The 143,157-nt window shown below is 38.6% G+C and overlaps 4 protein-coding genes and 1 long non-coding RNA gene across 8 annotated transcripts; 3 read left to right on the top strand and 2 right to left on the bottom strand.

The window, feature by feature from the left end:
* Positions 1-40,042: 40,042 nt before the first annotated feature.
* OSGIN2 (oxidative stress induced growth inhibitor family member 2) lies at positions 40,043-56,349 on the top strand. 2 transcript variants are annotated; one of them, XM_074816294.1, is made up of 7 exons: positions 40,079-40,222; positions 42,673-42,740; positions 43,213-43,367; positions 48,119-48,255; positions 50,275-50,466; positions 51,082-51,173; positions 53,225-56,349. In XM_074816294.1, exons 3-7 carry the CDS (start codon positions 43,301-43,303, stop codon positions 54,270-54,272), a joined length of 1,536 nt encoding a protein of 511 aa, XP_074672395.1. In that variant the 5' UTR covers positions 40,079-40,222; positions 42,673-42,740; positions 43,213-43,300; the 3' UTR covers positions 54,273-56,349. The 2 variants fall into 2 exon arrangements, with proteins under 2 accessions (XP_074672385.1, XP_074672395.1); XM_074816284.1 differs by lacking the exon at positions 42,673-42,740 and having other exon boundaries at positions 40,043-40,222.
* Positions 56,350-65,172: 8,823 nt separating this feature from the next.
* Positions 65,173-89,980, bottom strand: NBN (nibrin). Of its 3 annotated transcripts, none has more exons than XM_074816253.1 (16): positions 89,706-89,980; positions 87,952-88,085; positions 86,684-86,829; positions 85,173-85,332; positions 84,641-84,744; positions 80,525-80,642; positions 80,053-80,243; positions 78,897-78,997; positions 76,540-76,681; positions 75,840-76,103; positions 75,084-75,555; positions 72,347-72,418; positions 70,747-70,902; positions 69,744-69,857; positions 68,663-68,712; positions 65,173-65,367 (listed from the first exon to the last, which is right to left on the bottom strand). In XM_074816253.1, exons 1-16 carry the CDS (start codon positions 89,734-89,736, stop codon positions 65,337-65,339), a joined length of 2,286 nt encoding a protein of 761 aa, XP_074672354.1. In that variant the 5' UTR covers positions 89,737-89,980; the 3' UTR covers positions 65,173-65,336. The 3 variants fall into 3 exon arrangements, with proteins under 3 accessions (XP_074672354.1, XP_074672364.1, XP_074672374.1); XM_074816263.1 differs by having other exon boundaries at positions 87,976-88,085; XM_074816273.1 differs by lacking the exons at positions 87,952-88,085; positions 89,706-89,980 and adding an exon at positions 86,118-86,177 and having other exon boundaries at positions 86,684-86,766.
* A 3,920-nt stretch (positions 89,981-93,900) lies between these two features.
* Positions 93,901-110,562, top strand: DECR1 (2,4-dienoyl-CoA reductase 1). Its single transcript, XM_074816239.1, has 10 exons — positions 93,901-94,146; positions 97,146-97,348; positions 98,300-98,357; positions 98,502-98,588; positions 100,972-101,119; positions 104,221-104,320; positions 105,938-106,010; positions 108,133-108,279; positions 108,584-108,646; positions 108,744-110,562. Exons 1-10 carry the CDS (start codon positions 94,069-94,071, stop codon positions 108,801-108,803), a joined length of 1,017 nt encoding a protein of 338 aa, XP_074672340.1. The 5' UTR covers positions 93,901-94,068; the 3' UTR covers positions 108,804-110,562.
* Positions 110,563-116,073: 5,511 nt separating this feature from the next.
* CALB1 (calbindin 1) lies at positions 116,074-133,785 on the bottom strand. The gene is made up of 11 exons (XM_074816215.1): positions 133,595-133,785; positions 133,269-133,345; positions 128,628-128,702; positions 123,675-123,758; positions 123,530-123,586; positions 120,490-120,567; positions 118,022-118,077; positions 117,887-117,926; positions 117,746-117,799; positions 117,540-117,611; positions 116,074-117,133 (listed from the first exon to the last, which is right to left on the bottom strand). The coding sequence occupies exons 1-11, from the start codon at positions 133,674-133,676 to the stop codon at positions 117,020-117,022; spliced, it is 789 nt and encodes a 262-aa protein (XP_074672316.1). The 5' UTR covers positions 133,677-133,785; the 3' UTR covers positions 116,074-117,019.
* Positions 133,373-140,256, top strand: LOC141919843 (uncharacterized). Its single transcript, XR_012622127.1, has 2 exons — positions 133,373-133,658; positions 138,991-140,256. It is a non-coding gene; the product is annotated as an uncharacterized LOC141919843 (long non-coding RNA).
* Positions 140,257-143,157: the final 2,901 nt, after the last annotated feature.

Below are 143,157 nucleotides of genomic sequence, written 5' to 3'. Positions count from 1 at the left end.
TCCAGGTGGGACTCCTTCTCATTGCAGTTATGAGCAATTCTTTACCCAAACACTTTCTTGTTCTAAGAGTAAACACAGTTTTCTTACATTATTCACAGATGCTCAATTATGCAAACAATAAACAGTTTTATTTTTTCAGAGACGGTCTTGGCATCCAGGCTAAGTATCTCATCATTACATAACAAAATATTTTGGCATCTAGTTTGTCAGCTGGCATCTCTGTGGTGGAAGGGACTGAGGTATGGATAACACCGGAAACCTTTGGAAGACGTAGCCTGTGGAGGTGCAGGCTGCACTGCAATGTGTAATGGGATCCTGGCAGGCTGCAGGGACAAGAGACCCTGGAGAACAAGCCCACATGCAGAGCTGGGGAAGGGTCTTTCAGGGACAAAAACTGGAGCAATACAGTACTTAGGAGTAGTACTAGCTTTAGGAATCAAGAAAATACAAGATTCTTGGTTTTTATGAAGAATCACAGTTCTTTGACTAAAAATGGGAGAAGAAAATTAATATCAGATTGCATTTCTGTGTCAGCAAAGAAAACAGAAGTTGGTGTTCATAGAAGAATGACTATCAGCCACAGGAAGTTTGAAGATGTCTGGACTTTGCATGAGCCTGAAGACCTGTAAGGGCTGTTGTGTGCTTCTTGGCTACAGAGGTGAAGAAATGCCTTCACATGTTAGGTAGGACGAGGATATTGAAACAACCTGACAGATGCATGACCTGACACTGGGCCAGGCCACAGCTCTGTCACAGGATGAAGTGCCTTTGGCACATGTGTGACTTGGAACTGAAGACACTTCCTAAATATCTCTTCTTGAAATTTACCTTCATTGTGTAACAGGAACTATAGAAGTATTATGGGACTATCTTTGAATCTGTAGTATTAGATCTGTCAAGTCCCCGTTCTCTAGCTGATAAGCTATCAGGTTTGGTAAATATTCCCATTTTTTTTCTGCAGGATTGATTTTTGCCTTATGAGGAGTGGCAGCCAAGCAACTATGTGAAGTGCTATAATTTTGCAAGTGGCTCAAAAGCTCTAAAATTTAAAAAAGAAGAAGGCGAATGAGGAAAATAAAATGCAAACCTGAATAAGATGCCACACAGTAAGGGGAGAATAACTTCTTTGTCTTGTACAGCAGGAGCCTGAAAATTAGAAGTACTTAGGAACACACATTTAATGTAATGGATGTCACTGAAAAACATGAAATATGAGTGGGTTACTGAAATGTCTGGTTATTAGCTTCCTAGAAAGGTCAGTGTTAGAGTCAAAAGAAGGGAGTGGAATTTGTGTTACATGACCATGGTGTTGAAACAGGAGAGGTCAACATTAAAGCAAATGATTGTGAGTTGATCCTCTTCTAACAGGAAGAATAAATGGGAAGGAATTGGTTCATGCTACAATTCAATAAAAAACACAGTAGAAATTAGTAGGTGTGTAAAGAGCTGGTCACCCAAAATGTGCTATCTGTCAAGTGATGGAACTGAATACACTTCAGCATACAAACAGAACAAAGATTAATTCAACAATATATTTACATACTGCTCAGAAGTGTTCATTTCACAGAGCCAAAACCAAGTGTGAGCCACACCTTCTGGAGGGAGGACAGAGTTTGAACTGGAAAAAAAACTGCTTGGGGCTGTTTAGGAACATTTTACCTACATGCAGAAACCAGGGGAAAAAAAAAAAAAAAGGAACATACACGGTTTTAAAACTAATATTTTCTTCCTCTTTAGGGAGGAAGTGCAAAGAGTCATTTAGAAATAGAAGAAAGGCAAATTTGATGGTAATGACCATAAGTTCAAGGATAAGCTGCTGAACAAGAGGCCTCACCCATTCAGATGTGCTTCTGCAGCACAAAAGAAGAATTTCAGAACCTACTTGCAGTGACACAGTATGTTCTCAGGTCAAAATATTCTCATTATGATGATATTACCTCATTTGTGATTAGCCATTGCACTTGCCCATACCATGCCATCACATAAGGAAACCTGCAAATTAAATTCACCTTTCTCTTGCTATCTTAGGAGTTAGATCCCGTCTGTCTCAGCGTGTGTGTGGTCATGGAAGCAGGATTTAAAATCTCCAGTGGAGTTACATTTGACTCCACAAGGGGGAGAACTCCTTTGTTTGATACTCCAGGAAAGAGAGCCCGTTGTTTTGAGACCTGCTGCTCAGAGCAGCAGGATCTGAGCAATGTGTATACTCCTGCCCATAACAAAAGCCCTGAGAAGGATAGACTTAGTTCGAGTGAAGAGTGTCAGCTACATATTCTGAATAACGCTGTACAACAGCCTGCTGCAAATGCAAATGAAGATGAGTTCAAAGTTCAAACATTCCTCCTTCCTTATAGGACTGCCTTTGTGTCTGTAGCAGAAGACAGATTTTCTCATCCTGGCTGTTTCCTAGATATAACAGCATATATGAATACCTAATTCAAAAGGATGATTAATATCCTTTTCAGAACTTCCCCATTAAGCATAAATAATAAAAAAACTAATAATAGCTAATAGATAATTATTTTATGAAAATGAAAAAAAAATGTTCTGTTTGAATGTCTGAGCAGTTCTCCATTCTCTTATTTTCCTTTTTTTCTTCTTCATCTTTTTCTCAGATAAAACTTGTGAAATCTCCATGTCCCTCTTCTATTTGGTAGTGAAGAGCTACTGATAAAGACAGCCTTTCGAAAACACAGTTCTTAGGTCAAATCAGTTGCCTGTTGACCTCCTGCCCATATGATGTCAGTACATAGGCAGCTATGGGCTTTGTTCTATATATATTTGTTATTTTTCCATATCACTGTTGAATTCACTTCTGCTTTAACTGCCTTCAAGAGTAATCCCTTAGCTCTGCCCACTTAGTGGAATACCAAGCCATCCTTGCCTTTCATCTCAGTTTATGATATCCACCTGCTGCCAGTAATTCTCTCGATACATTAAGGTACTCTGAACTAGCTTCTGCCAGTAATAGCTGCAAGTGAATAATATGCACAGAGCAGCCAAGATCTCTATAAGCAGTTGCCAGCAAAAGGTAGCAAGTGGAGAAGGGTATACAGGTTTCATATTCCTTTCTTCATTTTGCTTATTTTTCTCTCAGGCAGAGCACCTATATGAGTTGTAGTGCTTGCTGCAAATCCAGACAGTACGGATTTGTATATTGGCCTACTGACTTCCCTTCATATATCTCAGCTATTCATTCTCCAAAATGTGTTAAGTAGTAGCAGACTTGACAGTGTTCCCACTTTCCGTTCATGCCCTCGTTTGTCAGCTGTGCAGAGTTTCTGAGCCCTGTGAGGTGGCTTGCTAGGCTTGGCTATCAGCATGGTGGCACTTGGGTCATTTATAATAGTATCACCTTACACCCTTGCACTGCACGAGCTTTGCCTCTTCCTTCTTCTGTGGGACACGAATTTAGGCAGCACTGTTTGGACTCTCTGCATCTGAGGAGGAAGTTACTGATGCTGAAGCAATTCCAGTTGACCCAAAATGTACCTCTTCACCTTCTGTGTGAACTCGCTGCACTGAGCACATCTGCCCTGGCAACAGTCGCCAGTGAGCAGGATTTATTCTTAACATTCACTGTAACTAATAGATCAAATCCCAGATATACTAAATATCAAATTGAGAACTAAAGTCATTAAGGTGTTTCTGCTTTTTTGGGACAGTGCAGATTACCAGACTTCATGTGTGTTTTGGTACAAGTGGTCTAACTTTCTAAGAGCTTTGAGGCTTTTTGGAGAGCAAGGTTTATTCAGTAATCTATATAATCTGATTCTTGTTTCAGGTAAGAATTTGGCTGTATAACAAACTTTCAGAGACCATTGGACCACTCTCAGGGTCTTACCAGCCTTAGATGTGGCTGTAAACTTCCTCTTTTGGGGGTCTCAGGAGCAGCAAAGAATAAGAAGTGAGGAGATAAAAACTCTCTAAAATAAAAAGAATGAAGATATTAATTCTGTTCAGCAAACAGCAATTATTTTTTCCATAATAAAATGCTAAACCAAGAAAATCAACCGAGTACCTTTCCACACTCAAGGCACAGATTTATTCCTTAAAAAGACAGGACACTAGAAACCAGGTAAGATCAAACTGCCCAGGAGAGGTTCAAGGAATCACAAGGAGAAGTGTGACCGTAATTTTATCCCCTCTCCTCTGTTAGACTGACTTGTCCTCCTACAACTTATCAAGACAAACATTTTTATTTTGAATGCAGAAAACATTTTCTTTTACAAACAGCTTCACAAACAATCTAGCTGCTGCCTGGGGACTAGTCATGTAGTAAATGACTGCCAAAACAGGTTTAAACTGTGGGAGTGTGGGGCAAAGAAAAGGATCCACGAAGCAATTTCTTTTTGCTTTAAAGCATTTCACAAGCTGACTACATGAAGTATCTGGTTTAGTGAGTAATTATGAGAAGCCTACTATCATGGTATTGGATGCAACCTGCAAATAAACAGCATAAAGATTGCTAAAAATCATGCTGGCTTTACTGGAACTATTCAAGCCTTATTCAGCCATGCATACTCTCAAAGTAACTTTATTTTAGGTTAGGGATGAACAATATTAACTGATCCTTACATATCAATATGTCAAGATTTGATCTGACCAATTCACAGTGGATGAAAAGTATTACAGTCAATGGATATTTGTAAGTAACATTAACTGAGGATTCATCCATCTTTCCTTTTTTTTATTTGACCATCAAGATGGGCATTTTTCTTAACTCTTTCTGTGTTTATTAACTTGCTTTCCAATGGACAGTAATAAAAGAATAATAAACATCCCAGTGTCTCTCTTGGAGACCTTGGACTGTTCTGACAGGTTGAGTGAATCTGTCATGGTCTGTCACTCTCCCCAGTGACTCAGTCCTACCACCACATCTGGAGTGAAAGTGCTGGTGCTCTCTGACATGCCAGACATCTCAGGGGAGTGGACTAAGTTTGTTCAGTTGTGTCTTGATTTTTTAAGAAGTAGCCTTTTGATCCCCCCTGCTTTTTTCCTAGTTCCCAAATGTCCCCATTTCCTAATAATACGGACTGAGCAAGCTTTCCAGCAAGTCCATCAACACCAGCCAAGCTGTTGATCAGATCAAAATTCCTGCAAATTTCCACCTCTTTACATCCTAAGTGATGTTGCACAGAAATTAAATGAACATAGCTGGATCCAAAATAAAGGGATTCATAAAATGTACATGAACATGGCTACATATTGCAGCATTGAATAACTTTTGGTGGTTCCTCAAACAGCCCATGCTGAACTCTCCAAGAAGACACTAACAAACTTTCCTTTATGTCTTGGATGCCCTGGGAGGTCCATAGGAAGAGCTAAGTGCCTGTGCACCATGAGCTGCTGTCATTATCAGCCTAAAGAAGGGCAAGTGAAAGGTTACGGTATTTGAGCCAGCAGTAAATGCCCGCCACATAAAACTATGCAAAGCCACATTTTAAAGGTTAAATACAGGAGCAAACCTGTTATATTTCTATTTTTATGAATGGATTTCCACTTACAAATGCTGGTTTGATTTTATATATTGTCTAGATATGCCACTGAAAGCTGTGTCATACTTAACAGAAAAAAGAAATAGAATAGCTCTCTTTTCAGGGCAGAATGAGGCGTGAAGTAGAAAGGGAAAAGAAACAACACAGAGGGGATCCTGGGATTTGCCGAACATTTTTATGACAGTTTGCTTGCAGACTTCGCAATGTGCCCAGTAAGTTAAGCTTTCTGATGAGGGTTTCTCAGAGATATAGTCCACTAAAGAGAAACTGTTCCTGGATTTCAGTTATTTTCTTGTTTTCCCTTCTCCTCAAGCCCCTGTCTCTTTATGTTGTATATATTATACTTCCATTGCAAACAGCATGCAAAAAGGATGAGGGCACAGCCTCAGGTACTGGCTTCAATCTAATTTTCACCATAGTTACATCATGGGGTTCACCTTTCTCAAAGGAGGAAGTATGGCTCATTCACAGAGCTTTAAACTAGACTTGAAGGGGGAGGAGGTAGTTATCATGCTTGCCTGTGACAAGTTGTTAGACAACATGCAAAGGTTAGAGGGTCAAGGGTGCTAGTGAGGGCCCTCAGCCTGTTGCTCTGAGATGTGCTGGGTACACTGGAGCATACTTGAAGACTTACAGAGATGAGCTAGGGGCTCCTGAGGTAATAGAAGCCAACAGAGAAACACTGGTGAAATACCTTAAAGTAATTAAGGTGTGTTCCTTTAAGATGGTAACATGGCCGAAAGTACAGCTGAAATGCCTCTACACCAATTCACACAGCATGGGCAACAAACAGGAGGAACTGGAAGCCACCATGCTGCTAGAAAGCTACAACCTAGTTGCCATTACTGAAACTTGGTGGGATGAATCCCGTGACTGGAGTGTGGCTATTGATGGCTACAGGCTGTTCAGATGCGACAGGCAAGGAAGGAGGGGCAGAGGGGTTGCCCTCTACATCAAGAAATGGGTAGAGTGTGAAGAGCTGTCTCTGAAGAATAGCCACGAGCAAGTTGAAAGCTTATGGGTAAGAATTAGAATGGAGGCAACAAAGGGAACCTTGTGGTTGGTGTCTACTACAGGCTGCCCAATCAAGAGCAGTCTATTGATGAAGCCTTCTTACTCCAGCTACAGGAGGTATTGTGTTCACAGGCTCTCATCCTGCTGGGGGACTTCAACCACCCCAACATCTGCTGGAATAGTAGCATGGTGAGCTGTAGGCAATCCAGAAGACTCCTGGAATACACTAAGGATAGCTTCTTAAGCCAGGTAATAGCCCTATTAGAGGGAATGCGATACTGGACCTGATGGTCACCAATGCAAGTGAAATAATTGGTGACATCAAGATTGGAGGCATTCTGGGGTGCAGTGATTATGCACTGGTGGAGTTCACAGTCCTGAGAGATATGGGACAGGCGAAGAGTAAACTTAGGAATTTTAGAAAAGCAAACTTCCAACTGTTCAAGGAGGTAGTCAATAGGACCCTGTGGGAAACTGCCCTCAGAGAGCAGAACAGAGCTGGCAGATCTTTAAGGACACTTTTCATAGAGCGTAAGAACTCTCGATGTATAAGAAATCAGGAAAAGAAGGCAAGAGACCAGCATGCAGTCAAGAGCTGCTGGTCAAACTAAAGGGCGAGAAGGAAGCAGGCAGTGGAATCAGGGACAGGTGTCCTGGGAAGAGTATAGGGATGGTCCCTGCTTGTGTAGGAGTGGGATCAGGAAGGCCAAGGCACAGCTGGAGCTGAACTTGGCAAGGGCTGCAAAGAATAATAAGAAGGACTTCTACAAGTATGTCAGCCAGAAAAGAAAGGTCAGAGAAAGTGTAGCCTCCTCCCGCCACCCCAGTGAACAAGACTGGCAAACTGGTAAGAATGGTCGAGGAGAAGGCTGAGGTACTCAACTACTTTTTTGCCTCAGTCTTCACTGGCAACCTCTCTTCGCATACCTCTCAAGTGGATGGACTGCAGGATGAGGACTGGGGGAGCAAAGTCCCTCCCACTGTAAGAGAAGATCAGATTAGTGACCACCTGAGGAACCTGAAGATACATAAGCCTATGGGACCTGATGAGATGCATCACAGAGTCCTGAGGGAATTGGCTAATGTAGTTGCCAAGCCACTCTCCATGATGTTTGAAAAGGCATGGCAGTCACATGAAGTCCCCAGTGACTGGAAAAAAGGGAAATATTACATCCATTTTTTAAAAGGGTAGAAAGGAGGGCCCTGGGAACCACCAACCTGTCAACCCCACCTCTGTGCCTAGAAAGATCATGGAACAGATCCTCCTAGAAGCTATGCTAAGGCATGTGAAGGACAGGGAGTTGATTTGACACAGCCAGCATGGCTTCACCAAGGGCAAGTCCTTCCTGACCAACCTAGTGGCCTTCTATGATGGAGTGACTACATCAGTGGACAAGGGAAGAGCTATGGATGTCGTCTATCTGGACTTCTGTAAGGCCTTTGACATGGTCCCCCACAACATCCTTCTCTATAAATTAGAGAAGTATGGATTTGATGGGTGGACTGTTCAGTAGATGAGGAATTGGTTGGATGGTCACATCCAGAGGGTAGTGGCCAATGGCTTAATGTCTGGGTGGAGATCAGTAACAAGTGGTGTCCCTCAAGGGTCTGTATTGGGACCAGTACTGTTTAATACCTTCATCAATGACATAGATAGTGGGATTGAGTGCACCCTCAGCACATTTGCAGATGATATCAAGCTGAGTGGTGTAGTTGACATGCCTGAGGGATGGGATGCCATCCAGAGGGACCTGGACAAGCTTGAGAAGTGGGCCCATGTGAACCTCTTAAGGTTCATCAAGGCCAAGTACAAGGTCCTGCACATGGGTTGGGGGAACCCCCAGAATCAATACAGGCAGGGGGATGAAGGGATTGAGAGCAGAATTAAAGAGTAGAACCTGGGGGTACTGCTGGATGAAAAGCTGGACATGAGCTGACAATGTGCAATTGCAGCCCAGAAAGCCAACTGCAACAAAAGAAGTGTGGCCAGCAGGTCAAGGGAGGTGATTCTCCCTCTCTACTCCACTCTTGTGAGACCCCACCTGGAGTGCTGTATCCAGCTCTGGAGTCCTCAGCACAGGAAAGACATGGACCTGTCAGAGTGGGTACAGAGGAGGGACACAAAAATGATTGGAGGGATGGAACATCTCTCCTATGAAGAAAGGTTGAGAGAGTTGGTGTTGTTCAGCCTGGAGAAGAGAAGGCACCAGGGAGATCTTTTTGCAGCCTTTCAATACTTAAAGGGGGCTTATAAAAAAGAAGAGGACAGACTTTTTAATGGGGCCTGTAGCAATAGGATAAGGGGTACTGGTTTTAAACTAAAAGAAGGTAGATTTAGACTAGATATAAGGAAGACATTTTTCATGATGAAGGTGGTGGAACACTGGAACAGGTTGCCCAGAGAGGTGGCAGATGCCCCATCCCTGGAAACATTCAAGGTCAGGTTGGAGAGGGCTCTGAGAAACCCAATCTAGTTGAAGATGTCCCTGCTCATTGCAGGGCAGTTGGACTAGATCACCTTTAAAGATCCCTTCCAATCCAAACTATTCTATGATTCTATGACACACGTACATTGCCTTTCTTGCTTAAGCCCTTTCATGGGCTTAGCCAGTTGTGCCTGTAAGATCTGTGTTTGAGTTAAGCCTGAGTTCTCATACAGCTCAAGCACACTCAAGCCACCGTAGGTGGTTTTGATGTTTGGGGATCTGAGATGTAACCTGTGCAATGACAAGCAATTCATCTACCTCTTTTCTAAGCCTCAGCTATTTAAAATGATGGTAACAGGGGTTCTTCACAGCAAGATTGTTTAAGCACATTCCTTAAAGATAGGATGATGCTTAAATACTTCAATAATAACACTTTAGTATGTACTTTTTTAGAGCTGCACAGTCTATAATATATCAGCCAGACTTTTCTAAACCTTCATGTAATATTTAGGCTATAGCTTTGCATTAATTTTTCTGGTTGCTGTCAGCTGAAAGGCTGTGAATTCCCCTTTATTTCAAAAGGTTTTTAGAATAGTAGAGATCTTATTTCACACTTCTGAGTGTTTCTAGAAGGAAGATGAGGTCTGGAATACCTAGAAAGGCAGCTGTAATTCAGTACGCACGCTTTGCGTACCCACCTGCCTCTTCTGTCACTATGGAGAATGACGTGGAAAGATATTTCTCAGTACAGAGACTAACACAACAGTTAAAAAAACTAGTCCCAGACCCAAAGTCTTTCCCCTTTTGAGGACATTCCAGCAGCAATCACCTGGGCAACGAGGGGTGAGATGCAGGGAGAAGGCTGTTCCCCTGCAGGACGATGCTGTTCTGCTGTGGCAGGGCCGGGATTGTGAAGGGGAGCCTGGGTCAGCCGCCTCCCCCTGCACTGCCATCCGCAGCACTTGGGCACATTCCTCACCCCTCACCCTGCTTTCACTAGACAACAAAGTTTCCCTAACTACACCCCTCGACCATTTCTCAGACAGGGAAACTGATGGGGGGGAGCTAAACATCATCAGTTTACACGAACTGCAATCATTACAGTCCTACAATTTCTCAGAGCTCTGCAAAAACACCAGCATTGCCATATGGTACCTTCCACACCAGAGGTTTTACATCCTGTTGACATCCATGGTATTTCTAAACCAATACTACTGTATTATTTAAATTCCAGGTTAGAGAGAGGATGGGGATTGACAGCAGTCCAGCCTCTCATGAAATTGGGAAGATGTATCAGCACAGGCTAAGGTGGGATAACCCAGCCTCCTGAATACAGCTCAGCCAATCCATTTCTGCTAAAGGTTCAGAACAGGGTGTTATTGCAAGATCAGGTCCTTAGGGCAAAAGTCTGTGACTGAGTCACCTTCATGCCTCCAACACCCTGGGCTCAAGCAGCACTGGTTTTTCAGTTGCTCTGTGGCTCTATCACGCTGCTTTAGCAGAATGAAAAAGGCTGATAACACAGACATGGTCACTAGGGAATAATCATCTGGGAATAATTTCTCTGTGTGAAGTAGGGCTGGGTTATACATTTTTCACCCTTAAGTGCACTATAGGGCACTATCAGAGAATTGCTGTGCTCTGGTTGATCACAGGCACCAGAGGAGTCCTGTGGTACCACAAGCATCTGAGGATAAATGACAGATCAGAGCTGAAGATGATAGCTGGGTAGACCAGGCAGCAGCTGTGCTGAGGATATGAAGGTAGGCACATAGAGCCTTCTGCACAAACGGGACTCAGCATCCTACAGCCAGAACAGGAATACCCACACTCTGACATCTACCAGGATATAAATAATCCTAATTAAGTAACTCCTGCATTGATAGGCTTGGGGCTGGCAGTCCTTAAGTAGTGTGAGCTATGTGCTTGTGCTGTTTAGCTCTGAGAGAGTCAGCAGGGCTGGGCAGTGCCCGTGGGAGACAAGGGAGGACAGAAATACTTTGCTACTGGTATTAACTTATTGTTCAAAAGTCAAAAAACAGGCTTTCAAATTAATAAACCTAAAAAAAACCCATGAGATCTAAAACAGCAGTGTTGAATTCTTTTCTGTCAGGCCTTTTAGCTTCTCTGTTTGTACTTCAGTCACATTTCAAACCTTCCTTTGCAATAATGAGGCATGGAAAGGCTGTTTGTTCAGGTAGGTTTGTTCTTTTATTAGTTACTTTTTGGTTTTAAAAGGAGAGAGTACTACAGAATTGAAAGATTCAAGTTAGGGTTTAACCAAAAACACTGAATGGTTTAAAGTGAGGAATACAATGAATAGATTTTAACAACTACCTTCCTTGTGAAAGTCTGAAAGGAGGGCAATCAGAGTGCAGCTGTGGTCACCCTGCAGCTTCCAGGTATGGCTGATGGGCCACTTCTGGCCATACATTCTCAGCACTGTGCTTCACCTCTGCATTAAAGTCCTTCCAAACATTGTCACAGGACCACAGAGAGAGCCAACAGTAAATGAGCTGATGTGGAACCAGGGAAGAAATAAGCAATGAGTATGCAAGGACAACAGCTACCTTTCTGCAACAGCCACATTAGCAGAAAACACACACAGATTTAAGAAAGCCATATACCTGGTTTTTTTTCCTTTCTCCCTTCACATACCAACAGTTTACTTCTCCTTCTCAATTTCTTTCCCTTGCTTTTTTTTCCCTACTCTTCCTTTTTTTACCATTTCACTGACAAAATTAGATTCACTTGAAAGTGATTTTACTATATACAACAGTATTAAGGACAGCAATTTCTTTTCATTGCCTCCTTTTTCCCCTCCTCCCCCTCAAAATTTGTTTTAATGACTTGTCCTAATTAAGTTTGAACAAATTCTTTATTATGATCCCAGATTTTCTGTGGTGTGATCACTTAACCTGCAAATTATAATTGCAGGTTTGGTATCCATGTAGACCGATCATTATAATTGGTACCTGTTACCCCCCTTTTAGTCTTCGTTACAGCTTTGCACTCAGGGAAGCTAAGACAGTTCCATTTTAGGAATAAACAGGGTACACTGTCCTAAAAGAACCATGTTTGTCTTCCAAATGCATATTGCTTTCATGTAATGTCCTTAACTTTTAAAAAGAGAATCTGATGAGTGATATCTGGCTAAGTGTGGTAAGAGTTAGACCACAGTTTGAAATAAAACCAATACTTCTGTGCCTATTAGAAATGGACCAAAAATCAAACCAATGTTTGTGGGGTCAAAATGACGTATTCTAGCTGAAAATTTGTCCAAAGATATTTTCAAGAGGCAGCTCTGTCTCACCATTGCATTAGTAAATCTAGTCCTCTTCACTGAAAAGATGAGTAATGGATGGTACAGGCCCCCTTGCAGTAACTTAACTTCCTTGTAGCATTCCATATAATGAAGAGAGCCATTTGGTACCCAAGCTAATGATTTCATAGGAATGCCCTGCAATGCAGATAAAATTCAAAACCAATTGATCTGAGTTTGCTCTAGAAAGGAAAGGATAAGCAGAAAAGTGAAGGAAGGCTCTAGAACAGTCAAAATAGGCTCTGAAGTCCTGTGGGTTGTTTCGGAATATGCATAAATCCTGGATATGTATGCAAGCTTCTTGCCCCTGCAAGGCTGGTTGACAAACATCATTAAAAACTGCCACTTCTTTTTCAGAAAAGTCATGCTTCTGTAAAAAGTTTCAGATATGAAAAATAAATCTAGTAATCTTCACAGAACCTGGTTAGCATTTTAATTGGTGAGCATTTAAGATTTTTTTCTTTCATTCACTCTGAACTCAGGTAAAACGGTAGAAAAAAAGTTACTGAATTACAAAATTATTTTAAGCTGTGATATTTTTTAATTACCAGCACATCACTGATGCCAGATAAAAATAGAACCACATTTTCATCTGCTATAAATGGCAGAAGTTAATACAAATTGACACTGCTCTGTTGCCACTTAATAGTCTGTATAACCAAGACACGAGGAAGTAATTTACAACATTTTTTATTTTTGTCTTCAATTGCTTGGAGTATCTCTTGTGCATTTGACATTTCATTCTCAATAGCACCTGGAAAACAGCTTAAAGGTTTTAAAAGGTTATTGACTTAGTGTCTGTACCTACAGTCCTTTATTGACCTAAGTCAATAGTCAGTAGGCGTTTTGCTCTGATTTAACTCCAAAGTTTTTTCTTTATCAGACCTAGCCTGACAATTTTGCTCTGCATTCTCATTCATGAGAGTATGCCTGTATTTTATATTCCTGCCTGTATTCACTCTTATGAAGTGCAGACTTGCCAGTGGAACAGAGAGTTGCAAAGGCCTCCTACAGCCCTCACCAACACGTTTCCAGCAGCAGGACTCTCTTAGTTCTGCATAGGCTTGATTCATGTGGGGCTTTACCTGCATACTGCTATTGAGAAAGGCAGTTAATCCTTGGTGGTGAAATAGTTCTTGGTACCAGCACTAGCTCTGCCCTGTGGCCAGTTTCTGTGGTGTACTGCCAGACTAGTTTAGCTTTCACAGTGCAGTCGTAACAGGGACATTCTGCAACTCATCCAGCAGAGTCCAGCAAAGCAGTACTATTTTCTCCCTTCCACATTTCCTTTTCTCTCCAGCTATTCTCCTCCTTTCCTAGGGAGCTTTCAAGGAAACTTCTTTCCTTGTTCTTCCTTCCATTCCCTTCCTGGTTTGCTAATTCCTCCTTGCTGCTACCCTGAAGATTGCCAAGTATCACACTATTCGCTCTCTTGCTGTATTTCAGCCTACCTCCTCCCTTTCACCTGGTCTTGTTTATAAAATCTGTGAAACATGGAAGTCTCCTGTTCAGAGTTTGCACAATGTATTGCCCTTGTGATTGCTGGTGATTGTTGCGAGGCTATTGTTTATAATGAATGCAGTCATCCCAAGCTATTTGCAAGTTCAAAAGTTCCCTATTTTATTGCATATTCACAAACTTTGAGCTAGAAAGCGTCCCTGACTGTTGTTGTAACCATGACTTCACACCACGGAAATAACAAATCACCCCAATGGAGCAAACTGTTTACACTGCTGTTTATGCTATTTTAAAAGGATAGAGACCCTGTTGCATCACAGAATATGTCTAGATTGTCTAAATTAATTTAAAGCTGTAATAGTATAGCCACTGCCAAGCCTTTCACAATGGATAACGTGCTAAAATAATAAAAATGAGTGGGGCAAGAGGTCTTCTGAAAAGTTTATTTTAGTTGTTACCTAGGGGGCAGCAGGGCCCCAAGAACAGAAAACCTTCAGCGATGCTGGGGAGGGGACTTCCTCACAACCACTGGTACAGAGTGGAAAGTTCCCTTTGTAACCCAGGGAGGGCCACTGCTGGGACCAGATGAAAGGCAAGCGATGACAGCCTGGAGAGGGCCGGGTGGTGAAAGCCTGGCTGCCAGGGGAGAAGGAGACGCTGGGCTAGCACGTCCCCCGCCACGAGTGAGCCACACGGTCATACCAGCCCTTGTTGGAAATGGGTGGCTGCACCAGTCCAGATGGGAGCGTTCAGAATGGATCTACACCCTAAGAAGAGCCATGTTATTTAAAATGAACTAAAATACAAATTAATTAAACCAGACTTTGTGCCAAGAAATTGCAAAAAATGGCTGAGAAAGGCCTGATATCCATATGTCTACAGTACAGTTTCCTTCAGAAAGAAGTAGGCTGCTAGGTCATGGAGCTTGGTTTACCGATTGTATTGACACTGGCTCACTCAACTAATTAAAATCCTCATTAGTGATCTTAACTGAAAATCTGCAATTTTCAGGTCAGGCTTCTGCCTGCGTTCATTTCTCTGATCCTGGAGTTAAAGCGCAGGGACTCAGCAGCAGAAAATAGCTCTTCCCAGCTACCTCACCCTCTTCTTGTGCGTCCTTGACAAGAGACTTGATCTGTTTGACTTTCTTTGCCAGGTTGTAAATGTGAATGCAAGAACTTCCCACTTGTCAGACACACAGAAACTAATTTCCTAGTATTTGAAAAATAAGTTGTCAGAGAAAAAGGGATTAATTTTATTTATTCAATCGCTGGCATTAGTCTGAGCAGTTTGTGAGCATAAACAGGGTGACTGGGTAACTACCCAGAAGACTTTGTGTTGCAATAGATTTTAAGCTGTAGACACAGAAGTGATAAAAGCACTCTAAAAACTCGTGACTGAGGTACCTAGCAGTAATACTGTTGTGTGCAGGCAATACAGACTTGCTTGATTAAAAAAGGACAGTGCAGGACTTGCATGTGGAGTGTACAGGACTGTATATAAATACTGTTAGAGTCAAGTACTGTGTCACCAGCTTCCCCTAAAGCACACTGATCAAATAAGTTTTCCTTGGCTTACTATGTCTTTAAAGGTCTGAACACCCTTGTGTTCTTCAGGTAATCGTTTCACAATATTGTGTTTCCGCAGTGCACTTCAGGGTTTCTGCCTTTAAAGGAGACTCTTCTGAGCCACATACACTAAATACAACTGTTAAGATTCATGCTGATTGAAATAGAGGAATCTCCATTAAATAAGCTGAATGTACCTACTTAAAACAGAAATGGTACATTAGAGGTTAAACCATCTACCTCCTCCCCATTCTTTTATGAACAACGTTTAAACTGGGTCTAAGAATATTTGATAAATTTGTTTGTGTAGTAAAAACCTTTCCCTGTCATCTTGTCACCAAGGATGTTTTGCAGTTTGTTTGACCCATATTTGAATATGTGTACTCCACAGCTGCAAACACAAAAACCAAAATAGTGAAGAAATCTTCCCTTCTTTTTTAATTATTATATGGCTATAGTGTTTGACACCTCTTTAAACACTGCTGACTAATACTCCATTTTCTAATTAAGAATTATTATCAATTTCCCCTTTTAATAAAGGGAAAGTGCTAGTATAAATTGCACTTTTACAGTAAATAGCTTTTTAGCTGTTGCTTTACCGGAGAAGAATTGGATAGTAGTCTCAGCTAATAACAAAACTACATGTTTTCTATTGTGTTCTAAACATGGGAAAAAAACCTCTATAAATCCAAATACTTTATAACCCTATAGGTCATCTGGAATTAAAACTTTTTTTTTTTTCATATCCCAGGTAGGATATAATCACCCAGACATATTCTGAATCATTATTTCAGAGCCCAGAGAGAAATATCAGTCAGGGAGGGGATGGAAAAAACCCTTAAGTGAATAGAATATGTACTTTGTCACTAAACTAAATGATGAATTAGAACAATTATTTGCAAAATAACAAGATGAAGTGTTTCTTCAGTCAAATATTTGTATTTCTTTATGTAATATTTCAACAGTCCTGACAACATTAAATTTTAAAAGCTGTATGATAGCATTAAAAATGCCTATATTCTATTTTCCCTACTGAGTATTTTTTACCCATAAACTCCAGATAAAAAATATCAGTACAGCTGCATCAATCAATCCAGGGTTGGTTGTCAAAGAAGCTGAGTGCCTGGCTAATGTAACTCTAGCGGCCATTTCATTGTATCAGTGTGAGATAAAGCCTCACCAGTTGCAGCGGTGCTCTGGGGCCAGCAACTACTGCATGCCACAGCTTGTGAGGGAAGCCATTTCTCCACTCTGCCAAACCCTCAGCAGAAACAGCCCCGCGTTGCCCTTGGAAGGGCCATGTCAAAGTTTTGAGCATGGTAGTGACTGAGGGCTGGTGCAGTGTGAGATGGACAAACCACAGAAGGCAGCCACATGTCCCACACAACGAAATCGCTGTGCCCACATCCTTCTGAGTGTGCTGGGAGGGTGTGTTCAGGACTGTGTCCTGCACAGGATGAAACTGCATAATATGTCAAATTCCACATGATCTGGGACATCTGTTGATGCTAGGATCTGGCCAACCTCTGAGCAATTCCCCACTGCTCAAGCCCAGGCCCAGAGCTCCGTGTACTGCCCAAGGGGAAGGAGGGGACCCTCAGGGGGGTCATTCTGGGCAGCCTCTGCAGATATAAGCTCGGGGACTGCTTGTTTTCAAATACTTTGTCTTCCAAAGAGCACTAAGAATTAATTTCATATTATTTGCTGTATTAAAGATACATCATTAGCTTTACGAATGGCTTTCCACAACATATGTCTCCACTTGGAAAGAATGGAAAGACTCTGGTAGAGCCAGATAGAAAATATACTGTGATGAAAGAAGATGTAATTTTAAAACAAAACATTTCTGCTCAGTAGTTTGAAATCAGACTATAGAGTCCATGTCACAAGAACTTTTATTCTTAAACGAGTATTCCCTAAATGCTGAAAACACCAGCACACTACAATACCATTATTAAATACCTCAGGCTTTTCCATGTTTCTCTTAGTGCTGTAGGATGGAAAAAAAGGAAAGACATTCTGGAAGCATATTGTCCCAGCTGGAGATAAAAAAGTTCCATGATATGAATTGATTCGGATGTGCCTGACTCCTGGTGAGAAGTAGAGAGGTACACAACTTCAAGGTCATGAAGCACTAGAGATTAAGAACTGCTGCAACTCACATGTTACATTTTTATTATTTTATTGTTCCATGGAGAAGTTATATCTTTATCTTTCTAAAATCAATGGTCTGCTCAGACTTCATCCCTCCTTACCACTCTAAGTTTTTAATCAACCAACCCTCAGAAAAAGTGCTGCCCAAACTTAGCCCCAAACTGGAAGTTCCTGGGATCAGTGACCAGAGGCTGCAGGATCCTTCTCTCAGATGTGACACAGTGAGACCAGTTTCAGTGCCATTTGCAAAATAACTACTAGCTCTTTTCTCTTGTGTTCCACTAAGGAATACAACAGCTGTGTGATAGTTCTACAACACACTGTCATCCCCAATCCCCGAACAATTAAAAGTACTCACAGCACCACTTCAGTAAATCTTCCAAGGTTTAATACTAAATAATATTGTTAATATTAATCAGTTTAATACTAATGTTACAAGCATCACAAAGGCAAACTACCCACCTGTACTATGTACTCGATGAAACTCTAAAGACTTCCCTCTTGTGGAGAACCTGGTCATGTAAGGGTAGAATATACAACTGAAGATTCAGGGAACAAGGATTTGAGAAAAACTTCTAGCTGAAAGAGACATGGGACAGCTTTATGAGAAAGCAAAGAGAACTGGATTATAAATCATTATCCAAACAGAGGAAGCATTTCTTGGAAAAGGACAAAGTACTATATACAGGTGTCTAATTATTTAGACACAGATTGGATTCCCTACAGTAAACAGGACAGTGTGGGCTGTTCACTTGAACGGTATAGACATTGTATTTCAGCATTGCCAGTAGTCACCAAGAATGACCATCACTAGCAGAAGTGATAAAGGTCAAGATGTAGATGAGGTTAACAAATGTTAACAATGATCATACACTGATCATCATGCTGGGCTCCTAACTAAACAAAAAGATTTAGGGAGTAGGTTAAGTGCAACACTATTAGCAAATCCTCCCACACAGCGTGATTCAAACGGTTGCATAAATGTCGTTTTAACTATAGTGCAATCAACACATGGTGACGCACACCGTACAAAAGCTAATGTTAGAATCATTTATCCTCTTTTCTTGCCTTTAGGACCTGTTTTTTAGAAGGCAAGGGCATATTCTTTTTGTTTGTATGTATTAATAATATACTTTACCAGACTGACTGCCACAAATAGAAAAGGAAGACAAACTGTGGGATACGCACAATGTTGAAATAGTGTAGTGATAGCAGAATATCAAGCTCTTACACATCCTTCCCACTTGCATTTTCATGTACTGGAACCTACACACACGCAATCGTTGAAAGATTTATTAGAAGACAATCCTGTTTTGAACTAGGGTTCTCCAGAACCACCCTTCTAATTACGCAGGCCCCAACCTCACTGAACCCGTTATGAGAAGCAAGCTGTCTGTGGCCAAAACAAACTAAATACATCTAGGCCCTTCCCAAGTATAAAATGTAACCAACATCTCTCCACTGCCAGGCACAATAAACACCCCTTAACACAGAACGATCAACTCCTATGACTGTACTTCTGCGGACATAATACATTTCATCAAGTGCTTCAAGTGCTCTCAGGGTAACCATGCAGGTGAAACTAAGCAACTACTGTGCACCAGAAAGAATGAACATATACAAGCTGTAAAGGACAGAAGCACCCATTTATCAGGGAGGGAACATTTCTTACAAAATAATCACTGCATTTGAATGTCTTAGGCCTGAGTCTCAAGGAATCCTACCACATTTTCCAAAGAAAAATTTGGGTGCTTTCACAAATCTGCTGGATACTAAAAATCATGAACATACAGACAGTACTTTTCTGAGATTAAAATCTCCCACCACCACTCTAATGTCTCTCTTCCTCAGACTCCTTTCTCGGTTCCTTCCTTCAACATCCTCTTCCTCCAGAAACATCAGCTACTTTCTCTTTGAGATGGTCTGAGACACAACTAATGCAATAACTATATACATTGCTGTCAACTTGTACTTAGCTTTGAAGTGTGCTGTTTCTATTTCAGACCTGAAGAAGGACTCACATGCCCAAAAACTTGTCTCATTTTGCCAGTGATACAAGCTGGTCTAATAAAAGATATTGCTTCCACCAACAAAATCTGTCTTGATTATGTCTTTAGGGTGTCATAACAACAGCACCACCACCATTATTCTTCATGTGACACAGTCAATCAGTAGATATTTTTTGTCTTTCCGTAAGTGATGCATACAGCTAAAATAAACCAGGCACTGTTTTTTTATTTAAACTGGTGGCTCAGAGAGAGGAGAGAGCACTACAAATAGTACTCCAACCAGCAGAGCTGTAATTCAGACAGAAAGTGTGTGTGGGCAGTGAAGGGGCAGGGGTGGGGGAACTTGTGGTTTCAAAAGACATACAAATACCTGAATTAAAAAATTAAATTCAGAATCAGAGTAAGGTGAGAACAGGGAGATATGTTCAACCAATGACATCTAATTAAATCAGTATTATTTGTGGGAAACATTATAATGTTGAATTAAACAGAATACTATTCTTAATTGAACATAGAGGGTGTAAGGTTGAATACTTTTGCTTTCAGGTTTCTTTTTACTTCTTTTAAAGGCTGACATCTGTCAGAAGTGCCTTTTTGAGGAGAAACAAGAGAAAATTCAGCTGTAACAAGAGGAGGAGATCATTTGCCAAAAAACCACAGGGGAGAATACAAGCACAGAGTGAAAAAGGACATAAGCAAAATAAGGCTGCCAAGAGAGGCAGCCTGTCAGGATTTGAATAAGTACACACTGGGGGACGGGAAAAGGGAGGAAATAAAAGACATGCAAATATTTGACTAGATGTCCATAAAGACAAAAAACTGGTGACTCTTAGAAACATGATGTAGATCAAAAGGACCTGGTGAAGGAGATGCAAGGGAATGACATATGGTTTGACCAGTGAGAGAGAAAGATGATTCCTATGGCACCATTGTAACCTCCATCCAAGACCATACAGAAATAAACCCCAGAAATAATAGCTTTACTAATTATGCATCAGAAAGGGAAATTTAAGAAAGCTGATTTTTATCCGCTGTTTTCACATAATTTCTGTTATGAAATGTTAAAGTTTAATCTCAAGCTTCAGCGGGTGCTATAAACCTCAGTTGCTTCTGGACTGATAACTGTTTCACATATTCAGATTAGTTTATTAAATGCCTGATCTGCTAAAGGTAAAGCAAACACTATCACATCAAACTTCTTTCATTGATTACTGTATTGCTTTTAATGAGTAACAGAGACCTGTTTCCCAAGGATATTTTTCCTTGAATAAGATGCCTATTTAAAGAGATGCGTGGGGTGATCTTCACACGTATTTTCAGACATCCAGCTTGGATCCATCAGAGTTTTAGTCACACATTCATTCTTCAGCCTCCTTTAAATGACAGTCATAACAACCACACATCTGAATTCCAGCATAAGCATGTATCTGTACCGACCACTATCTTCTATTCAGGTGCAGTTGTACTTGATAGAGAAGAGAGAAGCAATCTCACAGCATTGTCAGTGTTATAAAAAGAGAATTAGTTGAAAGGATCAAGAATGTCTGTTTCAGTGCTCCACTCCATAAAGACATGGAACTCAAAACAAAAGTCTTGAGATGTGCATTACCTATTGTATTTGAAAGACTATTTTGCACTTTTCCTCAGGATATTTGAGACATCAGTCCTGAGCTCCCCAACACCATCTCAGGAGCAGGGAGAGGGCATGTCTTGAAAAAGGCATTGAACTGATCAGTGAGAACACAGTATGATCACAAGATTTTCTGTATTAGTTTCCCTCCACAAAATAATTCCCCTCAACTGCCCTGTAGGGGTTTCTTTTCTCTGTTTCAGGTACAGAAACCCTGTCTTTGATCTTGTTCCTTCTCACATATTGCTTTGAACTGCTAGGAGCTCATTTTCATTTCTCATTTATATTTCAAAGTTTTTATACACTCTACCACACCCATGCTTGCTAACTCTCTAGCTTCCCATTCACTTTTTTAAATTTTACAGTTCTTCTGTAAAAAGAAACATTAAAAACATACAGAATACTTCAGCCTCGATGTCATGAGTCTAATTCCTTTTGTTTCACCTCTCCAATTTTCACACAACCTACAAGCAACTGCAGTGCCTACCTCACTCTAAAACCATATACTGAGAGTCCACCAAAACTGAAACTTTATGGATTTGAAATTTTTAAAGTATTGTTGCTAATATAAAGCTATGAACTTTAACCACAGTCTCACTTTATGAAGCCTCAGCAGCCTCTATGACTACAGAGCCTGAGTTTTATTCCCCCAGGGTATGGATAATCATCAAAAGAGGGCCTGCTGAAACCCTACTGCATGTACACTCATTCTTTCTGTGCTTATTAGTAAGTCTTGCCCATCTCCACAGACTACTGAGCTAACTACACTAGCAGGTTAACATAAACTGCTCAGCTTTTCCTCAAAAGGCTCAATAATTCCTATAGATACTCGCATGTTACAGAAAATTTCCTAAAATAATGCTGCTATTTCTTGCTTTATGGTCTATTTCTCTACTGATATATCTTACGTGAATTTCAGATCTAGGTAACTTGAAAATTGCTTCAGTAAGACTGGTTTTGAATGGTGTATTACGTGAATATACATATCCTTAGGTCATTTACACATCACTCTCAAAACTACACAATACCACAACAAAGCACATACAAAACCATAGTCTACATGCGGTGTTCTCAGACATTTCTAAGCAAACAAAGGGCTCAGAGCAAAACAAAAGCCCTTTAAGTGCCTCTGAAAATTCCATCCTAAATCTCTTCCCTTCGTAATATTGGACAACTTTCATGCTGTACATTTCTGACACTTCCAAAGAAACTCAAGAAATCTCATCTCTTGAAACATCTTATGCTTCCCCAACCTCTATGAAGTTAAAACATGAAAAAAAGAAATCTATATTGTCATGGACATGCATCAAAAAAAGCTTTGCTAAAGGCAGACTCCTGCTTTAAACCTGTAAACTTGGTTTCAGTTTAGGTGTCCCTGGGTAGCCCTTACTGGTTGTCCCCAAGTAGCCTGTGCTGGACAAGACTATCACAGGCCTCAGAAGGACCTCTGCTGGCCTAAGGAACCCAGTGTCAAATCAGACAGGTAGAAATCATGATTTTATTTCACCACCTTTAAGAATGCAGAATGGCCACAGCCATTTTCTGGCGATTTGGAAAAAAAAAAAAAAAAAAAGACATTTAGCCAATTCATGGGGCAGTCTGTGGGGAGCAGATATGGCCTCTGGAAAACTCAAAAGTGTTTTTTTCATAAGAATTCCTGTGGGATTTTCTGCTTATGTTTTTTCATTCTCTGTTCATGTAATCATATTAATGAATTACTCAGGTAGCAGTTCTTCTCAAGAATGGTCAATTGAGTTTATATGTAATCTGAAATATGCCCATTTAGCAACCAAGCTTAAGAAATATTGTATTAAAATTCCAAAATCTTGTCTTCAAAATGACTTCTGGAATTCAGGAATCGTATCATTTTATTACAGTAATAGAAAGTCTGACTGCAAATGTATGATGTCAATTTAAAACAAAACTATTTTAGTAAATTTTGTATTCAAATTCAGATTTTTTTAACAAAGATTTCATTATATGTGCTCCTAGAAAAGAAAAAGAAGCAAACAAAATATCAATATTTTTGCTTTTCAGTATTTCAAAGTTATGTTCTTAATGCTGAACATCCACAAGTTGAAGTCTTGTAATTTAATATTTATAGAAATAAAATTAAAATCTTAATAGTTCTGCCAATATAATAAACTTTTTACTGTGCAACTTTTATTTATGATCATTTATATGTTTAAACTGTGACATACAATCTAATTAGTTCAGGTCAGGCAACATGACAAAATTTAGCTTTCCTTTATTAGCTAAATTCTGTTTATGTATGAGCTCTTTCTTGATTGATACGCATTAAAGCAATTAATGTACAAGGGAATTTCTCCTTGCTCATTGACGTGCACATCTGTAATAAGAGTACTGTGCTGCTCTCTCTTAGGTAACCGAGGCACGATAATGAATTCCTTCTGTTTTTACCAAAAAACTGATGAAGGTTCTTGCTTTTTTGCAAGTAGTGTCTATTCAGTCATGTCATAACGTGGCACATTAAACCAATTCTGAGATTTGCAGTGGAAACCTACTGCAAATACAACAAAAAAATGGACTGCAGTGGAATATGGCCTCACCCTCAAAATTCATAATTTTCTGTTCAAAAATGAATTATTAGTGGCAATTGCAGAAGAGACATCTAAGTTACACCTTTTTCTACCTTCATTTTAATGAATCTGTTGGTGTGAACAGGAGTCTTACATAAATAAGAATTGCGGACTAAACACTGAACACACTTGTACCAACAGCAGAGTTAGATATTGGCATTTGCGCAGTTGCCATCTCATTCCTGTTTCTGACCATGACCAGACTGTGCAACGATGCATCCACCAATTACATTCTATTTCTTATTTAAAATATAACTTATGATTAGGCTCTGTTGATGGGTACACACAGTTCATTGTTATCTTGTTCCTAGCTGGCTGTGTGTAACTTTTTCATTAGAGTGTTGTGCTTCTGCTAATAATGTCTTCTGGAGAGCAGTGCTTAGGCACAGCATTTCATTTATACAGCTGTCCTGCTTTCATACCAAAGCAGAATTAAAATCTGGCCACCATGGACTATGAGCAGAGCAAACACACACCAGTTTCCACTTTCCTATCTGGATACACCATTTTATTTTTCTACAGTGACAGGAGATGCCTTATGTCACATGCATGCTTTTTTTCCCCCCAGGTATTTGGCAAAGCATTAAAACTGAGAATCAGTAAAGTAATATTGTAGTAAATTTAATAAGGACATCTTTTGCAGATGTAATAAAAAGTAAGACTCAGAGACCAATAAGGCTGATAAGACTGAGAATACTTACAAAAATGTAATTTTTTAGACCACCAAATCTGATATGGACACAGTTTTTATAAAATCCCTCAGTTTTACACAAATAAATGAAGTTTTGGCAATATTGTTCACCTGATCTGTCTAGCCATGGTGACTTTTGTCACCTTAAGCACATACTTTGTATCATAATGTACACTCGTCATCTGACTGAATCAAACAAAGCCATATCCTAGTGGTAGTTAGTTTTCTTATGAAGCTATAATTTGCCACTAAACTGCAATTGCAAGTCATATTTTTCCCATTGCCCTCTGCTCCAATTTGATAGCTCTTCTCAGCAGATGGTGTTTCTAGAAAACAACCAGATTCCAACTGTTTCTACCAAAAGAAGGTCTGGATTCAAGGAAAAAAAGCATTTACTAAACAACAGTTACTACCAACTGCAGATTTGGTAATTTAAGCTGAACTCAGCTGACTTGTACAAAATAACAAATTGATTTATGGGCAAGAAAGACTTCTCACAACTCCCCACTCCCCAGCTGGCCAGTTAGCAACTGAAATAGGGTCAATGGTTTGGTTTGTTTCTTCGGAGGGAAGGAGAAAGAGAAAGAATGATAGTAGATTTTATCATAAGCCTCCAAAAAGAAAACAGAGATTTAACATAGAGAGGACTAGTAATTGGAGCAAAGTTTGTAAATTGCTACAGACAATACATAACATGAATCTAGGTTTAATAACAATGGCTACACACTGAAAACAAGACTATGCCAACACCAGGGAACTGAAGGATTTATGTGTGTAATAGAGTACACAAAACACAGACGAGGATGTTCGTTCTGTAGTAGGACCTCCATTGTAAGTAAGATGCTTCAGTACGTCCTGAAAAACTTGGAAATTAAAAAAGTCTCTTGTGGTTAAAAATTATCTATTAATTTTGCAATAAGTGTATTTTTTTGCTAAAGAAACTAATGGAGCCTTTAATCAGCAAGTGTGGGAAGTGTTAAAATCCGATATTGTGAGCACTCCTTTTATTGCCAATTTGAACAGTATGTATTATTTTACTTTTTTCTATCTGGGCTAACCATCTCCTAAAAGGTGAGTAAGTGGTACTTGTGGACCAGTCAGTTGAAAAGCCCTGTGATCATAAGACTATGAGATTTTCCATTTGTTTGAGTCACATTAATAACAGCTCAGCTAATTAGCAATTTTAAAAGGATCAACCCACTAACAAATTAAAAGAAGTATCTGTATACAAAGAGAGATTGTTCGGTTTGGCTCCAGTCTTGATAGTAATAAATAAAAGCATCTATTGTGTGAAAGCAGGGAAATGTCTCATCTGTAGTGATAGGGATTCATTTTGGAATGACACGGTCGCAGTTTCTATTTTCTCAGTGTTTTGTGGGGTATGTTTTGGTTTCTGCTTATTGAGAGTGAAATTTAAGGTCAGAGGCTAAATGATGTCAAAATGCCTTCCAATCATTTGATGTGACAAGGCAGCTGAGCTGTTCAGGATGTGTCCCAAACACTACGAATAGGTGGCGTTTAAGGGAATACTGTTGGTGGACTTACTGTTTGTCTGCAGCTCATTTTTCAAAAATAAAGTGACCATCAATGACATCTCTGAAAATATTGCCATATCCCTATACAAGTGGCAATGCTGTTATTCTAACACAAAGAGATTGCTGTAGAAAAAGTGAATCTAGAGGTATTGGCTGGATGCCACATTGCCCCAAGCACTGTGATGTCTTTCATGGATGCTATGAAACATTTCAGTTTGCCTTGGATTAGGACACTGGCAGTACAGAGCATGTGATCCCAGCCTCAGTAAAGCATTCTTTCTCTTTGGGATACAGCTATGGAGTGATTTTTCCTAGGAGATTAGATGAATCTAGCCTGGGCATCTGCAATACTTTTTTCTTTCACATAATGGAAAGCTTTTAATCAGCAATGCAACACCAGCTAGGAACAGGAGTCCTCTTGGTTTTCTCAAAGCAAAAACAAAGAAATCAAACCAAATAAAAAACTCCAAAGATCCTAAACTAGTTCCCTAAATATGCAGCAGAGAATTCATGTAACTTGGAGAAAAAAAGGGCCACATGTTCAAAAAAGAGATTATTACCACACATTCAACAATTATTCTACAGGCAAGCTACTTGCTGGCCTAATATTATCCTTATATCACAACTAAAAGCTTGTTATTTTTAACTTTTAATTGAAGTTATTTTTAACTTCAGAACTGCTAGTCTGAAAATATCAGGAGTACTATGAGCACAGTGCTCTCACTTCCATGGGGCTGGTATCATGCACTGTGGAAATAACAGACAGCCAAAGCCACAGGGCCTTAGTCTGTAAGCGATGCCAAGAAATTATGAAGTCAGTAGATTTTGTAAGTGAATGCCAGAACAAGATACATAGACTATAGCTCAGCAATTTCCAAGAGGAAGATTATGGAAATACATTGCTTTTCCTGTATTAAAAGCTATGGTGATCTTTCATTCAAAAAGCTCTGTCATTATCTGCCAATGCCTATGATGAGACCTTTCAGTCGTTGTTTCACACTGAGCGTGATAACCCATTGCCGCCATCAGTAATGCCACAATAGAAAAGCCAAAATTTTGGCTGGTGGATCTCCAAGGATTGATTTTAAACTACGAAGGAAGAGTCTAATGAGAGTCCTGTAGGTTTTGATTGTAGTTGAAATGATGTGCACAGTTATATTCTGCTAAGATAAAGAGAGAATTTCCTAATGTGATGAAGTTTCATTGTTCTCAGTTGAAGTATTTCTAAACTGTATGTTAGATAAATCATGATGAAGAAAAGCAAATAAAGGAAAGGTATTAGCACAAACAAGAGGGAAGAAGAAGTCCTGTAGGAAAAGTAAGAGTTCAATAGAAGTGACCTGAACACAGATGTTCATATGTTGGTGGTCTGAGGGAAGAAAGATTGGAGAAAGGGATTGGAGAAATAAAAAAAGTTTTAAAGCAGAGAAGAGGAGGAGGGTATATCTGAAATATAAAATTAAAACAGTATCATAAGTGTCTTCAAGTATTTAAATCAAAGTCATAAACAGATGAGTGGAAACTATTTTCTTTATAAAAAACATAGCTTAAGAGTGAAAATAAATTAGACCCAATAAAGCAACTTTTGAAAAATAAAAATGCAAGTACCATATAATCATATAATAATCACACAATCAAGCAACTAAATGCAACAAAAAAATCTTCTTCTCATACTAAGAATTATCAAGGTGAATAATTTTTAATTAGTGATTCAAACTCAGAAAAAAAATCACAAAGATTAAATTCAAAACAGATAAAGCATTGCTTTTCTCCTTCTCCTGTCTCTGATCTATTTACACCAACTTTTAAATGTAGAATTTACAAGCATAAGCAGGTCAGGGACCCAAAATGATTACAAGTGCAAATAAACAGATTCTACACTATCAACAATACAATTTGCTAAAAATCCTTTGATCAAATGTCTTTGCTCCTGAGAAGAGCTGCATAAGGCAACACGGAATAGGAAAGATGATGCTTTTCATTAAACCAGCTGATACAGCTGTGGCAAGCAAACCTGACTGGCTCCAGCTCCATTGATGCACCTAACTGGGCTCTGCAGGTAGCAGCTGGAAATCATTCCTGATTCCAGTCCCAGGTCGATTTTACAAGCTGCAGAGTCTTGTACCTTCCTTACTCTGCCAGGTCAGTGCACAATGAACAAGGCTAAATTCTGTCTAAGAGTCCCTGGAGTTTCAGAAAATTTGAAACAATCTCTTCAGTTTCATCTGAATGTGTGAAAACAAAATTGAAATGTATATAACATGTAGTTTTTCAAAGATGAGGTTACCAATATTGATTACAATAACGTGTATTTCTGCCGTTCTGCAGTGTGGGTGCATCAGGGGTGTGTATTCAGATCCTGCATTCCCAAGTAGTTCTGTTTTATGTGTACTGAAATGCTAAATGCTTGCAATTGTTTGCTGTAATATGCAAAGGCCATTTGGCTGGCATGTAGAACAGTTAAGCCTTTATTGTTACTAGATTTAACATTTTCAGCAAGGTTGAATAAAGCTATTATCAGTGAGACTTTCATCTGTTGTTTCAGTCATATAGCATAGGGCTTTTTAAGCAAATGCAGAGACCTATGCGTATTACTGAGGTTGAGCCCAAAACAAAGTTGTACCAGAAACACTAAGCCACTTAAGAACATGCAAAATTAAGAGCCTTGTCTGCTTCTGCGCCAATTGTTTGCAGTAACTCGTCCCAACAGATTTTCATGCAATCCCACTAGGAGCTAGATGACTTTATTTCCATCATGCATTCATCCAAAAATACTCTTTGAAGATACAGATCAGTACATCTGGTCACCAGCAAACTATATTTGACTACTGAGACAAATACAGTCAGGGGGATATAACAGCATCTGCTTTTATCTGGTACTGGATGATACTTATTCATTTAAAATGTAAATATGTCTTTGTATTGTAGTATTCCCCATGTTTACAATCCAGACTAAGGTATAATAGTACCAGATGCTGTAGAAACAAAGAAGATGACATGACTTCTCCCTCAAAGTCTGTAGAAATTCAGTACTCGAGTGACAAACGAAGGACAGAGTGATGATGATCATCCTGTAAGCACTAGAAAAAATATATAACATCATAGCGTTTTTAAAGCATTATTATTAAATATCCATTAGATTTTTATTTCCCTACTTTTTCCATCCAATTAATTGCTATTGTTTTCCTTCAGACATAGCCACTAAGGTGAAGCAAGTCTTACTGTTGGGCACAGATAATGCTTCATGTTTCATTTTGATGATTTTGATTTTCTTATCTAATTTCACCATCACCGTGTTACTCGTGCAGATTTAATGGAAAAATCAGATAGCCCATTCAGAGTGGGCATTCTTATTTCTCTTCCACTTCTTCCAAAGTTGTTTGCACTTCCACAGTTGAAGGCTACCTAAAGCAATAAAAACTACACCATTGCAATGACAGGTTTCAGTCCCAAACCATGAGCAGTAGGTGTCCAAATGTTTAACTTTGCTCTACAGCCTGCTGAAAAAAATAAAGATTTTCAGTGGTGAAACTGCTAGTGTTGACAGACTGGAATGCTCTTCAAGGAGTTAATGTCCATATATAATACTGACCTTAAAGTTTCTAATGAGCAGCTTTTTCCAGGCTTTCTTTTTGGAATTTATCACAGCTATTGCAGGCAGTCTTCTGTTTCAAAAACATGTGAACTTATCAAATATTTCCTACTATTCTATTTTTCCTTTGTCTTATGTATTCTTTAGTTTAGCTGTATTTGCCACTCCTCACCTTTGATATTAAATACCCTTTGGTAAAAGAACATATAATAGCAGTACTGGGTCAGGTAATTTGCTTGGTTTTAACAGGTTATATAATGCTGCTTTGAAATATGAAGGCTTTAATTAAATTTTTTTTAAAAATCTATTCCAAAACACATCAGATGTACTCATGACTTAAAATATGTAGGACTGCTCTTTTAGAAATTGTGATGGACAATTTTACTATATAAATCTAATGAGGGAACCTGAAAATATTTGGATCCAAATTTTGCTTTAAATTATAGCTCCCAAGGAGTAAAACTGCATGAAAGAAATTGTGGCCCTTAGTATTTCACACTGAGAGGTCTGTGTTTGCTGTCAAAATATATCTTTGAAGTTGTAATACATTCTGCATTTTCTCTAATGTGAGGTAAAGAGGAACTACTGCACTGGAATCCACTAAATATAGCACATTTTATGCAAACTGCTGTTGCATTTACAGCAATGAGAGAGAAATAATCATTCATACAAATAATCCTTTAGCCCATGCACAAGTAAATCAAACAGAGAGAGAGAGACTTAAAAAAAAAAAAAAAAAAAAAGATAAACTGTACCTCAGTGGATTGTGGAATAATCCATTTATTCTCAGATAAGAAAACATATAGTCGGTACTTATTTATTTATGTGCCTTTAGCTACATGTTTCCTCAAATTGGTCCTTAAAAATGCCCATCTAGTGCACAACATACTTTCTTTAGAAAAACAAGCTATGAATAAAGTTATTACTGGCAAATGCTTCCAAAAATTTTGCCAGGTCACCACCCAAGTCAAATCCCATTCTATCCTCAAACACATGTTAAACCAAGAGCAGGCTTCAGACCATTCCTGTGATCAGAACAACAAGACAGGACACAAAACAAAAGATGAGTTACAAAAGAGTGAGGAAAGTTATGATTAGGCAGGCTTATGAGAGGCTTAATAATTTATTTGGTATAGAAGAGAAAATCCTGTTGTTGTTTCTAAAGCTTTCTGCAATACTTGTTAATTGCTTTTTGGACTGTTTTTTGTAACTTTTTTAGGACACCTATGTGTAGTTAAAGCACACACACATGCACATAGACAATTTGAACTCCCTTTTGGTTCCTTCTCCTGTAACCTGCAGTCTCTGCTTTTCATCCACTTATCACATTATGGACCGGTCACACCTCTTATTTCACTATTTAAATTCCAAGATCCTTGCAGTCTTATGCCTTTTATAGACAGTGACAAGCAGTTAACAGATGTGACAATTAAAATAGCGTGACTTAAACTAATAAGGCATGTTAATATACAAATGCAAAGTGTGATCGAAGTGTTGTTGCTATGGAGGTGCAGCTATGACCAAACTGTCAGTGGGTATTGTGTTCTTAAAATTTAGAAATTCAGCACTTAAAGGGATAAAACCTTTTGTATGCCTCTTTCGGTTTCCTTGGCTGCCTAATGGAAGGAAAGGCAGAAGGTTTGAAATAAGTATACGGTGGGCATTGGGTACTGGGAAAAGTGACTTCCCTTAATTTTCAGCAGTTGCATCTCCCATTCTGTGACAAAGCTGCATGTCACTGGCAATACAGCAAAAAAACCCCTACGTTTATCGCTTTTATTTATTATCGGTCAACTTTAGGAAATGAGAGTGCCAGAATAAAAACAGAGACTATCTCTCTGATCATCTTTCAACAGAATCAGAAAAGCACTGATAGTCTCAACTACTGCAAAAGTGAGATTGACTGCTATGTAAGTGGTTACAAAGATTAGTGAAATGCCAAATCAGCAGTAACTGTATTTTCCACCAAAATATTTTGATCATCTACTCTTTTTTTTTTTTTCATTCTCACTTACTGAATTTGGTTTACAGCACAAGTTGAAAGGCCTAATCAGAAACAAGGCTCCAGGACAGCACTGCCCACCCAAACACACAAGCACACATTGCTCTCCTAAGAATGTAATCAAAAATTAAATGCTACGAATAGCTATGGCAAATAATAGAAAAAACAGAAATGAAAAAACAGCAGTGATTCTAAGACCCTACAAGTAATTACATTGTCCAGTTCAACGACTGAAAGTTTTTATTTTCCTTTTTAATTAAATACCTTTAAGAGATATTCCCAAATGCTCCATCTTTCACTACTTGATACCCTTGTTTTGATGTTTCTCTCCCACTCTCTCCTTCACTTCCCACTTGGGCAACACAACAAAAGTGTGATTCAAAGAAATGTGTGAAGCAGCAAAAGCAGTAGGATGCTTATGACAGCTGGATTTTGAATAGATTAAAGGAGGGTGGAATGCAGAAGCCACAGCAAAAAAAAGTAGGTTTGAGTACAATATGCTGCAACCTATTGTAACTGGAGGATTTCAGCTGTTTCAACCCCTGGGGTTTTGTCCTTGTTTTGAAAACTATTGTTATTGTTCTTTATATTATTCTTCAAATCCCTTGTGCCTTCATATACGCCAGACTTGATCAGTTTGCTTTGTACACAATCCTCTCTTCAACCTCTTCAAAAACCCATGCGAGTACACAAATCTTCCCCGTGGATTTGTCACTATTCCTAAGAGATGCAACCTGACTTTCATAACAGGCAGGTTTGGGCATGACTGGGACCAATCTGTGTTTCATAACAGAAGAACTGAGACACATGAAATTCATCATTAATTCAATTGCAATTTTGACATCTTTAGAATTATATTACTCTTTTTCCAACATGTCCTACGACAAGCCTCAGTCCTCTACACAGTGTGCACCACCAACTCTGAGAAGGCAGCGTGAAGCATGCACTGGATACCGTCAGAACCAAGCTGTACATTCTTACATTTATATAAAAATGCTGTTTCCATCACTGTGTTATATCTAAAAGAAATTAAAGCAACGCAATAGAGGTAGCCTCCAGTATTTAAGAAATTATGACTCAGACCTACAAAATACATGGAGTTTAAATTAATTTATATTTAAGGAGTTACTTCTAACAAAGTTTTTACACAATCAGAAGTATGATTGAGACACATTTTCCAGTTTTCTGGAGGATAGAGTTAGATGCAGCCTATATAATAGTTAATTTCCAGGAGCTGGCCTTCCGTAAAATAATGAGCACAGAGAAAGATCTGGCAGTACTAGGGAAGGGAAAGATCTACTCTTTTAAAAACTACCTATTTATAAATAGAAACACATGTCCTAAAGTCTTTATATAGGAAAAAGTCTGAATTAATAGGAAGCCTTTCCTAATTAAAAATTGCAGAATTGCTTCCCCCAAAATGAATGTGCATCTGGATAGCTATATATGATATAAAGTAGCATTATTAGTTGTTAACATTACTATTACCAGTAAATTTAGATGGGATTACTTACAGAATAAGACATTTTAAATAAACAAGATAAGAAGTACTAGTTGTATGTGAAGGATATCTTTACAGGAATTTTGTCACAGGCTCAAAGTATGCTTTCATTTTGCTCAGGTTGGGTACTGAGCACCATCCATCCCATCTTCGGTTGGTTCAGCAAGGGCAGTTTACAATACTGAGATTAAGACTACTAATTATTTTGTTTTTTCATGGACTATCTAGTTTTTACAGAACAGCCATTTGGTACCATGCTGCTCTTGGAACAAAGTAAAACACACTATGCAAAAATACAAAGATGAAGTGTTATCTATCAAATGAGGAGCAAATATATTTTTTCTCTATAACACCTGTTTGAAGAACACTACTGAAAATTTATCAGTGGGATGATACTGTAAGAGGCCCACTTCACCATGCTTCAGTGGTCTAGAAGCATGGTGGCATGGTTCACAATTTTGGCATAGCTATAAACATGTTGTAAAGATTGTTTGATAGCAAATGGATTAAAAGCAAGTCCAAGTTTCAAATAGCAGGAATTCACAACCACTTACACTCCACTCTGCTGTTTTTGAATCTGCTCCTGCACTGCAGCATTTTGTATTTCAGATCAGAGACAGAATGTTTTTTAATAATTCATGTCTCTGTGCAGAATGTTTTGTCATTGTTATTTTTCTTTAACATAATACAAAAATAACCTAGAATTGGAAGGGCAGATGTTCATCTGTGTATGTAAGCGCTGGCACACCTCTGATTTTTTTCTTGCAAACAGTAAGTATCTTGTGCTTATTACCAAAGGCAACTAAAGTTACGGCTACATCTAGGAAAGGTTTAGAGCTGTCTTGACCGCCTACCAGAAACAGTGTGTTTGTATTAGTAGAATAATCCATATATCAAATAATTTCTATTAATTCTTTTTTAGCCATCTAGGCCTAGTTTATGTTAGAACTCTTAAAAACATACGCGAAATTATATCTAGGCAAAATAATTTGCGTAAAAAAAATGGAGACGACAGAAAAGGTGATATTTATAAGAACAAAGGTAGATTCATGTGAACTGATAAATATTTTATATAATTATTAATTATATTTTAGGTTTAGAACATACAGTCAGTCCTGATCAAATAAATAAAATAGAGATGCAACATTATGCAACAAACTGACAGTGTCTTTTCATAAAGCAACTTGAAATAATTTTCATATATTTTCCAAGTATATTTTCCATAAATGCTTGTTGTTTTTATATAGGCAGATACTGCTAACAGCTCCTTCAAAGGTCACACTAGACAACTGTAGAACTGAAAAAGGAGACAGAACTTCCAGATTAATTATATTTCCAAAAATACCATTTCTGTATTTTATCTACAGTGTATTTATTATTATAATTAGAAAGGAACAATTTTGCCCAGAAAGAGAAAATTCTCTAAATAAAACCTCATATTCATTAAAGGCTGTAGCTAGTTAAATGTATGCACCATTACAGATAGAGCAGAACACAATCTTTACTTGCCTGGACACTTACTCTTACTCGTATTACTTTACTGTGGATAATTTTGTACACTAACACTAGAGCAGTTCACAAATCCAACGTTAACTACAAGCTATACAAAAGATTCACATGTTCTACTGCAGAAACAGTTGCCTCATGGATTAAATTCATTACATTTACAGAACAGGTCAAGTATATGCCGTAGTATATGTCCTCACCTGAATCTTTCTACACACATACTTATTCTTGCAAACAAATCTATGGCAATTTTGAATATATGCCTTTTGCCTTACTCGGGAATATGTTTGTTTCATGCCTTGCAACATGCTGACATCCACACATTTGTAGGAATCACCAAAGTCTCCAGTTCCCAGAGTCTGTACTTCTGCCCTAGAACTTCTTACGAGTCTTTTAAGCACTGGAAGCTGCTTGCTCCTTCACATCCTCTTTTCTGGCACCTAGCCCCTTCCCAGTCTCACTTAGTGGTAACGGGATCCTGGTTAGCTATTCTCTCTCCCAGCAATATCATCTTTCAAATACGCTTGAGGTGTACTTCCCATTGTGGCAAAACAACAAAAACCTCTGAATACTCGAAGATGATAAACAATATCCAGCTTTCTGTGATAATTAGTGCAGAGTCAGATTGTGGGTGATTTGACAGGCTGGAGTGGACCTGCTCCTCCCCACCCCACTCAGCACAACTGCAGCCGGCTCCCATCCCCCCCCCTCCCCCCGTGCATTTCAGCAGTGGCCATGAGAAGGCAGCGATCGCTAACATTCAGTTAAGTGCAAAAGGAGACTGACAAAGTTGCACCATCTGTAACGGGAAAATCTGGAGTTGTCTTCACAATGAAGTGCTCTCTCTGCATTTTTGCTCATCATTCTCTCTAGGAATTTGAAATAGAAATTTTTTTTATAATTTAACAGATTTATACATGTGTCTATACTAGCAGGGTTTCATGCCAGTAGTCATACCTTTAAATGCCTCAGAAAACTCATGTCCCTGACAATCCCTGACAGCCAATCAACACCGAGAAGGTTTGGCATCACTCCTTCTACTTCTTCCAAAGTCAGGTAGCACAAACCTCCAATTACCTTGCCACCATCTAATGCCTATTTAAAATTCTCTTCCTCTACCTTGCAAAAGACAGTCATGATTGACTTGTTTCCAGTAATACACAAAACACATTAACTGCTCCCATGGAGGGTTGGATCTATAGACCCTTATCCTAAATGTCTAGAAGACTGACACCATCAGCAGACTCCATGTGGTTAATCTCTTTCATGTGCACCATTTTCCAGAGATCATTTATGCCTCTACCCATCTGCCATGTCATGATCTTTAGGCTTTCTCCAATCTGATTTAACCATCTGTTGAAGCAGTCCCGTGTGGTGCTAGGAAACACTGGTTCCTTCCATGTGCTAATGATGCTATCATAGCTATGCAGTTTACCACTGGCTGGGAGTTTTGACCTTGCATCAGCAGACGACTTCTCCTATCCTATCATCACAGAATACTACATAGACCCCTCTTGAGATATTCAGGCAAATCGCTCTCTGAAGTGCAAAAGGCCTGTAAAAACCCTCCTATCAATCCTTCTATACTGTTAAGATAATTCTTTGACACAGAAATTGCTGCGTCCTTAATTTCTGAGCAAGTATTCCATTAGCACTTTGAAACATCTCAAAAGAGAATTTTATTCAACAGGTGATAAAAAGATCCCAGGAACCTGACAGACCTGCTCCTTTAAGCTTCTTGCATGAGTGTCTTTTCTTTGTCCCTCTTGGCAAGTACCTTGACTTTTTGGCAGGATCTGTTATATCTGCAACAGAACTTCTTGACTGAGATTCCCCCATCTTTATTGTTCTTTTTCCCTGGCCAGACAGAAAGTTGTTTTGCAGCTAGATTTCCTAGTTGCCATCTTGCTTAACAGTATTGCGAGTAAATAACCTCAAGCCTTCCTAATCTCTCCTGGCCTTTCTTCAGCACCTCGTTGAAGTGCCACACGCTTGTGGCAAACTTTCTCTCTGCTCATCTCAGAAAAAGTTTCACTATGCTTGCTGGGCCTTGTGGTTCGTACATCTTTCAGAGTCATTTAATGTTACAGGGAAAAAGTTTGTTATTGACAAGACATCTGCCCTGGGTAAGCTCCACTACTGAGATATTGCATTATTTATCCAGACAGAGTGGATCATATGCCTGAAGCCTTGCAGGTCTATTTTCTACTTAGTTTATACTTTAATCTCATATTGCATGAGGGTGGAGATACGGGAATCTTATCAAAATATTGCAGTCATCTTCGTTGTTTCCCATGCTGTATTACAATGTGCAGGTTGTATTCTGCACACATTTGTTGTTGTTCTTCAGTTACTCACTGACCATCCTGCTTCTGCTGAAGAGGATGAAGTCCTTTTTTTCCATGCTGTGTATCACGGCTTGAGACAACAGTCCCCTGCTCTGATGCTCCCATCCTCTGTGTCCACAGGATTTTCAGGAATTCTGCACTGTCAAGCTGGTACTAAACTTACTTAATTATCAGTCAGTTGATCAGGAGAGAGATTATGCTGTAAATGTGGTTAAAAATACCTTTGTGATTAACAAAAAAGCTGTTTAATACATTTTCCAACATCATCAGCTGTGATAATGATTTGCTGAATATTTGGGAAAGATAAATTTTTTAAATTCAATTAATTTTTTAAAAAAATATTTATTGAACAAACAATTTTATTACCTAAATTAGTATAATGAGTGTTAGCAAAAGAGAGGAGACTTAAATTAGATAATTGGCTAGCATGATTTAAAATGCAAATATTTAGAATATACCTAGCAGCCAATAACTGCCTGAATCTGTTAACAGAACTGAACAGAACAGGAAACGTAAATCCCTTTAAAATGTGATTAGTGTCTATACATGGGAAGAAATGTTTGCTACGGTTTGGTGTGTTTTATTCTCTTCTCATTTGTTGCTTCCTTAGTGTTAAATAACTAAGACAAAGGTACATCTGAAGAAAATATATTTTATTGTGAGACATGAATTTGAAACAAATCCCAACCAAAAAACTAAGACATTTGAAAAACCCAAGCTAACATGTAGAATTTCAAGGGAACATAAAATTTTGTTTTCAGAAGAAGCATATAATTAATTATAACTCAGGCCATCTACACAGAATACTATTTCCAGAGAAGCCCCATGAGTATTTGTTATGTTTATAAAATATCCTTTTTCCAACCTTCTTTGTATCACAAACTTAAGGTCCAGTATAACTTTTTTGATTTTAAATGTAAAAGTGGGCTGGGGGAAGACAAGTCCTGATCGTCCATGTGGACACAAGTGTGGTTGTTTATCTCTTGTACTCAAGGTTATGTCCACAAAGACAAGGGCATGAACTATTAATAGTACCAGTACAGCTGAGGATCAGTGTTATATTTTCAATAACCAGATTTGTTGATGGAAGAAATAAAGGTAGTACTTAAAGCCAAATATGTCTTTAATGTGTTGATTTTGAAGTCAATGTCATCTGACCCTGCCATCAAATAGCTAGTGAAACCTGGAAAAGTTTTGCTTGGCTGTAGCTAGTTTCCCTGAAGCATGAGGTCCCGCAGACCTGGGAAGAGGCTGAGGCCTAACTATGAGCAACTTATTATGTGAAAAAACTTAAGAGTGCCTTTAAGTGTCTGTTGTATTTTTCTGTAACTCATTGTAAAGGAGAACACAATTTTAACAAAAGTAGCATGAGTTATCTGGTCAACATACAAATCATTCATGTGTTTCCTGAACTGAAGGCAATACTTTTGTGGATAGAGCAAGTTAAACACAGCTTCAGGTTGTTAATTCTGGTCTAAAAATATGTTACACCCAGTGCTGGGTATACCTGAAGAACAATGTGTTTAACTGGATGTGTTTCATCCTTTCTAAATAGAGATTTGGTATCAATATTCTGTGTTTCCTCAGCGGTACAACTCAGCTCCTCTGTTCTTTTGCCTTAAGTTTTTATAGAGCAGATATCTACTAAATATAAAGCCTTTCTAGGGTGAACCAGATTGATGCTATTAAACAGTAATTATTTGCTGCCTACAGACATGACAGTCTGTTGAACAACCAACCTAGAGGTCTAGAGTCCTAAAGGACTGTCAGCTACCAACAGCCACAGTAACTCTACAGACTTCTAAGATCTTGGTATTGTGGACTTATGGAACAGATTCACACAGAATACATTTCAAACTGTCAAGTTTAACTCTGTACAAAAGGCTGCAATTGTTCACTAAATAAACGGTCACAGATTTTACTAGCATTCTCCCTTATTCCTCAGTAAGACTTTGAGAGAGAAAACCTGTGTATGGGTGTCTCAGGTAGCAGACTGACTACTATGAGCAGAGTCTGAGAAAGCTGGGACTGTTCAGACTGGGGGAAAAAAGGGTCGGAGGGATCTTATCCACATGCATAAATACCTGATGGGAGGGAACGAAGAAGACAGAGCCAGGCTCTTTACAGTGATTGCCTGGGACAGGATGAGAGGCAATGGGCACAAACTGAAATAGAGGGAATTCCACTTGAACATAAGGAAACACATTTTCATTGTGAGGGTGGTGAAACGTGAGCAGGCTGCCCAGGGTGGTCATGAAGTCTCCATCCCTGGAGACAGCCAAACCCCATCTGGCCACGCTGCTGGCCAGCCTTGCTTGAGCAGGGGCTGGACCAGATGACCTCCAGAGATCCTGCCAGCCTGAGCCGCGCCGTGACCAAGGAAGGACTAGGTAAGACATGGCTTCTCCCAAACAAGCAAAATCTTTATGATAAGACACAATTTCAAGTAGCTAACAGAACACGTATGACGTATTGTTCCGAAATAGGTGGCCATCAGTCAAACGATGCCTCGAAACTTTTAATCTCGTTTCATTTCAGTTCATTTCCTCAGGCGCATTTTGCACGCCCACCCTGGCAGGGCGCAGCGGGGCTCGGGCCCAGGTGGAAGGCTGGGGGGTTACCGCCATCGCCGCCGGCACCGCAGCCTGGCGCAGTGCCCCTCGGTGACCGGAGCCCCTCGGTGACCGGAGCCCCACCACTCGCCGAGGCGAGGCCGCAGGTGTGCCTCCGCCGGCGGCGGGCAGGGGCGCGGCCTGTGCGGGGCGGCCCCGGGGCGGCCCAAGGGCCCGTGGCGGGGAGCAGCCCCCGCCTTCCTCGGGCGTGGTTGTGCGCGGGGGCCCGCGGCGGCCCCTCCTGCCGCCGCCCCCCCAGGCCCGGGCCCGCGGAGGTGTCTCCCCGTCGCTGCGCTGCCTGCTCACTCATCCTTCCCCCGCGCCGGTGCCAGGCCGGGGCTCCCCGCCCGCCTTCCCTGGGAGGAGGCGGCGTAGCCTGCATCCTCCTGCGGGCAGCGGGCGCGGCGCTGCCCCCCACCTCGGCGCAGGGGGACGCGGCGACTCTGGGAGGAGGGATCGGCGCCCTCCCCTCCCGTCCCTCGTCCCTCCCTCCCTCCCTCCCGCCCGCCCGGTGCTGGCGGCGGCTCCTCCTCCCGCGTGTGACCCGCTGCCGCATGTGAGCGCGGAGGAGGGACGGCGCCGCGCGGGCCCCAGTGTGGCGGCAGCGGCGGCGGCAGGAGGAGGAGGAGGAGGAGCGGGAGCCGCGGCGCGGCGTCCCCCCGCAGCCTCATCGCTGGGCCCCGCCGGCGCCCTGAGCCCGCCGGCGCTCCCCATGCCCGTGTGGTGCTGCCGTTGCTCCTTGGCCGGTCACTTCAGGTGAGGCGGCGGGGAAGGGCGGGCGGGGGGTCAGGGCGGCTGCCGGCCGCCCCCTCCGCGGCCCGCCGGGGAAGCGGGCTGAGGGGGTCTCGGTGCCGGGGAGGACGCGGACACCGGCGGGCGGGGAGCGCGGCCGCCGCCCCGGCGCTGCGGCCTCCGCGGGGCTGCTGCGTGGCGGCCGCGGCGCTGCCCGGCCCCGCTGCGCCGGCGGGCGGTGAGGGGCTGGCGGGGCCGCCCCGGCAGGGCGCGCCGTGACCTTGGGCAGCGCCGAAGCGCAGCCTGGGCTGGGCCGGGAGGAAACCGGTGCCCGCTGATGCTCGGTTTCGCTTCGGGGATGGTAGCGCTGTACCGTCGGGGATCCCGGTCCTGACAGGCATCGCCCCGCTCGGTTGCTCAGAAAACCCCATCAATCTGACAGTCTGAAATCTGCTTCCCGAAGTGACAACTGGAGACCGAATTTAAATTCCTTTTATATAATGAGTTTTCTGTTAACCGCCCACTACAGTCAGTTTACGTATTATTTTTGCTAAAAGTATGCAAGGAATTCTAGCATCTTTCAAAACTGCTACCTGAAAAAGGCACCTCTTATTTTAATAACTTGCAGTAAATTAAGATAGTTATTATTAAAGAATTATTATTTTCTTTTTCAAAGGGAGAAAAACGTTTATGTATGTGCTCTGGTTTTTTCTCTTAATGAGTTTTTCACATCAATTAAAAATAAAAGTAATTAACTGAAAAGCACTAAAAAGCAAAAAAGATGATGCACATGTTTAGAATCTAGGTGTTTGACAGAATGTAATTCTCCAGGTTATTTGGTATGACCAGCATAAGGTGAACTAAACGCTAGCTCTGGAACTGACTCATCTTTGTGCCTGCTTGCGGCTTTGCAGGACTAAAGCCATAGAAATTTTTGCCAAATCCCCACCACTGCAAAGCTGTCTACAGTGAGTTTTTACCAAGATGAAAACTTCTGGTACTTTGTGGCTCTCAGTGTTGTTAGGAAGATGGTGACCCCTAACTTAAGATCTTACCGAGTTCTGGTATGATGTTCTTGCAAAGGAAGAACATGCTCCTGACAACACCCCTTCATCTGCTTCATATCCACAATAGCTGAGAAACTGTTGTATGCAGATGTTTCTACACAGAATTAGATTCTGCACTAAACCAGTTGGGTAGTTTGTGATACGCTGTGTAACCTGCACAGAAGCAACATTTTTATTGTTAAAGATTCTTTTGTAGCCTACAGCACTGTGCGTATATCCCATAAAAAGAGGTTTTGAAATGTTCCTTTTGTTTTTTATCTTCCATCTAGCACAGCAAGTATATTCAAACCACGGTAAAACATGCATGCTCCCTTTAAGCCTGTCTTCGGCAACGCATAGGCAGTATTGCCTTACTTAACTTTGAGCAAAGGCTGGAAGATGATGTAGTCGCCTGTGCCTATCTAAAAGCGGAGGTGGAAAAAGCAGTATGATAATTAGATACCCTCTCTCTGCCTTCTATTCCTCTTCATCAAACTCATGCTGCTTGTATGTTATGGGTCTCCAAGATCACTGAGAGCTAATGTACAGCTGTTATCAGTTAGCACATAATTTGCAAACTTTTTTGTTGCAGTGCAGGGAATACAGATATTAAATACTTGCTTTCTGAAATAAATACAACCTTAGAATAGCTCCCCATCCTTTTTAACAAGGAAATAACTATCAGAGAGATGTATTACAGTGTGTGCTAGTGTTGTTATTACTGTACAGCTCTGTCTCTAGTTTACTTCAGACTTCCGCACTGAGGAAAGGCTTTTGAAATATGTAGCAGAACCTTTAGTGTTGTGGGAGTTGAGGCGGCGCATGGCTTCTTCAAAGCTGTGGGAACTGGATCAGTGTCTTATGCTTTTGGTCCTGCATAGAAAATAAGTCCTGAAATACTAGAATAGCTTTAGGGTATGCAGATTCTTAGGAAATAAATAAGAGTACTTTTATTTATTAAGTTAATAATTAAAACTGTTTGTAAAGAGAAAAATGTTTAAATCAGTTGTCAGGGTATTTTTAATTAAAAAGTTGTTAAGTCTTTATTTTGAAGACTTAATAAAATAACTGCCAATAACAGACTTTTTAATTTGCCCCTGCCTTTCTAGCTAAACTGATAGTGTGCGCCTCTTCAATGACCTGTAAAGGCTTCAGAAAGGGCTCCTAAATAATTAAACAGCAAACACTATAAACCAGGTCTAGAAGTGCACTTAGAAGGTGAAGAGTTATGAGAGGAACCTAAGTGGATGTTGCAGGGAGAGAACTGTGAAATCTAGGAAAATGACTAGGGGTGAAAGCAGTCTGCTGTGCAGTAGCTGACCTGACTGCATGGCAATTCCTTTTATAAAAAGTTTTAACAGTGGTAAAATGGGCTGTGTCTAGGGCTTACAGATATCACACCTTTCTCCATCTTCACATCACTGCCAGGTTTAACCAGCCTTACTTCTACCGGAACGGAAATTTGTTGAGGCGAAGTCCTCTGTGCCGCTCAGCAGGTAGGAAGGGATGCAGACGGCTGCTGTTGTACCTTAGCTGCTCCTCCAGCCTTTGGCTGGCCTTAATGTTGTTAATTGGCTAGGCAGTGCGTATCTCTCCTCTTTTGATAACGGTAATGAGGAATGAGTTCTGCTGTGTGGGGGATTAAAACAATGCTTGTTGGTTATACTTCGGCTTTGTATAAACTGAAATTAAAAATCTGCAGCTCTGCAGAGCCATCTGTGCCTTTTTGTTATCCTTCTGTAGACTTTCTGGGAGAAAGTGGACTTTTAAAAAATCTTCTGTGGAAAAGCTGTGCTCAAGAGTAACATTTTGTAGTTTGGATGAAGCGTATCTGTTTTGGTCTGGGCTTTGCCAGCTCCATAGCTCTTAAAGTAAAGCATCAAAAACAACTTTATTTTTGAAGAGACTGTTCTGACAACAGTTCAACTGTTTCATTTTTGTTTTCTCCCATCTGTCCTTCTGAATTAGAAGTTACAGTGGCCCTGAAACCGAAGGACAGCTTTTGAATTCATTCGTCCAGTATTTTGGTGACAGCCTTGGGAGGAAGATTAAAAGAATGCCTTTAATTGAAGAAACTGTTCTGCCTGGGGACTCCCTCCTTACTCTGCCTGTAGTAATAATAGGTGAGGTTTTTTTCACTTTTTAAAGATTCTCTGTCACTGCCATTGCCTTTGTAGACCTGCTGCATGAAGTCATTTATCATTAAGTAACTGATGCTTAGCATCCTGACAGTGAAGATGTTTATTAGAGTAATACCGTTGTTATGATTAACAACAGTACCGTAAAATTACGTTAAGGCCCTTGCCATTGGAGTATATTTGAATTCAAATTGTGCTTTGACAAAATGAGCTGCACTATTTGGCAGCAGATACATGAGTCTTAACGGAAGAACTGTTTTGATTCTAGTGTTGAACACATAGGGTTTGATTAACGTGATATGTGTACTTCAGGTTGCATGGATGCTGTTGATGGTGCACCAGTAGAAATTTGTGGAGTCAGATGGGACAGTGAAAAGCATAATGTAAAATGTGTGCTCTATGTTGGTTAGTTGCTAACCTCATTAATTTGCATTTGTTGCATCTATCACTAACATCTGAATATTGTCCCATCTTTTCCAAAATGAATCCAAGTCAATTCAACCAGTTTAAAACAACAAATTTTAGTCAATTAATAGTCAAAGACTTGGGCTTTAAAATCTTGCCGAAGACAAGATAGTAGAGGGAGCAGGCTCCTTAGGTACACAGCTTAATTGAGAGTGCCAGGATGATTTGTACTGGGCCAAGGTTTTTCAGTAACAGCTGGTCACCAGCTCCTTACTGCCATGACTTGATGAGGGGATAAAGAAAAGATCTGGAGTAAAGGAGGTTTTCCATAATCTATTCCAAAGCTGTTGGGACCACAGCAAACCAACAGCTTTAACTGCACCTGCAAACAAGCTGACATTCCGGAGAATGATCTTTCAACATAATGTGCTCTCTGTAAATCTCCACAACTTTGAAAGTTTGGTGTTTGTCCAGTGCCTATTCTTAAAGCTCTTTTCACGATAGCTTAAAATAGTGCTCATGTAATAGATTTACGTGGATGTGACAGACGTGAATCACTTGCTGAGTTCTGCATCATAGTTGAAGAGCAACAGTTTCCTGGCGTTTTGTCAACCTTCGTATAAGATTTGCCATATGGTTAATGACTCAGTTTTCACTGTTTAGTTTTGCAGATATGCATTATGCAAATACCTGTGCTCAATACTTATCTCGTCTAGAGCGCCTTTCTATGTACTGACACCAAACACAGCTGCCTTGACTATTTCTCCTCGAAAAACAAATACGTTGCCCAAATGCTTTTTCACAGATATGTATGAGACGCTTCACAAGCTGATCTCCATTGGCAGTCTATTATCACTAATTCATTGGGTGTCTGAAGAGCCTTAAAAGGGATCTGAAATGATTTAATAATGCAGTAGAAGAATACAAAAATAGTTGCCATCCCCTCCGTACACACACACGTACACACACACACACTCTCTCTGTCTTGGTTTAATCTTCTCCGTGAGATTCCTGTTAAACATACTTTTAGCTTCCTAGTGCCACCATCTTCTCATTGCACTATTTTAATAATCAGAAAGAAAAAAATGGCACATCTGAAAGCAGTTAACTTAATGATGTAGCAATAAACTGATATTCCCTTTTCTTTAATTTCACCATCCCCTTTTTCAATGTATGATGCCCAATTTCAGATTTGATTCTAAACTTGTGCTGCATATTGTACTGCAGTTCTGCAGAGTACTAAGCTGCTCTGGTAATATTAAGTAACTTCTGTGCTGTACCTGTCCTCAAGAAGTTGGGAAGAAATGGATACATTCCATTTGAATGAGTTGGGATAGAAGAATTTCATGCTGGAGCTCTTAGTCTAGAGGATGTTCTGTGTTAAATGCTTTAATCTTCTGCACTAGTTTTGATCATTATTGCATAAAAACAGCGTTTTAAATTTTCAACCCAATAACAAGGTTGTGATGTTTGAAGTTGATTATTTGCTTTAAATTTAGACACATAATGTAGAGGTGATTGTACTGTAGTTTACTGAGATCAGGAGAAGCTTCTGCTGCTATTCAAACAAAATATTAACTGCTCCTTAAATGAACAGGGCCGTGGGGTTTTGGGTTATATTGATTGTATATCTAAAGTTTGTATAATAGTAATATCGCCCAGTTGCAGTCAGAGCTGTTATTGGAGGCATTGTGTGTAAATAAAGAGCGAACTCCTCAGGTAGAGATTTCTCATTTCAAAAAGTTGTTTTGGTTTGGTTCTTTTCCCCCAGGGATTTTCTGAGAAAATCATAGCAAGTCTAATTGCAGACCTTGCAGCTGAACCTTCATGTTGTGTGTTCTTGAGAGCATATCCACAAGGGAGTTTCTTTCCCTTGGACTCAGTCTGCTCAAAGAATAGGAACTGGGTTTGGACCGGCTTTCTGGATGGTCCCAGATGGACCATGCTGCTCAGTGACAGTAATTCACCTTAACATAGTCACATGCTCAGTAATTTCCTTGGCTCTTGCCAGCCTTTGTTTTGGCAACTTTTGTTATCCCTTTGGTTCTTTTTAGTCAGAACCAGTAGGAATATTCTTTACCATGGCATCCTTGGATATGGCACACGTTTTTCTCTTTACATGGTGGACTAGCTTTGTGTACACCCCAGTAGGAAAAAAGACTTAGCTATGCACTTGCAAAAAGAAAGAAAATTGTTTACTGTGCACAAGATATAATTCTAAAAATGGTTAAGTATTTACTTGGTCATAGGAATGCTTGTGAACTATAGGAATGATTAGAGCATTTTCACAACTTTCTATGATTTTGTTATGTATGATTTCAATGTATTACTAAGGTCTCTCTCACATCTATCTCATGGGTCAAGTGGATGACAGGGGGGCGTGCTTCTGTTTTAAGCTTGAAACTTCTGGACCAAAGCGTACCCAGCTATCTCATGCTGTTCTGTTTGTGGGAAGGTAGAACAGTGTGAGAGTAAGGAAGAGCGTTTTCATTGTCTGAAGGATTTCTTACGGTCTTTTTTATAAACGGCAAAATAGGAATCAAAGTGGTCTGGGAAATAATATAGGCAGGATCACCAATATTTAAACTTTTTATTGCAGACTTTGGATTTAGCTGTCTTGAAGATTCTAATGGTGAAATCCACGGCTTTCCTAGACAGTCTTTTTCCAGTGCTTTATGGTCGTTGCAGTACACAGGCACTCTAATGCCTTTATTTTTGTCTCCGTATTCAGATGCAAAAACTAGATTGTTTGCTAGGAGCCACTGTGCAGTCTCACATACTTATTCGGGTTCTAGGCCTTCAGAGAAACATGCTTGTTGAAGATTTCTTATGACATAGCAGTCTTGGCCTTTGAAGAACTCGCCTGTAGTGAGCCTACATGATTTTTTTTTTGTAGCCCATGGCTGTGACGGGTCCATGCACATTGCATGGTAATAAAGTATGGGATATACTGCCACTGGGGACCAGAGTGATGAGTGTAGCTTGGTGGAGGAGGAAAAAGAGATCCTATGTATGAAGAGACTGGGAATGAACAGGGTCTCAGCAAACTGATAGGGGATTTAGGGACTGGGAAATCAGAAAAGGGAGAAGAGACAGGCACTGGAGAGTGGGATTGTTAAAAGGTGATGGAAATAACGTGCAAAGGTGATAGGGAACAGGAAACGATAGGTGAACTCTTGAGATCAAGAGTTGAAACGATGAGAGCTAACATTGTAACAATGAGTGCTATATAAAAACATGAGTAAATTAGTAACTTTGGTTTCAGCCCAGAATTTGAATAGTGTGTGGTAAATACCATGTGTGCCACTCTAGATGGAAAACAAAGACAAAATACTGAAGAGTGTCTCGTTAGGAGAACACTGTGCTTTTCATTCAGTTAATGAGGAAGAGGAGCTATAGAAGTAACAGTATGTAGTCATGTTTAAATTCTGTATCATAGCACATACTTTTCTGACTTTAGTTTTCCCTAGCTTTTAATATCTGACTTTGCAGCATGAACATTACTTCTGTATTTGCATGTTATAAATATGGTCCCCTACTTTGTTTAATACCAGTCAAATAAATAGAAATAATTACCTCATGTTTTGATCCCATCCATTTCACACCTTTAATAACATTTTGAAAATAAGTTAGTGTATTAAAATTGCAATACTGGACATATCTGAATTATAGAATGCTACAAAAAGGATATAGAAAGATGTTTGAACGGATATTGTTGCTGAACAATGAATGTGGTCTCACATGAGTTTCTTGTACTCTACCACTTATCTACTGTACCTGTCTTCACTCAGCTTTTACGTTGCTGTTGTGCTGTGTCTCTAACTTCTCATCTGACTTGCAGTCTTCAGCTTTCTGCTTGTCTCTTTCTTCCCTTTATTTCATGGGCAGACCTGAAGAGCATGTGCTCTAGATTGTCTTTCTATTCTGTGTTTTGCAGTACCCAGTGTAAATGGGAATGTGAAGTTGTAAGATGGCAATGATATTCAGATATCACTGCGATTGACAGGCAGACCAGATATTATCCATTGGACCATTTTCACACAGAAGAGTGAATTTGATGTACTAAATTATGAAACTCCTTTATATGCATTTTGTTTCATGATGTAAACCGTCATACATATGTTTCTTGTTATCTGAAGAAGATTTTGTTCAGTTTGTTTGGAGGAAGTTCCTATGGTAGGCTTTATTTTACTGTGAAGTTTATAAGCTGCTTTGAATCAGGAAAGTATCGCATTATACTACTTTAGTATTATTTTGTTGCTACTTATTTAGTGACTTACAAACTTTAAATTATTGACATTTTTACTAAAGCAGTAACTTTTCTTTAATAGGCAATGGACCTTCAGGAATTTGTCTTTCTTACCTGCTCTCTGGATACAGGCCATATTTATCTCCTGAAGCTATACACCCAAACCCCATTCTACATACGAAATTAGAAGAAGCTCGTCATCTTTCCATTGTTGATCAAGTAAGCTTTGGTTGCCATCTTGTCTAGCTCTTTTCCTACTGCAAGCTGACTTGTGAAACAGTAGGCTTTCTTTAATGATCCTGTTTAAAATGCTTTTGCAACTTACATAAGTAGTGCCATAGACAAGAAAAGGCTTAATTTTCTCAACTGACAAAGAATTAGACCACAGTAAAGCTCAGTAACTGTGGCCTCAAACAACTAGCTTTATCTCTTGGCCTCTCCTTTTTCCTGTAAAATAAAGAGCAACATATACTTTCTTTGGTGGCTTGTAACAGATTATATGTAGAGCACTTCAGATGAAAAGCAATGTATTTTCAGAACTGCCTATCCAAAAAAATTCTGCAGATTGAATTATGAAGAACCAGCCTACTTACCTAATTGTATTTCTAATGCATTAATAAGTTATTTTGTTATTCTGTTAATTTAAATAGAATCAACTCATGACCATTAGATCTATCCTAAGGCATGTGGTGGTTTCTGTGGTTCTTCAGGGCTTTTTGTTTGTGGTGTTTTTTGATTTTACAATCTGCCCTTTGTCGTGTTCTTAGTACTTGCCAAAAGTGTCTAAAGCACCACTTGGTCAATGAGTAGTTGATGCAGGAATTCCAGCTTTCATGTCCTAGGGTGTTTGGTCACTATCATGAAAGAACACATGCTGCTAACATATTTCTAGTACACATACTTCAAGTTAAAATCTTCCTAAATAGTACAATTCTCATTAAGACTTCATTTTTAGTAACATTAGGGGCATATATCCTCTAAATACAACCCATTTTTCTTTCCTGCACAGTATGAATCCTTCAGTGTTTGTGTTGCACTCAAAATTGCTGATGCTGTATTTGTTATCCTTGTATCCAGTTTTTCTGTCTGATTTGACTAGTTAAATCTTCTCCACTATTTTTCTCCCCGCTTGTCCATTTTTTTGCCATGTTATCATCGTTTTCTACTCACCTCACTATACTCCTGATGGCTTACTCACAGTGCTACCACTAACTGTATTGCCTGTGTGACTAATTTATTTGAAATACAAACATGCATATGTGTTTGTAGTGGGAACGTAGGGGTTCTTTAGCTTTGGGGTTTGGGGTTTTCTGTCTTTTGTTTTAGTATTGTGCTGTTTGCATAATGTTGACCTTAAGTCTCAAGGTTTATGTTTTTGGCAGGAGATTAAGTTGCCTAAGCTTTTGGCTACAGATGTTTCATGTACTTCATCTTTCCCTGACCCCCTGATATTTTCCCAATTTAGGAAGCTAAATGGTCCTGTCTTTGTGAGCAAAAAATTGTTTTATGGCCAACTCTTTCTTCAAATTTCTATTCTCTCTTCAATTATTTGCTGTTGCATCATGAAATTTTTAGAACACAACTGGTTAATAGATGCTGAAATGTGAACATTCTACAAAGTTCTAGAAATTGTTCTCAACATTAACTGCTTTGTAAAATAAGCCTAGTTTTAATTAATTTTTCAAAATACTGGGTTTTTATTTTAAAAAATAATACTTATAATACCTCCATTATTTCAAAATATAATAAAGTTAGTGCTGGAACTACCTAAGAGCTGTCAGATGAGCTTTTTCTACTTGATCTTTAAAGTTTAATTTTTTTAGATTCCAATTTTCCTTTCTCAAAATAGGGCTCCTAGAAATACTAGCAATTCTTTGTTAAAAGCAGTCTGCTATCTATAAATATAGATGTTACTAAGTTGCTCTGATCTCTGAGTATTTGTCCCTGTATTACTTTTTCTACAATGAATTTCAAATACTGACCTGCCCCGATACTACTATGTTATTAACATGTCATTTTAAATGAGTGAAATGTATTATTCAGAGTTACAGAAGAACTGAATCATGGCAGTTATTTCTGAAAAGTGTTTTGATTGAATCTCTACATTAAATACTTATCTCTACTTAAAATGCAACTTGAACTAATTGTGTGTTCTGTTGAAATACAACTTCTGTACATCAGAATAGCATGATGAACTGTAAAAGTGGCATGAGCGTATTGCTTTTCTTCATACTTTAGGATCTAGAGTACCTGTCTGAAGGCCTCGAAGGACGCTCTTCAAACCCAGTTGCAGTGCTTTTTGATACGTTGCTTCATCCTGATGCTGACTTTGGGTATGACTACCCGCCAGTTTTGCACTGGAAACTAGAACAACATAATTACATTCCCCATATAGTGCTTGGTAGAGGACCACCTGGTGGGGCTTGGCATGTGAGTAAAAATTTCATATCACTTCTAGGGTTAATTGATAATTCTGTGGTTTGGGGTTTTTCTTACTATCTAAGTTTGTTTTAGGTACTAGTGGCAATTGCAGTTTCAGCTGTACAATTACCAAAGCCCAGATATGTTGGAGAGATGAGAAAGGAAGGAAAAAGTTGTCCTTCATCTGGGGATTTGTGACCATGACTGCTGTTTTACGTGGGTTTTTTTACTAGTGCAAATTTAAGGAATTATAATGAAGAGTATTTTCTATGACTTTTTTCTCTTCTCTGCATTGTTTTCAGGTGCTTTTATACAAAATCTTAATGTGTTCATATGCTGTTGGTTTCACATTTTTTTTCTTCTTGTTTTGTTTTTTAAATAACTTGGTTTTAGTTCCCTTTCACTTGTTCTCTCTTCATCTTCTGCTTTATTAGATCATGTAGTTGCTCATTAAAATAGTACCTAACTGTAACAAGTTCATCACACTTCATGGAATGTCCTGGTCGTATGTTATGTTCTGGTATTTTATTGCTCTGAACGAGTACAAAAAGAACTTCACTGTGCTTTACATAAATGTACCTATTGAAATGTATCTGGTCATGCATCTTGGTTTTTTCTCAACAGTCCATGGAAGGCTCTATGCTAACAATCAGTTTTGGAGACTGGATGGAATTGCCTGGCCTCACCTTTAAGGAGTGGGCAGCTAGCAAACGCAGGTAAAGATAAATATGTAATAAGATAATAATAATGCCTAATGTATTTGGGAAACCTAGTTGCTATAAGAATCCAGGTAACATTATTTTAAGAACTGGAAGACATTCAAACTTCATTGTTCACAGGAGGACTTCTTGTTTTGTTTATTAAATTGCCTGATGGCACTGGAAATTATTCTGCTGTGTGTACTCTGATGGAAAAAAATGGACAGTGGTCAGCCAGAGGAATTGCTTTGAGTGCATCGAAAGCACACATACTCGCAGTGGTGTGTTTTTAGCTGCATTTCGCAAAGAAGCACCATTACTGTAAGCAGTTTTAATCAGAGTTGAGGGAAGATTGAGGGCGGAATTTAAAATCTACAGAAGTATTGGAAGTTCCTCTTTCAACATGGATGCAACTTAAGTTGCTGCGCACACTAGCCTTCTTGTAATTCAGGAAGTTGTGTATTTCAGTATTTGCTTTTGCAGGCAAAGCTGCAGCATCTGAAATGTTGCTGTCTATGAATTTTAATTTTAAGAGGATAATTCAGTATTTCCCAATGTTATTTTCTAGTAGTAAGTTTCGTGGAAAAATTTTAGAGAAGAAAAATTACTGTTTTGTACAAGCTCACTGTTTTTACTTCAGTTATACAGTTAGGTCATAAAGGTCTGTGTCAGCAGATGAACCTGAGAACACTTTACATAAGCTTTTTCTAAAATTTTAAGTCTCCTGACTTGGTTATAGCAAAATTAAAGGAAGTTGTTCTTGTACCATGTGTCGCAAAAGAAGTAGTAGAATTACTTGAGCATATGCGTTTAAGGGCAGACTGTTACTCATTTCAGGACAACACTTATAGTGAAGAATCTGTACCTTTGTTCTTTAATCGCTTTCTTAGATAACCACAGTAATCTTGCCTCCTTATTAACTGAAATCCCATAAGCTGCTTATTATCTGAAGCTAATTTGTTTATATTATAGTTTTCAACAATACTAAAAACAGAAGTGCTGACCTATTATACTACAGTTAAACAAACATATTTAAAAGTATTGATGATAATGAAAACTTCTAGTCATGTAAAATAGTTTCCTAAGTTTCAGTCTAACAGGTGTCACACTGTTGCATTATCCTCTTCGATAAATATCTCATCAGGATTTTCAGAGTAGTAACCTGAACATTTAAAAGTACATATGCTATTATCTTGTTAATCTGTGAGAATGAGTAGCCCGATTTTCTGTAAATATGCTTTTAAGTGTAATTCAGTGGCAATCCTGATGTTTGCTGCAGTTTCTTTTGCCGCCTTCTTAGAGCTTTCTTCTAAAGAAGCAGTAAAATTCATGCACTGGTTCAAAATAATTACATTTTCAGCTTATTTTTTTGTAAATGAGAATGCAATAAACAAGAGAAAAACATAGATGTAATACTAGGATTGCACTGCAGAACGTTTTTTATCGGACACTTGGACATCATAATCCTATTTACATAGTTGCATTGAGGTTCTGTGTGATACTTGCTTTGTTCATTCCTTTGATATGGAACTACTTAACTTGATATTTACTGAACTTACCTGTACCCAAGGGAGAGGTCTCCTGCAAAGTATAATGAAGAATAATTGACTCAAGAAATATGTCAAATCTAGGGTTTCAAAATTAGCACTTAACAATTACTGTGATATTTAATTACTTATATCCTATGTAAATATATTCTCACCAAGTACAAGTTTAGCCAGTATTGTATTGTTGGTGGTCATGATGCTAAACTGGCTTTGTGAAACGCTTCCATACAGACCTACCATGATACTGCGGAGTTTTGTTACACTTAATTTGTTAATCACCATAGCACTTTACATTGTAAAGATTTACAACTATTTAAAAAAAAAGTTAGCTTCTCTTTTATATCAGGGATCAAGAGAACAAATAAAACAAATTGAATGCATTTAAAGATACTGAACTCAGTGTCAGTTACACTGAGCAGATTTAGTCCTCTTGAATTTGACTGTCATGTGATACGTCACATATGATACTCGAATTACCGATAAGGTCTAAATGTTAACTGGAACCATTTAATTTTTTTTCAGAAATATAAAGAGTGATCGAGTAATGCCAGAGGAAATAGCTTGTTATTATAAACATTATGTTAAAGTCATGGGCCTCCAAAAGAATTTCAGAGACAATGTTTACATCACATCGGTATCCAGGCTTTACCGAGGAAAGGATGATGAAGATAGAAGTCAACTAAATGAAAATATTTCAACACCTCATTTGGAAATGGAAGATGGTCAGAAGTCACTGATTAAGAGAAACTGGGAAGTCAGAGGTTATCAGCGAGCAACAGATGGTTCTCATGTGCCCTTCTGCCTTTTTGCCGAGAATGTGGCTCTTGCCACAGGAACCTTTGATTCTCCTGGCCGACTACAAGTTGAAGGAGAAGACTTTCCTTTTGTGCTTCATTCCATGTCTGACTTTGGAGCTGCTATCAGCAAAGGAAAGTTACGTGGGAAGGCAGACCCTGTGTTAATTGTGGGTGCTGGACTTACAGCAGCTGATGCAGTACTGTGTGCCTACAACAACAACATCCCAGTAATCCATGTGTTTCGTAGAAGAGTTACCGATACAAGTCTGATTTTCAAACAGTTACCTAAAAAGCTTTACCCTGAATACCATAAGGTCTATCATATGATGTGTACTCAGTCCCATACTGTGGACTCTAATCTGCATTCTGCTTACACTAGTTTCCCTGAACACAATGTACTTTCCTTCAAACCTGAAATGAAATGTGTTCTTCAGAGTGCCTCTGGACTGAAGAAAATTTTGAAGTTTTCTGTAGCCTTAGTTCTGATAGGTTCTCACCCAAACCTTTTCTTTCTAAAGGACCAAGGACATAGCATAGGTCATCACTCTAATCAGCCCATCACATGCAAGGGGAATCCTATAGAGATTGATCCATACACTTATGAATGCACTAAAGAAGCTAACCTCTTTGCTTTAGGTCCTCTGGTGGGAGACAACTTTGTACGGTTTTTAAAAGGAGGTGCATTGGGCATTGCACGATGCTTGGCAATAAGGCAGAAGAAGAAACATGAATTGATTGAAAGTGGGGATGGAGGAGGTGATGGGGTACCATAAGTAAGACATTAGAAACTTTCACATACAGAATTACAGACGTAGTCTAACAGAACACTCACTGACAGCAAAAGTTGGTAGCAGTCACATTTCTGTTGTGTACAAGTAACCTGCGCTTGTATTGCTTGGTAAAGGATGCTGATACTACAAACCTTTTCAAAATACAAAAAATTGATCTGCTATTACAACTGATCTCTACTCAGCTGGAATTACTTCCAGATAAACAGAAAATGAGACTAACTTACATTGACTTGCCTGTCATCTCTTGCTCAGCTAAAAGAGCAGACTTACTCTGGAAAAAGCAATGCCTACCAGAGTGGCTTTACATTTTAGTGTCAAATGTGACAAAATAGTCTTACCATGAATTAAAATAACTTCTAAAAGCAGAAAGCTTGCTAAGTACCAAGTGATTCTTGATCCTAAAGCAAATTTGGAGCCTTCTGCTTGAAACAAGGATTTTATTTATTTGCTGTAGTAACATTCCTCAACAGTTATAAATTATCCTATTTGATAATTGGAATAAAAGAAGAAGCATTCCCATTTAATCTTTAAAACATGATTTGACACAGTCCATTAATGTTTTTTCACACTATGCCTCAAGTTGGGTGAGTGCAGAAAGACTAACAGATGTTCCCCTTACAGTGATATGTACATTTCTGAGAATACTCAGTAACATAAACAATAAAGTACTGATGTAAGTGCTCTTATTACAGTGTCAGTATAATGAATATCTAGGGTACTACTGAAAAATTAAGTACATGAGAAAACTTGAGGTTTTTTTGCTTCCTAGCTTAGGAAGACAGAATGGGATCACTTCACTGATGAAGGTGTGTGGTAGATACTCTTGTCTCCCATTTGACCAAGTATTGGTTATTTATCTTTTTTTTTCTAGAGCAGCACATAACACTAATACTATTTTAGCCTGCGGTTTTTGAAACTTGAAAAAGGGTTATATCTCACAGCCAGCTGAAAAATAAACAAACCAAACCCAAAACAAACACACTGTAGTTCCTATAAATCTTAAAGGTTGTTATGAAAGACAAAGACTTAACTTGTACCTACCTCTGAATTGAAGTTTCACCTTTTCTGCTCTACATAATGTAAGAACTAGGTTTCATTTGCTGGGTTTTAGAGTAGTTAGTTTACCTAAACACTCCTGGATTATTCACCATAGTAAGGTAAGCAACAGCTAGTTAGAAAACTTAAGTTATCTTCCAGAACTCTCAATAGACAAGAGTGCTTGGTTTTAACTGATTTATTACCAAACTTTTTAATTCAGGTCCAATGTGATGGAATAGATGTTATTTAATTTTTTTGTTATGGGCTTTTTTGTGTTGAAGAACATCATGTTAGTTTAAGATACTGTATTTGCATGATTAAAATCTCCATATTAGAACTTGAACAGATTTTTAAAAAAGAAATTAGGCTTAGACTTTGTGAAATTGCTAGTGCTTGCTGGTTTCTCAGCTGTCTAACTTTCCTAAGTTGTAGATACCTATATGCAATAAATGCGTGTTTTCTGTGCCTACTGAATTACGGGGTTCTGTGGCTACTGCAGGCCTTTATGCATCCGAGTAAGTTACTCAGACTTTGGACACAAGTTGAAAAGGTAAAGTATGCAAGGATTAAAATGGCTGTATTTTCAGTGGAAGTCCAAAGTAATTTATGAAATGATGCTACTACTACTAGTAAATTTTAGTTTAGCATAAAATTAAACACAAATGAAGCAGCATTGCCTACATGGTTGGGTTTAACCAGGCATTGTCAATACTAGTTAAGATACTTTTTTATACTGATATTTGAGCTGGTTTAAATGAAGCTAAATTCTAGGCTTATTTTCTTCATAATTGAATTAAGATTTTATAATTTGCCTTCTTTGGCAGAAACTGTGTATATATAAATCTATCCAAAACCTGTGATACCTGATATTTTTAACTGAGAATCAGTATTATAAGTGCTAAATACTTGATTATAGAACTTTATTGCAGTTAATATATTGGGAATACATCTGCGCTGTGATTAAATTCTTTCAATTTTGTGTCAATATAAATGTCCAAATACAACATATCATGGCATGTTACTGCTTTTTCATTTGTTACCTGAAACATTTAAAATTCCAGCAAAACAAAGGAAGCAATTTATTTAGTTATTTTGCAAAAAGCGGGGGGGAAAAGCTTCAGACAGCCAGTTCTCTAGCCTCAGCTGCTGCAGCTACTTACAAGCTATGTGTATTGTAGTGCAAGTTTGTAGCAGAGATTTTTGTCCTGTCGTTACACAGGTATCTTTCACTGCAGTATTACAGCACCTTGAGGTTTAACAGCTTTTTTTGGCCAAACTTGTCAGTATTTTTGAGACAAAAAAAATCTCGTATGAGACCCCTTAGTTGGGCAGTGAAATTTTCTCTGGCCATCCTTATTAAGCCAGCGTAACAGTATTTCTTTCAACCAAACCTTTACTAAAAAATCATCCAGTTTCTTCTAGGAATTGCTAGGTTTAAAGTTGTAGCTGGACTTTCTCACTTCTGGGTTTCTGATTTCGAGAGAAATTTCTGTTTCTCCCCTCTTTGGTATTTTGAGAGAATAAGAGATTCAAGCTTTGCCTTAGGGTAGCTTTACCTAAAGCATTATATCATACTTACTGCATTTATTGTGGATTAGATATTGTCAATGAATAGTTGTCTTTTGTGGAAATACTTTGTTTCTCAGATTTAAAAAAAAAAAAATTGAATTTCCTGTATAATAGTTCCCAGAAGGGCGACTGTTTGCTTCTTTGAGCTCTTCTTTCAGTGAGAAAGATAAGCTTTTAAACATCACGGATTTAAAAACGATATTTAGTACTTAAGCTTAATATAGACAGGAAGAATATAATTTTTAGCTAAAGGAATTTAATTTGGATTTACAGAATTTGTAAAGGAATGTTAACCCATACTGTGTGTTTTCTAATAGGCTAGTGGGAAAATGTCTTACATTTGGGTTTGGTTCTTAATGCTGAGTGTGTCTCCTAGCTAAATTATCACTAAGATTATTTTAAGTAGCATCCAGCTGTTGAACTGGGACTAAGATTTGTCATAGTAGATTTCTGTGACAGTCTGCCTCATATGTGATTGTTTTAACAATAGGTGCTTGTTAATGAAGACACCTGATGGGGCAGTAGGAGATGGCACAGACTTTCTTTTGGTTTCCAGTAGATGATTGACTTCTGCTTAAAACATTTTCCACAAAAGAGTAAGGCTGTTTTACCCTGGTGAGAAAATGCAGAAATTCTTTCTGCAAGTAATCCAGAGAGTGGTGATGATAACATCAGATTCTTTTCTCTCAGGAAAATGGGCTAGCAGCCTGAGCTTGTCAGTGAATGTGTGGAAAGAGTAGAGCTCCCAGAAAGTGCCTATACATGGAGTAAGGGACACCAAAGTGCATCTCACAGCTGAGGGAACTTAGGGAATTGTTGGGCTATACTGTATTTTCCTTCTAGCCTAGTGAGTGTAGGCACCTTTTTTTTTTTTTTAATGATTAATTTCATAGTGATGGTTGCATAATATAAAATACTAATTTTATAGAAGGAGGTGGCTGTAGCTTCTTTCTCTCACAGCTCAAGAACTGAAAGAAGGCTCGAGCCAGAAATGCAGAGTACTTATTCAAAGCTGGAAGAAATTAAAAACTGAGACCCAAACTTTGAGACAGGCCTGACTTGCACGTCCAGTTGAAAGGAAGAAAAGGCCATTCTTAGGCCAACTGCTCTTGAGAGAGAAAGAAAGGGCGTAAAATTTGCAAACTTCTAGCAAGTCCTCACTGCTAACAAGCGATGACCAGTGAGGAACAATGGGAGGAATGCAGCAAAGAATCTGAGCAGTATGAAGTGCTGAAGTGAATCCATGCAGCGTTGACAGGCTGGTGGTCTCCCATCCTCTTCTGTCAAGATCTGTGTACTGTAACGTTAGAGCTCTGTGCTGGAGCTATTAGTCCAACACGTTGCCGTTTATTTTTAACTGGCTGTTAACTAAAGTTACACTGAAATGCAACACATGTATGAACTAGAAGCAATTGTATTTGCTCAGAAGCTGTAGGACTGGATCAGTAAGGTGGTATGCCAAGAGATGAGACTTGGTTGCTCTGCTATCATATTGTATTTTCATGTAATAGCAGAATCTGTGCTGTAACAGTGCTAGCTCCCAAACATTTCTAAACAGCAAGAGGTAGCACACATGCTTTAAAGGCAGCTGATTATTTGATTTTATTATTATTCATACAGTAATGATTTCATTTTGAAGAAGTTATGAAACAAAAAAATGCTACAAGCTTTATACTGCTACATTTTAATTGAGATAATATTTTAGAACCTTACAGTATCAATGTTCTGTCATCATTTTGGATTTTTTTTGAGGTGACAACACGATGGGAGCACAGAACCTCAGCTGATGTGAGAGCTTTCTGGACATTTACTTCCCCCTTTTCCCCTTGCCCAACCTGAAAGAAAAGTCATGCTTTGTTTGACATAACCATAATACCTAATTCTATTTGGCAGAAACAATGGGAACTGAAATGTTCTTTGACAGAGAAAGGAAGGCTTTGGTGACATTAGGGGTACAAATTTGTAGCAAGGATATTGAATTATAAACAGCTCATTTTCTGAAAAAGACTAAATTTGAGGGAATATGGTACATTGGTGTTTCAGTTTAGCTAATTTTTGAAGCTTGAATTATGTAAGGAATTGTGAAGTCAAGGATGAATTTGGTGTAAGGAACAAGGATTATGGGAGAAAAAGCATTTATAGTGTAAATATAGTGAAGCTAAGCACTGTTTTAAAGATGGTTTTGTCTTTGCAGACACTAGAACGTTTCAGCTCAAGCAAACCCTGAACCTTAATTCACATGACATGTCTGCATGCTAGCTGCTTTTCTTCTATCAAAGATCATTTTGTACTTACAGGGCATATTAGGCCAACTCTTAAAACCTAGTGGTCATCAGTAGTCATCAAAACTAGGAAAAAAATACACTTCATATTCTTAGCTCTCCTATCCTTTTGAAACTACTCATTCTGGAGACTAAGTTAATCTAATTTGCACTTTCCTCCTCCATCTCTTTATTCTGAGATCACTGGCAATATGTAAGTGTCAGCCTACGCTGCCTACAGTGGATGCTCAAGAAACTAAAATTCAGCTTCATGTTCCTGGACACCCTCTGTAGACTTACATGCCAGCATAAAGAAAATGAACGACTAGGTTTGTTATGTATTTACAAAATATTACAGAATTCTGGCATTTCTAGGTTCTTTTTTAACTAGGTGTATAAAGAAAAAATAGCTGTCCATAAATACAAAGCTAGAGACAAGGTGATCAGAGACTTGATACAGTTCCAGGGGATACTCTGAGGAGAGGGAAATGGTTCATTTTTTCATCAGCTTGAATTCTAGGACCAGTGTCTATGTGAACACTGAGTTACTGCTGTTCAAGAACTGATCCTGCTACCTTACATCTACCTGGCACAATTTGGAAAGTCAATACTCTGATCTTGCCTGTTTCTCTACTAGGTCGGATATGCTGGTTGTGGAATTACAGTTCTAAATGAGATAAAGACTTATATTCATCTATCTGTATGTTTGTTCAGACACATGATATACCCAGACTTGGAGATACTATGTAAATGTCATTTCCTTGTGTCATGCCTCAGTTTTCCTTTTGCTGGAGTATGCTTGGGTCATATCCTTTTTTTTTTTTTTAGATGGGCAATGTAAATGTGTACAGAACATCTGCTGTCAGCTGGAATATATTCTCTTTCTGAGCTGCAAACAACTTGTGAGCAAAACCTCAGCTTTGATTAGATGATAAACCTACCTGAGGTTTGCATGCTAAGCTTCTTTTATCTTCATGTGTGAAAACTGATGATGGACTGAAGGCTAAATGGGTGATATTAAAACAGTTTCACCTAGAAGCCAATTATTTTAGAGAAGTGGGGAACTCTTAAAGGAAAAAAACTGAGGAGGAAGAGGCATTGAGAGAGCTGTAGTGTTCATTTGCATGGATTTGATGCTGTAGCCAATGCTTGAGAGAGATTCTGATAGTCAAAGTTGGGGCAGAGTGCTAAAGCAAGTGGCAGGGGAAGCTGCTAGTTAGGGAAATCTGATTTTGTCTAGCATTTCTATAACTATCTCACTGGAATGTGGTGATGGTGGTTCTCAAAACAATGCAAGAAGAAGAGTGAGGAATAATAGTAAGGAAGACAGTTCAGGTTTTGCCATGTTTGGCCTCAGTTCTAAGGAGTTACCAGAACACAATCAGGATTTGTGAATCAAACACCAGATGTGGTCAAATGTGACTAAAGAGAGATTCAAGAAAGGGAAACAGCAAGAGAAGAGCTAGTTTTATGGGGGGGAAGACAGGGTAAGAATAAGGACTGAGAAGTCACCTGTACAAAACAGACTGGTAATAGGAGAGCTGAGAGGGGTTTGGGCATAGGTCTATAGCAGAGACTTCAGCTACTGTCTCAGTTCTGAACTGATGTTTGATGGTAAACACGTGGAATGGAGCCTCTTGGACACATCAGGAATTGAGGTAATGATGGGGGCTTAGCACTCTGGAGGGAGTCAATGGTGCGGTCAGTGGATGGACGAAACCAAAGCTGACTGCAAGCACACTTTCAGCATATAGGAACAGGTGCAGTGACAGCAGAAGCCAGCCCTGCTGCACCAGCCCCCCCAATTCTGTGAGAAGATGGGGAGTAAGGGTAGGAGAAAAAGGGGCAGACTCAGATGTGAACATCAGAAGTAGAAAACAAAAAGATTATCTCAGTAGTCTTGCCAAAGAAGGCAATGGCTTCCCTAACTGATGTAGGAAAGACAGGAAGTCAGCTGAAACTGGTGTAAGTTAAACTGAAAATTTTGTTTTTGCAGGGATACAGCACCCATCCTCTATTTTAGTGGTGCATGGAGTAATTCAATCTGCTTTAAACTGTGTTCAGCTAAGCTGCTGAATGCAAGACTGTATTTTAAAAGCCTTGCTAATAAAAAGTATATTTAGTTTATGTATTGTGTATATCTCCTTCCTGTGAGCAGTGTGAACAAATATAATACATGCTATATAAAAAAGCAATCCCAACAAACCCTCAAACTTTGTGTTATACAGAAACATGCAAGAAACAAGATCTGAAGATAAGTTTCTGCTTAGATGTATTTTTAGGTGAAGAGCATCATTTTGTCAAAAAGATTGTGGTTTGATGTAGATGAGAGAAGCCTTAGATGTCACGTCTGAGTTACTGAACTTGTTTCAACCTTCTGAAGAAAATCAACACCACACATGTTCTGTCAGAAAACCAGTGAGCTGAATGGTGAAACCACAGGACACAAGCCCCACAGAATGAAAATGCAGCCGAAGTTCTGAACTGCAGAATGCAAAGTTAATTGCCCTTGCTTGTGCTCACAGCTTTTGCTTTACCTATAAAACTGTCTTTATCTCAACCTAGGAGTTCTTCCACTTTCACCCTTTTGCTTCTCCTCCCCCATGCTGCTGGGGCAGGAGGGGGGCAAGCAAGCAGCTGCATGGGGCTTGGGTGCCTACTGGGGTTAGCCCACAACAGTGTGTTTTATAAAATAAAGGAAACATCAGCTCAAGTTAATATAATAGTTCCAGGGGTAAGGCAAACACTGCTTTGATTTATTGCATGTTCAGGCTCCCAAGACTTGTATCATGTAATCATGTCCTTTATCATGTACCCGAAGCTCCTCTAACAGAAGGCCCAAACCAGTAAGCCAACAGGTATATTTCGTCTAATGTCTGGAGCTGAAAATCATGACAAAGTTATGCTAAAATAGAAGGAAGGCTTCAGTATTATGAATAGGATGTTACATGAATTTGGAATCACAATTCAAGCCATAGCTAAGGGGTAGAAGTTTAGATGTCTAAGCTTTTTTAATGCAAGCATAACTTCATGTTTAAATAACAAAAAGCTCAGCTTCACTAGTCTACAGGCTTCTCATCAACCAGACAGCAGATGCAACTGAATCAGAAACCAAACTATTGCATATTAAGCACCCTCAAGTTTGACCTGAAACAGGAACACACACTGGGTGTATCTTTAGCCAAGTGCTGATCCTTTATTTTCTTGGCACTACTGTGGAAATCCCCACAATACCCTCCCCTCTCAAGAGCACACAGTTGCCTGAGAAAGAGTGCAGAGAAATCTGAAGATGATGTTGGAAATTGATACAGAGAAGACATCTCAAACAAGATCTATAAAGAAAGCTCAAAGTGTTTGGGGATGCTCCCCAGTCACATAGTGGGCAAGTCCAGCAGTCCTAGGACACTAAATGACTAAAAAAAGTAACAAAGCTGCTAAATTCAAATGTCTGTGGAACTGGATTTGAAGAGCCCTGAGTTATAGAACACAAATAGAAGAGTGGTCTCAGATGGGCCACCGAGGTTGCTTGAACCCCAGCAGACTGAAGTTTGAGCAGCAAAGGACATAGCATTTACTTCCTCACAGAAGTCCCCTGTACGTTGCGTCTTGTGAGAATTTCTAAGGTGAAAGGACAAGCTCGGTTTTTACAACCGTAAACACATTTCTGAAGGAAATCACATTTCTCCATGGATATTCTGCTGTCTAAGCTATTTGCTTGAATTTAGTAACAAAAATCAAAAAAGGTCATCCTCAGCAGTCTACAAGAGCTGCCCCATTGGACCAGTGGGTCTTTTAACAGGAAAACCTGAATATTCTCATTGTGACAGTAGAAAAACTCACTTGAGGGTGCAACAAACAGCAGTCAGTACATCTCCTCCAGCAAGTATTTCAACTGGTGAAGAAGCATTTTTAAAGGTATTTGGTGGACAAGATTTGATGTGCCCTGATGCAAGTTACAATCCCAAAACATTCATGTCTATGCTGAACTCGGAGGTACTGGTTTTGCACTCTGTGCATCACTCTGGACATCCCTGACCAAGTGACCAAGAAGATGTCAAGACAGACCTGAGGAAACACTGGTTTTTGAAGACTAAATATTTTCTGAGACTATGCAACCACGTGGACTTCAGCGTATCTGTTATCTTGATATACACAGATCTGACTATGCTGTTCTTCAAATCTGGTACGTGACAGAGTGGCTTGAAACAGCTCAGCTCATCTTGCTTGCATGTTCTGAGCTCTCGCCAGAGGAAGTAGTTTCGTTAATGAGTACTTAAAGTCAACTGCATCAACCAGATTACTTCCTCACGTGAGGAAGGAGATCCTACCATTCTGCCTCTTGAAACAGGATGCAGTGGGGCTACTGTCCATCTTCCATCATGTCTTGGCTTCATACAGGTGAGCAGAAAGTCTGGAAGGCTTTTCTCACTCAACTTCCAGGGGAATCCCTCAAATTCCAAATTCTCAGATCATTAAGATGAGCTCTCCTAACACAAGAATGGGTAGCTGTTTCATAGCTTTCACTGCTGATATAGATGATGGAATTACTTTGAAGGGCAGATTTTTACACAGTGATTGCAACAAGTAAAAACATGAGAGGAAGAAGTGGGTCAAATTATCTAAAATCCCAAATTGGAGTGCAATAGCTCTTTAAGATTTTCTCTGGCTTGGAAGTAGCTTTTAACAAATGGACATTCAAATTGAGTTAACACTGCAAATGAAAATACATTTAAGTGAGAGAAAAAAAGCTGGTTTTTTCAGCTCCAAGATCTTCTGGAACAGTAATACTTGCTCTACATAATGGACCACAGAGAAGACTATCACGATCAGGTATCAGCTGCATTTAAGCCCTTCTCAACAGATTCCCAATTCTTAAGACAATACCCATGAAAATGTGCTGAAGCAGCTCACTTAACAGAGAGAAGCTCATTGAATTCTCTTGGCCTGAATCTTCACAACTGGATAACAGATGTTATTTCCAAAGGCAAGGGGATTCATTTGGCTACTTTGCCACTAGATCTAGAGCTTTAAAGTTTTTACTTTTTCATTTTCCAGGAAAACTCCCTCCACCTCCCAACCAGTTTGTTTTGGCTGTAGGGTTTTTTTATTTATTTAAGTCTTATTTTGGGGGTGGGGTTCCCCCCCCTACTTGACTCCCAGAAGTTATCAGATTCGGTCTTCTCCCCCTCTAACTTGAGTCTCATTACAAATAAAACCAATTACACAACATCATTATATCAGAATTTACACTCTGAGGAATGTACAAGGTTATTTCTCACTACAGGAAAGTACACAGACTCTCATGATCTGATGGTTCTCATCATGCAGCTTTTGGGCTTTCTGTATACATCTTTTGTTCTTAAACAGCCAAATGCAGCGCTCTTCTATTTACAAAGGAAAGGAAATATTCAGAGAAAGAAACTGCACTTGCCTCTCTCCCCCTTCCACAGAAACCAAAATTAAAATGCTTGTTGCTGCTGCAAAATTTTTTGGTATGTTTTTCTGAGTTTGTAAGAGTGTTTCTAGCCTAACTGTAGGCTGTTCAAACAAATATTGAAGATTTGAAGACATAATAGGGCAAAAATCACTGAATTTTAGAATTTAAACATTTGATTCAAATCTGTCATCACACAAAATTGGTGGCTGATTAAAAATAATGTCACCAACTTCAAAAATAGGAAGAAGCTTGACCTTATCAATATTAAATACTTCTTATTTACTCAGATACAAATTTAAAGTTTGGTCTAACTTATTTATGAAGTCTTCAAAAACCTTCACCTAGAGACAAAATTGTCAATATACAAAAATCTAATTAACAAAGCCTTTCTGAAAAGAATAAAGCCTGATGCTAACTTCCTTTCTTTCCCAAAAATAGCACTGATAAGCAAATATTAGAAATAAACAGCCTAAAATTAAATCCTAAGTATCTACAGTATTTTACTGAGCATTAATCTGAAGCAAATAATGTTAAGGTCTCGAAAATGTGCAATCTGTAAGTATCAAGCAGTGACAGAAACTTTTCTTTTTCTTTAATAAAGACAAGACTTAAAAACAAGTCTTACAATAATTGACAGCTCAAATGGTCATATGCAGGTATATATTATACCCTGTAACCAGCAAACCTAAGGAACAGAAAGCAGATTTTTGCTAGAGAATCACTGTAAATTCAGGTTACAATTTATCTTCTCCTCTTCACATTAGGATCATATCTGCAACAAAAAAGAAAATTTGCTAACTTTGAATATCATTGAGTTTTACTTGTGACAATGTGATGTAAATATCTTTATTACATATTCATAACAAGGGATTGGTCAGTGTTCAGTCCCTTCCCTGACTGCACTTCTTAATTAACTACAGTTGCTACAATTTGACTGAAGGATGCATAAGCCCGAACCTGTTCATGAACTAGAGATCACCTCTACTAAAATTTTCACTGACCTCTCAGCTACTTAAAATCTTTAAATCTGATGCATGAGCAAGTTTCTCCAAGCCTTTAATGTCCCAACATTAAGTTCCTTACTAAAAATAAAAACCAAACAAAAATAACAAAAGGGGAGAAAGGAGGAAGGGGTACTGTATATTCACAGAAACGTACAAATTTGGCCATGACTCATTCACACAAAACCCTTCTGCTGCTTTCTTCTCCCACATAAAGTAGTTCCTTGCCTTACCTTCCCCTTTACACAGCTTCTGATCGACTTTTAGTAATTTAGATCTACTTTTTGAATATACTAATTTACTACACACACTGATCAGGTACTAAATACCTCATTTACTGCAATGTACTCTGCTTGACACTGAGATCCCTTGGCCTTCTCTTTCTCTCCATTTGTGCTTCATCTCTCAAAATCCTGTGTCACTTCTTTGAAATTCTGATGTGTTTTGTATTCATGCATGAATAACTTATGGAAACAACTGAACGATCAGGCAGTTTTACTTCCACTAATTCTGCTCTCATTCATCAAGACTTTTTTTGCTTAGACAGGAAAATGTGACAACTTGTGAGCCAAATTACATCACCACATAACTAGAAAGGTATTAGAAGTCACTGCTGTTGCTATACAACTCAGACTTCTGGCAAAAATGAAAAGTGTACCCTTTGAAAGGAATGCTCTATCATTAACTGTTAATTAACAGAGCAAGCTGTTAATGCAGTAAGATTTTCTGAATGGCTCCTACACACGTTCATGTTGATATGCGGTATCATGCTTCTTTGATAAAGATTTGGACAAAAACATTCTTCTTCATCACACACATTTTTCTACCTAAATGCACATTTTTTTTAGTCAAATGCATGGCAGGTGAGAAGTCAAACTGTGGTTGCTTTTTTCTTCAAATAAAAACTAAGAAAATAATTAAATCTTTGCTAAACAAAATGAGATCCTTGTATTAAATCTCAAAGCATTTCTTTTAATTTATTGCTATACTGTTGTAACACATTAGTTCTGCCATTTAAGTATGTCCTGGACACCAAATTGTATTTTTTGGGGGGGTGGGGGGGTGGTGATAAGCACATAGGAGAAGGGGATGATACATGATGGAAAACCGCTATCAGAACACCAACACCTTCAACCCTGTCTGTGACTGTCTATGGAGATGCTGACACTGACAGTCACGAACATCTTTTTATGTAATCTCCCCCACCTCACCTCCAGCCATTTTCCATGTTAAATGAAGCCTGGATGATGTTTTCCAGACAGAAGGAAATAAAACATTATCAGAGGAAGGAAACTGTACAGTGCTCGTGGCCTGAAATGGAAGGAGGACTACAGAGATTCCACTACTGTGAGTGAATGCACAAAGAAACAAAAGACCTTGCTGGGAACAAGGAGTGAAGGATACAAAGGGCTATTACTGAACATAATCCATTTATCTGTAGTCTTAAAAAATATTATGATATGACTTCCCTTCCTCCTCTACCTCAGTATGCACTCAGCAGCAGTTGACGGCACAGCTTTTCCTTCTAGCCCATCTTTACCTTGGAGTACTGCACGACTCTTTCTAATGGCATCTTCAAATGCAATTTTCACAGGAAATTGCAGCTGTTAACATTAGCGTTATGCCAAGTAGTTTTACTCAGGATTAAGGACAAAATTAGAAGTATGTTATAAACTGCTGAGCATTAAATTGTGTGTGTGTTAATATTCTTGACTGTGGAAACTTCTAAGTACAACTATCCTAAATAAATCGGAGTTGAGGTAAAAACTTTTCTAAGCACAAATGCATGCAAATTATCCAAGTTTCCACTGCTGTGTTTTGAAAGGCTAAAATTAATCAAAGATCTTTTGAACCAGTTAATATTCCAGCACAGCAATCAAGCTGCACCATGTTTTTATAAATGTCTCTGTAACTGACATATTTAAAGGCTGTATTGCAGATGTAAAAACTGGATAAAGTGGCAAACTTGGCTTAGAACTTTTTTTATTTAGAAAGAGGTTATAAATCATTAAATTAGGATTACAGTTGAAAGTAACTGGACAGGAAATCAGCTGAATAGGATGATTCTCTCTTTCAAAAGAGAGATTAGAGAAAGCAGGAGACAACTGAAGTGAGGGTTACTAAAAGAAAACTGCTGAAACAGACTGTGTTTTAGAGGCAAATGTAAGGAGTTATGGCAAAAATGGCAAAAAGCCAAGGTGAACCTGGACCTACCAAACAAATCTCTCAAACTCCTGTGACATAAGCACTGATTAAGACAGTATTAATAACTCTACTACACTGTCAAGAGCATAGAATGATCGGTGTAAAAATGCCTCTTCTCCTCCGTCTGAAAACTGTAAAGATGGTAAGGCATTGAGGGAGTTTAAGAAATGAAAAAAAGGTAGGGGCTATTCACTGTGAATGGGTTTGAAAGCTGTTTGAAGTCTCAAAGATAAGGGACACAGAGGGGCCATACTGAAGGATTTACTTAGTTTTTTTTTTTTTTTTAATTTTTGTTTTAAATTCTGAGAATCATTACTTCAAAGATCAAAAAAAAAAAAAAAAAAAAAGAAAGCAGTCCTGCCAATTACTTTTTCACAGAAATACTATTCTGCTGCTTTAGCTCCCTCAAGTGACTCAGCACAGGGACAGACAAGTGCCATGGCCAGAATGAAAAAGTGGCAGAGCCCATCACTTCTTTGCAGTTCAGATGACTGACTTGATTATAAGATCAAAACACTTAATAGGCTCTAGCAAACACTAATGGTGGAAAGCCTGACACCAGAATCTCTTTGAGCCTTTATGAACGAACAAGCTTGTGCATATGAGCCAGGAAATAGCAACCTTCTTTGTTTGAGAATGTTCCTATTAAAAAAATTTCAGAAAGACTGAATGACATTGTAAGTTTAAGGCATAAAAAATTTGAGAGAAGTTGTTGAGTCATTTTGGGTATATTCCATACATGGGAATACATGGAATTTTGAAAATAATAGTCAAAGTAGTCCTTCACAGAACTGGAATTTGTCCAAAAAAAGATGTCATGGAGAAATACACATTTTTCAAGTTCAAATGTAAAACTCTTACCTAAAGAGATCATCAGCAAGTGATTCCTCTCTTGCATATCGGTTCTGTTCCTGAGGAAATAAGTTTATTCAATATTTGATGTTAAGGATGAAGCTAATGAACAACACAGAAAAACAATATATTCCTGCACTAACCCCGTTTTTTATGAAGAAGTATGTTTTCTCTAAGTACTCCATTCAGTGCATATTCACATTAGACAATATATTTCACTACTCAAGTTTGGCTATTGCTACCAACTAATGGAATGGAGTAGTTTGTGCAAGATATAAATTTTGGTCAGAAATGTGTTTTTTGCTTTTTAAGGCATCATTATAGAAATAGGGAAATTTTTATCTGATTATTGGTGCATAAAGAGAATTTTAATTGGCATTATCCAGGGATTAAAAAAAATGAGATAATCAAAAAGTGTTGATGTAACAGGATCTTGATCAGGCTGTGGAAACATTATGACTCATCAGCAAGTATTTTTACAGAAACTTGGAAAATGAAAGTGCTAGAGAACTGCTGTGATAAAATACTATATTTTTTTTAGAACTTTTACATACAAAGGTGAAGATTTTTTACAATAGAAAAAATATTAGATTTATTCTTACTATATCTCTTCAATATACTCCAAGAGAATTTTACTCAGGTATTTTCTATTCTGTTCAAGAACAGAGTATCAATTGTACTGTATAACACATTGAACATAGCTAACCATATGGAAGGAAGTTCTTCCCAGCTGCCTATCACATTTTTAGAAGTTGCAAATTTCCATAACGTTTATTTTGTTTATAAAAAAAAAAAAAAAAAAATCACTCTCTTTTAGGTTACTGATTTTGCTTTAAATCAGTATTTCTGATTATATGAAGGTTGCATGTAAAATGAATTCAAGTAATCAGTAAAAACATAAGCCATAACACTGACCTCTGACTTTCATTAACTTTTCTAATGTGTATGTTCCTATAAGCATGTGTGGACAGCTAATTGGTTGAAGTTTTATTTCAAAAATAAAATTCTGAAGTATTTCAGCAATGACCGCAGGTTGCTATGACCACTTACATAAGTTTTGTTCGATCATCTTTAAGAAATAATTCCTTACCTCCATTTCTTGCCTTAACCAGTCTTCTAGCTCTGAATTCTTTTTAGCATGGTGAGCAATCAAATCTGATCCTCCAATAATGTATGGAAGTTGTCCTGCCCCTGGATAAGCTACCTGTTGGACAATAAATTCTCACAATTACAATACAAGGCAAGCACACCGCAAGTAAAAGGTCTGTTTCAACAAATTCAGAAAGTCTATTCAAGTATCACAGAAGTCAGTTGGTCAGTCTGTCTTCCTTTGAATAACATTTATCAGAGATATTTAGAAGAGCATGAAGTGAAAAAGCATTTACAGAAACCTATTAACTCCCTCCTTTTACCAAAAGAAACAAAAAAAATAGCTGACAAGTTACATATGCTACATAAGTCTGATAGTACATTAAATGGAGTTTCAAAACCTTATAAACTGATTTTTACTGACAGATTCTATTTAATTATCAGAATGCATAAGCATTCTGTAAAAGATTTACAAAATGGTGGAAAAGAAATTTAAAATGTTATCTAGAAGTGAGAGCATAATCCCAGAAAGTTGGAAGTTGCATTAGGTGACTCACACGCTCTACATAATATTTTATTGAAATGCATTTCTAGCAGTCTTAAACTGTATATATTTTTTTTTATTTTTAGTATGAGCTGAAGTGGTATTTTTACATTGAACACTAAGAATCTTCTTGAAATTATCTTTTGGACCCAAACAAGTCAAATTGTTCGCTTTTGGAGGTACAACCAGAAGTTACAACTTATTCCAAGTAACAGCTTGGAGTAGAGAGTACAAGTATCTGAATAATCAAGCAGGAAGTAAGACTTTGTCAGCCTGGTATTTCTTCAGTCAATTAGCAAAAATATCTGTCAATAGTATAATACGGTATTTAAATTGTTTTTTCTGTAGTTACTATCAATTAAAAAAAAATCTTTCATAACATATTTCTACAATTTTAAGGCAATATTTTCTAGTATTTTCAAATAGTGCCATCTTGTGACCATTTCAACCACACACTAACCTTTTTGAACATTTTGAAATTTTTCTTTCCCCCGTAGCTGGTATTTCCAGTAAGCTGACTGTTCTGCCTTGGACGGCTGACAACCAACGATCTAAACTCAGTCAACAGAAGTCTGCTAGGAAGATTGCTGGAGTCATCTTGCAGTTTGTTGTGGTTCTTATGTGGGAAGAAAAAGGAAGGAGCAGTTCAAGTGTATAAACAGACATACAGCATATCTGAAAGTATAAACTTTAGAGAAGGGAATTATCATGAGCACAGCTGAGGCAAAATTAGGATTGCAAAGGGTGAGGGGAAGCGGCACACCAGTGCTAGAAGCCAAGAAGATGGATGTACTTCTCAGTCTCTTTATGTACTACCTATAGAGCTGAGAGCTCAGTAAATTTTTTTCTCTCATATTTACATCTGTTGAAAAGACAGGATCATTAAAAACTGCAGTAATAATAATGAAGTCAGTGTACCTCATTTCACTACGATTTTACTTCAAGATAAAACTTCAAGTAAGAAATTTTTTTTTTTTTTCTTCCCCAATTTAGCTAATATTCAAGAATTACTTCTCTCCACTTCTCCACCTTGCCTCTTCACCTGGACTAATTTAATCAAGTATGCTTAGTCTACTGGGAACTCCAGCTAATTCCATGGAATACAAAGTTGAACATCTTCAGCAAAATTCTAGCCTACAGATTTATCATTCAGGCCAACTTTAGGGCTGTAAACTGGATGTGACCAACGAAGCAGCTTCTTGTACATGAGAATGCTCATATGCCAGCAAGTTTGCATGCACACGTTTCTGCCTGGGGCTAGATCTATGTGGATTAAAAAAGATGTCTGAGTGCAGGACAAGTTCACAAGTAATGTTAAACTATCTTCATGGACAGCTCCAGGCCAGATGCAGTACAGTTATTTTATAGCAAAGTCCGCTAACCTGAGCTGATCCTGCACTTTGGTATACCTGCACAGCATTCCCTATTCTTGGACTGTTTTCTATTCATACGTGAAAAGGTTTTATTCTTGCTCCTTGTTAACTGGCTACTCCATCTCTTCAGAATCATTCCATTTCTGTTTCATTTAGCCCAGTCTGCTTTTTCTCTGTCTCACTGCCATTCCCAGCAATTCTCCCCTCCTTCCATCACTCATCTCACTTATAACAAAGTTAGCATGCTGTTCACAATCAGTGTATGTTACATCTATTTTCTCAATAGTCCATCTCTTCTATTCTAGTTGTGATCTCCTTAGAGCAGACAAGGAGATTAGGTTCTTGTCTGGTCTTTAAGCAATAACCTAACAAAAACATCAGTACAAGTATTGAACACGTTGAAGTCTTAATACAATTACATTAGGTTTCTGTAGTTTTGGTCACCTTCAGTATCCATCCAAATGCCACTACAATAGCATGCAGATGAACTACAGTTCGTTCTGTCTTTTCACAGTCAATAAGTTGGACTGTACTATTCAAATTTACACATGATTATTTTAAGGAGTACAATCTTCAGAACCTCCTTTACTCTGAATAGGATCCACAAATGTTCTTAAAAGCAAAATTTTGATGCATTTTCCTAGTGCTTCTCATGCTGTTCAAGCTTACAATTAACAGGTTACTTACCGAGACTGGCAACTCTTGCTTGATATCACTTCTCATTTCTGAAGTTAGAACTGATCCAAGTTCCTTTTCTTTCTATTTGATTAGAAATTATTTAAATTTAAAATGTAACACTGAAATTAACTGCAAATTTCATTACATAAAATTGTTTTCTGTTTTTTTACAGTGGAATAAGCATTTTCAAATCAATATAAATAGAAAAGAAGCTGCACTGTACTTTCGCATTTTTGTGATTTTATGTACACTGTAACAAACGTTGGTTTTCTTTCTATTAAAAAAAAATCACTAATAGTTTCTCACTTTTTTTCTTATATCAGTAGCAAGTTTTGTCCATGTGTATAATCTTCAAAGTCCTGCCAGGTTCTGGAAAATATCATAAAATCTTTTGATATAAAAAGCAGCATTTTCAATTTCATATGTTTAGAGTACATGTGTGCAGAAAGGACATTTCATTACTAGGATTGGGAAGTATTCTGCAGGTTGCTTTCCTCTGATAGTTTAAAACCAGATTTCATAGAATCATAGAATACCAGGTTGGAAGGGACCTCAAGGATCTGGTCCGACCTTCTTTGGCAAAAGCACGGTCTAGACAAGATGATCCAGCACCCTGTCCAGCTGAATCTTAAAAGCGTCCAGTATTGGGGAACCAACGTTTCCTTGGGGAGATTATTGCAGTGTCTGGTTGTTCTCATTGTGAAAAACTTTCCTTGTGTCCAATCAGAATCTCCCCAGGAGAAACTTGTACACATTACCCCTCTTCTTTTCCGTGTGACTCCTTGTAAAAAGGGACTCTCCATCTTCTTTGTAGCCATCCTTTAAATACTGGAACATAGTGATAAGGTCTCCCCTAAGCCTTTTCTCAAGGTTGAACAAACCCAGTTCTCGCAGCCTTTCCCCATATGGCAGGCTTCCCAGTCCTCTGATCACCTTTGTAGCCCTTCTCTGGACTCTCTCCAGCCTGTCCACGTATTTTTTTTGCACAGCAGGGACCAAAACTGAACACAGTGTTCCAGGTGTGGCCTGACAAGCACCGAGTAGAGTGGGATAATGACTTCTTTGTCTCTGCTGGTGATGCCATTGTTGATGCAAACCAGCATTCTGTTGGCTTACTTTGTGCTGTTGCAGCACACTGCCATTCATAAATTATTTTCAGTGGTTGGGGAAAAAAAAAAAAAAATCAGATCAGCTTTATGCACCTTGTAGATTTTGAGTCAATTACTCACATTCTCTGTCTTGCCAGATACACAAGGTGAATCTATACTTGAAGAAAACAGGTAACATAAATATGCCTGTGGAGCTTTATCAAGAAATCTCTTTCCTATTCCACTAGAAATATAATTTAGATTAATAAAATAGATCATTATTAAACTATTAGAAGACTTTTTGTCAGCAAAATCTTTAAGTGCACACCTGATAACAGTTTACTTATACATACAAATTTGTTTTCCTTCATGATCCTGACAAGAAGTTAGACTAGAAAAACTTCTCAGGCCGTAACAAAATTCAAAATACTATTCCAAGCAGCCATTTTAGTCTCTCAGTACAGTCAGACCTGACAGAAAGTACCTTCTCTCTTTATACTATAAAGAAACAAAGATTCTGTACAAAAATTTAAGTGTCTTACAATTTGCCTGTTAGTAACACCAAAAAAACCAGCATTATAATAAAGTTCAAAATTCACACTTTGCCAGAAGCAAGCTCCAGTAAAGTATCAAGAGAAGAATGTTAAGCTGGTCTGAGCTAAGAATGAACAGACAATTACTAAGTCTCATGTGATCCAAGGTATCTTGTAAATTCCAGTTACTCAATCATACATTCAAACTTTATTATTACAACATTTAAACACTACCTGCACTATATAAGAACTGAATGAACAGTAAGCTTTAATATATTTTTTTTTAAATAAACAAAAATTAAACCTGTTCTTTCTCTCATTCCCCTCTGCATTGTTGGTAGTCTACGTTGCTAGAGCTCTCAACATTTGTTTTCCTCCACAAACCTGCTTTTGGTTTTTTTCAATTAAGTGGCTACTGTTTACTCACAATACATTCTTTTCTTATTTTCTCTTAGAAAACTGCCTTATTCTCAAAAATAGATACAGAGAAATAATCAAGAAAACTAATCACAAGCTGTGTTTTGGTTTTGTTTGTTTTGGTTGGATTTTTGCTGGGTTTTTTTCTTTTTAAGAGGACATTAGTGATTTGAATTGCCTCATATAAGCATACCAATAATCTTTCACATGACATCTAGAGATTCTGACTTGAAAGACAGTGGACACTACTGTGTATTCAACATAAGAGGTGAACTAAATGTTTCTTCAGAAAATTCATTATGCAAAAATAAAATCATTATTATTTTAGTATAAATATCAACATTATAATTAACACAACAACATAAAATATGAGAAGTTTTTCTTGGACCAGGGACATAGTCTGCTGTTCTACCTACAGTACTTCAAGCAAAAAGAGAGGAAAACTTTTAGAATACAAGCAGCTTTCAGTTCATAAAGAAACAATGTCCTGAAAAATGAAAAAAACATTTAGATAGGTGTAACTGCAGTGTTCACATGTAATAAATACATCATGTCAATTTTAAGATGAGAGTGATTTGAGAGGTTTAAGCAAACAAATTTTATAAAGCCACCTGTACGCAGGTAGCCTCATCCTTAAAGGAGTTACCTGCATCCTTCTAACACAGTTGTAAATGTAAAGGTTAGGCACATGAGAAGAATATAACTTACCAATATTTTATTCTCCTCTCTCTGCTTTACATTTACTTCTTGAATGCAGCTTTCTTTGGCTTCCAAACACCTTTTTTTTCGTGCATTTCCTTGAGCCTCCTGGTCATGATCTGCCATTTGATCTTCCCAGTCTAGGTCTCTGCTTCCAAACACAATTTCTAGTGCCTCTGTATCTTCAGATAAATCATCTAACTCCTTTCTCTTCTTTGGTGCACGCTTTTCACTAGAAGTGGTTTTAGTGTCTGTTTTATCACTTGCTAATTTGCCAGTTTCCCTCATAAGCTTTATACCCGTGTCTTCTAATGCAACATTTGGGTTTGGGTCCAGGATGTTATTTTCCTTTTGATGCTGTTCCACGTCACTGTTCCATACTGATGAAGCTGTGGGTTCACTGAACTTGGAAACAGGCGATGACCTTTCCTCCAGTTTTGATAGTTTGGGTACAGATGTTTCTTCTTCTTCAGTTCTTTCCCTTAGCCAGAAAGTAATTACGAAAGAAAGAAATTACAAAAGCGTTTTTGAGTATGACTAGCTGCATCTGCAACATAACAGCTTCCTGGGGTTTTAGTGACTGCACTGTGAAATTTGAATGTAAGTAGCCTTGAGGAAAAGCCTGCCATTCTAGGAAGCTGATCTAAAAATCACCTTTTTAAGTATGTTTGAATTAAACGTACATCCCTTGAGTTAAAATTATTTTCCAGAAACAGCACCCACATAACAATAAGGGAAGTAATGTCAAGAAAAATTTCAACATACCTTTTTCTAGCTACCTGGAAGTAATTTGTAATTGAGTTAGACTGGTAACGTGAAGCACACTCACTAGGTTTACCAGCTTCTGAAATTTTAGATGGCGAGACAGGATGACTTTTTTGACTAAACACAGATGTTCTGTTCACTCTAGGTATCGATGTTCCTGTATTTACACTGTCACTTGTGCTTGGGTTTTTCTTTATGGAGGTTGTATCCTGGAAAGCCATTTTCCCTCGTCTATCCATCTGGGGAGTATTCTCTATCTCCATACTACATTAAGGAGAAAAAATATTAAGTAGTCACACAAGAAGTTATCACGGACATACACTGTAGAATACCACTTTTTTAAAAAGCTGTATCTGTACTTTGAAAATACTTATAAACAATGTAGGTGTGCTAAAAACAAACTGTAAAATCCACTATGATAAATCTATTTTTATAATTGTGAAATGGCTTGAAAATTTGTAACAGTCAAGGTGGTCAAATCAGATATACAGTATCTATATTTGTATCTGAAAGAGTCATGTAAGTCCTATGTGATATTTTCTGTTATCTACCACTCACAAGCAGAAATGTGACAGCAATTTACTAAGTGCCATTTCTAACATGGTGTATCTTTGTCCACAGCAATGATACAGTTCCTCTGTCACAAAAGATTGCTTTACTTGCAAGTATTAACTTAGAAACTATTTCCATGAATACTTACCATGTCTGCTCTTCTATTTCTGTATCAGCTACATATACTGTGCTGTTGTCTGCAGCAGCTGGCATTATGGTTTCATCCACAGACAAACTCTGAGAAATGGCTCGCCCTACAACAGCTGATGCAGGAGTACTTTTAGTTACAGCTGCAAGATCAACACAAGAGAAGAATTAAAAGGTTAATATCAAATCTGTGTTTCTTTGCATGTGTTATCACACATTGGTAGCTGATCAGGTGAGATTTTTGTAAAATGGTCTTAAAGCACTTTTAATCAAAAAAATAAGCAGATTTATTAATTAAAAAAACCTGAAAGAAACCGTTCTAAAGGACCATATTCTGAGATTCAATTTTAGTTAAATATTCCACTAAATTAAGTCATGGAATTTTGCTCAAATAAAAATGAAGCATAATGGGAATTCATATATTAATATGGACATGATATAATTAATAAATCATGCAATATATATTTTATGCAAAACTGTCAGAGCACAAAATTCCTTACATTTATTGCTTTATGATGATCTCTAACATGATTATTATATTTGGGATTATTTCTACTAATACAGAACCAATATTTGCTATCAAAAAACCTTAGAATGAATGTCTTCTACAGCCAATTTTTCATTAAGGATTGCCTTAAAACATCGTTTGCTGCTCTCTAGTTGCTTGCATTATTTCTCTGTAGAACAGAAAGAGGAGTATATACAACATCTTTTACACTGTCTGCCCTTTCAACTTGTCCTTGTCTTCATATACTTAAGTCTTCTCCAAGTCAAAGGATACTAACATTTACTAACATCTGTCTCATCGTCCTTCTAGATACATTTTTTTAAATTACTACTCATATCTCAGCCTTTTACATTCTTCCTGCATCTCATTCTGATTGAGACTGTGATGACAGTATTATCCTTTCACATAACCTATTCTTTATGCATTCATTCATTCGTTTTTTCCTACCACTGTAACCTATAGAGGAAAAACTCATAGACACACCTAGGTCTCCTCCTTGAGCAACTACATCTTATATATGTTTCTATTTGTTGTTCTGAGACAAGATCAGAGAAAGAAGTCTTGTTTACAATCCCTTTGATTTCCAACACATACATAGAAGTTTTCTTGTAACTCCCAAACAATAGTTTTTGTTCTCTCATAGCAAATAAACTGTTAGCATAGCTACCTTTAAAAGCCTGATATACAGTCCATTTACACAATTCAATCAGACAATTTTTATCCAATTGAACTGCTCAGACTGGAAACAAGGATCAGCAGTTCTGATTTATTCAGATGTCTGCAGGGTCAGTATCTTTAAATTTAACCTGAGAATTAATTTATTTTGTATTGTTTTCTAAACTGGATAGACAACAGATCATATACAAGTTATTCATACATGAATACCAGTCAACCAAAACATTTTTCAGGCCTCTGCCAGTACTGCACATATATCCTTCTCACTTCAAAATGCATTTTTGACTAAGTAATGTTCCTATGTGTACAGACAGATTTATGGGGTTTTTGTTTGATTTTTAAAAAAATTGTAGGATTTGCTACCCAATACAACATTTTCTAGAATAGAATAGAACTTAAAAATTTTACATGTAACTCTCACAATTTTATAGAAACAAAAATATATACTAACAATTCTGGAAGAGGCATGAAAAAAAATTAGACAAACAAAAACTCTGTCTCTCTAAGATTTTTATTACTACCATATTAGCAAATTCAAGTTAAGTTTCAAGTTGAGACTTGGGGTGTCCACCCTCAAACTATTACTTCAGGAAATGTGGCCATCATGTCTCACTATTTTTACTTCTTATATCAAGATTATATTTGGTTTTGAACTGGGTGGAGGGTGGTTGAATTTTCCTAAAGCAAATTCCTTTTCGTGCAAAAAAAAGAAAGCCTTTACAAATTAATTCCATTCTTATTCTCTCAAGATCTAACATTCGTCTTTTGCCTCCTTTTTACTCCAGTCTTTTCATAAAAGATAGAATAGCATGGAATTCAAGCTACCACATACATATTAATTCAGTGGCCACTAAAAATGTGAACTTCAGAAGACTGTTTTAAAATATCTTTCCTCTAAAGATCAATGTACTATATGTCTGCTTTTTACACTAATTTTAGATTGGCTACTTCTTTATTTACATCTAAGAGTCTTATGATTTTCATTGCAGTTTATCACAAGACCATTAAAAAACCAATTACCTCTTCAGACTTGTATACATTGTTCATACAGCACCATTCTATTTTAGTGATCTTGCAAAACAAAACAAAAGAAGATGAGTAGTTGATGCCCCTATACAAAATGAAATACTGCCTCTTTAATGCTGTTAACTTACTACTACCCTTCTTCCAATTACCTTTGTTACCAAGCTGCTTTTGAGGGTTGCAGTATTTTTCCGTGGACATGAAGATAACTGCCAATCCAATTTCTGCCTCAGGAATAGCCCTGAGATCCTTGCTATTAATACACAAATAAAACAAAAGTTTCTCAATACATATTCAAAGGTGAATAGACAAATGGACACAGATACAACAAAGTACAAAATGTTCCATTCCTTCTTTCAAAAACCATCAGTCTACACTACAATTTTTCACAATACAGTAAATCAGCATAATTATCCATCATTATACCCATGTCCTACACGTACAAACTTCCGCCTTTCCTGCTGCTGTATCCACTGTCTAGTCCCATTGATCTGGACAACGCATGTCTCTCTCTCTGATTTCTGGGAATTTAACCAATTGTGCTCTACCTCCAATTCAAAAATGTGTGTGAATGGAAAAGTGACTTGAAAGATTTGAGCACTTCTGCAGGTCAGTTAGGCACACACACACCCCCCTCTTCTGTACTACAGCCATGAGAAGATCTTGAGTACAGTTTTCTCTATTTAGCAGGAAAATTCAGGGAAAGTAGGGTTATGTACTAGGTTAAGGATTGGGGTTTTGTTTTCTTTCATTGTTTTAATAAAATGGCATAATGAAAATCCTAACATCTATAAAATATGCAGTCTGGCCTCTCAAACAAAACCTACCACCGAAACAAAAACTGATTTTCATTAAATAGAAGCTGCTCTTCAGAAACATTGTATGCAAATTAGACAGCAATGAACCACATGACCTCAAGGAGCCATCTCATCAGTTTTTCATGAAATATGTATATTTATTGAAAAAATCATAGATTATCTATTTTCCATTCTTAGAATATATTAATTAAATAGTAGAGGAAAACACACTTGCTGTCTGTAACTTCAAAGCAGCTTCATAACAATGAATTTTTGTAGAATTCAATCCTCCAAAAAAGAAAAAACAAAAAAACCCATCAAATCAGAACTGCCAAGTCCTTTCTTTCCTGCTTCAAGAAATTTTAGTTACTATGCTAAACACTTAAAGCAATGAAGAAAATACCCACTTTATAAGCATCGTACTGCTTAAATACGTATGCAAACACCATGACTAAATCTCTGCAGAAATTCTGGAATTACCCTACCACTGTACAAGAGAACAGTGCTGCACCTTTGCAAGACAGTCAGAATGGAATCAGTCCAGTTTCTCATGGAGTCAGAACCTGGGATCTGAGAGTTTGTCAACCCCACATCAACAACACAAACTTCAGGAGAAACTAGTAAAGATGTTTCTTTTCTTCCTTCTGTCAGCAACTTCGCTTCTCCTCCTCCAAGAGTAACTGCTGGACCCAGTTTCTTGTGCTAAAAAGAGAATGCAAGTTCAAAAAAAATTAAAATGTTAAAATACAGTCAGTTTAGAAGTCTCAGCATAATGAACTATCAGCATAGCGCTTAAGAGTGATGCACTAATGCAGATGTGATGTGTTCTGTTTCTCGCCCTGTATTTCATCTTGCTTAGGCCATTATATTGTAAGAAGATAAATACACAGAAATCCTTCTTTCCTGATGAACCCAGAATTCACAAGAATGGAACCCGCGCTTAGCTACCCCTGCAACATTTTTGCAATGTAAAGTATGATTACCTGCTTGGCAGTTAGAAATACGAAAGTTTTTCCACTGAATATTTTTTTCCTTTCGTGATGCTCAGACAAATCCAGTTTTTCAGTGCCAATGGAAGGCTCATCAACTGGAGGATAAAAGCTGCAAGAACACAAAATTAAAGTTAAAAAATTCAGATTTACCTATCAGCACCCACTCATAGTCCTTTCTGGTTTAGAGTAAAGCTTTGAAGTTAAAACACTGCATTTCTCTGTTAAAACTATATAAATATTTTTTCAAGAGATTGTTAAGAAGAAACAGTCTCTAATTTCTCAACATCTAAGTCAAGACCAAGACTTTCTACTTCAGTAACTAAGAGGACAACACTTTTAGGAATGTATTCAACCTAATCACTTTAATCATCTGCTGTACACATATCCACATTCTCCACTAATAGTTACAAATGAGACTGCAATCTCATTCTGTACTTACTCTAGCTAATAGTAAAACTCCACACAAAATTAGTCATCTTGCTTCCTCTACCCTTCAGGTGGTGAGAGCCATCCCTCCTTCTCTTCTATTCGATCAAGAAATTGTGTATCATCACACTACATGACAGCCTACTAACATGACAGAAAATAAGTATACTTTTCTTGCTGGTGGGATAGAGAACTGAACAGATTAACCCTGCAGATTCTCAATTGTTTTGTACAATACAAGAAGAGTGACCAGGAGTTCAGCTGGGGAACATGGATATGCTTTTAATTTTTTTTTCTAATTTATGCAAAGATTAGCAGATTCTAAGCAAGAAACAGACTCTGTGAAATGCTGAAATTTAAGTTTCTGTAAAAAATGCACCATCTATAAAACATGAACATTCTTCAGACCCTGTGAACGTTCACATACAGCGGAACACAAGAATAAGCATGTAAATTTTCTACTGCATCCAAATATGTAATTCAATTATGATAGGCTAAAATATACTACATAATTACAGTTAATTTTAAATCATCTTTCTTCTCTTGTGTTCTTCACTATCAATTCCTAAAGCTTCATGTAAACAATGGAAATTAACCAGCCTGAAACCATCAGGTTTTGAAAACTGAGTATTTGATGTTTCAGCAACCTTTTCAAGTCTGTTTACAAAAATATTGTTGCATTGAAATTGAAATAGATAAATAAAGTCTACTATTTGTAAGAAATAGGGCAACTCAGATACTGAGTCCTGTAAAGACAGTTATTAACCTAAGATAAATACAGGGTACAAAGTCATCTTTAAAGACCAAAGGATAAGTAAAAAGGGAGAAACAGCAATTCCCATTACTTTGGAACCGGACTATAGTTTCTCTGTAAAGACATTTCAAGCTTCTGGTTTTTAATTTCAGCAGGGAACTCCAACTGATCATCTCCTCCTCAAAGAAACCTTTGATTTTTGTTTGAAACTCTTATCCAATGCTGATCTAAGCTCAAAACGCAACTTAGTTTTTTCCATCTTAGGATTCTGAAGTGCTCTTTGTACTCTCTCCCCATAAGCTTTGAACAGTAACACCATTATCCAGAAAAGACCCTCTACAGTCTTGAATCTTTCAATACACAGATTTTGATTCTTGGTGAGTTTCTGTTAAAGACTCTGTTACTTTCATACTTCTTCAAAGCCCTGCACTATTTACACTGGACTGCTGTAATAAAACATGTTAGTGAAATCTTCAGTTATTGTTCTTCCTTGCATAGGTTATCAGAGAGTACCAGAGGTAATACACTTCAATATAAAAAGCCTCAAGTAAGAAGCCCCACATTCATATGCAAACTGCAGGTTTGCAATTCTGTGAAGTCTTGGTATAAACAAAAAGTTTTAAATTTTTTGAACTTCAAGATTGTATTTCCCTAAGACTTTTTTGGGATCAGTTCTACAGTAGTAATCAAGATTTAATTAACAGTGTGGCCCTGCGTTACCACATCAATACACTTTTCTTATATCCAAACTAGTATTGCCTCAAGTTGTTTAGTGTCTTGCAGATGTACCAGCTCGGGTCAGCTCTAGCTACAATGCACAATGTAGAAATTCCCTGTGAAAATTAAAAGTATTTTTGGAAATTGAATGCAAACAGCTGCTAAGTAAATTTCCAAGATCTTGCCACAAGCTACATCTTAAAAAAATCACCTATTTAAAATACTGTAATTATTTTAAATAGAGATCTGCATATTTCACCAGCTGTCTTATTTAGCTTGATGCACAACTCTCTCTTTGAAAGCTACATAATGGATATACTGCTAGTGACACTAACGTTTAGTCAGTTCCATTCCTCTGAGGGTCTTAATAGTTAGCAAAAATATTTAAGAAAGGGAAACATAGCCATCTGGTTCTATTTTATGGAGCACCTAACAGCCGAATTATACTGTTACTCCTATATTAAAAGGAATGGACAACAAGCATCCTGGTTTCGAGAGCCCAAGCCACTGTTTGTTCGTTACTGTAAGAGACAGTAACAGCAGTCTGACAGCTAGATAACATTAGATCAAGCAAATCTCAGATTGCACAACCAATTGCTAGCTTTTTATGGCTTGTGCTACCTGTACTAAGGAAAAAAAAATCCACCCGAAAACCTTACGTCCAATATTTCAGAGAGGACTCTAAATAGTTTGTTTACTCATGTCCTTATAAAACAATGTAGAAGGAAAAGTTACAATTCATGAAGATTCCCCCTTCCTTCTGAAACTGAAGACCAGATGAGCTTTAAACCACTCACAGATGACTGATTTGTCATATTACATAAACCCATGCAAATGTAAAACAGCATCTAGAAACTAAAGAGTATTTGCTACCAATTGCTCCAGATTGGCACTCGTATTGTTCTAGCAAGGTACTGTCACATTCTGTGAAATACATTTTACCACGTGGCAAGTGCAGCTTATTGTAAATCCTCTGCAGCTTTGCTTCCATCACCATGTGTACACCACTGAGGTTTGTTTACTTGCCCTTCCCGCCCCCCCCCCCCCCCCCGTTCTTTAAATTATTCTATCAGTGGCTATCATCAGACCCACTAAAGAAAATAAATTGTTATGTCCTAACACATATGTGTGTATGTATATCCATACATATGTAAAACCAACAGTGACTTCTATTCTTCTTCACCACTTATCTCCCCCAACTCAAGTGTCTGGTGTCCATCATCCACTTGGTTAAAAAAATACAGGCAGAAAAATCATAGTGTCTTGAATGCATTTAAAGTAATTTCACAAATGTTTCCTCCCTCTTAACTGGCATTAAAAGTTCAACATATTGTTTTTCAAATGCCATGTACTCTTAGAATTTCCATTCATTGTGTATTACATTTCACAGTATCTTCCAAAGCATGCAAAGAATAGAAATGATTAAAAAAACCACAACAGGTACACATGCAGTTTACCTTCTAAAAACACACAATTGACATTTCTCACCTGCATAAATCATGTGTTCGTACAAAAAAACCCCAAACAAAAACACAACTGTTTCCCTTTTCAAGGTAAAAATAGTAGCAATACACGTTCAGATGAAATTCCTGCATACAATAACGAGATTATTTTACACTTTTCTACACAGAGTAAATAACCAAATGGCCTATTCTGCAGTACTTATTTATTCCAAAGTAAGAATTCCCTTTTCAAGTTAATTTAACCATGAAAACAATGAGTATTTTGTTTTTATATAGTGAAGACCAATGCACATTAGTTTCCCTGATATTTCAGGGAATTCAATAGTCAGGCTAACTCTGTTTTGACCAAAGTTTACAATAAACTCAGTAACTAGCTGCGTACTGGGAAAATATGTCTACATAATGAACAAGCTTGATATAATTTATTTTATAAAAATATAATTTTAATGTATCAACACCCAGAAGAGTTTAAATGTTCCTTCAAACATATCAACAAAAAAAGTCTTTATTTAGAGCTAGTAACATCACTAACCACATAGTCAATTCCAAGAGCTCGTTTTACTACTCTAGGGATGACAGGAAGAAAATTGCCTGAATATTAAAATGTGTGTCATATTAAGCATTCTTCCACAAATAAAGTTACTATAAATCACATATTCTGTCAAACATGATCAGTTAAATGTATAGTTATTTGATAATCTAACTCCCATAACTTTAATTCTGTGACACTGAAAACACAATACTTACCTTTCATGATTTGGCAACTGTTGCCTGGACTGAATAGCTTTGATTAATTCAACAAAAAACTCTGGTTTTGTAATTGGTCGACCACAAATCAAAGCACATATAGTCTGAAAAGACAGAAAATATATATTTAATGTATAGAAAAAGTTCAGCTAGAATATGGTTCAACTGACATTAGCTTTTTAAGATCTTAGATGTGGAAAATGTCACCAAAAAAAATAGAACTATTCTGAATTTTGCTACCAAAAACCAGGATAGTTTTGCTTCTAACAGCCTAACTTTTAATTGCTGTCTTCACCAAAGTTATGAAAATGTACAAGGCAACTGATAGAAATCAGTAACAGTCTTCAAAATTGACTTTTTTCATTTTCTTTCCCTCCAACCTCCCATCAACATATGCCTCTTTCTAAACTTGGAAAAGGAAGAGTTGACTTCATAGCTTTGTAGAGGAAAATCTTGAGCAGGTCTAGAATTTAATTCATATTTGTGGGAAAACTGCAAAGCAATGCCATCAACGTGCAAAAGCTCAACATACCTTAACAGTAACTTTTACTGATACCATTACAAGGTGAGTACACTCTTTTGTCCATTCATTCACTACAAGGCCTCCAAGCTGCTGGATGGTTTGATTTAAAGCAGTTTTCTGAGCTACATCTAAACATGATGAGCAGACGACCAAAGGTTCACACTCTACTCTGCAAAGAACGAGTAAAAGAGAATTGCTTTAGTTATTTCAGCCAATCATTACAATGAACAGAGCTGACTTATTATGTTTGTGTCTCAGGGAAATCTTAACTGAATGACAAAGAAAAAAAGACCCATACTTTTACCTAAATCAAAGACTGTGCTTTAAAATTTCCTGAAGAAAGTAAATACTGATTTTCATTCAGAAAAAATAACAACATTTTGACTTGATGAGTGAAATATTTCTAAGGACTTTTGGGTCTTTCACAGACATCACATAGAATTAATGTTTTAAGAATACTGCAAACTCAGGGAATATCAGAAGAAATTGAGTGTGTACTTCCAAAGGGAAAAGTCTGCTCAACAGAACTGTCCATGAACAGATTAGTATTTGAAAAATAAGTATCTAAAAAGCAAGTTCAAGTAAATTTTTCCTAACACTGCCGTTACCCTTGACCATAAGCCTATTTATATTTGTGGTTCTTCCATATGGAATTACAGCATACCAAATTCCATGATTTGATTTTGTTTAATCTAAGAAAGAAACTTAAATAAGCTTTCTGGTACAACAGTCATGATGTATCTGGTCTTACAGCAAGATTCCTGTACCACATTTTGGATATGTTTACCTAAAATATCAAAAATCATTTATTGTAGTAAGTGAAGAAGAATGCTTTTTTTTCTGTCAAATACCACCAACAGCAGTAACAAAACCAAGTCAAATTTTAAGGAACAAAGCCATCTTCTCGCTGCTTTAATGCTGATTTTAATGGTCATTAGAATTTGTTCTATTTACCTGTCACTTCAAGGAGTGCTTCATGTATTCAAACAGATAGCACTGGCTACCATGTTAAATCTGAAAAATCAGCAAGTTGGGTTCACTAAAGAGAACGCAGTCATACATCACAGCAACAAGCATTCAATGACTAGGGATGCACAAAGTATCCTCCAGCTATGACAGTTCTTTTCTCATTACATTATCAACAGCTAACAAGAGCTCAGACAAGCTCTATCCCTACCCTAAACTCTTCCTTCTTTAGAACATGTACATTTTAGGATTTTGTTCATTGCCTAAGATAGCCTGAAAACACTCGCTGTATGTGATACAACATCTTCTAAAATGCCAATGCTTCACTATGAACAATTTTAATCTCTTAGTGTCAAAATAAATTATATAATAAAAATATGTAATGGAAAACTATTGCAGAAGCAGGTGTGGAACACAGGCAAAATACTACTCATCTCCTTTGCTTTCTAAAAATTCATCACTGCTGTATCACTTGCTGAGTTTTATGATGTGCTAAAACACTCTTTCCAAAAACTGCAATGTTCTACTTGGTATTTTATAATTAAAGCACTTACCTAAACTTGCTCTCAAAGACTCCAAAGTTGATTCTGTCACCAGACTGCAAAGACACTGAAGTGCCATTGAGTTTTGATCCATTAACAAAGGTACCATATTTAGATGTATCTGTTACTGTTAATATAGGGACTGAGAGAGACTGGCTCTGAAAATAAACATAAATAAGCCATTATAATTTATCTGAATGAAACAGCTTTATCAGAAACAGGTTACTATGATTATGGATCAAAGCAGTAGATAAATAAGGCCACAAAATACCATCCTAAAGAAGGACTTTGGACAGCAAGGCTGGCTATGTGTAATTATTCATCTTCTGGTTTTCACTGTCAAGGAATGAGAGAAAACATACACATTTGTAGCATCAGAACTTTTGTGTTTCTTATACTCAGTCTTTTTGGAGGATGTGCAAGGCAATCACTCACTGGCCCAAAGCCTCTGCTAGTGCGATTCAGCAAGGCTCCGAGAGTTATTATTGATGCTTTTACCTACCACCGAGCTCTGGCATAGGTGCCCAAGCCACATTCCCTCACTTCCTTCCACAAACACTGCTAGTCTTCGACAAGCTGCAGGGCATGGTGACACCAGTATGTCTTGAGAAGAGGTTAGACACTGTCATAGTTCCCAAATGGTTCACAAGACAACGAGAACACTGTCAGCCTGCTTTTATGAAATTTTGCTACATAGTTACACACTATTTGCAGACTTAAAAGGAAAAAAAGAAAATGTACTTCATTTCAAATTCTATATACAGTTACATAAATGAAATTCCCGCTGACTGGCTTCAAAATGTCTGTAAACATTGCAACACATAAGTGACAGTAAATTGCCGCTTGCTAATTCTCCTTGGGACATTTTTAGCTTCAGTCCCCTAAGCAAACACAGAATTAATGACGTGGAATGAAACACAAACCAAGCCCGCAGTGAGACCACTGAAGCACTTTCCAGAACCAAGACTTAAAACTTGCCTATGTAATGAAATTTAATTGCATAATTTTTGTTATGGTTATTTTAATTCAAATTCCTAGTGAATCTTCACTCTGGGATAAAAGGGAGCTTGGATCAATAGAATTACACCACTAAATTTCTCAACACATGAAAGCAACCCTGAATTAAAAAAAAAAAGTCAAGATTAAGACAAAACAGGTGATCAATGGTTCTACTCCAAGCATAAAACACCAGTGAGAGTGAAACAAGAGTATGAATGGTAATGGCAGACTGAATTACCCATACAGTGTACTGATAATGTGGTAAAATGATGGCTACTTACAGGGGTTGTTTCAGGACGACTTACTGTCAGAACAGCATGACTTCGACTGATGGACTGATCATCCTGAATTAAAATTGCACAGTTTTTGCGTCCAACAACATATTCTGTACCACTTAAAAGCCGATATGGCTCTCCTGAAAAAAAACAAAACAAAACAAAAAAACCCACAAAAAAACAGGGACAGAAAAATAGCAGTTTACAAAAAACTCCAAAACATTCAGAAGTTTGTAGTATATCTGAAACTCAACTTTGTCATGTATCATTTATTAGGCTGACTAGAATTATGTATTTATAGACAAAACCTCTTTCTTCCCCTCCCTTGCCTTGCCCATTACAAAAGGATACACTTTATGATAAAGCAGTTACAAAAGTGGCAGCACACTTTTTTCAAGAACAATATATTTTTACTAATTCTTTGTTTCTCAACTTTTCTCTTGTATTATTTCTTGAAGATTGTGTCACGCATAGAAGGAAAAAAAAAAGATGATGATATAAGATAGCTTCTCGAAACCACAAGTTTTAAGGGTAATTTTTCGAGGATACATAATTTATTCACATAACTTAAGAGGTTTAGAGGAAAATGTCCTCTTAATGAATGTAAGATCATCTGCAATGTAAATTAAACATGCTTAATGAGTTCAGTCTCCAACCTATGCTTTAGTTCATTCTTGGTATCAGTCATCTACACCACATGGTGCTTTCCAGTGAATGGCTTGACTACATCCAAAAGGTGTGTGCCACCCACTGGTCAACAGAACCAGAAATGTTTCTTGATGAAAATGAATAACTACAGATTAAATTCTACTTATCAACTGTGGACAAACAACCTTTCAAATATGAACTGTGCAAAAATTAACATCCTAAATACAATGGTGATACCCAGAGTTTTGGCTCTTGCTCAAGAGTTTTCCAGGCAGTAGGAGATAACTCAGCTAATTTCAATAGGCTTGGGTACTGTTGCCACTCGGAGATAAATCAAACATCCAAAATTCACTCTCAGTGAACTAGGAAATAAAGAGCTGATACAGTTGTGATAGGACTGCTCATTATACAGAGAAAAAACATTGACGTCAAGAAGAAATTTGTATACAATACCCACTATCAATGTATCAAAGCTCCTATGGATAAGGAAACTGATGAATAAAGGTACAGTGGCAATTCAATTTCAAAACTCTGCATCCAAGAAACAACATGATGTCTTAAGTTTAACACTTGGTCATCGGAACACCAACATAATATTTTCTGAAAGGAAAGACTCCCGAGATTGACTTCTGCCTCAGAGCTCAACTCCTCTGGTATTCTGAAGCAGCACTCTGTGACCTGCTTCACCGGCTGTAGCAGCAGCAGCACCTAAAGACACCCTACATGCGTTCGCAAAGCAAAAAGCTCTATTAAATTTAACAGGAGCTGTGGCCTGCAGTGCTCAACGGGAAAACGGAGGCTCCGCCGTGGACGAGCGCCCAGATGACGAGGACTTCTGCCAGCACTGGCCCCCACCGGACCAACGCCGCTCTGCCCGAGGCGCACGGACGAGAAAGCCCGACTAGAGACCCCCGTGGAAGCCGAAACGCCGGCTCCCGGCGCGGTACCGCTCGGCACACGAAGGGAACGGCCGGGCCCGCAGGCTCCGGCCTCCCCCCCCCGCAGGCGCTCACGGGCCGCCAGCCCGAGGCCAGGCACCGGCCCCCGCCCCGGGGATTCGCGCAGGCTGGGGCGGAAAAGGGCCGGCGGCAGAGGGCCTGGCGTTCCCTCACCTTTTCCTGCGGCGGGCACCAGCCTCCACATCCTAGAGGCCGCCTGGGGCGCCTCAGGGCAGGGGGGGCGGCGGCTCGGCCCAGCACCCCGCGACGAGCCGGGGTAGGGCCGGGAAGGGACGAGAAAACCCCTCGCTCGCTGCTGCCGGAACCGCCGCGTCCCTGCGACACCCGGGCCGCGACCGCGCAGTGGGAGGGGAGGGGATGGGAAGGGAAGGGAAAGGTGACGCCCGGGTACCGCGGCCGGGCAGCCGCGGCCCAGCACGCATGCGCGGCGCGGAGGGGCGGGCCCGGCGCCAGCCGGCCTCGAGGAGGTCCCCGGGCTCTCCAACCCCTGATGGCAACTGTTGGTCTCCCCGTTCGCGGCCCGGGACGCCGCTTCAGCCCCCGGGAGCTGCCGGTCCCTCCTGCCCCGTGACAGCTTTGGGCGGGACTGTCAGGCCAAGGCTGAACTGAGGCGGAGCTCCTGGGCCCAGGGGCAGGGTGTCGGTGGGAGCCCAGGGGAGGCTGGGCAAGGCCGGCAAGGCCCGAGGAGACCCCCCCCCGCCACGACTATTGTGGCCCTCTGTCCTACCCTTCAGAGTGCCCTAAAATCCCCAACAAAATACGGTGCATGCAGAACAGGAAATACTACAGAGACTCATCTCTTAACTGAAAGACACTTTTGGATAAAAAGAAGAAATAAACTTACTAGAATTTTAAGTAAAAGATACCTGAGAGTTTGAAGGTCTTTTGGCAGGTTACCAAAGACTTGCTACTCTGTTACACTGAATTTTCTGGAAAGGAACAGCAGAGGACCCGTATGGAGAAGCGTGACTCCTGTCACACACATTTGAGGTGCGGCTCAAAATACCCATTTCTCCTTGTGCTATGCAGCTCACAGCTTGCTCCCAGGGTACTGAATATTGGTAATTGCCCTTTATCTTTGCAAAACAGCAAAAGCTTTTGGAGGTATATCCACATAGTTAAGAAGTTAACATCAGAAAACCTGTGGAGTTGAAATGGAGTGGGGGAACTCAGGATAACATTTTCCAAATATGAAAAGATTAATTTAAAACATACAGAAATGTAAATACAAGCTGTCAGCCAGAAATGTTTCTGTAGAATCACAGTCTGTTTAATCTCCATGTGTTATGACTTTAAGTATCCTTTGTCCTTAAATGTTCACTTTGATACCTTTTTATATTTTCCCTCCTACGCTTCTCCTAAAATAAATGATCCCAGTCTCCTTAATCTCTTTCCTTGCGAGTTTTTTTATTCTTCTTTGTATGTTTTTTTAGTCCCTCATAATTTTGCAATTTCAGTCAGTTTTGAGCTAGGGTGACCAGAAATACAGAGCATATCCTAAATGAGACTATTTCTCAGCTTTATATAACTGTACTTAAATGTCCTCTGTATTGTTGTCATTATTCTATGTCTTATTTATCCTATTGGCTTGACCTCATATGACAAGTTATCATCATAAGAAACTGTGTGAATCCTGTAAACCCCATTATAATGTTTATTCTTTCAATTTCCCTGCATTTATCCAATTTTATTTTATTTTCTGGTACCGTGTTTTCCCATTCATTTACCTTCTAGACTTCCTGAGTTCTTGCTATCTCTCTGATCCTGATTGACCTGTGTCATCTAACATCTGTTGGTTTTCTGCTCGTTCCTTTTTTCAGTTCATAAATAAATGATTCAGCAGAGTCCAAAACTCAGAGACTATCAGAGCAGAAAGAGGCATTTCAGATATTCATGTGGACTGCAAGCTTAACTTGCATATAACTGGTGAAATAGTACCACAGTTGACTAATGCCAATGAAACAGTATTAAACAGAATATTGAGGCGATCTATCATTAAACTTTTGCCCTTAACAGAAATGTAGGTCTGCATTATGTCCATGTTGATATTTTATCCCTGACCTAGGTTTTTTTTTTTCTTAGTAGCCTTTTGTGTCAAAAGTCTCTTGGACTATTTTTAAACTCTCATCAGGTGCAATGCACTTCTTTCGACCTGGTAGTTTGAGTGGCAGGAACAGCACTGCCATGCAAGTTTACAATGAGGACTCGGGTTTCTGCTGAGCTCTATGTTATGCCACTAGGCCAAACCCTTGAAAGTCTATATTATGCCTGCCAGTTCTTATATATTCATTACCTCTTTGGCATTTCTGTAAGAGATTATTGAAACATAATTATCTTTGCAGAAGACTAGTGCTAGTTAGACACTTTGAGATCATGCTTTTCTAGATGTTACAGTTTTTAATTACTTTTTGCCCTACAGATGTTAGATTTACAGTTTTAAGGTTTCTCATGTTACCCTACATTTTTTAAAAAACAGGTATTTTCTGCACTTTAAACCTCCTGACATACTTTAAACCAGAGATTGGGTGCTTTAGTATTTCAGTTAAGCTATTCTTAAACTCTTCCTAAACTTGTAAATAAGCATCACCCAAACCAAAGTAGGACTTTATACGGAGTAATAGCCTATTAAGACAATTTCTTTTCCTTGTAAAACACAGGTAGTCTGCCTCCAATTGTATTTTTAGATCATGAAACATGAAAGTGTTACTGCAAGTTTTTTAATTTATCTTCTTCCTAGTTTAGAGACCACTTTCTTCTTATTTCCAAAAAATAACAGGTCCGGTATAGGACTTGCACCTCACCAATGAAAGTTGCTGAAAAACATTTTCTGAAATTTAGTTTGGTCATATCTTCTTGTTCACTTTTACCATGACAATACAATGATTCTTTCAGAGGTAGCTGGTTGGCAATTTTATATCAATGCGTAAAAGGTTTGCTTTTGTAGCTTGTTTCCTCTCACTTGTTCACTTCATTCCAGTGAGGCTTTTTAAATTCTGTAGTATCTGTTAATTTTAAAGCATCTCTTGAACTATATTCACTCCCTTTCTCCAACTTTCATTTGTTTGTTCAGTGATTACGTATCTCTTGAGGCTCAGTGTGTTTTGAATTAACTGACTTCAATGAAATGTTGCTATCTAAACCTTACAGTGACTCTTTAACTCCTACCAGGTAGTTGACATAGAGCTTTAATGACATTGTAGCAAGCATTGCTTAGTAGTGTGGTACTGTTGCTTCACTGGCTGCCAGGCGGTATACCTACTCTGGAACTTACTGTGCCAACAGAGCATCAACATTTTTTTTTTTTTCTCTAAATGTTGACATTGAGCTGTTTGACCATTTTTATACAGGCCGCTGGTGACTAAGCGTAGGATTTTAATTCTGATGCCTCTGAACTTCCATAGCAGTGTGTATTCAGTTTGAATTCTTAATTCAAAAGTTGATAGTATAGACCCACTGATAGGTTTATCATCTTTCATGCTCAATTTTGTAACTGCATAGATTCATCAGTGTGGTCTCTTCTCAAAACCTGCAGCTTTATCAAATCTGTAGGTTCTTACAGCTACCATGCTACTCCCCCACCCCCTTTACCCTACCATGCCTTATGGCCAGATATGACTCTGCAGGCTTCTCTGCATTATTACCCAGGCTGTGCAAAAGGGTGGATATCAGTCAATCTTACCTTTCTGATTGACCAGTATATGTGCTCCAGTATATGTGCTCAACATAGATAAATCCAATGTCTTGTTATCTCAATGTAACCCCCTGTAGATTAATATGGTTTAATGTTCACGGACTGCTCAGGCCTTTTCTGAACTCCACTGAGTGCTGAATTTCAAATGAGGAATCTTGGTCTTTCTGGCAAAGCTTATTTGGCAGCAGGCAACAAGGTGAGAGGTGGTGGTGTGTGAAGTGGTGGAGCCGGTGCAGAGCCTCAGTGCTGCTGCGGTCAGGGAGTGATCTGTGAACTCGCTGAGCACAGTCTCACCCCACATCAGGCTGAGTGCTACCCACCCCATTTGAAATCCCAGTTAGCAGCCTGCTGTGCCACTGCTCTTCTATTTCTTAAATAACCCCTCTCCCCCAAAAACACATGCCAAGAACTTGGCAAACACCACTTGAGAGGAGCCATGCTAAGGCTACAGAGGGCACATCAATTCCTTGTTTTAGAATCCACAGGGGGGAAAAAAAAGTTATTTAGTGTCCTTCAAATAGCATCAAGTAAATCATTTGCAATTAAAACCCCCAACCCAGTGAAGCATATAAACTGAACGGAGCACAATCTGGTCCTCACAGCTGGAACTTGAGGCCCCGGGGCGGTGGCAATGGCCGGGCGAGGCGGCCCTGGGGCGGGGGCGGCCGGTGGGGCCCCGCGGCCCCCTGCGCACCTGCCGGCCCGGGGACCGCGGGCAGGCCCGGCGGCTGGACCGCCTCCCGCCGCGGGGTGAGCGCTGGCCTTGGGACACGGAGCAGGCGCACAGCCCGGCGCCCGCCATTCTCGGCCCCTCGGCGGCGAGAGATGGCGGTGGCGGTGGTGCGGCTGGGCCGGCACGGCGTCCGTGGCGGTGCCGCGGCCTGCTTCTCTGGCACCGGGCGGGTAAGGCGCTCCCTGCGCGGGGGGGGGCCGAGGGCAGTCGGCCGGCGCCTCGGGGGGGGCGGGGGGCTCCGTGACCCAGCTCCCCCGCGGCTCCCCGGGCGCCCTCGTCCCGTCAGCGCCACGGCGGGCGGGTCTCTGCGGACGGGGCTGCCTGCCGCGCCGCCCGGCCGCCTCACGGGCTCCCCCCGCAGCCGCGGGCACAGCCGCCTCGCCGTCACCGAAGCGGTGTCGAGGGGCGGTCGAGGCTGGAGTGGGGCTCCGGCTGCTGCGGTTCGGGGAAACAGCAGAGACATTTCCCCAGGGTGGGGACACCCCCCGGTTCCTCTCGGCTGCCGGGGCAACCCGCGCCGGCCCTGCCCGTACCGGAGCCCTCGCAGAGGTGCGGCCTGCGCTCCCCGGGACATGGGCCCTGCCCCATCGCAGGGCAGGTCCCGTTTCTCTCCATTTCAGTTACGGGGTGTGGAGGTGTGAGTATCGCCCTTTGATCCCGGTAGCAAAGCTGTACAGCGCGATTTAGGGGAAGTGGATTGAATGTTGCCGTCCAGGCAGTGCCAGGGCTGGTTTGTGTGGGTGTCGGTGGAGGCCATTTCCAGTGAGTTCTGCCCGAGCACAGTGCTGCTCACCAGGGACTGCTTGTGTGTGTCCGAGAGGGCCTTCTGCAGTAATTTCATGATTCATTTCCACCCTCTGGGTGAGGATTCGGTTTTGGTTTGTTCATGTTTTGGGCTTTTTTTTTTTTAAAGCTGTTTCCTGGCTTCTTTATATCTCTGTTTACACCTGAATCACAGAATTTCACAGAATCATTCAGGTTGGAAAACTCTGTAAACTCTCCTTTTCTCCCTGAGTTGCAGCCAAAGCTCCCTGTTCAGCCAGGGTGGTCTTCTCTGGCATCGGCTTCTCTTATAGCACCTGGGGACAGCCTGCTCCTGAGCCATTAAGATTTTCTTCTTGAAGAGTGCCCAGCCTTCCTGGACCCCTATACCCTTCAGGACCATCTCCCAAGGGATCCTGTCAAGCAGGCGCCTAAACAAGTCAAAGTCAGCCCTTTGGAAGTCCAGGATGTCAGTTCTGCTTAGCCCTCTCCTGGCCTCTCTAAGAATAGAGAACTCTATTATTTCATGATCGCTGTGCCCTAGTCGGTCTCCAACCGCCACATCATCCACCAGTACTTCTCTGTTCACAAAGAGGAGATCCAGCAGGGCACCTTCTCTGGTTGGTTCTCTCACCAGCTGCATCAGGAAGTTGTCTCCCACACATTCCAGGAATCTCCGAGACTGGTCCCACTGTGCTGTGTTGTATTTCCAGCAGATGTCTGGGAAGTTGAAGTCTCCCACAAGAACAAGAGCAAGCGATCGTGAGATTTCTCCTAAATGCCTATAGAATATTTCATCCACCTCTCTGTCCTGGTTGGGTGGCCTATAGCAGACTCCTACTAAACATCTGCCCTGTTGGCCTTCCCCCTGATTCTAACACAAAGACACTCCACCCTGTCTTCACTACACTTGTACTCAAAGCAATCATAACAGTCCCTAACATACAGCGCCACCCCACCACCTCTCCTTCCTTGTCTATCCCTCCTAAAGAGCTTGTAGCCATCAATTGGCGCACTCCAGTCATGGGTCACATCCCACCATGTTTCTGCAATAGCCACGACATCATAATTTTCCTGTTGCATCATGGCTTCAAGCTCCTCCTGTTTGTAACTCATGCTGTGTGCATTGGTATACATGTACTTCAGATGGGCTGGTGTTTTGCCCCCTCCCCCCTTCAAATCTAGTTTAAAGCTCTGTCTATGAGCCCAGCTAACTCCTGCCCCAAGATCCTCTTCCCCCTCTGGGACAGGTGCATCCCATCTAATGCCGAAAGGTCTGGTGCCCTGTATACCAACCCATGATTGAAAAATCCAAAGCACTGTTGGTAACACCAGTCTTGGAGCCACGAGTTCATCTGTTGAGTTCTCCTGTATTCTTCTTCATCCATCCCCCCAACTGAAGGGATGGAGGAGAACACAATTTGTGCCCCTGACTCCGTAACCAGTTTCCTCAAGGACCTGAAATCTCTCTTCATTGCTTTAGGACTTCTCCTGGTAATGTTGTCACTACCTACCTGAAAAACCAAGAGAGAGGGTAGTAGTCCTTGGGTCTCACTAGAGCAGGGAGTTTAGCCGTGAGGTCCTTGACGTGGGCCCCAGGGAGGCAGCAGACTTCCCTGTTGTCCTGGTTCAGCTAGGATAGGGTTAAGTTTCCCCAGCAGTGGGGGGAAGCTCTAGCCGGGTTATTCAATACCATGCTGATGTCACCTCCTGGCACCCATTGCGCGGGAGAATCGATTGAACGTGCGGGGTGTGCAGCTGTTCCTCTCACTGCTGTATCGGTAGATACCTTGCTCTGTTCACTGTTATTACTGTTATTGTTGTTGTTTGTTGTGTTGCTATTGCACTGTTGTATTAAACCTTTCCTTATCTCAGCCCCGGGGCTTTGTATTTCACTCCCTTTGTGGGGGAGGGGCAGCGGCCGTGTGGTCTCAGACCCCAGCAGGACCTAAACCACCACACCTATGAAGCGGGTCTGGTCTGCGTATTGGGCCTTCAACACCCCTCAGAATGGAGTCACCCACTACAATGACTCTTCTGGGGTTCTTTTTAGAACTGGTTTTAATACCTGGTCTAGAATGACCCGGCCTTGGTGGACCTTGGTCTTCCTCCTTGTTTGTCTCATTCTCTTCCTCCTCTTCTTCATTCAAAAGTTCCAGGGCCCCGAATCTATTGTGAAGGGACATCATGGAAAGTGAGGGTGGTCGGGAGGGGATTTTCCTGCCTCCCTGAGCGGGGACCTGTTTCCAGCCTCCCCCATCTCTTAGGTCCCCTAAGAGTTATTATTCAGTTTATAATAAAGCAGTTAGGATTGTTACCTCCACTGTCACAAGAAAATCTAATCGTTAGTAACAGTCCTGTATACAGAAATATGAAAAAACTTAACTTTCCTCCTTTTTTCTTTCAGTTTTTCCACTGTGGGGCAGATGTACTGCATCAACACAGCAATGCACCACAAGCTGCATTTTTTTCACCTCTTCAAAAAGTGATGTTGCCACCAAATACCTTTCAAGGGAAAGTGGCCTTTATAACTGGTGGAGGTACTGGGATTGGCAAGGGGATGACAACAGCTTTGTCCAGTCTGGGTGCCAAGTGTGTTATAGCAAGCCGGTAAATACTAATGAAGACATTTTAGAGCTTTCCTTTAGTGCTGAATAGATCTGCTTTCGGCTTCATCGTGGATCTTGTTTTCTTCTTCACAACATGGATAAATTTATTCTATTTACTATATTTCAGTACACTTTTAGCGTCATATTGTAAATACCAGAAACTTGCAGATCTGCATACAAGTGTCTAATGGTATAACCAGCAGTAGGAAGAAATAAACTAAACACATTTCCATGAAATGAGGCAGCAAAGTAAACCCAGACTATTAGACATAAATTCAACTAAAGCCTGAACGAGAACACAGAATTGAAATAGCCATTGCTGAACATTTTGAATGTGTTATTGCAGGTGTTCTTGATACAGGTTTGAATTGCAGTAAAAAATTAAAGCCATTCCTCTCAATTCTTATGACTTTAAAAGCAGCCGTGATTTTCCCTTAACGAATATGATCTTTATACAGTTCTCTTAAGTAGCACTACAGTAAAGACTAGAAAAACAATCTAATTTTTAATCAAAATAAACGAAAGTGTTGTGACATTTCGTCCATATAGTGGTTTAGATATTTAGTTTTAAATCTGAATATGCATGTCTCTTCTAAAATACTGGTAGAGAAGTAGCTAAAACTAATTTTGTTATGATTATATACTTGAATGAAAATATTTTTTCTAGCGTACCATGTTTGATCAATAGTCACTTGTGAGTTGCTTTGAAGCAGCAGTAACCAGAAATTACTTAGATTTAAATAGGTTTTTTTCAGAAAGTTAGTGACTAAATATAGTTTTTATCTTAAAGCTCAGTTTTCATGAAAGTCAGGAGCACACATGCACGCATACACATATTAAATGATATTTTAAGGTTTAGCTCATACTTCCTCAGAAAAATCACCAGATTTTATTAATCTGAATTGTAATTGCATTTAATTGAAATTTAGTGACATTCTATACTTATTTCTAGGAACGTTGATGTTTTGAAAGGGACAGCAGAAGAAATTTCTTCTAAAACAGGGAATAAGGTAAATTTTTACAGAATTGTGAATATGTTTTTATACTTCACATGGTTATAGGATTTTTATGCATTTGTGTGCTTCTGTGGGCTTGTTTAATTTATGAGTGATATGGATTTGAAGTCTTATATCTGCCTTTCCATTATTACATAGGTTTGTACCATCCAGTGTGATGTGAGAGATCCGGTTTCAGTTAAGAATGCTGTTGCTGAAATGATCCAAGTGGCGGGACATCCTGATGTAAGTGAGGAAAGTGCTTCAGTCTTCATTACTAAAAATACTCTGCATAGTAGGTATGAAGGAAATTACTATGACAGAAAGTTGATGGAATCTAAAGAGACACTGGACAAAAAGTGGCCATACATCAAGATAAAGCTAACATTCACAGTTAGACTGGTTACTCTTCCTGTGGTTCTTAAAATACTTAGTGGCCAAATAGATGAAATGTTGTTGTCCTTACTCTAAGGACTAACAGTTTCTTTGTAAACAGTGGGACAGTTATGATGGGATTCTTTGGATTATTGCCCTTAAATCGTCCTGAAAAGGTGTCTTACCTGTGTTGGTACCGAATTATGCCTGTTGCTTATTAACATAATGTTTCACAAATTAAAAACGGAAGTAATCATAAATGTCTTCTTTGGCCCTTGCTCAGCTTATTAAAATACACAAAGAAGGTTCCAACTAAGTTCTCATAAAATCAAGAGAAAAATCTTCAGTCAAGCTAAGCATCTGGTTTTTAACCGTTTGTCACAAAATACAGAGCTCTTTGCATCTGACTTTGAGAAGGGTGGTCTGGTGGAGTCTGAACAATGATAGGCACTAAACTCGATTTGATCATGAGAGAAACAGCTCAGATTCTGCTAGCTGATAGAAAGTGTGATGAGGGTGTTAACATCGATGTAAAGGATAGTCAGATTTAAACTGTTTACTGTAGATTTAAAACTGTCGTCTGTGAATTGTAGGCACTTTGCATTCACCAATAGCTTTGTATAGACATGGAAGAGACTGTGGTAAGAAGTGGAGAAACTATTTCTCACAGCTGTATGCTGTAACAGATCACTGTCCTGATTTGTAGACAAGATATTCTGGATATTATATTGAGTACTGCAGTTTTTGGCCAAAGCACATTACAGTCTTCAGGTTTTAAGTGTGTGGAGAGAGGGAGGAGACTTCTTTCTATATATTACATTTTAAGTACACCTGTAATTTTCTGAATAAATACTTCCCATGACTTGTTCTTTACAAGCATTTCCTTTCTGTTTAATTTCACTTATTGTCTGTGTGTAAGAGAGACTGCAGAGTAAATTGAATATTCAGTTCTTTTTGGTCAATTTCTTTCTTAGTGACAGGCATGTTTATCAATACTGCAAGTCTGGGTATTGGTGCCACTGTGTGTGTGAGGTGGGATCTCAAAGATAGAAGTTAATGGCAGTATCATATTCTTTCTAGCTTTGTTTTGTTCATTCTGTCCCCAAGACTGTTTCTCCCAGTTAGAAAGCAGTCATTCTTTTGTCATATGGATTGTTTTAACAGTCATACATATCTGCATACTTCAAAGATAGTATCATGCAGTCCTTGGATCATTAGTTTTCTTACTGTGTCTTTGCTATATTTATTCAGTGATGCAAGTAACCTCCTCAGTATCAAGGTATTTGGATTTTTTTTTTCTTCAAACTGTAGGGAGGCCTTTAAATTGTATTTGCTATCTATATGTATAATTTATGGTTGTTGTGTTTTGGTTTTGTTATATTCATGCGATATGTGCTGTGTTATATTTTGTTACTGAAAATTCTAATGTCTTTAGCTCAGAAGTTCTTCGGGACAAAGACTTTGTTTTATGTGCAAACCTATGTGAATCTAGGCGCCATTCCATAAGTAATACACCATTTTATTGCTTCAGCACATTGTGTTATTAAATACACAAGAAGTGGCCACGTAAGTTTTGGTTTAAAAATTGCTTATGTGGTGCTTAGTGCCCTTAAAAAAGGTATCTAACTTGCTAGCTTAGGGGCTAAGCAGATGATACATTGAAAGTCTCTTCTGCCTAATTGTTTGGAGAAAGGCAACAAGTGACAGATATACATCTATTTGAAAAAACTTTTGTACTAGTTGCTTGCAGTTCACTAAATCATAATATTCTCTTTGTCACAACTGCTTAGACTTCTTGTTACGCAACAGTGAGCTACTCCAGACTTTAGTCATCAGGTTACTTCTTTTGCTTTAATTCCCATGCATCTATTACATTAAATATGATACATGACCTTGGAGCTTGGTAGGGACAAACTTTTCTGCTAGGATGCACTTGAGACATTATGGAGAATAGCAACTTAAGTCACCCTCTACATTTACAGTTCCTCAGTACTAGACTGAGCAGTTTAGAAATACAGCTCATTTTTTGCTAGTGATACATATCTACACTGTAAATGTTAAAATTTCTGATGGATTATTTTCTCTCTCCCTCTTTCACCACGCCCCTGCCCTGTACCTCATTTGACTTTTCTATTTCTCACTTTTTCTATTTTTACCTTTCTACCTGGAAACACTAAGAAGTTCCTTGTAAAATCTTTTCTCTTAGGAAGAGTTATTTTTAGTGAACTCTTAGGTTTTCCTTCATGTGTTTCAGATTGTGATAAACAATGCAGCTGGAAACTTTATTTCCCCTTCTGAACGACTTTCTGCTAATGCATGGAAAACAATAACTGATATTGTGCTTAATGGTACTGCTTTTGTAACTCTGGAAATCGGAAAGGAGCTCATCAAAGTACGAAAAGGTATCTTAATATAAATGGTAACTAAGCATTGTGGCATAGTATTATTACTTGCTTTCCTTGCCTTACTGTTATTATAGCCAATTTTGAGAGTTTGAAAAGAAACACAATTCTTAACATTCTAAATCTTTTCTAGAAATAAACTTTATTTTCAGTAAAGCCGTACTTAAATACCACAGAGTAGGACTGGCTAGCAGTTACTTCTTTGTAGAATCTGCCCTTAAAATCGGACCCAGAGGCCATGAGGTTGAATGTAAAAATCTGATTGCTGAGTTTATCCTAGTTGTAAGGCTGTTATTTCTTTTGGGTCTTCTATATCTATGTGGGTTTCATTGAGCAACTGAACATGTGGCACTTATTTAAATGAACAGCAAGTCAGGATATCACTTTGATTTTTCCTTCTACACTTAAATAAAAATCACAGCTGTGGTATTTGACTAATAGCACTAGAGAATATTACTGTTGAGATAATTTGAAGAAGGATTTCAAAACTGAAATCTGTATTACGTTTTATTTTCCCAGGTATAGTTCTTAGTTCTAGACTACCTAGGAGTTTAATCCAATATTTTAGCTTTACCTTAAAAAATATGGTCGTTCTTTGATATACTATTTAGCCAAAGATTTACTTCACCAGATTATTGTCTTTAAAGGAAAGATAATGTATGCCTTTCTATGTTATATCATAGATTATATGCAAAGAACTGCTTTCATTTTACATTGTCTTCTGGTTATGAATTGAAAAACATTGAGCTTATTTTTTTATGAGGATGGTATCATCTCAAATAGCATTTAAAAGCAGTGAAGTCTATTATGATTTTTCATGAATCCTGTTTTCTAGGTACAGCCACTGTGTTGAAATAATCCTTTTGGTTTTGCACTGTATTTCTCTAACTCCTGAATTAGTTGAATTTCTTCAAAACTCTTCTCTAAAAAGTCCTCGGTGTGTTCATACTATTTAATGATAACAATACAAAGTTAATGTTTTAGTAAGTCTGTAACAATTTTGGTCAGTTGACAAGGTATTTCCCACATATATTTTAGTAGCACATGAAAAAATAATTTCCACTATTCTAGTGCTAATACTTCCATATGAAAAATCCATCCCCAACACTGACTTACTATATCGTTATAGCAAACCATTGTAATAGTTTGCTTTATGGCCTTCCAGATGCATGCAGTGTCTCCCTATAGTAATGTGAAATATGGCTTTAAAAATGCCTTTGTCTCTGCAGTTGTTGAATGAAAAACTACTTTCCTTGCTTGCTTCCACCCTCAAATTTAGCAAAATCTGGAAGTCATTTACCTTCATGTTGTCTGTCTTCCTTTCACTTCTAAGCTTCCAAAACACATGAATTTCTTTTGCTGTTATTTACATACCTTCTTTCTAGGGGATTCCATCTGTAAGTAAGACTTTTTATTTAAGGCTTTCTTTAAGATATGTTTTTGCAAGTAAATGAAGTGTACATGTTTGTCCTCTCATTCTCCACCTTCATTTTCTTTTTACTTGCTTGGTTTTTTAAGTTTGAGCAGAGACTTTAGTTTCTGAAGTGATGGAAATGCTACCCAATGCAAATATTGTAGAACAGCCAGTGAGGATGCTATACATCTGACAGTTAGGAGAACACTGGCACATTTTAGGTCTGCAGCGTGACCTACATTAAACCTAATTTAGCAAATAATAAAAGAGCTCTGCTTTTAGACTCTTAAGTTTTTACTGATATTTAAAAGGTATTTCTAATCTAGTGCATTATTTATTTATGCACTAAAAGTTTTACAAAATGAGAGGAGTTAATTGGTTAGATATTGTCCATTTTATGAATATAAGCTTTAGAAATAAAATCGTGTATGAACTGAAGTGTACTTTAAACTTCAGAGCTGTAAATTTTATCATTCTTGTTTCTGTGTTAGGTTCACTCAACTCTATTTAACCTGTATTTTAAAAATTCTGTTGTTTAATTCTGCAAAATGTATAATTAACAATCAGCTGAAAATAACTTCAAAGTTGCTCTGTGTTTTTTGCCTGTGTTGATTTTTCTTGTCAAAGTTTCTCTCTGTAAACTACTTTTTTGTAAATAGGGTCCATGGTTTCTGGATATCTGCTTACATTTCTGTCAGTGCTTGTTTATGGTTCTCTTTAGTTTCCCTTGTGTAACATTACTGTAATTTTTTAACTGAGTCTCTACTACGTCACATACATTCTATCAGCAATGTATATTGTTTTAGAAATATCCCTTGGGTAGCTATTCTAATTAAATTATTTTAAAAATACAGTAAGTAGAACAGTTATTTTAGTTACTGTGGCGTAAGTAGTGAACTGTTGTCCCTTGTCCTCCATTTCCCAGTTACAGTAAGTTTGCACTAGTCGTTGATCAGACAATGAGAATTTGCAGGCTTCTATAAAAGAAAGATTAAATAAACAGTTGTGGTTTCCATTGTTTTCCATAATGTTTTTGCTAAATCTGTCATAAAATATAAAAGAAAGCAGTCTTTTTATAATACAGTTTGTTGTGACAATAATGGGAAAAAGTTATGCAGGTTAACTTTGGCATAAGCTCTACTGCATAAAAAACTTCTGAAAACTTCTTAAGAAAACTTTTTTTTCTGTATGAACTTTAACTCAAGCCCTAAACTGTGTCATTTTAAGATTATGTCAAACCTAATTGTTAATGATGATGTTTTTTCCTTTTTTTCAGCCAGGAATTGATGAAATTGGGGCAGATTACTTGGTTAGTGACTACTAGGCTAAAAAGACACTGTAAGATCTTAGGCCTTCAGTTAGACTGATTTGCACATGGAAATTCATTATCAGTCAGTGTCTGAGGGTTTAGACTTTGGTGCGTAATCAATAGCTATTTATACTTATATGGAACAACTCAACATTCATGGAAGAGAGCGAACTAAATAAAAAGGCTTGAAAGCAAACCTTCTAAGACTAGATCTTTAAAGTATCTTTCTACAACCCAGAGTGAAAAAGCATCCCTAACACTTGAGCTGCAAACTTCTGTACCCCTGAGGTTGCTTTTACCTTAAGTTTGGAGTTTGATCTTCATGCATTTTTTGTTTGTTTGGTGTGGGTTTTTTTAAAATGTTTTTGCAACTTTCAGGAGCAGCATTCCTGGCTATTACAACAATTTATGCAGAGACTGGTTCAGGATTTGTGTTGCCGAGTGCCTCTGCCAAAGCTGGTGTAGAAGCAATGAGCAAGTGAGTAATACAGTAAAATGTGTGTTTTGCTTTTCACGTCCTTGAGATAGGGTAATTGGTCCATAAAAATGGAGCTAGCTGGTATAGTCCTCCTATTCTACAGTATTATAAGAGAACCTTCCAGCCTCCAGTATCCTAGGAATAAAATAGTATGCTGACAGCTTCTTATAGAAAGAAGTATTAAATGCTATTGTTGCAATGATTTTTATCATAAGGACGAGGTATGGACAAGTGGAACTACTTGTTCCAGTACTATGATGTACCAGTATTTAAAGGGTGGCTACAAGGAAGACGGAGACTCCCTTTTTACAAGGAGTAACATGGAAAAGACAGGGGGTAATGGGTACAAGTTACTTCTGGGAAGATCCAGTTGGGCACAAGAGGAAAATTTTTCACAGTGAGAACAATCAGCCACGGGAATAATCTCCCCAGAGAAGTGGTGGGTTCTCTAACATTGGACACTTAAGGTTCAGCTGGACAGGGTGCTGGGCCAGCTTGTCTAGACCGTGCTTTTGCCAAGAAAGGTTGGACCAGATGATCCTTGAGGTCCCGTCCAACCTGGTATTCTATATTTCTGTGATTCTATACTTCTTTTGCCAATGACAAGTTCTAAAGTTTCAGTTACAGAGTTTCAATAATCAAATTCTCTTGCGTTCTCATAGGCAAACCAGCACTCAAAGACAGTTATTAGGGGAACTGTTCAAGCTCTATAGTGCCTTCCACTTTCTTCTGTCTCAGGAAAAGATGTGCTTGTATTTGGGTGGATTATACTGTTGCTTCATCTATCTAGTTTAATAAAGAAATGCATTTTCTATTACTACTTTAAATAAAAGTCTGCAGTTATACTTATTTCAGAACAGTATCATGTGACATATCCATGTTACTCGGCAAACAAAAGGATTTCTATCATTATTAACTATAGGACAGTCCTTCATAGCAAATAGATCCTCCTCTGCACTTCGGCAGAAGGAATTTAATCGTTTGGCAGCCTTTTAGTAACTAGAATTCTTTATCCAGAAAAAAAAGAGGGAATGAGTGATGGTCTTGATTTCCGTTCTGTAGAGCTGTAGCTGAAGTGTGTACTTTTCAGAGACTTTGTCCCAGCTAATTCATTCACTGTAGTTCGTCATCTATCTGAAGTACTGCTTAGGCAGAGAAAATGTTGCCACAAAGCAAAATTATTCCACTGATCCCCTTTTTGAATGTAACCTCTATTTTGTGTTATTTCAAAACATCCAATGTGAGCGCTAAGTCATGTTAGAAATGTATACTTGTGCGATAGTCTAAATTACTGGAGATGGTGGCCTAACAGTTGTTTTTCAAGGAGTTCAGGTGCCAAAATCATCTCTACGATTTGTGAGGGAGAAAGAATTGCTCCTTAATGTTGCTTTATCTATGATGCATCTATTAAGTCAATATTCCTCTGTGAATATGATTTTTTTTTTCGTCTCTGAAATGCTTTTGTTGAGAACAAAAAAACCCTTAAGTAGAAATGTCTGTTTAGGAAGATTCTAGTACATACATATTTGATTCAGTTTTAAATAATTTGTTTTGCTGAACAGCATTATTAAATTACTGTGTTTAAAATATTGATGCATTCTGTTAATGAATTTTTAGGTCTCTTGCGGCTGAATGGGGTAAATATGGCATGAGATTCAATGTGATTCAACCAGGTCCAATAAAAACAAAGGTACATAACATGAAAGTACAGACTTAATTTTAAGATAGTCTAACATTTTCTATAGCTGTTAAATTCGAGTATGATTTCCTTGGTAGTCAAGACTGTGCTGAAATATTGAACACACTACCTCTCAGTTCTTTTGTAAAATAGAACTTGAACTTGTGAAAGCTGCCACTGCCGCTTCTACTACACTAATATAAATGAAACCTTTATAAAAGTGTTTCAAAGCAATGGTAGATCAAAATATTTAATGTCGATTCTTATCAACTGTATGTACCTAGTTTGTCAAGTGAAGTGAATTCTTACACTTGGTGGAGTAAAAGTGCCTATTTCTGCCTGAGCTCTGAATTTCTAAACAAAACATCTCATCAATTCCAAAATTTCAGAATCTTTTTTAGATATATGAGAACAGAATCTCAGTAGTTTTACTGAAAATCACAAAACTAGAAAGAGAAAAACTAAGTCAGCAAGAAAATGTGAAGCTTTGATATGAGTGAAAAGGAGGACTGGAGGATTTGAAGTAATCCAGACCAGCTGGAACAGGAAGAAAAAAGAAAATAGTCCTGCAAGAAGAGAGAGGAGGATACGTTTCACATTGAATCAAAATATTACAATTATGAGCAGTAACAGCTAATAATGGTATCACTACTACTTGTAAAATGTTTCAGTTGGTTTTGCTGCTGTTTTGGGGGTAGGGGTGCTCCTTTTTTTTTTTCCTCTTGGCGCTATTAGATGCTACACTCGACAACTCAGTTTTACCTTTTTTGACTGTAAAGAAAGATAAGTGACAGTATCAGCAGGGTTATAAGAATGTTGAAACAACATTACAGTATCAGACCAGAAGTTGTCCAGTCCTTGTATCTGGTGGATTTTTAGGCAAGAGTAGAAGAAAAATATTTAATGACCTTTCTTCTTCGTGTCTCCAGCCTCTGGCAGTCTATGGCTCGGAGTTTGATACAGTTGGTATCTCTTCATATTGTAATCATCTTGATGGATTATTTTTTTCTTTCATTAGTTTGTCCTGTTCCTTTTGAATCCATATAAACTTTTGGCATCCACTGTATCATGTGGCAAGATCCCTTTGATTTATAGATTGTCATAATTTTTGGCAAGCTAACAGCTTTCAATGTCAATATTGCTACCTCCCATTAATGTTTCTGTTTTAAACTAATAGTGTATATCCCACTTGAGATACTGTGTGTTCTTATTAAAGTACTACATTTGTTGTACTGGTTGCAAGTTAAAATTTCCCTGAAAGCATGAAAAGGCAGACTGTGTTTACTTAAAACAGCATATTGCAAAATCAAGGCTTTCTACCTTAGGGGCTGCATCCATGTCTTTGAAAAACACTGTTGTAAGTCATGATAGGAAAAGAAAAAAGCATACAAGCACAATACCATTAAGCTTATAAACTGGCATTTAAAAACATGGCAATGGAAGACTTAAATGGTGTGAGTACAGCCATGATTACATAAATTACAGTGTGCTTTAACTCTCATAACTTCAGTAAATAAATGTTACGAATACATTTCTGATTTTGCCTGAGGAGGTTGTTTCCTTGTGGAGGAGCCAGGAGGAACAAAAAACCCTCTTCAATTTCCCGGGCCATTTTAAGCTATTCAAATCCTAAAACTGCCAGTGACTCAGTTTAGTTCTAGCCATTGCTGCAGTTTAACTGAACTTGATTTTTTTTTTTTTCTTTTCAGTTTTACTTACTCTGTCATGTATAATTTATTTTTGTCACTTCCAGCTCCTCTCTCCCCTTACTCCTCTTCCCTGTCTGTGCAGCAATTTCGAGTCTTGCTTATTTCCTCAAATGTTTATCAAGGCTGTTGGGAAACAAAAGATTACTAACCCCTTTTGTTTTTCATAGATAGATGGTGGGTGACTATTCCAAACATGTTAAATAATTCCAGTTTATCCTCAGTAGATGCATATCAGTGCAACAGGGATAAATTGTTTTCTGTTACCTACTTTCTTCTTTTTCATCCTACTGACAAAGAGGATGTGGACAGTTTACTCACAAATGTTAACTTCAATATTGTTTATGCAGAGTCAAATCTCTCTTGGATTTTAATTTCTGATGTAGTTATAACTTTTGTTTTTTAAAAATGTTTTTCTTAATTCTCAGGGTGCTTTTAGCCGCCTTGACCCAACAGGGTCATTTGAGGAGAAAATGATTGAGAGGATTCCCTGTGGTCGTCTGGGAACTGTAGAAGAAATTGCAAATCTTGCTGCCTATTTCTGCAGTGACTATGCAAGCTGGGTTAATGGAGCAGTAAGTATTGCTTGATCTTCTTTATGCAATTAACCTGATAGTGGTCTGAGTTTTGCTGATATTTTTTAAAGCCCTGGTTTCAGAAGTGAAACAAGCCTTTTTGAAATTTACAAGCATTATTAACCTTTTAATTGTAATGCATGGTAGTTAGTACCTTTAAAAAGAACTAAAAGTGATTGAATTACATTATTTCAAGTATGGGTTTTTCTGATCCAAATCAATAAAAACTACTTTCACAGTTCATAACAAGGGAATGCTACAGAAACCCCACTGTTACTAAATACACTGCTTATGCTTTTTCTAGGTTATTAGAATGGATGGTGGAGAATATGTTTCTATGGCAGGAGAATTCAACGATTTGAAAACGGTATTAAATTCCTTGCTTGCTATTTTACATTCAAACAAATACTTAGATGTGTAATTATTATATGGAATTCCAATAAAACGCTCTTTTCTTTTATTAGGTTACCGCAGAGCAGTGGGATGTGATAGAAGCAATGATTAGAAAAACAAAAGGCTCTTAAAGTATGCAACTGTGTGGTGGAGATTTCTGGAAATGAACCACTACTTTTTCATGAATATTTAGAAAAAAACAGTTGAGAACTAGACTTCAAAATCTTTTGTGTGCTAATTTCAATAAAATATTTTGAAATTATCATATTTTGAATATAGCATGTATATTTTTCCCATCTACAGTCTAATCTGTTGCCAATAGTGAACAACAGTTGTTCACTGAAATTTTATTGTTCTTTAGGTTATGTCTTATATAGCTATGCTGTGGTCTACAGTTAACATTTTTTAATAATATTTCAGAGGATTTTTTTGTTTCTCAGATATGTGCAAGTGTCTCTTAATACTATAATTCCAATAGCATTTCAGGACTATAATAACTGAATGTAATTGTTAATTTGAGGAAAAACTAAGAAATTAAGTCCTAATCTTCACACTACAGTAGTAAGTCCTAAACTTGCAAATAAACTTGCAGTAAACTTGGTCTCATCTTTTGCTGACATTTTCAGTCTGTTAATTATCTTTTGCTGAAATTTAAAATTGGCATTTAAGGACGAGCAGTGCCTTTCTAAGGGGCTCACTCTTTGTCATGATTAAGTTAATGGTCTCGAAAATGAGAAAGTAAAAATCATTTGCTATTAACACGTGTGACTAGTAGAATCAATAAAAAATGTCTTTTACTAATCTTAAGTAAAGCATCAGTAAATGTGGACTGAAAGCGATTGAAACCTCAGTGGTTGAGATTTACAGAAGTCTGTAGGTTTCATTTGCTTTGAGATTGGTACTAAAGAAGCTTTAAGATGGCATTACCTCTAAATCTAGTCAGTTTATCCATCCCAAATAAGCAGGTGATTTTAAAAAAAAAAAAAAACCAAACAAAACCAAACAATGTTTATTGTTGTTCCTCTTTTAGTATTACTATGTTTTCCAGGTTAGGAAGTGGCCAGTTGTTTGTCCCCCTTGCTTCAAACAATGGATGGAATCCTTACAGGCTCTGGCCTTTACAATCTGAAATCCATGCCTTTTTTTTTTTTAATTGTTTAACCCAAGCTCCAGACAGTCCACACATGCAAGCATGGAGATAGCTGTATGTGCTTTAAAATTGGTACATTGATTTAAGGGTCAGGAATATAGAAGCAGTTAAGCGATGCCTTCAGGTGCTGGCAGTGGTCTTGTCCCTTTACCCACACGTCAGACCATACTTACATATGCTAGCATCTCACTTAAAAATCATTTGATTGCCTTGATACAAAGCTGAAGCAACCTAATATATGTTCTGCTGAAAGGGAGGGTTATATTGGTGCAGGTTTCCATGTGCTAGCTCTCTCCTGAGAGTGATAGTCCTAAAGGGGATTGAATAGCATCTGTGCCACTGATAATAAAACAAAGCAAATGTGTTTATCATAGCAGCCTTCAAGGTGTCTCTTGAACATAATGTAAAGCTTTTTTATAGCACCTTGGGTTTTAGTAGGTCTATTGTCAAGATCAAATTCTGACATGATACCCATGTTTTTTCCCCAAAAAGTGATTAAATTTAGGCTCATATAGTTCTTTGCTTGTCATCTTTTGCATATACTTACATTTTCTCTTTGTATGGGATACAGTGGCATATAAGGCTTTGACACTTGGAAAAAAAAGTGTTTCAGAAAAAAAATTCAAAGGTATGTTTGTGAGCTGAACTGTGGTATGATCAAGTATTTCTCTGTGGTATTTAGTACGGTATCCTCTGGAGATCAGCTATCAATAAAAATAAGTTCCCACTGGTCTCTTGCATCCATGGGTGTATATGACTTTTACTATAGGAAAGTTTGCCATGTGGTTGAAGTACTGGACTGAGAATGAAGATAACCATGTTCTGTCTCCAACATTGTCACAGACTTTCTGTGACCTGAAGTTATTTCTGTTGCATCTGAACAGCAGAGCAGGTACACTTTGCAGCATTCCCTCAGGAACAGGTCATGTGAAGCTGGGAGACTGGCACATTCCTTTTAGCTCACAAAACGTAGGTCCTGGGTGGGGCACAGGTGGAAAAGATCAAGAAAAGAGGCACATTTCCAGTCTCAACATTAAATTAGGATCAAGTCTGTAGTTGGCTTTGGGGGCTAGGAAGCACTGCTGGCTGTCACATAATCCATATCTCTTCCCTGCGTATAAAATAATAGTAGCAATACTTGCTTTTTTAATCTTACATACTTTAAAAAATAATACTGTGTACTATTTAATGTATTTTTTTAAATATTGAATGCAGAAGCATTTTTTTTGTGGGGGTAGGATGAGATGGAAAAGAAAGAGGAGAAAAGCGGGGATAAGCCTATCCTAGCTACAATTATTTTTTTCCAAATATTTCAGCAATAGGTACCACAATGCCTATGGACACAGTAAATGCCAGAAACCCACTATGTGGCTTTAAACACACAGACCCACTATTTGTCTCAACCACCACTATAATGCTTTGCCTGTGTATATCCTTTGTTTATAAAGTAAACTTTTCAGAGCTCAGTTCAGAAATGTTTTCCACAGCAAAAGGCAGTGGGTTCCTATGCAAAAGTACTTCAAGAATTTCAGGTGCTTTTGCAGTTTAAAGTAAATATTGCTTCTTGACCTAAAATTAAAGAAATGAAAATATCTTTGTCTTTCCTTCATTGCTTTACTCCAGAGAGATTCAGGCCAACTTTACATCTAGGAGAAACTCACTTTCATTCATAGTGAACCTTACAGAGACTGAAGCTCTTTTCTGAACCATTAGAGTTACTAGAACATGGGTTTTTTTGTTTTATTTGATAAGGTCAGAGTAGTGAAAGTTAATTCACTATAGCTGTTTTATAGCCTGTCTTGTAAATAGATACTGGGTATTTATTCAATAACAGAACATTATCACTTGCAGAAACAGGTATTGCTTCCAAAGTATCTTCTACTTGTTTACTGTCCATAGCTAAATGAGTTATTAATTGTAAAGTGACAACAAAACATTTTTAAAGCATATATTATTCAGTGATAGAACCAGAAAGCACATTTTAAATTTTAATGAGCATCTATAATAAGAATAGAGTCTATTTTCTTACCTATATTAATGACATCCATTTCAGACTGTGCAAGTTAGTTGCTTTTAGATTCTGAACATTCTGTCTTGACAAGATGTATTCAGTGTGTCGATGCAGGTTTTAGAAATTGCATGTTTTAAAGAGCTATATGTTACTGGATAGTTTATAAAGCATTTCCCAATATATAGATATAGTTAAGTGAAAAAACTCTGATCTAGCCATCTACTGCAGAAGAATGGAATAGTCTGGCTTGGATTAATTTCCTGCATTAAGAGTCGTTAGACTTGTTAGGGACAGGAGAGGAACATTACTATGAAGAGATGAATCTTGAACATCTCAAGTTTATGTCTTACCTAAAATCAATTTAATTATTTGTTACTAAAGTGGCAACACATGACATCTGAACTCAGGAAAATTACAAGAGAAAGTGGCTTTATAGGGACTACCTAACCCAGGCATGTCTGGCTTGGCAATTCTAAAAGAACCTGTTCCTAAATGCTCATGAGGATGTGCGGCTGTGTATTGTGCACAGTTATCACAGTCTGACATAAAGCATATCACAACTACTTTATTCCAAATAAACAGGAAAAAAGGTAGGACATAGTATCCATGTTAATCACACTGTCTTAATATTGCTTTGTGGCATAATAATTTTATGGAGATGAATTTGGAGGGACATGAAAGTGGAGGAATTAGAAAAAGTGATGGTGTACACTGGAGATCGCAAAAGAAGTCAGTAGGGTTGCAGAGGCAGTTTAATTTTCATGGATCACAAGGAAAACTTGCCTGGGATCCAGATACCTTTTTTAAAATGACTTTTGCATGACCTATCAGTCAAAGGTGTTATCGCTTCCTTGAGTTCAGTTTAGAGATACTCACAAGGGAGGATTCATTGTGTTTTCAACTGAAAAATACATCCTGTTTGATTAAATCTTTAAATTACCATTTTTATTTCAGTTGATGATTTACTCTCTTTAAAAATGTTACAATTTCTTAGAATAATTCTGTGCTGTAAAAGTGGTTTTTATAGTAGAGGCTTATAGACAAGTTATGAAAATAATTTGAGGTTGCAAATGAAAGAGATAAGTTGTATTACCTCTTGGTTATGATAACAGAACTGGTGTCAGTCTTTCTCCTATTTCTGGGAATTCCCTCCTCTTGAATATTTCAACTGATGTTGAGAATATTGCTATTATTTACCAATTTGAGAATCTGCTTTACAAGGAGAAGATGACGCTATTTCAGGGAACTGTGGGTTCCTACCTGTTCATACTGGCTTCCAAGTTCATTGGCACATGAACTGCTCGTTTATCTTTCCTTTTTTTCACATGCTGATAACACATAAGACACTGAATTGCAAGGAAATTTGTACCTTTATCTGACTTCATGGAGCATCTTGTGTTGTAGCTGGTAAACATATAACCCCACTTTAACCAAGGTAAGACCCCCAATCTTTTGTGTGATAATGTAATATTCAGTAAAATAAAATGATCTTTGGGATTTCAGTGCATTGGCCTGCTTTTAATGGGTGAAGAACAACTTCAGTTGGTTTCAGAGGGATTTGGAGGTGCTCAGCACTTCAGAAAACCACAGGCCTTGTATATTTGGGTGCCTAAATATGGATTCTGAGCCTCCTTATGGACACAGCAAGTAGGTGTGGATTTTGGTATGCCTCCACAACCGGTGATCATAACCAATATTACAATGAGGGCTTAGTATAAATGCACAAGATGCCAAATGGAAATTAATCAGAAAAAGCTAACGTTGTCTAGTGAAACAAAGACTTAATCCTAGTTTAAGTGGAGTTTAACAGCAGCATATGAGTATTTTGTGAGACAAGGTTCATTTTATGTAAAAGCACTGCTGGCTGTCAGCATCCTGATCTGTATTTGACATTTGCACATGGAATATGCTGTTTAGAAATTACATAAACTTGTGTGGGTAATCTTTGCAAAGATACATAACTAAGTTGTAAATGGGGGATTAGACAGGTGCTATGATACCGCACATGAACTGTTCAGGATAGAACAGTTCAGCAGTGAACGAAAGCCAGATCATTTGCTTCAAGGCCTGTGTTCAATCCTGATTAAATCGTCGGTGAAATTTAGCATGATATTCTCCATCATGGGCAGTGGTTTGTATCACAGCTGCCAGTTGGGCAGTGTTAGTGACTTGGGATCAGGTGAGGCCCCTGAGGTGCACTGTTGGACTCTGTTGTGGGCACAGCTGGAAGCAGGTGCTCAATCTGCCTGACTTGGTACTGTTAACATTTGTGTCTGTTAGCAAACACTGCATTTATAATGCCAAAGGTTTTCGAAGTGCCTAATAGTTACTGTTCTTTTTTTTTTTTTTCTTTCAGTATTAGTAAAAGTTTTCTGTTCTGTGCTTTCAAATTAATAGAAAATCACTTTCTTTGATTTAAATACTAAGCACTGTGTTAACTTTTAAGCTGTACACATTTAAACTAGAACGTGCTAAAACTTTTTACGGCATACTTGTTTGTAATTTATAGGACAGTGGTTTTGAGTATTTATTAGCTTGAGTGCTTATTTGAATGTTTATTTTAATGAAATATGTATTTTAGACACTAAAATGGTTAATAGCTTCAGTAGAGTGGATCCCAGGTAGCTACGTGTCAGTCAGGTTCTCTGTTTAGCAGGTATATGGCATACCTGCACTACCTCTTGTAATTAATTTTTGTGCATGCTGAGGTTTTACTTTCAATCTTTTTTTTGGTCGCCAGATGTCTACCACAAGAAAGAAGCTTGCAGTCTTCCTTATCATCACATGTCATTATTCCAAGCCTTGTTCTGCCCCAACCCTGCCATTTTTAAGAGCTCTGCCCAGGAGTGTTTTAGAGATTTTAAAACCCGCGGTTTTTACAGCATTTTTGACTTACCCATATTTGCTACACTTTGCTTTGCACTGACATAGTAGACACCTTTGCTAGAACTGTGTTTTTAAATTGCTGTCTTTTAATCCAAGTTATTTATGAGAAGTAACTGCAGGAAACATTCTGCCTGTGGATGACTGAGACCTGCTTTCTGTGTTGTGCTTGGCAGCAGAGCCAGCTGGTGGGCAGCAGCAGTAGTAGAAGGGTGGCTTCAGAACAGATTGTGACAGGTAATTTTACTCATGTTCAGGAAGACAGATTGCAGTTTCTGTGATGACTTTTTGTCAAAACATTTTAAACTCTTTATCTTCCACTGTAATGATTTTAGCAAGCAGTCACATCATATTTTTACATACAGGTTTTTGGGTTTTTTCTTTACCTTTACACTTGTTAAAATAAGGCAAAATCCAGGGTTTCAAGTGCACAGTATGAACAATATTAATCATTTATTGTACTGATAAGCAGATTCACTGTTCCTTCACCTAATGTACACAATTGTATTTCACATTGCATAGGGAAAAAAGGAGAGCAAGCAGGTGAGAAGTTAAATCACTGTGCATGGAGTGGGAGTAAAGCGGTGAGAATGAGCTAGTTTAATCTTACTTTTTTGTGTGTGTTTTTTTCAGCAAGATTCCATCTGGCACCACCTACTCCTTAACTATCCAAGGCTCAGACTGCAGAGAGCCCAAGGCCATTAGGCCATTCCTGAAATGGTATTTAGTTGCCTGAGTTTACCTGAGGAATTCAAGGATTCATTTCAGTGGAAATTCAGTGACTGTAATCTTGAAGGTTCTGAGCCTCATTGAGACACATTTCAAATAAAATGCATTTGCTTCTGCTTGTTAAATAAGACACAGAGACATATCTGACAATTTGTATATAGCTAATCTGCTAACCTGGAATTGTGTCTGAAACAGTTGTATGTGGAGGCAACGTAGGCTTATTGGCTTTAAGACACAGCAGAGTTTCCTTCCTACACACTGGGATCAATGCCTAGACATTCATGGAGTTGTCTGGCATAAAGCCAGTGCAAAGTAAGAAGGGAGCTGGGCAAAAAAAATAAAGATGCAAGAAGATAGGGCTGTTTCCATAGTATAGTTCTGATTTAAACAATACCTCTCTAGCATAATAAAAAGCAGAGCCCACCATGTAAACAAAGTTACTAAAGTGGTATAAAATCTATACTAGATCTTTTGCTTCATTTAGTGTTAAATTTTAATACTATTATTATAGATTAGCAATTCAGTGTAAGATCCAAGGAGGCACATTTTTTTTTAAATAGATGTTTTGTCCTTTAAATGGTACAGAAAAAAAGAATCCAGGAGATAGACAAACTAGACACCAACAATCTTAGGATATTAAATTTAATTATAGGTTACACAGAATATGATGTAAAAACAGCAATTTACTAGAATAATTATAACCTGCAAAATGTGAAAATAGTTTAGAAAATGGATTGTCATATTCTCTGACACAGCAATAGTCATGAAAGGTACACTTATAATATCATATGTTAATCTGTGTATTAACTATACTACCTGTCATTTAGCCAGGATTCCAAGACAGATTAAAGGCATTTATTTCTGAAGTGCCTATGTTTAAATTCAGTAAAGTTAAACAGCTAGATTGAAAACACTATTTTTGTCAACTACTGCATGGAGATCTATCCCAGATAAATGCTTTGTCTATATACTATGAGTTCGTAATGAGAAGAGTAATTGAAAAACTGCAGAGAGCACAGACCTGTAAGTGGGTGGTTTGACAACTGAAAATATTTCTTAGTGCCTTGTTAAATTTTGGAAATCAGACATGCCAACGTCCCCTTCCTATTTCAGACCTAGATCGTACTCAATCTGAATTCATCTTTTGCATTTAAAAAACACCATTTAGTTGTAATGGGGAAAGATATCTGTAGACCTTTTTGTTACGTAGTTCAACAAGAAATGTTATAAGTGTCAAAGGATATGATGACCACAACAATGACAGCAGGTTTCATTTTTTTCCAGCTGTGTTTATGAAAGCAAAAAAAACCCAAACAAAACCAAAACCAACCCCAACATATTTTAGTTTCTTTTTGAATATACAGACTGGCCCAAACATAGACATTCTCTTTATCAATCTTATTGTTACAAAAACTGTACATTACAAACAGTATAGAAACATACTGAAAGGAATGTGCCACACATCCTGGCTAATTTTCTATATGCAGTTTAAAAATACAGCCTACTCCCTTATAGTGCACAGTTATTGTGTAGATAGAGTACATCACTAGTTAAGTGGACATGATAGAAGAGTTCTAGTTTTCCTCAGCACAGAGAATAAGAGCCAGTTCTGCTCGGTAAAGCTTTCCTCCATCAGACAAGGCCATGATGCTTTTCTTGTATGTTGCAAGGTTGTTAATGTCTAATTCCTATTTAGAGAACAGATAATGCTTTATAATCCTGTTTAGTTACCAGCATGAACAAGTTTTTGCATCCAATGGCAAAAAATGAAAAAAAAAAAAAAGGTATTCTCAGCCTGTCCAACAGTAATACATTGCAAATGTTGTTCATGTATGTTATCCATATTACAGCATATGTTAGATTGCTGATAGCTGATGTCTCAAAAGCAAGCTTGTGTCAGTCTTGCTATGTAATCACAACTCCCCTAGTTAAGGATTTACACAGCTATGACTTCTGCCAAGATTTTTGGTTGTACTTTGACTTTAGGAGTTATGAGTTAGAAGCTCTGTATTTATCTTAATAGGGTGGTTTAAAGTATCCTTAAAATCCAAATTAAATCTAATCTCTGAGGGGAAAAAAACCCTCTAGGATTACCTTTTTGTTCTTTTCACAGAGATCCTTCAGTAGTGCATCAAGTTCATGTTCATCTATATAGCCATTGCCATCCTGAAAAATAACATTAAAGATAATTTTAAACATTTATTTTTCATTTCAGAGGTTATGGCTAGTTTTCCAAAAATTCAGAAAATAAGTGCCATCAAACTATGCAATTAATAAAAAAAGGTTTTTTGAAGACTTACTTGATCATACATCTCAAAGGCTTTATTGAATTCTTTTGCACACATTTTGACACCCTAAATGCCAGAAGGAAAGAAAATCCATTAGTGACGTCAGTTATGTGTGATGGTAACAGGTTACCTTAAGAATGTGAATATTCATACCTGAAATTTAATAAGAAAATTTTCCTGGACAGGGAGTAATCTTTGGAGAGCAAAAACAAAGGTCAGAATATTTAACTGTTTCCATAACGGTGATTGCTACATGATGTTTGTTGTGAAAAGAGACAGAAGACATACCTGGCCAATTCAGTAAGCTCCAACTTTCCGTCATTGTTTGCATCAAACATCCTGAGCTGAAAGAATATATAATTTTACATTACTAATCAAAATCAACATAATGAAGAAAACACTTTGGAAAACTTAAATTCAATGAAATTTAGCCTTTAATTCATGCTGAGATGATGGCCCCAGGTTTTAATCTGTCACATTTGCTGTGTAATACATTTATTTAAAGTACTGAAGAAGTAATTTATAGTAATTAATTCTACTGCAAAATCCTGATGAGAAACCAGATGAACAATTCTGATTAACCTGCTGTAAGGTAGGTCTTAATCTGCCTACAGTGATGAATGTCCTATATGAGAAACATGCATGTATTTATAAATGAGAGGAGAGTTGACATGATAACATTTTACTTTTGACTTCATGTCATGATCTGATAATAGCATCATCATTCTCTGTTCATAAAGGTGAAACAACAGTGGGGTAAAGTTCAGTATAATCCAAGGCATTCAGTTCCTTAGACAGAAAATAATAGACATTCAATTGGCTGCTAGGTCTAAATATTTAAGTAAAGATCACATTCTGTTTCTGTGATTTATATGTCAAGAAAAGAGTGAACAGATGCTGTAGATGATCACATTTTGTTGATGGTATGAAAATGGGAAATTAAATCTCTCCAGATAATATTATAGGAATAAATAAATTAACGTAATTTGACAAAATGAGTGAGTACTATTTCTAATAATTTTTAATCACCCTATTGTATTAAAGTGTTTTCCTTTGAAGCCTTGAAGGGATGAGTTCATGCTGCTTGAGAGGTGTAAACAGCTTATATTCATTATTAGAAGTAGACAGAGATATTGCACCTGCGTGGGACTTCCTCTCCCAGTTTTTATGTATGTATAGTTCCATTTCTCTATTTTCAAGTATTATTTTGCCTTTGGTGTATAAGAGTCACAAAATCAGCAAACTGTACGAAACATTGTTAGACATTATACTGAAAACACCACCACCCACACGCCATCCCATCACTTTCAATCACAGTAATTTTAGATGTAATTTTTCAATAAGAGGAAAAGTGGCATCCTGTACTGAGGTAAGTGTATATCCTTTTAAAGATAGAATTAATGCCATGACAAAAGACCTAATTTCACTTGGTTAATACACAATAAATGGCAAAGGAGACCAGAAAAGAGACCAATTCTATAAATATTTATTTCTACATAACACCCTGATTCCTTTTAACACTTCCTTTCCTTGTATAAAACATCTGCCTTGCATGCATTTCCCATGAAAGGATATTTGCATTTGGGGGAGGTAAGCAGTGAGAGCTGTGAAGTCAACATATTTTGAATTTTAATGGGTGGTTAGTGGCTGGCTGTGGCTGCCTGCAGCTGCTCAGGACTGTAAGTTTTCTATTAGTCTTTTCTACTTTCTGAGGAGATTATGGGAGAGCTAGACTTATATTTTTTTCTTACTGCTGTTAATTTTTTGTCACTGTGTCTCTCTGCAGAGGCCAGAACTTAGAGCACACTTTAAGATGGTCAAAAGGCTTCCTGCACGAAAAGGATACGTGTTATCTTCACCAGTGAATAAACAATTACAATTCTAGGTAAATGGTTTATACTGATACGACAAACCAGCAGACTTTTTCCAGGAGAAACACAAGTTTTGGTCAGCCATTCTCAGGTCAGTTGAAGGCTAATGTGTTTACCTAGCATATTTTTGATCACTGAAAATATTTTAGGATGAAACCAAGCTGGTAAAAGAAAAAATGTAGTGTTACACATTTCTTGAAGATAAGAATTCTGAGTCTTTTTTTTTTTCTTGAAATGTCCACTCAGAAGCCAGTGCTGATCCTTACCGTGGAGCACCATAGTGGTGGGATGGAAGGAGTGCCCCCAAGAACAGGCTGATTTAAGGCCAGGGAAGCGACAGTTTTGTTCTAGTGTTTATCTAAAACATCTGTTTCTCCTTCTTGAAGCAGGGGAGAAGGAAAGGGTGAGATATTTGTAAATATGGTAAGAAGCCACCATGCGGTGATGGCTTTTAAGACAAGAGACAGACACTGCAGCACTGTAAGAAGGCAAAACATATTAAGTAACCCCAAATTAATTTGATGTAAACATAATAATGTAATTATGACAGGTGCAATTTTTTTCCTATGAACTGTGAAGACTTCAGTTTTACAATTAATGGCACAGGGAATCAGAACAGGTGAAAATATTATGGTATGGTCTAATATTATATAAATGCCAAGAAGATTCAAAATTCCTGAGCTTTTTTGAGCAGCACTGGAAACTGCCTGTGAAAGCTGCAGAAGTACTTGCAGTGCTAGATGCCACAGTTGTGTCTCTCTTGCAGTGACATAGCCTGATTAGGACCTGGTGGGGCTCCAAGTCATTTGGAGCCTTCCAGTGCCTAAAGATAAACAGAGTCTGATTAATCCAGTCTTGATGAAATATGCCTGTAAATAATCTTACCATTATTTCTGTGTATTCTGTTAGCTTTTGATCTTCAATCTGCTTATTTGCTTTCTGTAATAAATCTTTCAAGAAGCTCTGTTAAAATAAATAGAAGAGTAATAGGTGAATTTTTATCTACAGTATAAAATGCTTGATTTGCTAACTTCAGATTAAAGTAAAGAATGGGAAATACTATTTTACTCCGACTTTAGTATTTACTGCTGAAGTTCCAAATAAGTATGAAAAGAAGCACTAATTAACAGCTAAGAATATAACAGTTTCTTTTGATCAATTCAAGTATATTGCACAGTTTTATTTGGAAAAAGTGACTCATATAACTTTCTGCATTGTATGCCATTTGTTGTATTGTGAATTCGGAAAAAATAATTTGGCTTTCAAGTATACTGATTCCTAATCAGCTCTATCAGTAAACTAAACTAATTAACCTTGAGTGTCCTTGAAAACTTGGATGCCTTATCACTTCTTGCAACATAGGGACAATTTTACAGAAAAGATCAATGATTAATCGAGTTTTCCCCTTGCCTATGGCAGTACCCGATGCTAGAAGTGAACATTAACCTACATGGCTCCTTCTTACCTTGTATTTTAAATGTTTGCAGCCAGTTTAATTCATTTTTTTGAATGAGAACTTGATATAGTATCACATGACTTGAAACACCAACCATTTTCACTTTAAAAAATAAGATTGTTTCTACCCATTCAGTGGTTTAAATTTCTGCATTAGATGTGGGACATTAAAAAAGAAAGATCAATTTATTTAACAAGGGTATTACGATACCTGAGATGTCTGTATGCCTGTCAATGCTCAATGAAGTACCTAATCACTGTTATTATCTTTGTGGAATTTGGGGCCACATTTCAAGATAGAAGATGGGGTGGCTCATCAGAAAATCTATTTGTACATAGATGACATTCTTGAATTTTAATGCAACCATGTCAATAGTCATGTGACTAATATTCACTATAGTAGTTCTACTCAGGCCCCCTCCATGCTGGAGGGCCTTCCTGATAGCTTGTGTACAAAGAACATGACTGAAATGTTGTAAATGGATGTTACGGAGACATGTTTAATCTTGTGTGCTTTGATGGAAAATAGAACTGGAAAGGACATTGAAAGGCTATCCAGTCTGTCTCCATGTCTCAAGAAAGGATCAGCTATATCTAAACTTCCTGAGTTACTGCCTGATCTGAGCTATTGCCAAACCTTTCCTAAATACAGGCAGCAATGTAGAGTCTGCCTCCCCCTTAGGCAAAACTGCCGTTACTATTGTTAGAAAGTTTTCCTGATTTCCATCTTAAATTTCTCTTATAAAGTTGTAAGTGGCTGCACTCCTCATATAGCAAATACTTTAAATGTTTGGGCTTGTCAAGAAATACTGATCTAAAAATGAAACAGGACATTTATGTTTTATTTTCAATATGTTAAAATGTCCTGTTTCTCTGAGGTGGACAAAATCTTGCAGCACAGGAGAGATGGGACCATTAGAGATCCAGTTAAAATGTCTTCATTCTTCAGCTGGTTCTCAATCAGCCCTGCCTTTTTAAGTCTATTTTAAATTATAGCAGCTGGCAACAGTCCTTAAGGCATCCTTTAACAGCTGGGGAGTTTGCAAGTGCTACGTGTGTGGCCTCCTCCTGTCTGTTTGAGGGTTACCTTGAGGTAAGATCCTTGGCAACGTCACACAGATACCAAACTCAAAGAGAAAGGTGAAGGGAAAAGGAAAAAAAATGTGAGTTGTCTGACGTGGATTACTCTTCTGAATAGAAGAGCTGTAAGGATTTGAGACAGTTTGATGTCCCGGTGCTTTAGTTAATAAAGCTTATGTAGTTTTTCTTTAGAATACCACATACAGGCAAAATACTCCAAATTAGATGGATGCTAGATCTTTCTCTTCCTATGAATTGTTTTGATTCCTCTGAATTTAAAGCTGCAGTAATGTATCAAGTGCAACTGAACTGTGGAAAATGACACCTTTCTACTCAGAGGCTGTTGTATTTGAGCATCTCTCCTTTGACGAAAGGCTGAGAGAGCTGGGACTGTTCAGCCTGGAGAAGGCTCAGGGGTGAACCTCATCAACGTACATAAATACTTCTAGGAATGGCTCAAAGAGGATGGAGCCAGGCTGGTGCCCAGTAACAGGACCAGAGGCAATGGGCACAAGCTGAAACACAGGAGGTTCCCTGTGAACATCAGGAAACACATTTGCACTGTGAGGGTGACCAAGCACTGGCAGAGGTTGCCCAGAAAAGTTTGTGGAGTCTTCATTCTTGGAGATATTCAAAAGCCATCTGGACACGGTCCTGGGCAATCAGCTCTAGGTGGCCCTGCCTGAGCAGAGTGCTTGGACCTCCACAGGTCCCTTCCAACTACTCTGTGATTCTGTGTCTCTCTGATTCAGCACCTACAAATTGCTGTTAGTTTTATGACTGGGGAGGTAAATCATTCTAGTTTTAAGGTTTGTTAACACTGCAAGGCTGAGACGGCTAATGGAATCATCTCAGTTCTGCTCTTATTTGTGCATACTAAAGCTGATACCAAAATCCCACCAAGTTAACCAAGCAGGGACAGCACAATTCCATTTGTGTTAACCTAACAGTATTACAGTGGAAACTGTAGGATTACATGATACTTGAGAGTACATGATCTGTCCAGCAGCATAATGGTAAATAGTAGTGATGCCCTTAGAAGGAAAACCAACAAAACAGCCCTCCTCCCTAATATACCAAACAAAGAACATAGCTTTCAGAGGCATATCTTGCTTTAACCTTTCTTACTTCTAAGCTAAAACACCTGCTACCCTGAGTCACTTGAGACAAACATTGACCTGAATTAAAACATGTTTTAAAAAACATTGATCAGATTAGAGTTTCACTTTAAATAATTTACTGCTGATAAAAACATCAGCTAATCATACTGCTTTTCGGTCATGTTTGAAATGCAAAAACATGCACAGGTGGGTATCTGAAGAAACAGATAGCAGCACAGGCTGTAATCCAATGCCTGTTCTCATGTGTATACTCATAGATACCAGTTTACCTTAAGTTCCTCAGAATCAATGAAGCCACTGTGGTCACTGTCATATTTTCTCCATGTCTGCAATCAGAACATGAATGCTTTAATGATATATTTATGGCAAGCAGGTCTTGGATGATTTTACAAAAGGCAACTTTTCATACTGTACCTGCATGAAGTCTTCACTTGACTTCAGCTGCTGGCATCTGAAGAACAACAGGAAATTCTCTTCCGTTGGTAATATCTGAGCAAGCTGTAACAGAATTTAAGAAAGATTAAATTTTGATTCTTCATTAGGCCAGCTAAGCCTGTAAAAGAGCATGAAACTTTTTAAAAGAGTATGAAATTCTTTGTGCTCATACTGCCCTATTGTGGCTCCATAGGAAGAAAACTTCATCCTGTTAGCTGAAAGGTTTGGAAAATGCCTCTGAAAGGCTTCTGGCTTGCAGCTTTGCCATATTCATCAAGGTCGAACAGAGCTGAGGTGTGAGAGAAGGAAGTGAGACAGCACTTTACCGAAGGGGTAGCTGGGGAAAGAGGGGAAAAAATTCACCCATAAAGGTTAGAATCTATGGTGAAAACCTTGGAATTGACACCAAGGGAACGCATAATGCAAGGATGTTTAGAGGATAAGTGTGAAGGACCATGAATTAAGAAAGTGAGGAAAATAGACTACTCACAGATACCGAGGAAGAAGAAGAAGAGAGAGGAACACTGACATGAAGAACCCGTGTAAGGTAAACAGAAAAATACATGGAAAAGGTGGGGAAAAAAGAGAAAGTGGGGAGGGAAAGAGGATGGCAACCGGTGTTCATTTGTCAGGCACAGAGATGTGTTCATGAAGAGCTATAAATACCAGAAAGAAATCAAAAGGGCTTTTAGCCCTGCAAAATTAGGGATGGTTCTTCCAATGCCTCTGCTCTACAAAAGGCTTTTTTAAAATCAGACATTATTGTACTGATTATTGAAAATGTTCATTTACTATAACTCAATTTTGGCAAGTGACTAATCTAGAAGATGGACAGTATGCTGTATAATTTAATGCAAAATCATGATTTGTTTTTAACAAAAGCCCAATATTTTTTTCTGTCCTCAAAATGTATGAAATGTGTTTTGATTAAAGAAAACTTTTTACTTGAAGAATAGACCAGCTGTGCTTACTAGGAAGAGAAAATGGAGAAAGACAGATTTCTTAGCTGCATTCTTTTATGAAAAATGACATCTGCAGACTTCCTGGAGCTCCGTCTTAAAAATTTGATTCAAATTTTTGTTTTTCTGCATTCATTTCACACCCTCAAATCCTCATTCTGTCTATTTCAGTGCTATTGCCTAACTGCTCTGGCTTTTTTATTGGGTTCCATCAGTGCTGTAGGTGAGTTCAGCTCTCCCTGTCACCCTATGGGCACAACAAGGGTGTGGAGAGAGATCTCTCATTTCTCTAAAATCATCTGTGCAGGGTATCAGTTCTATAATTGTTGACCGAAAAGACACATCATAGCACTCTCCTTACAGTAATGGCGCAGCTGATGACAGGCTGTCAGGCCCATCAGAGCATTCTGAGTGCTTTTGCTAAATGGCTGAACACCAAACCCAATCAACTTAAACAATGTGTTTTTGTCAGCAGCTTTCAAAACCTACTCCACTATAAATAGCATATACACATGTGGGTAAGTACATGTTCATATGTACACAATAGATAAATGTGTGTAACTTCGCATTGATTTATGGAAAAAATTCTTTATATCTCCTATGACAGGGAAGCTTTGATTTTTAGAATAAATCAACATTCCTACTCCACAACAAACGTTGAATGGAAGAGCTGATTATAATAATAAGCAGAGTTTGGGGGAAGGGACTGATTATGACAGTGGAAAAGAGTTTACATGTATGGAAATTATAAATAAAGTTTCTTTCGTGGGATCTCTATAGTTAACTGGTGAAATGAAGGGCACTGTAAAATAGTAAAAAGTGCAAGGGTAAATGTAAAATAGTAACTTTCCAAAGAATCATCAACAACTTACTAGCAGAACCAAACTGCATTTGAGGTACAGAATATATTACCTCTGGAAGAAAAATTACCTTATTTTAAGCTATACCTCTCACCCTTTGTAAGTGTCAGAGGAAAGAACAGGTTTTTACATTACAAAGATGTAGTAGCTCAATACCCAATATTAACTCAGGCTTCTGCCAAAATATGTCTTTCATCTTCTCTGTCTTTTTGCACCCTTTAGTATAATAGAAACAATATAGCTAAAGGGAAGTCCAGTTCTCCAAGCTCATGCATCAAGTAGCATTAAACTGCTTTTTGTGGAAAACTGCATTATTAAGGGATACAGAGATTGTGTGGAAACCAGCTCAACTTGCCAGTTCCCACTTATACCACTACAGAGAGGAAAGACGGAAACCTGGTGCTATTTCTAATGCCAACTTCTTTGTGAGGTTAAGCATAGGGGGACTCCATGAGCATGTTCAAATAAGAGTGCAGACTGCTACAAATTTGTGTATGGCAGCAACAGCGGTTTAGTGAGTGTTTCTGTGAGCTCTGCTGCTTTTATGGAGAATGTCGGCTATTTCTGCATCATGAGTAATAGAGGACAACCACAAAGCCTGAGTCTGGCTTGACTCCTCTGTGCTTAGCTGTAAGCTGAGCTACATCTTTATAGGTTACCTAGTAGAAAAAATACTCTCAATACTTAACACAATATCAGAACTATTTTCTATAAATCATTCTCTAAGTAAATTCTGTTGATATTTAATGCTATTTAAAATCTGTTTCCCCTAATACAGTGAATTTTCTTTTTAAAATCCTATAATAGAGAATGGGAGTACAAAGAATATTTCAGTCTCATAAGTAATTATTTTTACGGCAGCAGTAAACTTCAAGTAATTTGAATGTGGAATTACCACAGTCCTGAGTTTTGAAACCTTGGGTTTCACAGCCACATTTTAGTGAAAATGTTGGTGTGAATGAGTACAAAAGGTGAATTAAAAGTCCCTTACACAATGACAAGCAAGTGGACAGGTCAGACTCTGCCTTTAGCTGGAGGGCACTGGATAAAAGCTAGTGAACTAACTGCAGTGTGCTTGCAAAGACAGAATCAACACTTAATCTGAGCTGAAAATCCACTCCGTCTGTGAAGCCACCCAGACCTCGTCTTTATCTCAGTCAACAGACCTTTTCTGAAAACTCATTATTCACTAGGACATTTTCCGTCAGATGCTAGGGTATTCATTATGATGGCTGAGACTCTGAAAGGCTTTACATAATTTATTTTTAAACAACATTCATACACTTTTTCAGAAAAAACATTTGATGTACTATGTAAATGCAGCAATCTGGAATTGCTGGAAATTTTTATTTATAAGGAAGGAGAATCAAGTCCAGATGCCCACTTTAATATCACACTGCTCTGCATGTACAACACATTTCGTCTGAGTCCCATCAGCACTTTCCAAATCAAGCTTCTTGCTGATATAAGTGAAATAAAATATAGCTATTGGGTTAGGAAACTGATATATTAAGGGAGAAAGTCTCTTCAGTCACTGAACTGAGTACTGTCACTATTCAATGGCCTCCATGGATGCTGAACATTCTTGGCACTTCACCGGGGGTGGTGAGCACTGCACCATATCAGGCCCTATTGGATTTGCTCACCTTTATCCAGAAAGTCAGTAGCAGAATCAGAAACAGAATTTGAAAGGTAAAAACTTTCAGTTATCATTCCTAAGTGAAAAAACACAATCTTTTCAGGCATTGTCTACACGTTTTTCTTGCGTCCAATGCTTGCTATTACACATATTCAGAAATACTAAATTAAATAGGATTCTTCAATACCAAATGAATAAGTATTTGTTAGTCCAAAATCAAACAAATATCCAAATAAACAATAGTTCTTTTTAGATGCAGAACTATTTGATCAATGCTAACTATTGTCAAAAGATGCATTTTTAAAAATCAATTATAGCTGCAAGTGAAGCAAACTGTTCATATTTCCATGGTAGTCTAGTTGTAATTACATATGCATTTAGACAAGTATAAGCAATTCAGACACATGACAGAGGAGAAAAGATACCTTGAAACGATCTATTATATCAGCAGTGATACTTCCTATTAACTTTTACAGATTCTATTCAGTCCTCTAATTTAAAATTAACTACTGACCCAAGTTGGTCACTGTAAATTTTTGCAGACCTGGCTTGTTTCCAGCTGTTTCTTAATTAGCGCTCTAGGTCAGATTTCTTATTATCAAAAAAACCCCAACAAAATAGCATTTAATAATAAAACCGCAGTCTCACTGCACTCAGAGTGACATAAATGAGTTGTAGATTTAGGCCTGAAAAAATGAATTCTCAAGCTGTAACCCAGCAAACTCTCCTTTTGACTTGCAGCACGGAAGAGTGAAAGCGAGAGAAAACACATTAGTTCCCCCTTCCTAGCAAGCTGTCTAAATTACACAGCTGTTGAGCAGCTGTATGTGTAGAAGGGGTTGGTTATCTTTGTCCTCTTTAGAAAGTGGGAGTAAGGAATAGGGGAATTTTCTTCCTGAAGTTCTGTTAAAGTTAAGAAAAGGAATTCATAAGAAATCCTGATCTTTCACAAGCTGGATCATAACTACTGTTAAAATTTTGTTTAAATTTAACATGATTAACCTGCTTTCTTACCATATATGTATTTTTTTTAGAATAGACTACATACAGTGATTGCCCAGTTGTGTTCACTTGTGTGTTATCCTCACTATAGGAGTGGTGACAGAGCATTAGTTCAAAATCGTAGGTAGAAATAAATCACATTACCTTTCACAGTTTAAACTTCTAAAACAGACCTCTTACCTGCTTTTCAGGAAAACTAAATTGCTATTGATGCTTATTTGTACTGAATAAAGCATGCAAAGTTAAATGAAGTATAGTGAAATGTCCAGACAGGCCTAAGGAATACCTTACTTTTTGTTAATGAAAAAATTTCATTAGTGAAAAAAATACTAAAGATCTTAAGACAGAGGAAGAAATTTTCTGTGTAACTAAAAATCCAAAATATTTACATATTATGCTCATATTGTTCTGTGCTAAATGTATTTTCTACAAGTAAACATGTCAGTCTTTTTTTATAAAGTAACCATCTTACCTCAACTATTCCTATTTTTCCATCAGTAGTCTTCCCGTATTGGTCCACAAAAGCTTTCATTTCAGGTGTTAAATCCTACAAATCATTAAGATACAGAGAAACATATGTAAACTTCTACCTGAATATTCTACTATTTGCCAAATAATATGCTACATTTAATGAAGTACACTTACTGCAGCTAGATTCCTCAAAATTAAATTAAATTGAGGATTTTTTTATCATGAATAATGTCATTGTGGTAAATTTTACTTCCTAAGGAATTGTAGTCAGTGTGAATGATTGGCATCTAAATACTTAGAACTCCTATTTTAGTTTACAGAATGAAAAAATTATAAAGACAGATGTGTTGGAAGACATGTATAACAGCTCCTTTGTTTAAGAGGATGACAGTGGAGTTTATAGGCAATTATTAGTCAATTTTCTCAGTTTTCATTTTTAAATTAGTAACCTGAAGGCAGTGCAAAATCTTTCAAAATAAGGAACATTTCAGTATAATATATCTGAACACCAAAATAGCCTTTCCACAACTTTGGGTGGATTTTTCCTGAACAATGGATGCTATTTTAGCCCTAAAAGAACTCATCACGATATTTTTCACTGTTTAGTATTTGGTTATCATAGAAACAGAGTCAAAATGTCAATGCTGAAATGTAGAGAGGCAGATTTAGGAGGGAGAAAACTTTGAGCAGTACCTTAATCTGGCAGAGTAAAGACAGCATAAATATTCTTCGTGTAAATTAGGGTCCCTGCTATATATCTGTTCTCTAAAGGCTATCCTCGCTGTAGGCTACGGCAAAGGTACCAGCTTTGGGGTGAATATTTAAATACTTGATTTCACACTTCAACTTGACTTGCCTTGCTTTCATACGAGCTGCCATCAACCTTCAGTACTGATTAAACTTTTAACTTTCTTTGTATTTCTTATAGGTGTGAGCTAGTAAAACCATGCAGCAAGAATCAGGACTATAGTTCTATTAAAACAATGGGCAATTCTATGGTTATAGATGAAGATACAGCAGTCTTTGGAAATTAAAGGTTTAGTTGCTATAATAGACCTGATTATATAGGACCTAAGTGATTCTCTCACTGGAGACACTGGGAATCTCAGCTGTACAAAGTCCGTTGTAGTTTGTCCCAAATTTCAACTACCAAAGCTAACTAAAATGTCAGTTCCTTGCAGCTGATACAATCATGGCCTAGTATCCTATTTCTGTCAAAGTCATCCATGGCAGGTTAGTAATTTGCCATGGCTTTAATTAGAGATGTGATTATTAATACAGTGCACTTCAATGTCACCTTTCATCGAATGATCCCAAAGTGGAGACAAGTTTGCTTGGCAGATAAAATGGAGAATTTAGACACTTGGATTTTAATTAGTCCTGGTTAAATATTTTACTAATCTTTCTAATAGCAGCTCTGCAGTGCGAGACAGTGTCCAGCCATTGAAGGGGACGCAGCTGATTACAGGTTAAACAAAACAGGATGTTTGTACTCTAGTACATTATTTAGAAAGGGAGATTTTTTGGTGTTCGTTTCACCTGCTCTTGAGCTGCTTGATGAGTTATTCAAGTTGCTATTCAAATAAATGTTTTCAGTCAAAAAACCTTGCCTAAATTTAACCAAGTCTAGTTCCAAACTTGATACAGATGTAGTGCTCAATGTTTGGAAGTAAGAAACTAGCCCTTCACAGTGTTCAGTGTTTGAAATGAAGAAGCTAGACCTTCACACCTCAGCATGCCCTTTTAAAACCTAAGAGACACTAATCCAACCAAGTGGAGTTGTAGAAAAAATAGCTTTTTTCAATACGATTTGAAAATGTAAGAACAGATGGCACTACAGAAACACTTGCATGACTGTATTGATAAACATCTATTAAATCACATATTTCTGTGGAGAAATATTGTCATCATCTATATATGCAGAGAAAGTGAGAAACAGATGTGGAATAGCTCATCCAAGATCCACCTATTGACCCTTTATCAGCCCCTGTGTTAGTCACTTATACCCCACAGTTTCTTTTGGAAATTGGCATACCTAAATAGAGAAGGTATTGCATAAATGTGGGGAACAATAAATGGAAGCTACGCTTCTATACTTATATAGTGTTTGCCTTTAAAAAAGAGGCAGATCTTTCAACACGTCTAAAAGTTCAGACATGATGAAAGATCAGATCAATTCACTATCTAACATAATGCATGAAGCAAAAAGACATAGTGTTACCAAAGAAAAGCCCAAGCCCTAAAACCTCCAAGTAAACATCCACCCTTTGGGGCTAGCATGAATCAGGCTGCATGCTATTGCTCTATCTGAGAAAAATCAACTGTGAAAGTACGGGCTTACTGAGTGGATTAATAAAAGGATTAGAATTAGAACATAATTAGAACAGTTCTGTAGTTGGGAAGAATATTGGGAAATGTTAAACCATCCCATTCGATGACAGAATCAATGTGATTCTTTAATGCATATGGCATGACTGATGTAAAATCCAGCAATGAAGAATGCATAATTGAATATTTCAAAAATAGTGAGCAGGAGAGTGACCTGAAATGCAGAAGTTAATGATGACAAAGAAGCTGTGGGGTGTTAAAAGAAGGACAGCCGAGGAAATGACATATAACCTACACCAGTTTCTCAATGTGTCCCTTCTGGCAAAAGAATAGAAATTCAAAGCTACTGAATTAGTATCCCGTGAGACAAGACACGAACTAATGAGATGCTTGTTTGGCAAATGAGCCTTCAAATCCAAGAATCAGCTTAGATTTGGAACCTAAGATGACATATATCCGTACTCCAGAGCCAATAGATCAAGTACTGAATTTGATGTTGCTACTGTAAATTGCTCTTTTCAGCAGAACACTCCAAAGATAGGTTTGAACCAGAGAAACGGGAAAGGAAAACTTAATGAGTATTTTTAAAATATAGTGTGAAATACAGGCAGAGGTTATTAAAAAAAAGCATAAATTACGAAAATTGTAGCAGACAAGAATAATTCTGCAAGGCTTTTCTGTGTTACTTTGAGCAGGCTTTGTTTTTAAGAAGAGAGGTACACCTGCTTTGAGAGAGAAAAGAATCTGATCTTAAAATGATAAATATTTTTTCCTTGAGTTTTGTGTTAATTTGTTAACTACTGAATAATATATCAGCATTTCTACTAAGAGTGCCATTCATACTAGATATACACAGGCTTTAGTATCTTCTTTCTAATGGACATACTTAAGTTTCCTGCACTTCATTATAGAAGAGAGATTTGTTCTGTTGCAATATGTGAAAGGTAGTGAAGTTGTGCTTAATCTTTCCTGTGGAAAAAAAAAATAGCCTACTTCTCTCTAAAAAACACATTCCCAAATTTCTGGAGTTTTTTTAGTTGTTGTTGGGTTTTTTTTAAAACTTTAGTTTAAACTTACTTACACTCATGAAAATGAGTGCCTACACCAATGGCTCTAAGAAGAATTAACTGGTACCTAGACTGCAGTAACATTAGAGGCATTGCTGGGAGACAGATTTTCAGATGTGTGAAGTTTACACTCATACAATTAATAAGAAAATACATTTTTCCACCAAATAAATTAAGACTTGTATTAATATTTTTTCCATTTACTTCTAAACTATACAGCAACTTTTAAAGCAAAGTTAGTTATTGAAAAGCTTTTGTTCACTTTGGAGGTATTCCTATATGAATTATTAATCTTTTCCCCCCATGCACACATGCCATCCACTTAAATTATAATTATTTTTTTCTGTTACTTCAGAAGCCTTTCAGGTTAGATTCATTTGAATTGATCCTATCAGGTTATATGTTGGAGTTTGATGTTAAGTGGCCTCTTTTAGAAACATTATTTTAAAGGCAATTTGTTTGTTAAAAAGGTTAATTTCTATTTTGATTCAAATCTTTAGATGGAATCTTTAATTTCTTTCTTTTTCCCTTTCTTTCTTTCTCTCTCTGTTTTTTCTCCCCATGGACACAGTTTGGAGGAAATTAATAAATAGTGCTTTAATAGCTCATACACAGAATTGTTTTGACATCATTGTCAAAATTTTGCCATCTCTCTGAACAATTTAAGCTACCAGGATTTTGTACTCATACTCCTGGTGTGTAACACTGGTGAAGGGCAAAAAGTGGTTAGCAGTCATCTGCAGATCTATTTAGTGACCACCAAGGGGCAGAAATGCATTTCAGCCTGTACTGCCCATTAGGCACGAAATTAAAACAGAGTCCAACTAACTTGAAGTGTTGTTTTCTCTTTTGCTTTCTTTTTCTTTTTAGTATCAGTACATATCTGGATCAGGTAAGATTAATTGCAATGGGATAAGGTCCCATCCAAGACAAAAAGATAACGTCCATGAATTTCTTGGCTTTTCTTTTTAAGCACTGTCAGAAGTATCAGCTCATAGCCTGGTGAGGTGTGAGCGGGACCTGCTCTCCAGGGAGGTGGACCCTGGCCTCACCTTTCCAAAGCAGACGATTTATTTCGTTTGTAACCTGCTGATCTATAACCGAGCTGCTTCCCTTTGCCTGGTGAGGCAGCTGCCTGAACCATGTGATGTCAACCGAGAACAGAAGGGACCGGGGCACCGGAGTTTGCTCAAGAAAACTCTTTTTTGCCAGAGAAGACAGAAAAGTGGGGTGAAACGTTGACTTACCAAGCCTGCCTTCTTCCGCGCCTGCTGCAGCTCCTGGATGAAGTTCTGTAGCTCCTTCCCGTCCATGTACCCATTGCCTACAACAGAAAGAGTTACGGTTGCAGTCACTGCTCCCTCCAAACTCTCTCCGCTCTCCAGCGCCGGCAGGGACAGCTCCGACCCCTCTGCTCCCGCCCGGCACCGACCCCAGCCCCCGACGGCGCCCCGAGGCTGCGGGCCGGCGGGCGCGGCGCGGGCGGGGAGCGGTGGGGTCCCCCCCAGCTTCCCGTGGGCCTTGCCCCCCTGCGCCCCACGCGCCCCCGCCGCCCCGGGAGAAAAGGAGTCACCGTCGGAGTCGTAGTGGTGCCAGATCTCGAAGAACTGGGCGGCCGAGATCTCCACGCCCTGCAGGTGGGTCTCCGCCGTCATGGTGGGGGTGCGGGGCGGCGCGGGGCGGCGCGGCGGGGCGCGGAGGGGCGCGGCGGGGCGCGGCGGGGCGCGGAGGGGCGCTGTCCGCGGTGCTGACTCTGCCCGCGGCCGGCGCGGCGACGGCGGCGGCGGCGGCGACTGTGGCGACGGCTCCTCCCGCCGCCGCCCCGCCGAGGGCTATTTATGGGTCCGTCCCGGCCGGGCCACTCCCCCCCGGCGCTGCCCTCCCTCTCCGCGGGCCCTGGCGCGGCCTCCCCGCCCTGCGCGGGGGGGCACCGGGGTCTCCCGCAGGTGGCACCAAGGCAGGGGCCAGCCCGGCGGCACTCCCCCGGCCCCGCCGCTGAGCCCTCCGGGGACGGTCACCCCTAAACGCGGGTCTGAGTGAGGGGTGTGCCGGTGCCGGGCGGAGGCCCCCGGGCAGAGGGAGCAGCGCTGGGTGACCCAGGAGTTATTGCACATCCCTCGATGTGGGAGAGGGTGCCCATGAGACGTGAGGGACAGAGGGCGAGAACAGTCTCCCAGTTTAACCATCGTGCTTCCATCTGGGAAAGGGTCTTGGATATCAGAGCACGGCTAAGAGCTCTGCAGGATGTCCGGTACAAAAAAGCCATATGGGACACCGTGGGGGGTGCAAGGAATCAACCTCGGTGACACCATTTTTCACTGCTCTATCCCCAAACCAGACCTGCAGTTAGCTCCACACAGACTTAATCTTTGAAGTGCTGCAACCCTCTAAAAGATATTCCTACTGAGATATCACAGGATATTGAGATATCTGTATTGAGATCGCATGGGAACAGGCATTGTAAATTTAAATATACTGCCCTAGCACGTAATTTCATCCCAACAGGTAAGTATGGAAGACTTCATTAGTGAGCTCTTTCTTTCCCAGTACAGAGGTGTGAAGGACACTACCACAGTCACTTTCGACTGGGCAAGAGTGTTTTTTTGTAGACCAGCTTTGGAGACTTGCCCTCCTATAGCAGTGGGTTGGTGGGAGGGGACAGAGCAGCTTACTGAAGATCTTTCTTTTGTCACGGGGTAACATGGGATTGTACTAGCAATAATGATTAAGTCCCTTTTGGGATGACTCATTTTAGTCATTAGGGTTACATGGGTATGCTGAAGCACTGAAACTGCCCTTCTGCTTCCAGCAATATCGCTCAGATACTACACTGAGTTAGCATGGTTTGATGGCCAAGATGATCAGCTGGCAGGACATTGCCAAATGCAGTAGGTAGTATAGTAAGGATGGCAGATGAGAACAGTTGGGAAAGCTGGGAATCTCCATGTGTTAAGTGATTGACATGAGCAACAGTAAGACAATAGTGTATTAAGACTGACATATAGCACAAGTATATAAAAAAGATGAAATAATGCAAAACAGAAGACCGCAAAATGCCAAGGGAGATGGATAACCCAGCAGGATGAGAGGTGGATGCTTAGTTAAAGGCTGACATGTCCTGAGAGGGATTTCAGTAGATTGGGTGGCTGAAATCTTGTATGCATTATGGAACAAGATGTGGGCATAGCGATTAAGTAATCATGAGACCTTATACTTGATTCCCTCCATCTTTCCATTCTCCTGTTTCTCCACCTGTTATGTGCAGCTTTCTCTCATTCTGTTGCTGCTGTTTGACTGCGAGTTCTTCAAGAGATCCATCATGTTGGTCTGTGTTTTGTGAGCTGCAGAACAAAGCAGCTAACATGAAAGACACAAGAATCTGATCATTAATCCCTTCAGTTCAAAATATTTGTAAGTATCAATGAAAAATGTTCAGAATAGTTTTACAGCCACAAATACCATTATACACTTGCAAAAGGACAGAAGAAATTTTAAATATTTCCTTACAGTCAGGCTTTGTGTTTTGCCATGTAAAAAAGAAATCAAAAAATCATGGCTGGGTCAATTTCCCATCTAGGAACTGTTTTGGGCATGGCTTTCTCAGAGTAATAGACTTCAGTGGCAGCCAGATCCTGAAACTTCTGTAATCTGCCTACATCTTGTCTTGAATATAAAAATCTGAAACTAATGCATTTCTGTCAAGTAGCAATGATGACAAGAAAAGAGAGGATTCACGAGGGGTTTTTTTACCAGGAGCAGGGATGTGGCAGAGCTCTGGCCTTGATAAGCGGAAGCGCAGTGACACAAGCCTGGAGTCATCCTTTGTACTTGGAAAAGACAACAGGGTGCCAGTGACGCAAGGGCACTGGAAGGACACAAAGGTGGAACTGGCATTTCCATCATTTTTAGATAGAAGAGGTCTGTCCCAGTGAGGCAACTTGTTATATTTGCCAAGCGTATTGAATTACTCCATTCAGTGCAGAATTTCAGCTTCCAGCAAGCCTGCACGAATGGAAACCGAGCACTGAACCTGTTTCAACAGCCCTCTGACTTACATCTTATGTTGATTTGCTCCTTGATGCGTACCTTTTTCCAATGGCACATCAAATCTTCTGCTTGTTATTTCTCCCTGACCCAGAAGTCTGTAGCTGAATGGGAGAGAAGAATTCAGCATTGTTTGGGGCCAGACCAACCTTGCTCATCTGGCTGCTCAGACTTTTAAATGAACAGGAGCTGTAATGTTAACATTTTCAAAAGTTCTCAGAATAAAATATTTTACATTGGTCATATGTGGCTTGGAGGGTTTCAAGAAAGTCTTACAGGAACTTTCAAAATCTGCCGCTTCTCCCTGCCAGGAACATGTATAATTGTCTGCAGGTAGGGTACTTGGACACACTGACCTCTCATTATGCTAACATCTACAAAATCAGTATTGTCTACAGAGCATTTATGAATCTTTGTGCATTCTTTGTAAAACAGTGTATCAAGGTGAATGGGTTTGTATGTTCTCACTGCTGCACTTGAAGTGATCCTGCACGGGCATAAAAGCAGCAGAAATTTCCATGCAAAAATAATCACTTACATAACTTACTGCACACCATATTTTCATGATTAATGAATTACCAAGCCACCATTCATATTTAATCCCACCGGACTCTGCTTCTTATGCAAAACTAAATCGGAAACTGGTCATTTCAATTCCAAGAAGCTATTAATTTCCATTGAAAGAGGAAGCACTGGAAAAGATTTAAAAATGCAGATATATACAGGATGTGATCCATAACCCAATGAAGTCCATGCAAATTTTTCCAGTGATTCTGGAGGGCTTTATACAAGGACAAAGTTCTTCATATTTTCAGAAATTATATGTATGGTGATATGCATATATACACATTCATTAATGAATTACTTCACTGAGAAGCCTAAGCCTTGTCATTTATTTTAGCTAGAGCTACTTGAAGTTCTCCTTACAAAAAATGAGCCAGATTCATATCTGGCAGAAGTCAGAAATGCTACACTGAAGCCAGCTGGGAACTTGACCCAGAATCTAAGTGACTATGATTTTCTTTGAAAACATTTGTTGTTCATAGCTCTTCTTTAAATACTTTTCATTAATAATTTTTTGTAGATGGATTTTCTGAGACTTCTTAGTTCTGACTACCAGACTTCTGTCTTCACTTGCTGAAGAGTGTCTAGCTGTAATATCCCAAGCATTTCTCAAGATGTGTGGAAATCAAATATGCCAATTATAATAGCAATCCAACCTAAAATATCCCCCAAATAAAAGCAAGAAATAACAAGTTAAGTAATTCTCATCCAGAAAGCACTAATATTTCAGCATTATGTGAAGCATCACAAACTTGGATTTTGATGAGCAGAGACCAACAGAGACCCAAATGTAAGAATTCTCAAATGAGAAACATGAATAACACAAATGGTCTGCAGGGACAACAGAAGTTAGTTATTCTCGGTCCACCATCAGAAGGTACGTCAAAGGCAGGGATCATGGTGTCACCTCTCTTCTGAAAGGAAGTATTCATGTGTGATATTGAGGTGTGGCTGGATTTCCCTTACCAACTTCTTTCCCATTTGATGCTTAGTGATAATTAGCAGCACAGTCAGTCTTGAAAGATGTAGAAGGAAATTCTGATCCTTGGCTGTTATTCCTCACTACAGTCCTGCCTTCCTGTAGAGAACCATCACAGTAAGAAGCATTTTGAAAGAAGCTATTCCCTCGATTTTAATTATAACATTTTCACAAATATATGATATGGAAAAAGTCTCTCTTACATTTTTATACACTCCCACATTAAAACGTGTATCTGAGAAACATCATAACTGGAAGGGGGATAAGGTTTTAAAAACTGGAACAGCGTTGGAACTTGGTTTTGGCTGTGGCAGAATTTGCGGAGGTAGCACTGGGCTCTAGAAGGCAGCTTCAGGTAGTGTGCAACTGCAAGCAAGTATGGCCGGCTGTGGTGGAGGAGCGTGTCTTTTCAAAATATTTGGATAATACCACAGAATAATTTATTGCTTATTTTTTCCTTGTCTAAATTTCATTCAGTATTTGTATTTTTTTAAAAAATGAAAAAGCAAATGCAGCATTGAAGCATACACTCCATCTTAAGCTGTCCTAGGTTTATAAAGTCATTATGGTAAACCACTAGTTGCACAGGAAATACATTATGTAAATAGTGATTTACATGAGCCTTCACTGTTTTTCAAAGTCAGCATTATAGAGAAATATACTTTTCATGCACCAGACAGACTTGTCAAAAATAATTTTAGGGGCATGAAATGTATTTTAATATAAACTGCAAATTGGTGAGCCACTTGTAAATTCAGATTACAACACATCCCAAGCCTTAATCTTCTGACAGATGAAGTTAGGGTCTAATTTATCCCCTTTTTACCTATTTTATACCCTTACAGTCTCATCCGTAGCTTTTCAAGGAGCAGTGCAAGGCAATGCTCAACAATAGATTCCTCAGTATTAGAAAGCCCAAAGATCATGCAACCACGCTTTGCCATGTCTTCCTATCTGTAAGGTCCTTGGAGCCATCAGAGCATTTCATTCTGGACATTGCAACTCCCCCCCTTCAAGGACCACATGGATGCCCTGCACAGGCCTCGTGGGCAGTGCTGGCCTTGTACCTCCCTCCAGCCCAGCAATTTCCAAGGGCAGGGAGTGTGAGACCCTGTGGCTCCAGGCATGGAGTAACAGCTCCTTTGTTTGAAGGAATCCAACATGTTAGTGCTACAGATGCATGAAAGGCTGTGCTGGGATGTCGATGTATCAGTGCCACCAGGAAAAGTGCCCAAGGTTGAAGGGATCTGTTTGATGCTCTACAATACTATAGACCAACTAGGAAAGCAAGAGGAAAGAAAGTGGAGCCATGCAGCATTCTTGTATTTAGCTCCATGTTTTCCAAGATAATGCTTAACAGTGTTTTTTCTTGTATTTTGCAGGCAGATACCTGCCTAACTACAAGATTTAAAAGAGCCTCACAGACGGCCTAACTCATACCAGGAGAAAGCAGCTTGGTGATGACCTAACTGATGCCAGGAGAAATCATCTCCTCTCACCCACTGCCATGATCCCCTAATACCTTCACATCGGTGCGGTATGAGGCACTGTGAAATTACTGTTACCACCAAAGCTACCCTTGGCATGAAGAAATCTTCAGCTGCTGCCTTGAGCTATCTGCATGGCATGGACTGAGTGGGGATGGGCTGCAGCTAGCTAGATTCAGTGTTTTCTCTGGGAGTCTGATCCAATGCTTATCAAAATCAGTGTTTGATGAGTGTTTGTCCTTTTCTTGATTTCCAGTGAATTTCAGTGGGATTTTTAATGGTTTATGTTGCTATATGCCAGACCAGGTTTTTATTATCCTTTCACTGTTTGGATAATGTGTATTTGTGTGTAATTCCAAGCAATTTCAGCACAGTTTAATAGTCTAGCAAGTAATTAATTTGAATGTTGATACTAGTGGTGGCTGTTGGTGGTTGGTTACTGAAGATTTCAGAGAACCATCTTGTGAGACATCTTACTGGGAGTCTGCTGGAAATTTAGGATCCTGATTTACAAGGATTGTCTGTCTCTTAGGAGGATTTTAGAGCTTCTGTTGTGTATTTAGGGCACTTTTGCTTTACCCTAGCCACTCAGACTCTGTCTAGCTTATAGGGCAGTATGCATGCTTAGGCTGAGCATGAGCTCCACAGCAGGAGGAGAGCTGGGTGTGTGTCAGTGGTCCCTCTTCCTAAAGTCCTCACTTCCTGAGCACTGACTTTTTTTTGGAAAGAAACTTGAGCTGACAGCTGAAAGGAAACTCCAGAGTACGCCCACAGGTACTGCAGTCTGTGTGAGTGTGGGACCAGGGCTGTGGGGTGTACCCTGCTCTGCAGCCCAGGAGCAGCCATGGAGCACTATTCTACTTGAGAAAAAGCAGACTGTGTGTCTGAAACTTAGGGGTGTAGTTCAGTGATATGTTAGATGTGATGGGATCCAAGCATAATAGTGTTACGGGTCAATCCCCTGTGAACAGAATGTGAGCAAATGCTCCCCTCTCTTCTCCATACTTCCCCTTAACTGAAGCTAATGCTCTTTAAGAAGAACATGAATCATGAGAAACACAACCTGTGTCCTAGAGGAGTTATACAGGATAAAAATGTACTGTTAATTTGTAACTAGAAAATGCAGTGTTCTTCAGAAAGGTTGAATTAAAAATTTAAACTGGAGGTTTTTCTTGTTTGAGCTCACAGCACAGCCCTATCCTGTCTAATCTGTGTACTGCAAGGGTCTACCACAACATAAGAGCTGCCTGAAAAAGTATTCATTTTAGCAAAGTTATGGGATATGAAGGTGTTTAATAAGTAGCCTCAACCTTTTGTAAATAATGGAAAAACTTATGTTATCTCATTCCAAATTCTTTTATTACAGTTATAGGTCAACTCACACAACTTCAAAGCCATAAAATTACTTGGTGAGAGTCTCAAAGTGTAGTATGGAAAAAACAATAAATAAAGCAAACAATATTGTAAGGTGAACAGGTTCATCTTTCAAGTCTGCTGAACTCAAAACTAGCTCAGCAAAAATGACGTAAGTGTTGTTGTAATAAAGATCTCAGTCACGGCATGCTGCTCCACTGCAGTGTGAGTTCTTGGTATGAACAGAAATCTGTGTGATCAATGATCACTGCAACTGGAAGTCTACAGAAACAGACGTGTAACTCTATTTACTTTTTTCCATGCCAAATACCAACAACAACTGTAGTCCAGCTGTTAGGTCCCTTCTTATGTACAGCTCTCACTGAAGATCAGTGTCTGGTGATCTTGCATATCAAAGGGAGAAAAACCCTTCCATATGCTATTTATCTCCCAAATGGTATGAGCTATTTTTACATAGTCTGCTGCATTCTTATATTTATTTTTTTACTTTTCGTATTTCCATCAGTTTATCTCCTTCTTATCCACAGATTAAAAAATATGTGTAGTTTTATCAAGAAAACAGAACTTCCCAAGTTACATTGGGAAGGCAGACTTGCTAATGGTATTTTTCATACCTCTGAGTTATTAAAAAAAATAAAATTTAATGTTCTTAAAAATTTGTATAATTTACTTTGTAGATGAGTTCAAGATCAGAGAAGAGAAATTTATTAAGGAATACCTTTATTAATTCTCCAAGGCATATCATTCATGAAGAGAATTGACAGCTACTTCTAAGTAGCTCCTGGAAATGATTTCAGCATCTGATAAGCCCAGTGGCTTCTTGGAAGCTTGTAAATGATACATTAAAAAGCATTTATTTTGTTTTATTTCAAAATTCGATCCATTCTACTTGCCTGCACTAGTGTTCAAGATTAGAAGCTTTCCTTCCAACAATTCATAACATAACCACTTAACAAAACTGTCCAAGGTTTGCAGTAAAATTATGATGAGCAGGTTTGATATAAGAGCTGGACCCTTTTCTGAGCAAAGATCAGGGCCCAGCCTCGTGATCGTGGAAAGAAGTGACATTTACAACAGTCAGAGAATGGAAAATGTTAGCAAGTTAAAGCAAACAGAAGCTAAACATTAGGCTTTCACAACACAACAGTGCAGTGTGTCCAACCTGTTATCAGTTTACAACTTTAGCCTCGCAGCCCTCTTTCCGAACTCACAAAGTTCTTTGTTACTTCCTGATCGAGATCGACCTGGATTGCAAGGCTATTCCCACCGTGCTTCGTGCGATATCGCTGGTGTGGGAGCGAGCAGAAACTCAAGGGCTGTGCAGTCCAACCTGCTGCATTATTTCTCATCGGTAAGTGAGAGTATTTAGTACCTGCCATGAACAGATTTTGCGGAGCTTACTTTCTCTCCTCATCTAAGGACTAGAAGTGGCAACCAGTGGGGCTACCAGTCTGACCAGATGGAAGCAATGTAAATCAGAAAAAAATCATCCTGTATTTAAAGAGCTATGAACTAAAAACAGTGACATGAAAAAGTACATGTTGTGGACATACCAACTGCTCAGGTTTTGCACTCAACCATACAGGAAAAATGTGTCATGAATACTTCAAATGACCTCCTGTCAGGGCACAAACATGCTTGCCCAGGTGTTTTTCTCTCAGTCTCACCTAATTGCAACAGAAGACTGACCTCAGCTCCAGGTTTCTAGTCCCACGTCTGTGAGAGAAGCATAGGGACAGTCCCAGAGACCCTCTTTGTCTTCTGCAGTCCCACCAGCAGGATTTCTGCACAGGTTTTTCTTGTGATCCACCATTAGCTGCAGTAGGGCTCTTCACCTGGTGCATGGAAATCCCACGTATTCAGGTGCCTGGGCTGGCTCCTGGGTGCCAGTTTGTCTGCCAGTGAACCTATCCCAGATTTGCTGGGAATGAGAGGTTTCACACAACTTTTCAGTAACACCTTGCTGGCTATATTCAGTTGCTCAGTTTCAGAATGACTATTTTGAAATGTCTGTCCCTCTGCTTTTCATCATGTCCCTACTCTTCCTACAACCTGGAGGAGGGTAAGAAAGAACTTGGCTCTGTTCCATGGAAAAGCATGGAAGGCAAAAGTGGCAGATAAAAAGTGTCCCCTCAAAATGAGATCCTCTGCATCCTGAAACAATATGTGAATCTGCGGCCAGAATGTGTGGAGAAAAATCTCCCAGAAAGCCACAAAGAACAGAATAGACCAACTGAGAAATAGTAAAACACCAGCAACACTGCAGTCTGATAGAGCCTGTGTTAGACCTGAAGGAGGCCGCAGGAAGAGATAAACCTCTCCCTCCACCTGTATGGGGGTGGCTTTTTCCAGCCATATATACGAAGACAAACTACTTCTATTTTGGTGCAGACAGAGCTCCAGTAACTGCTTTTGAAGTCATTCTGTAGACTGAAGGACAGATGCACCAGAAAGTAAATATCTGTGCTGGCACTGAGCTCCATTTAAGTCCTGCATTTGCCCTATGGAGCTTATGCTTGGCTAATCAAAAAATTGTTCCGTGGGTACCCCACATACTTCAGAGCAGTCTCATTCTAATTTAACACTCAGAATTGTACTGAGCTCTTTATTTCAGGAATATCCTACGTGCCTGTTGAGATGACTCTTTGCCTCTGTGATATTATCTAGGGTACAGATAAGCAGAGGAAT

The sequence above is a fragment of the Strix aluco genome, chromosome 1 (genome assembly GCF_031877795.1).
Source record: "Strix aluco isolate bStrAlu1 chromosome 1, bStrAlu1.hap1, whole genome shotgun sequence".
NCBI classification, from domain to species: Eukaryota; Metazoa; Chordata; class Aves; order Strigiformes; family Strigidae; genus Strix; species Strix aluco.
This window is presented reverse-complemented; position numbering and strand designations above follow the sequence as displayed.

Coding starts and splice junctions, on each gene's coding strand:
- OSGIN2 (XM_074816284.1), top strand. CDS start 40,179: ATGCCCGTGTGGTGCTGCCGTTGCTCCTTGGCCGGTCACTTCAG. Junction 40,223..43,212: donor TCCTTGGCCGGTCACTTCAG/GTGAGGCGGCGG, acceptor CTTCTGAATTAG/AAGTTACAGTGGCCCTGAAA. Junction 43,368..48,118: donor TCTGCCTGTAGTAATAATAG/GTGAGGTTTTTT, acceptor TTTCTTTAATAG/GCAATGGACCTTCAGGAATT.
- NBN (XM_074816253.1), bottom strand. CDS start 89,736: ATGTGGAGGCTGGTGCCCGCCGCAGGAAAAG. Junction 75,556..75,839: donor TTCCAGGTAGCTAGAAAAAG/GTATGTTGAAAT, acceptor TTTCTGGCTAAG/GGAAAGAACTGAAGAAGAAG. Junction 70,903..72,346: donor AGCAAGAGTTGCCAGTCTCG/GTAAGTAACCTG, acceptor TTCCCACATAAG/AACCACAACAAACTGCAAGA.
- DECR1 (XM_074816239.1), top strand. CDS start 94,069: ATGGCGGTGGCGGTGGTGCGGCTGGGCCGGCACGGCGTCCGTGGCGGT. Junction 106,011..108,132: donor CAGGTCCAATAAAAACAAAG/GTACATAACATG, acceptor CTTAATTCTCAG/GGTGCTTTTAGCCGCCTTGA. Junction 108,280..108,583: donor CAAGCTGGGTTAATGGAGCA/GTAAGTATTGCT, acceptor TGCTTTTTCTAG/GTTATTAGAATGGATGGTGG.
- CALB1 (XM_074816215.1), bottom strand. CDS start 133,676: ATGACGGCGGAGACCCACCTGCAGGGCGTGGAGATCTCGGCCGCCCAG. Junction 123,759..128,627: donor GAAAAATAGGAATAGTTGAG/GTAAGATGGTTA, acceptor ATTCTGTTACAG/CTTGCTCAGATATTACCAAC. Junction 117,134..117,539: donor TCTGTGAAAAGAACAAAAAG/GTAATCCTAGAG, acceptor TTCTCTAAATAG/GAATTAGACATTAACAACCT.